The following is a 143,033-nucleotide window of genomic DNA, read 5'->3' on the forward strand; positions in this document are numbered from 1 at the left end:
CGTTCTGCAGTCCCTGCCGGGCACTACAGGGGACTCCGCGGACCGCCCTTCCAGCCCCCAGGCCCTGCCTGAGCCCTTGACAACACAGGGGCGTGCTAGGGAGGGAGGTCTACATCACTGCGCACACCCACACACACGTGGGGCTGCCCACACACATACAGATACAAAATCCCGAACTCGTAGTACACAAACATGGGCCCAGAATGCACATTAGACACTCAGGCGAATGAACATGGAGTCGAACAGCCTGGGGCTCAGCTTCTGCACTGACCCCCAGTGTGTTCCCCCGGGGCTTGTCCAGGCCCCGGTTCAGACAATGGGGATGAAGCCCGGCCCAGAGTCCAGGTCAGCTTTGGGTCTTCGGCCCTGAGGACCCCCCTGTTCCAGGGCTCAGAAGCAGGGCTGCCCAGTTGCTCAGGGGTTCTGGAAAACTAGCTGGCTGGTGCCTGGAATGAAGGGCAGAATGGACATGGGGCTAAAGGTCTTGGGGCTGAGCCCAAGGCTTAGAGTAGCTCCCGAGTGTCTGCAGAGTCTGGGTAGCAGCAGGTGCCCCAACAGCTATAGCTTCCATGTGAGGCTCATCTCTGAGATGGTGGGAGGGGCTGAAAGGGGCTCTCCTGTTGGAGTGAAGAAAGGGAGTGAGGCCAGTGTCTTCTCCATGTTCTGGTCCCTAGTCCTGGCAAAAGGCAGCCCATCCCATTTAAAGGGACAGGAATCCCATAACTATCCTGGAGAAGCAAAACAAAGGGCCTGGGTTCTCCATTCCCAGCCCTTGATACCTGGGGGGTAGGACATGGCTGGACTTGCCCACCTTGTCATGTCCACTTCAGGCCAGGAGGCTCTTGGCCCTGTGCCGACACCTGTACCACCACCACCCCCACCCCCCACCCCATGAGCATCCAGAACCCAGGAGGAGAATTTGACCTTATCTTGTTCCACTTTCAGTGCAAGTCTGGGACCAAGGCCAATGTCATCCCACCCAGGCCCTGGGAAAAGATCGGGCTCCCAGCGTGGTGGGGCTGGGACAGAGCAGCCCAGAGAGATCTGTATCTTGGGCACAAAATGTCAGAGGGAAACGGAAATTAAGGAAGGCCCACACTGAGCAGGTGGCAGCCAATTGGAGAGGGCTGGGGCCCAGGGCTTTGCCTGCCATCTGACCCTCCCCACCTCCAGGCAAGTGAGGCTCCCACCCTTCCCACACCCCAGCTGCGCTTGCAGGGGCCTCCTGTGCCTCACGGCAGGTCCTTCCACTCACTAGAAAGGGAGAGGCCAGGACACGCCCAGTCTACTGACTCTCTATGTTGTTGCAGTAACAAATCACCACACACTCAGTGACTTTGAACAACACGGTTATCACCACACAGCACTCCTGTTAAGGAGTCTGAGGCAGGTCTCACCAGAATAAAGTTGAGGTGTTTCCAGGTCTGTGTTCCATTATGGAGGCTCTAGAGTAGAGTAGACTCTGTCTTCTCACCTCTTCCAGTGTCAAGAGGCTGCCCACATCCTTTGATGAGTGCCCCTCTATCTTCAAAGTCGGAAACATCACATCTCTCTGACCTTCCTTCTGTTGTTACATCTCTCTGTGTAGGTTTTCTGCTAAGGACTCATAATTAGATTGGGCCCACAGGATCATCTCTTCTCAAAATCTTTAACTTTAATCATATCTGCAATGTCTTTTGCCAAGTAAGATAACATACTCGCAGGTTCTAAGTTTTAGGATGTAGACATCTTTGGGGGACCGTTATTCTGCCTACTGTACATGTGATCTGGCCAGGGACAACTCTGGCTCTGAGACAGAGTGACGATAGCTGGGATAGGGGTGAGAAGCAGGCTTGTGGGCCCTTCTCCTCCTCCTTGGGACCAGATGGTGATTGGGTGGTAGTTTTGGGGTACTCAGTTGCTAGACAGGATGCCAGTTCCCACCAGGGCTCCAAAATTCAGTCTCCCTTTCCGGCAGAATGGGGCACTGGGCTGCAGGCCTACCCAGAAACCAAGTTCAGGCTCTGAAGTACCAGGGGATCCTTCTAATACACTTTTTGCTTAGCTTGGACTCGGAAAACCAGCCCCTCCTCCAAACTGAGCAGCTTTCTCCAGATAGAAACACATCCCTCAGCTTTTCTCCCAGGCTCCTGTGTCAGACTGAGTGGCCAAGAGGATACCACCTCCAGAATGGGTCTCTCTGGAGGGTGTGGGTGCTCTTTCTTCCCCAATTTCCTGTTGTCCTTGCCAGGAGGTGGGACAAGGAGTTGACTTGGTTTGAAGGTAATCTTTGGAATTCTGAATCTCTTGGGAGGAGGTTGAGGGGCCAGGTCCCTGTTTTCAGACACAGAAGGCAGCACTATCCTTCTCTGTAGTTCTGGGGACTTTCTGTATATGGGAAGTGGTTAATTGGCCAAGTCACCCGGTGACCCACTGGTTCCCTCTTGCAGCCCTGGAGGCCCTATTACTGTGGGCCCGGACAGGATGCCAGGGCATTTATGTGGGAAGCAAAAGGAGAGAAGCAACTTCCACATTTGGACCTGGACACTCCAGGCTTTGGGTTTCTGCCAGCTCTGACCCTTGCTGGGAATGATGGCAGACATTGGGGGCCTAGTTCAGAGTAGACCTGGCAGAGCTTGCAAGTAGGGTCCAGAAGCAGCCTAAGGGGCCAGGAATTTGCCTGGCTTATTCATTCCGGGCCCCAGTCAGCCACACCTCCCTGGGAATAGAAGCTCCAAGGGACTCACCCCTCACAGAGGCTTCTAGGCCTTTGACGTGGCTGTCTCTGGTTGGTACTAAGCTGTGAAAAGGGTTCCCAGACTCCATGAGCTTTAGATTCCTTCCCCAGCATGCCCCGTGCAGGTGGGGCCCCAGGGCTTGGACTTGAGTTCTGAACTGGAGTCGGGATCCCTATGCCGGGATGCTGGCATCCCCTGACCGAAATCAGGCCAACAAAGGCCAGCTCTGAGACTCTGCAAGTTACTGACAGAGACACAGGACTTAGTACCTGCCCCCCAGCCCTGCCTCCCAGCCAGCACACTCAGGCTTGCGCCCATCTCTTCAGCTTCCAAACCCCCCATGCCAGGAGGCCTCTCCAGGCCCCTTGCTGCTCCTCCCAACACAGCCACCTCCTCCAGCCCTGTGCACATTATTCTTCATAGTTGGTATGTCCAAACCTTCTTCCCCACCCCACCACTCCCCTCACTAAACTCTCCATCCTGCGAGGTCCAACCTCCAAGTGCCATCCTGGTCCCACCAGCTGGACTTGCTCCTATCCCCTCTATCAAACTGAGCCCCTTAGCCCGACTCCCAGTCCTCCACCAGCCTTGGCATACAGCATCGTCTCTAGAGTAGGCTCTTTAGTTTTCCCCAAACAGGCAGGCTATTTCCCTGCCAGCCTTCCCCTCCCCTCCACGCAATCTCGTCTGACTGCCTCAGCACTGCTGGTAGCACAAGTCACCAGTTCCTAGTAAGTCTTGTCACCTTTATGTCCTGATAGCCTGTTCTAGGGCAGGGCCCACAAGAGATGCTACTGCGGAGACAGGCACTCCTAATGCCTGACTCCATGAATTCTCCCTTTTACCTGTCCATCTCTGCCTCTCTTCTGAGCTCAGGAGTGGACTTAAGCCAGCCCTTCTGGAGAGTAGTTAACTTGCCTTTCTGGGCTCCCATTTGGCTCCCATCTCCATCCCTGCCCGGGTTGAAGGCAGGCAGGGACTGCAGCAGTTCACAGACACCAAGCAGGCTGAATGTCAAGTGCACTTTACTGGACCCCTGGGCCTTCAAATGCTATCCTCCCCAAGCCTGGTCACCCCGTCCCCACACCTCCAGCTGCACAGGAAGCGGGCTAGGGGGAGGGAGGACATGTGAAACGGCTTGTTCTCTTGCTCCAAAGGGTCTTAGGTGATGCTCAGCTACAGCTGCTTGCCCCTCCCCTGCAGCCCCCATCTTGCCCCTAGCAGAGAGACCCTCCTTGGGCGGGGAAGTGGGGGTGTCTGGGCCTTCAGCACAGGAAACTGGCTTCACATCAGCAGCTGTTCTTGCTTAAAATGAGGCGGGGGGGGGGGGAGGGGAGGGGGGGCGTGTCCAGAACTCCACCAGAGACAGTGGTGAGGCAGAAGGCCAGCAGTCTGCTCTTGTTGAGGAGAGGGCTGGACAGAACGTGGGAGCCAGGCTGGCCCTTTCCCTCAGGCCCAGGCTGTTGAAGTAGTGAGGTTCAGCCCACTAAGGCTAGAGACAAGCACTGGATGGCCAGGTGGGGCAGTCCCCCTTCCCCCCAGCCACGGGTCACCAGTCCCGCTCGGCTGGCTCTCGGTAGGGTAGGCCTAAGAGCCTGAAGACATCCTTCTCAGTGGGAGTGGGCAGCACTCGGCCAGGCCCCACCTTGCGGCCTCGGCTGTCCCGGACCACAGCGGTGCTGAGGGCATGCTCCGACAAGCTCATGCTCTTGGTCTTGGCCAGAGCCCGCATGGAGCGGTTGAAGTGGGCAGAGCCAGTGAAGTAGAGCAGGGCGCAGGCAAACTCGCTGTAGGGCACAACGATGATGTCCAGTCGTCGGTGCCGCCGCCCCGGCCCTGGGAGCTGGCACACACCCAAGTACTTCTGCTGCTGGCCGTTCTCCTCCTGGCTCACCAGGTCATCTGTCAGGAACCCTGGCGCAACACGGGAAGGCTGCTGGGAGGGCAGGGAGCCAGGCTTGGGCTGCCCCGTCCTCCCAGGTCTCTCCTGTTCATCCCTGGTTCCTCCATTCCCTGCGCGTGAATTTCTTTGCTGGGCAACCTTGCCCTCTCTGCACCTGCCTCCTTAAAACACGCATGGCCATTCCTCCCCATGTCCCCTGCAGTGTCACAGAAAGGTGAGATCAAGCAATTAACCTGCGGGCAGTATTGAGGACCTATTACTAAGTGGAGGGGTGGTGGACTGTTTCATCTCTGCCCTGAACTGGCTCTGGCCACAAGGGAGAGGTGGCACTCTCACGAAGCCACCTTCCCCTGCTTCCTGCCGAGAGCTTGCAACTCTGAGGCCCTCCCTCCTGGGGGTCGGCTGGCCTCGCCCTGCCTGGAGCCAACCTGCTCACCCAGAGATGGAGCTTATACCTTGCTGCCGAAGGCTGTCAAGGAGGCGATTGAAGACGCCCTGGTGAGACCGGCCATCCGGGTGAGTGAGCAGCACATCCACATCACCACAAGTTGCCTTCCCACGTCGGTAAGAACCACATGCCACACACAGCAGCCCAGGGGTGAAGGCCTGAGCTGATTCCCGGACCTGAGAAAGAGCAGAGGGGCAGGGGGGAGGGCCTGTGGGCCTCAAGCCCTGCAAGGAGTTCGTCCCCCTTGACAGCACAAGAGCCTTCCCTGACCCAGGAGCCCACACTTCCGGCTTACGCCCCGAACCAATCCCTGGTCGCATCACACGAGCCTGAGGGAAAGACTAAAGGAGGAGATGTCAGAGATCTACCCTGGGGAATGGCAGTTCTCCAGCTTCCCTAGGACAGAAGAGAAAACCTCGTGCTCATACCACCAGAGGCGGCCTGAAGAGGGATCTAAGAGGTGTATGCTCTGATTCTGAGGAAAGACACTGATCTTTCCTCCTGGAGCTCTTTAAAAGCGGAGAGACACCCCTTCTCTTGGCCTCGGCCCCAAACCCTATGCCTGGGTATGTCTGCTTAGGACAAAGGGCCAGGTGCCTGGAAGCCCTCCAAGGCCTGGTATGGATTTGGAGCTTAGAGCAGAGTGTGAGTTGGAGCTTGAGGCTTCATCAGGTGGCTAGCGGGGTGCCCCAGGCTGAGGCCTGGGGGGAAATGGAGCCTAGAAATGCAACCGCACCTATAGTAAAGAAAAAGAAAGAAAGCAAAGAGGGAGGCAATTCTGAGCCAATACTCACACCCTTACTTGGAGGAATGGGCTCGGTGCAGAGGGAATCAAGACAGGGGGCTGTCAGCTGAAGGATCAACTCTCACTGAGAGGAATAAGCCCATTAGCCTCCACCCCAGAGACACTGAAGCCTTTCATATGCAGATGACCTCCACGCCTCTACCCCAGGACACTGAGATTTCTGGGGCCCTGGATACTCCAGCCAGGACACCTCAATTCTCCTGACAGGCATGGCTCTGCTAATCCTCTCAGTCCCTTCTTGAGCCTCCCAAGAGGATGGGAGGAGACCTAGGATGAGTAATCCCATCAAAAACTCCTAAAGCTGGAGCCCTTAAGTGGGGGGAGCAGGCCAGGTGGGAAGCCACTGCTGTTCGAATGGGTTGGGGGCTGGAAGCTCACTGGGACATTCTCTGTGCCTGGACACCGTGGCTGAGTGACGGCGTCATTACTAGCACCAAGGTCTGGTGATGGGTGGACAAAAGGGCCTGTCCATCTATCTTGCGCCAGTCTCATAGTCCCGTGGCCTAGTGGCCTGGAGTGGAGCTGGAGGCTAATTTTAACTAAAGTGGGCCAGGGTCTCCACAGAGTCCTACCTGATCAGAATCTGACTCCAAAGTAGCAAACCTTGCCCACAGCAACCACCCCATAATCCTGAAGCTGACTGAACAAATGATATATCTAATCCTAAATACACCCTAGTCTCTCTCTAATCTAGGTTTTATACGAATTTACTCTCTAATCCAATGCTAAACCAAACCCTAATGTTGGCCAAATCTTATTTCTAGGACAATGACAAATCTTAACTAAAAGCATCCAATGTTAAGAAAACCCTACTCTTAATTCGGGCCTAACCTTAACTCAACCTAGCTTTTCTCTAACCCCAAACCTAACTGTACTGGCACTGTGCTTCTACACCAACTTTAACCCACACCCTGAACCAGTCTCAGGTTGGTGGGGGGGGTGGGTGGGTGGGGGAGCCTTCAGAAGGCCCTTACCTCTGGAAAGAGATAAAAAAAAAAAACAACTTTGTACATTTGTACAAATTTTGGAGAGAAAAGAGTATAGTTTTCATCGGGTTCTCAGAAAAGTTTGTAAATCAAAAAACATTAAGTACCTCTGCCCTGACCCAGACCTGGCCCAGTTCAAACCCCAATATCCTCAAGTAGTTCTGACCATATCCCACCTCTAATCCAGCCCAAACGTTAACCCAGTCCTAACATCATTCTAGCATCTCTGCCCATGTTCACTCTACCCTAATCCAGAGAGCTGGTGTTGCAGCCCTTCCCTACCAAAGCCACCCTCCCCTCCAGCTTCAGTCTCAACTTGCTCTTTCCTCACTGGTCCCAACCTCTGCTGTTCCACAGCTTCTTCTGACTTCCCGGCTGAGGGATCAGGTGTTCCTGACTTTCAGCCAGGCCATGAGCTTATAGCAAGGCTCCTCACTGCTCTGGGGCACCTGCTTACTGTCTGTTCAATCTCTGCAGCCTCCTCCCTGGGTATGCGTTCCAGAAAGTCATCATAATGCTTCAGGCCAATGGTCTGCTGGGTAGTCAGGGAGGCCTGGCTGCGGATGTCTTCTAGGGTCCGGAAACCCTGGAAAAAAGAAGCCAGATGAGCAGGCTGTGAGCAGCCAGGACCAATGGAGAGGCAGTGAGTGAGCACATACACAAGGCTACCATCACCCCCAAACTCCAAGGAAGGTTTGAGGTAGGACCAACCCCAGGAGTGGTCGGGTCTCTAATCAGTGGGACTCAAGAAAGGTAGGGAGCACAGGAGACACACCCCAATCCAGCCCTGCCACAACCCTAAAATAATGGTTCATGAATCCATCGGTCTGGGGGATTCCAGGCATGGCCAGATTGGGGAACCATTGATCTGGATACTCAGCCCTGAGTCCTGGTCTTCTCAGGAAGGCCCTTGCTGGTCTGGGAGACAGAGAAACATACTTCTTATCTCTGCCTACACAACAGATTAATGCCTCAAGGCTACCAAGCAACAGGGCAGTTCTGGAAGCCAGGAGACCTAATCCCCTTGAAAAGTGGTCTCACTATAGTCTGGGTTCGTTCCCATCAGAGTACAGGGTATGAGAACTGTGGGGCAGGACCTCTGAGAAAGAGCAAAACTGAAGTAGGTGCAGGGACAGGTACCTGCTGGTACCACATCTGGGCAGTCTTAGCTCCAGCTCCCCAGATGTTGGAGAAGAGCTCCAAGACAGGCACGCTCTCACTGATATGGTCCAGCTTCCGCAGATGCCCGCTTTCCAGGATCTCTATGATTTTCTCGGCCATCCGCTTTCCAATCCCGGGGATACTGAAGGCTTCCTGGGGAGGAGGAGGCAGAGGTAGAAAAGAAAAATGAGAAGACGGCAGGTGCGGAGCCAGTGGTAGGCTAGCAGACTCCTTCAGCAGGTATCTGAGTGAAGGCCAACCTGGCTAGTTGGCGACTGATGGCTGTGTAAAGCCTGGGCACAACTGAAGATGAGAAGTTAGGATAGAATGGGCTGGGAAACTTGGCTTTTGGTTCTCAGAGGGATGGAGGCGAGCACAGGAAGTAGAGAAAAGGCAGTAGTGACGATCCTAGTCACCATTGCCCTCGCAACAGTGAGGGCAGACATTTACTGAGGTCTGACTGCGTATCGGGCCTTACTGCACGACAGCGAGCATCTCATTTGGTCCTCATGGGAACACCTGAGTTTCTCACTCTTCTTACTTAGTTCCTTTTCCTTGCTCTAAGGGTTTAAGTAACTTGCCTGGAATCACACAGCAAATGATGGGAACCAGAATTCAAACTGGTCTGTTGGCCTCCGGAGTCTAAACTTTTTAAAAACTATTTACTATGGGGGCGCCTGGGTGGCTCAGTCGGTTGAGCGTCCGACTTCGGCTCAGGTCATGATCTCGCGGTCCGTGAGTTTGAGCCCCGCGTCAGGCTCTGTGCTGACCGCTCAGAGCCTGGAGCCTGTTTCAGATTCTGTGTCTCCCTCTCTCTCTGACCCTCCCCCGTTCATGCTCTGTCTCTCTCTGTCTCAAAAATAAATAAACGTTAAAAAAAAAATTTTTTTTAACTATTTACTATGGAAAAAATTCCAAAATAGAACAGTATAATGAGCCCCCAAGTACCTGTCAGCAGCTTCTGTAATTATCAAGATTTTGTCAATCTGCTTTCATCCATATCCCCATTTTCTTTTGTGGAAGTCTCAGACGTCATAAAATCTTAAGCATTCCACCCAATCCCCCTTGTGACTGGTGCCACCACCAACCTCTGGCCAGTAAACAGAAGGCCCCCCATCTCCCCGCATACCCTGCACTGGCCCCCGGGTACCTGGTAGGAGGTGACAGGCTTGTGGAAGCTCTTGAGGGCATTGATGGCCTTGGCATAGCCCAGGGCCCTCCACTTGTCTCCCTGAACATTGTAGGCTTTGGCCAGCACTTCCAGCTTCTCTGTGATATGGGGGTTGTGGTTAGTTGTCTTCTGGCTCGAAGGCTGTGCACAGACCCACTTATCCAGGCCCTCAGGGGCTGGGCTTGGTTCATCATCTCCCTCAAGGGGTGTGGGGTAGTGGCCACTGATAAGGGCTTCCAGATCAGCTGCGCTAACCTGGTTCTCTTCCCCATCACTGGTTTCATCATCAGAGCCAGGCTTGAGGGGGAAAGAGATGAGACAATAAGTTCACGCCCCCCAAAGAGCTCCTCAAAGGTGGGGGCTGAGCCTCCTAGTCAGACCCAGGGATGAGTCAGACCTGCACCTCCTTAAGTGTGGGGCCATGTTCCACCTGGCTTCCCCCAGTGCCCAGTCCTAGAATTCCCAGTGGTATGTGGTAGATGTGGCCTGGCCAAATGCAGACATGGTGGATGTTGGGAAGAGCCAAATGGCCTCATAAGAAAGAGGTCTTTCCTCTTTCAGGGGTCTAGGACTTTCTGAACCACCACCAGGCCCTGCCTGTTTCTGTGACCTAGTTCCCAGGGGAAGGGAGCTGCGAGGGCTGGGAGGCTCCTGACCTGGGCTTGGGTGCTCAGGGCCTCTTCTGCCCTCTTGGGAGGAGACACAGGCCTCGTGGGAGGAGAGGGAGGAGAGAGGGCTGTCCTGAGCAGAGCCTCATGGGCTCCAGGAGGAGCAGAAAAGTCTTGGTCTGCCTTGCTGACGTGTGGTTGGTCCGGGTACCTGCAGGGATGGTGATGGCAAGTTAAGATCCCAAAGGTCTGGCCCTACCTCTGCTCCTAATACTCTACTTTGAGATCTTGGCTTTCTAATGTGTCCGATTAAGACAATGAAAGTTATTTTGAATAGCCCAAGAGGAGAGCTCAGGATGCTGCCAGAAAACACTGAGGAAAGACTGGAGCCAACCCACCTGTTAGGGATATAGATGCTGAATCCTGCCGTGTCCACCAGCCTCCTCTCCTGCAGGCACAGGCTTAGCCAGGTGGACTTCACCAGCTGAGCGCCCTGGGGCAGCCGGGGCAGTCGAAGGAGGCGGAGGGCTCGCTCACAGTCCATGCCTTCATCCACCACAATGTGAGTGACGCCTGGGGCCTGGGCAGTGCATATCTGGCCACCGTGCTGGATAATCTGCTTCTCAAAGAGCTCTGCCCGGGCTCGCCCAATGCCACTGGGCACAACATGGGCCCGCAGGGAGCTCAGCCATTCTGTGTAAGGGACATCCAGATGCCTATTGTCAGATATGATAACTGTCATATATGTCATAACTGTCAGATATGATCCGAATGAACCTTTTACAGTCCTGTGCCCCCAAACAATCATTTTTCTTCCATCTAGACAGCCAGCCTTCTGGGGAATTCTGCCACAAACATACAGTTAATTTTCCCACGGACCATCACTTGATGTAAGGGGCAAGGATTTTGATATGTCCTGTTCCCTCATGTAATCTAGAACAGTGTCTAGCACAATGTAGGTATCCTATATATCACTTCATTTATTTATTCTTTCAACAAGTATTAATAGACACCTACTATTAATAGACAGAGCAAGTGGCCTGTCAAAGACTGGGGCCCAAGCCTTGTGCAAGGGAGATACAAACCAACCTGTAGTCCGTGGGTGGGCAGAATCAGCTCTAATATCCGAGTCTAGACATGAGCAACATAGGAATCCTAAGGGTTCAAGTACATGAGGGTTCTGAGGGTGAGTCTGCTCACCTCCTGCTTCTCCATCTTCTTGCTTGGGAATCTTTGCAAGTACTTTTGATGATGGATCGGCGTGAATTTTCTTCCGCTTGGGAAATGCCTTCAAGATGCCCCTTGGGTCCATTGAGGGATGGCCGGATCCTGGCCTTTAGGTTTTAGATTTGATCAGGGCAACTATCACGTGGAAACCCAGAATTGAGGTTACCCAACCCTTTGCCTATGGAGATGGTGTCTCTAATGACCAGGGTTTGGGGGCAGTAGCCCAGTTCCTTGGGGTATCTCAAACCCAACTGAACTTTAGCAGTTTAGCCTAGCACTCACCAGCCTTTCAATGTCAGAGTACTGGGGAAAATAAAGGGAAGGATGGGACTATTAAGGAACTTCTGAGTGGTACAAAATGATATTCCTCGGAGGGGTTGCTCTAAAGATTCAGCGCAGTATCTGCCCTGCTGCATCCCACTTTGAAAGGGCTCTACCAACAGGAGATGCTAGGCTAGGAAATGGAGCTACAGCTTTACTTGGGCTCCCAAGAGGATTGACGGACTGGGGGGAATCTGCATATAAACCCCACATGATCTTTCTCTACCCCATCACAGACCCGCATAGGAAACCCTGGGAGAGCAGGGTGTTAGGGAGGCGGGGGAACGCCCTACACCTGCCCTGGTCGCGGACCTCCCGTCACGGGGGTGCTCAGCCCCGCAGGTGCGGGGAGACAGGGCAAGGCAGCAGCAGGTGTGGGGCGCCTTCCGAGACTAGAGGAGTCGCGGCCTCACAGCTGGGGGTGGAGACGACAGGCAGCTGTGGGGCACCCGCCGCGAGCGCAGCTGGCGCGCGCCAGGCACTCCCAGCTGGAGGCCAGAGGAGGGCTGGAGTGTCCGCACCCTGACCTAAGGACCCCTGCCCATTGCAGTGATTCGGTCCCAGGTGGGGTCAACTTCAGGCCCCGCGGGTGGGCTGGAGTAAACCACTTACCAGGGCAGCCAATGAGAGCAGACGAAGGGCGTGGTGGGTGGGAAATCGGGGGCCGGAGGGGGTGGGGGGGGGGGAAAAGGGTAAATGCTCAGAACATCTTCCGGGTCAGCCGGAAGTGACCGTAGGCGGAATGGTTGCCATGGCAGCGGCCGGGGCGCTTGGCTGGGCGCAGGGAAGATGGCGGTAACCGGTTGGTTGGAGAGTCTCCGGACCGCCGAGAAGACGGCGCTGCTGCAGGACGGTAACTCGAGACCCCTCACGAGCTCCCTAGTCCTTTTCCCCCAGGGTCCAGCCCTCCGCGCTGGCACCTCCGCGAAGGGCCTCAGAGCCTGGGACGGTCGAGCTGGAAGGGCCGCGGCCGCCAGACAGGCCCAGTCCCTCATTAGCAGATGAGGAAACTGAGGCCCAAAGAGATGACGTGACTGGAACACGCGTCTCTGGACACCTCCTAGTTTCCTCTACACCACTTCGCCCAGCTCTGAACTCTGTTACTAATAAATAAGTTCCTTCACATTCGTTATGGCATTTGCTCCCTGCAGCTGCCCGAGAGGCTGTTAATTTTCCACCCCATTTTGTAGAAGAGGAAGCTGAAATCCAAGAGTGTTTTAGACCAGCCCTAGCCCTCCCCACTCCGTCCAGTCAGCGCGGGTTCTGTTACTGAACGCAGCCTGGCGTCAGGAAGAGGCGGGAGACCTAGGATCTAGTTACCACTCTGCCGTTAAATCACAGCCTCTTTACTTGCTTGGACCTTGTTTTCCTTATCTGTAAAATGAGCTGGATGGGCTACCTCTGAGGTCCTTTTCAGCTGTAATATGTTTGTAAGTGAACTTCTAAATGTTTTTTCTGTAGGGAAAACAGAGCGAGGGCCCCAGGACTGTGCCTGGAAAAGGTGGGCATAGGGGTATGGAGTCTTGACTTTCTCTCACCCTAGGATTGGCGGATATAGGACCCCCAGTGCTTCAGAGCCCTTTCCTGGACCCACTTGGCAGCCAGAATGAATTAGATCTGAATTTTTGTAGCTTTTAGGATACCAGTAGAGGCGCACATCTGTAGGCAGAGGCCAATCAGGGAAGCATGTAAATTAACATCACCTGCTCATTTGCTCGTTCATTCACGTAGCATTTAGGGAGGCTTTTACTATGTGCTGAGGTATGTACTAGAGCAGAGAGGGGAAAAAATGTAAATAAATGAGAGTGTGTGTTAAATAGAAGTTGGAATCTTTTATAAAGTGCTATGAGAGCACAAAGGGGGGAATGATCGTTTCTTTGAAAGAAGACCTGACAGAAGAGGTGATGTTAATACGTCCTAAAGAATTAATATGTGTTTGCTAAGTGGAGAAGAGGGGATGGCTGTACCAGGAGGAATGACTCACATGTAAAGAAAGGTGTGGCAGTGTGAGAGTATATGCCTCATTAATAGGGGAATGACAAAACATTCAGGGAGGCCGAAGCACTCACCCAGTCAGAACAACCCCCCCCCCCCACACCTTGTCAGGTGCTAGGATGCAAGGGTGAATAAAAGTGCTCTTTTCTCAAGGAGCAGTGAGGAGAAATGGTGGGGCATGAAGAGGGAATTTAGATAAATTGGAGTATGTTGTGATAGATCTCCTATGCCGAGCTAAAGATTTTGGACATTATTTCATACAGCAGTGGTTTTGGTTTTATTTTAAAAACTAGATATGGGGCTCCTGGGTGGCTCAGTTGGTGAAGCGTCCAACTTCGGCTTAAGTCATGATCTCACAGTTTGTGGGTTCGAGCCCCTGGTTGGGCTCTGTGCTGATGGCTCAGAGCCTGGAGGCTGCTTCAGATTCTGTGTCTCCCTCTCTCTCTCTGCCCCTACCCCCCTCATGCTGTGTGTGTGTCTCTCTCTGTCTCAAAAAAAATAAACAGATAACATAGATTTTGCCATTTTAACCATGTTTAAGGATACAGTTCTGTGGCATGAAGTATATTCATATTATGGTACAGTCATCCATCCATCTTTAGAACTTTTTCATCTTCTTCAACTGAAACTCTGTTCCTGTCAAAAACTAATTCCCCCATTCCACTTCCACTTGTTGCTTCTGCTTGTTTAGCTATTGTGAATATTACTACTGTGAACATGGGTATACAAATACTTGTTTGAGTATCTGCTTTCACTTCCTTTGGTCACAGGACAGTATCTAAACAAATATTTCATCATCTAGGATTTTGTTTTTTTGTTAGTAGCATCACAGAAAAGTACAGATAATTATATAATCTTTGGGTAAGGGAGGATAGTCTAAGCACAACTCCTGGGTAGTAACCACAAAGGAAAAAAATAGTTGACTATAATAAAAATTAAACAATCGTTTGGGAACACCCACTTTTTTTTTTAATTTTTTTAACGTTTATTTATTTTTGAGACAGAGCATGAACAGGGGAGGAGCAGAGAGAGAGGGAGACACAGAACCTGAAACCGGCTCCAGGCTCTGAGCTGTCAGCCCAGAGCCCAACGCGGGACTCGAACCCACGGACCATGAGATCATGACCTGAGCCGAAGTTGGACGCTTAACCGACAGAGCCACCCAGGCGCCCCTGGGAACACCCACTTTAAACAAAGTTAAGGGGCGCCTGGGTGGCTCAGTCGGTTGAACGTCCGACTTTAGCTCAGGTCACGATCTTGCGGTCCGTGAGTTCGAGCCCCGCGTCAGGCTCTGGGCTGATGGCTCAGAGCCTGGAGCCTGCTTCCGATTCTGTGTCTCCCTCTCTCTCTGCCCCTCCCCCATTCATGCTCTGTCTCTCTCTGTCTCAAAAATAAATAAATGTTAAAAAAAATTTTTTTAAACAAAGTTAAAAGGCAATTGAAACAGAATATTTGCAACATATATGATTCAGGGTTAATATAAAGTTCAATCAGATCAGTAAAAAAAGATGAATACCCAAATAAAATAAGCTAAGACCTAAACAGGTAATTCACTAGAAATGACCAATAAACCCTTGGAACAGTGTTCAACCTTACAAATATTTAAAGCTATGCACATTTTCCTAGTATGTTATTAGAGCATGGATTTTGGCCTCAAATGAGCTTAAGTCCAGGTCTGTCATTTCACAGCTTTATGAGATTGGACAAGGTGTATGACCCTTATGCCTCAATTTTCCTCATTTATGAAACACATAGTGGGGGCACATAGGGTCACTGTGAGAATCAAATGCGATGAAACATGTAAAGTGCTGGCCACTAGTAAGCACTGCACCCTGCCTGGACTCAAGATGGACTCCAGGGGGAGAAGAGGGTCAGGCCACACCCTCAGCTACTCACAGGCAGCACCTTGTACCCCACTCCTGACAGGAAAACCCTTTCCAGCTCTATGAGCCATCCAGATGATTGAGGGCACTATAACCTAGGGGCATGCTAAGAGGCTCTGCAAATTTGGGGGTGAGTTTCCCCAGAATACAAGCTAGGAGTGACTTAAGGGAACTGTGTCCAGAGGAGTGAATTACATGGGAAAAGGCTTGGTAGATCAGATAGTGACTCCTTTAGCTGCTCAAGGTCCCTGGGGCTCCTATTCATCAAGTGTAGGTTGGGTACCTGTCCCCTGTTATTAGGCTCACTAAGGAACCTACTTCTATCAGTTTATGACTATTATATAGGTGGAAAAGTTGGGCTAGGAGACTCTCCTGGATTCTTGAATTCTTTTTTTTTTTTTTAATGTTTATTTTGAGAGAGAGAATGAGAATGTGAGTGGGAGAGGGGCAGAGAGAGAAGGAGACAGAGGATCTGAAGTGGGCTCCCTGCTGACAGCAGAGAGCCCTCACGTGGGGCTCGAATTCATGAACCTCGAGATCATGACCTGAGCTGAAGTTGGATGCTTAACCGACTTAGCCACCCAGGCACCCATGGATTCTTGCATTCTTTCAATGAAAGTTGAATCAGTGTTCATTTATTCTTTCAATTAATATTTAGTTGAGCTCCTGGTATATCCCAGGTACTATGCTTGATGTTAGGGAAACCATAGGCAAGAGGGATGAAACCTATCTGATAGAGACAGGCAGTAATCAAAGAATCACACAAATGTAAATCATAACCAAGGTAAATACCATGAAGAAAACATAAGGACTAACATTATGTGGCTGTGTGCTAGGAATGGCCTAGAGATGTGTAGAAGGCAGAGCAATGGCATGGCTAGAAGGAGTGCTTGGTCAGGAAACCCACTTAAATATTCTGAGCACATAGGCTTGGTTTTTGTTTGTTTTTATTTTTTTTAATGTTTATTTATTTTGAGGGAGAGAGAGAGACAGAGTGTGAACAGGGGAGGGTCAGAGAGAGGGAGATACAGAATCTGAAGAAGGCTCCAGGCTCCAAGCCGACAGCACAGAGCCCGATGCGGGGCTCGAACTCGTGAACCACGAGATCATGACCTGAGCCAAAGTTAGATGCTTAACCAACTGAGCCACCCAGGCGCCCCCACATAGGCTTGGTTTTAAGAACTGAGGAGAAAAAGATAAATGTGGCACTGTTCCTGGGGAGACAGGATGCTTTTTTAAAAAAGTATACTATGTGATAAATGCTCCACTATGGATATGAATAGAATACTAGGGAGGCACAAACAAATAAGGAAGTGATGCATTTTGCCAAGGTGGCTGAAGACTTCCCAGTGGAGTGACATTTGAGTTGGATTTTGAAGGCTGAGGAGTTCAACAGATGAAAGGAAGGATGGAACTTTGCTGGTAGAGGGAACAGCAGAGCAAAGACACATTCAGAGAAAGCCGCGGAAAGGAAATACATCCCCATACATGTCTTAAAGTAATGGTGGGCAATGGTTGGCAAGGAGTTCATGGAGCTCTGGAAGGGTTTCTCATGTCCAAGCCCAAGGCTGTTGGTGTTTCCCAGGTAGATCCCTTGATGTGCAAGGTGCAAGGCAAGAAGCGGCTTGGGGGTAAGCGACTCTCTCTACTTTGTGCATAGGGAGAAGGAAGGTGCACTATTTGTTCCCAGATGGAAAGGAAATGGCCGAAGAATACGATGAGAAGTCAGGCGAACTACTTGGTAAGTGACAAGGGCTCCCAGTGGGCCCTCAGGAACACTTGGGGTGACCTAGCACAGGTAAACACTTCCAACCTGAGGCAAGATTGTTCCTGAGAATGATGTGATGTCAGGGCTGGACACCAGAGGTGGAGTGGGTGTCTGCTGGACTAGTAAACTCCACCTGACCCCCAGACAAATGAGAGCATAAGTCTCCTGTAGGGAAACTGTCGGTGAGAACTATATAGGGAAGACAGAACCGGAAGTGAGCCTTTTATAGGCTGAGTGAGTAGAGGTAAGGGCAGGCTTTAACTGTAGTTGTTTTGTTTGTTTGTTTTCTGAAGCCACATCAGGAGCAAGCCAGCATCAGAGGCAGCAGCTACTCATGTGGCCACAGAGGTGGCACTGTGAAATCTGACCCTTACCTTGGAGAATGCCTGAATCAAAAGGGGTTGGGAGTAGAAATGGGGATTTTGCAGCATTGTTGTTTTCATTCCTGCAACTCTTTTCCTCTAAGACTAGGCTCACGAATAGGGGCTCCAGCTCAGATTTCTGGGAAGTATTTGATTTGTTCATCCTCTGTGCCCAGGTATGCACATCAGCATTAACTGACTTCCCAGAGCTAGGTAGCTGCTTCTTTGACCCAGGGCCTGAGGCTGTCAGCAGAGGGAGTTGGTCTCTTTATTAAGTTCCACCTGAAATGCTAAGACCAGTGATGGAATCATGGGTTGGGTTATTTTCTTGACTTTAATTTCTTCCTGGGCCTGATCGACAGGTAGTATCGACAAGGGAATTTCGTTTTCCCTTTTTCTGACAGCTCATAAATGTTGAGAACCGACAACATGGATTACACTGGTTTGCATTTTCTTAGTCTCCAGTCTTAAAATGTGTGTCCTGCGCATGTTCAGTCACAGAGTGAAGTGTTGATCCCTCCTTATTATGAGCTGCTTGGGCTCCAGTCCCAATTGGTTTAGTCTGGTGCTATTAAAAATCTTGATGTGTTTAGCATATGACACTGATTTGGTGGAAACCAATACAGTAGTAATATCCTTACAATGCATTGTAATTTATAGCACTCCCAGGGGGTGACAGCCTTGGAATGCCTAACAGGGGCGAGCTTATGAAAGCAGAGGTCACGTGGGCTAACCACCACCATTGCCAGGCCAGAGACTAGCTGGAGTTACTCTCCCCCAGCCCCCGGCACCACCTCTCTCTGCTACTCAGAGCAAATAAAACAGCTGTAGCTGCTGTGGCCATAAAAACAGGCAAACAAATAACCCCAGGCCTCTTAGTTGTGCTTGGACGTGAAGTTAAAATGAAAAACAAGTTTAGGTGCCTTCATCTGTAGCATCCCACGTTAACCTGTCACTTCTCCTCTTGGCGGGTAGGGAATAGACAGTGGCCTACAAACTCCTTTTTTCTTAGAAGCAGAAATGGAGATTGAGAGGAGAACATTGTTTGGCTGAAGTTGACCTAATAATGGTATTAATACCATAACTTTTATTGGGCACCATGCTAAGTGCTTTACGTGAGTTATCTCACTGAATCATCCTCATGACCACCTGATGAGGTGTGCGCTGTTGTCCTCTTTTACAGTCAGAAAAAAAACGGAGCCTCTAAGAGGTTAAGCACCTTGCTCAGAATTCCATAGCTGGTTAGTTTCTGGGTTAGGATTTAAGCCTGAGTCTGCCTGGTTAAGAGCCCATGCTTTAATCCACAATAACATAGTATTGGGAGTTGAGGATGTTTAATCCTGCTTTCTTTTCTTCTTACTAAATTTTGTTTTCCCCGGAATGACCGGAGTAGGGGCTGGTAGGAGCAGAAAAGAGATGGACAGACAGGAACACCCCATTCAAACCACTGGCCCCTTTTTGAACAGCCGATCCTTTTCTTATCCATCTCCAACCACTCCACCTTACCCCTGCCAGCTGCAAAATACCATTTATTATTCATTTTTAAGTATAAACAATCTCAGGGCCTGAACTAACATCAGCTTGAGCACTCTATGAAGTAAAATATGGACAGGGTTATTATAGCCATAAATGGGAATTGTTTCCATTTTTCCAGCTAACTATACAAATTTGATAATTGGATAAACTGGTTTTCTGTTACAAGAATGCAGAAAGTAATTTGCCAATAGCGCATCTGTGTAGGATAGAGTTCTTCCAGTCGGTGTTAATAAGCATAGTAGTGTCATATTTTTTTCAACCCTCTCAATGCTATTCATTCCCACCCCGCACAATGCGTGCTGTATGTAGTCATAGAGGAAAAACCTGAAGGGCCCCATAACAATGATCGGAACATCAAACCAGCCCCAGAAGAACACAGCATGTCCAGGGGGGCAGAGGCTGAAGGGCAGGCCATCCCCCAGCGATTACATTTGGATTACCGGCTTAATCTGCTTTGGTATTTGACCGCCAGCCTAACCACCCCAGGCTGCATTTGGAGGATATTGAGCACTTTCATCCCCAAGCACTTCACCGGCTTTATAAATGACCCACTCGATTCCCTTCAGCCTCCTCAGGGATGGGACGTGGCAGCTGTTTAATAGCCACAGAGCAATGTTGCAGTGTTTTAGGGCAGAAAAGAAGAATCCTGCATCCAGTTTAAGCTGCAGGGAGTATTTAGGAAAGGGGAATGTAATTATCCATATTGGAAGCGGGCCAAAGCTTGGAGCTTTGGGGAAAGAGGCCTTTAGGACCTCTACTTTCCAGCCCACCTGAAAGATGGGGCTCCCTTTCAGCAGTCTAGGACATCAGCCTGCTTCCTGCTGATTTAGGAAAAAGCCCCCAGGCACTGCCTCCTTCATCCATTCCCTATCAGACCCTGTAGGGTCATTGACAGTCTCCTTTCCAAGGACTGGCCCTGGCTCAGCTGGGAAGATAGGACAGCGTCCCAGGGAGCTGCTACCTTGCACACACTAGTTTGAGTTTAACATATAATCAAATCAGAGTGACAGCAGGTGGAAACAGTCCTCTGTTGCCGCAGGAACTGTCCTTGAGTTCAGGAACAAAGACAGGACAAGAAAGATGAGACAAAGTGTGTATTTGCACGCATGCATTCATGCCCATGTACATGGGGAAAATAAGGACTCCACCAAAACTGTTTATTGGCTCTTGTCTCATAAAGGAATGAGTAGGAAGACCTTCTTCTACATTCTAGCAAAGAATTTAATCCCAAGGTGTCTTTAAAAAAAAAAAGAAAGAAAGAAAACGGTGAGACAGCCAGAAGGCTGGCTTCCAGTTAAGCGATGTATTACATGAATAGATTTGGATACACTCCCGGTCACAGCCCATTCACTTAAGAGAGTAGAAGTATTTGTGAAAAAAAAAAAAAAAAAAAAAAGTTGCCTATAAAGCATATTTCCAAGTTTTACTCTTCCTTATTAATTTTCATTATAAACTTGGAAATGTGTTTCTAGGGAGAATTTTTGGCCCTAAGACGTAATAAAATCACACTGCAGAATGCAGCAGACCTTATAAAAGCACATATTCAAGGGAAAATTCTAATTTTACAGCACACTTTTGTGTTCAGCTTGCGTGCCTTACTTGGAGCAGGGAGGGTGTTTGGGTTTGGCACGGCCGCTCAAAAGGTCTCAAACCCATCCTGAGAATCAAGACGGCAGGTCTCACCACCCCCCAGTCCAGAAACAGGAGCGGACAGGAGTAACTTCGGCAGAAAACCAGGGACTTTTTGAGTTGTTTAGCTCCATACGACGTTTCAGGAAGCCTGCTGGCCTTTAGCGCCACTTAAGCTGGCCAAGGACCCCGGTGCAGCAGGAAGGGGAAGGAGCCCCTGCGTTAGAGCTCGGGAAGGCACCCCTGCAGGGATGGGCTCAGGGGCTACACCATGACGACATGGATGAGTGGGCTTCCTGAAAGTCCTGGCAGGGGGCTTCAGGTAATGTCCACCAAGCTAGTCTTTTCACTTATGATTTCCATACCGTATGCGCCTTACTTGAAAAAAAAAAAAAAAACTTATGTAAATATGTAGGTTGTGAAACAAGGTAAAATAGAAATGATTGATTGCATTATAAAAGGGTGATCCTGCTCTCCAAAAGATTTCACATTAGATCTTCTGTAAATAAGGCATTTAAAATATGGCACGTGCCTAAAATTTTGTTTAAATACAAATTGGGCTGTTGTTGTAAGCCAGGTATACCTGAAATGAGTGAATTTCTATATTGGACTTTCTGAATCAGGAGACAAATCTGTCAGCTTTCACCCTCTTAATTTTTCCTTTGCACATTTGTAAAGGGAAAAAGTACGTCTCAACTCACACTTCTTGGGATCCAAATGTTCCCCGTTACCAGTAGCTACTCTTTTCTTAACCTGCACATCCCTCCCTTACTTGAAATCACACCTGGAGGATTCTTAACTCCACTTAGCTCCTTTCAGAGCTTTGTTTCAATCCCTTTAGTTTGGGTATCCATGATGGGGGCTTTCCAAGTTATCCAAAGCTGACATGCTCTACTGAGTAGTTGGGAGGTCCTGCCTGGGTGTGCAAAGCTGGTGTAAAGGCCTGTCATGCCCACTTTTATCCTCTACCAGTTACCTAATATGATGTCAGTGATTCAGCGGGTAAGAGCGGTCCCTTCCTTCCCTGTAATCCCATTGCTTCCTTCTCTCCTCAGTGAGAAAGTGGCGTGTGAAAAGTGCCCTGGGAGCCCTGGGCCAGTGGCAGATTGAGGTGGGAGAGCCAGCACTCCCAGGAGCAGGGAGCCTGGGGCCTGAATTCATCAAGGAAAACAATGCCAATGTATGTCTATCTGTCAGGTGTCTTGGGGAGGCTGGGGTGGGAGTGGGCTGCTGGCTCTTGAAGGCAAACACCATGTCTTCACCTTCTTGTCTCCAGTGTACCCATCTGGACACAGCCCTCTAGAAGTGTTTGCTTGAATGAAGTCCCAAAGGGTTTTGGTTTGGTCATCCCAGGAAGAGGGCTCCAGGCCTGGAATGTCACACAGTGGCAGCATCAGAAGGGAGCTATGGAGAGGAGAGGAGGGTCTCCTGTTGTGTGCCCTGGGTAGAGCAGGGAGCCATCCCTTCCCACCCTCTCCAAGAGCCGTCTTTAAGTTGGATTTGTCTTGTGCAGCCCATCTTCATGCGCAAGGACACCAAGATGAATTTCCAGTGGCGGATTCGAAACCTCCCCTACCCTAAGGATGTCTACAGTGTCTGTGTGGACCACAAAGAGCGCTGCATCGTTGTCAGAACCACCAACAAAAAGTAAGTGGCCTCAGGAGCCTGCCTTGTGTATGAGCATGAGGTGGGGAGGGGTTTGACCTTGGGTTAGGGCTCCGACTGCTCCCTACCCCAGAGGGAGAGCAGCCTCCTCTTCCAGCTCTGAGGGAGGGAGGAGGGCTGCACTGAAGCCCTGAAGGTGCTGAAAGCTGAAGGGCTTCCTTTCTGCAGGAGCAGCTCAAATAAAGTAATCAGCTCCATCAGGGCAGGGAAATTTGAGCAAAAAATGTCTGGTCTGGTACCTGGCACGTACTGGGGTTGAGGAGGGGGTGAGGGAATCACCTGGCTGTTAACTTGTGATCTTAGGTGGTTCTGCTATAAGATTATCAACCTTGACCTCCTGGCTGGATCCAATCCTTGGTGCATTTGGCCTGGTGACAGACATCACTGTCGGGGCTATCAGGGAGCCATGGCTTGGAAGGCACACCCATCTGAGGTGGCAGTTACAGGACTTCAAAGGACTAGTCTGGGGCAGCACACCTTATCCCTCACGGGATTGAGAGGCAGTAGGCAGGTACTTTGGCCTCCTGGAAGTCTCTTATATTCTGTTTTAGAAGGGGTACTCAACTTCCCTTTGTTTTTCTCAGTGTGTTCTGGTGGGAGGGTGGGGGGCGGGTAGGCAAAATGTGGGGTTGAGGGGACAGAAGGTGGCCAAGAAGGAGATTTGATTCAGGCAGGGCTGCTTCCTGGTTGACCATCTTGGAAATGCATTGATGCTGTTTAGATTTCCAGAGCTCTGAGTGGTCACAGGAGCAGAGCCCTGTAATGGGTTGGTCTTGCCCTGGTCCAGAGGGATTGCAGTATAGGAACAACTCCTACGAAATACATTTGGGGCATTAAATTGGAGGGTTTTAGGAGTTACTGGTCCACAGACTGTGAAGCCACCCAGCACGCCTCATGGGTGGCTAAGCTTAGGCCCCTGGTGCCACCATCCATCCATCCACTGCTTCACATGCATAAGGAGGACCCAGCTCTTTGTCCTTCTCCTCAGGTGGTGTGGTGCCAACCTCCCCTCCCATCTCCCTCAGGTCTGTAAGGCCCATGGGGAACTAGCAAAGCTCCCAGGCTCCCCCAGTGCAGCCGTGGGTCTGCCCTCCGCTTCTGACCCCCCATACCCTCTCACTGTGGCAGGGTTAAGGGGATGGGGAAGGGGTGGAGATGAATGAATTAATTTCAAGATTATTGCTCTACATGCAGCCAGCAGCCCCTGCAGTGGGCCTTGTCTATAAATATAAAGTCATAATAATAAGGGTTTGCGTTTATAAAGCACTTTGAAGCCCTCAGATAAAAGGCAGTTTGTTCCCGTTATTGTTCTCATCATTAACGGGAGTCGGTGCCTAAAGTGGAATTTAGCAATTTCAGACAACAGAGAAATTGCCTTTAGGAAAACAAACTCCGTGCTTCAGCAAGCATTCCCTGGCGTAAGGGGCCCTGGGTCCAAACTGGGAACAAAAGTGCTTCTGATAGCACTTGAATCTGCAGCCTAGCAGTTTGTGGAGCTGGCTGCTGCCTCCCTTTTGTCCCCCAGAGGTCACTGTCGAATACAGATATCAGGCAGAAATGTGATTACCCGGGAGTGAGAGAGCAGAGGCTAGCTAGCTCACCAAAAAATTCATCTGCGGGCAGTTCCGCTGGGTCCCATCTGCTACACAGATCCAGCCATAGGTGGCGCTGTTGGCCAGGAGCAACGTGGCTAGAAGCCCGCTCCTGCGCTCAAGGCAGTGGGGAGACATTTTTGAACTGATGGGTGAGGCCAGGTGGGATGGGAGTGGTGCCCCAAGAGGGGCAGGGGTTGGGGAGAGAAGTATGTTGAGTGCCCACTTGGGAGCCCACACTGAGCCTCTGGTCCAGTTGCCCTGCCTGGTTCAGACTAGTCTTCCTCAGGTCCTTCTGCCCGAGGTAGGAGAGAAAGGCTGCTAAATCTTTAACTGGCTCTTTCTTGAGTCTAGTGGCATTTTCATCTACCAGGAGCAGTAATGTGTCTTATATCTTTACTACCACTGATTGGACTCAGTGGCTGTTCTTTTGAGCAGGATACTCTCAGCTTTCTCAGGATACTTTAAAAATATGTTTTCTGGGGCTCCTGGGTGGCTCAGTTGGTTAAGCTTGATTTCGGCTCAGGTCTGATCTCATGGTTCTTGGGTTTGAGTCCCTCATCGAGCTCTGCAGTGACTGTGCGGAAACTTGATCGATCTCTCTCTCTCTCTCTCTCTCTCTCTCAAAAATAAATAAATTTTTAAAAAGATAATTTTAAAAAGTCTTTTTTTTGATCATCACACCATCTGGTGTTGGGCAGGATACATATTTTTATTCTTGTGTTATACGTTAATAATTATATCACTGCGTCTATAAAGTCAGCATGATGAACTGACTTGCAAAGGGAAAGTTGGTGACTGTCTGGATGCCTACCCAGGCATCTGCAGTTTCCACCACACTGTGGCATTTCTCTCTGATTTGCTGCCTTCTTTCTCCTGCTGGTTCTGTGCCTGCCCCAGTTCTAATACTCAGGAATGTAGTTCCTACTAAAAATCAGAGTTCCTTTGTCCATACCTGCCTTGTCCCTGAAGTACTGGGTTGGCCACTTTTCTGGAAAGAATTGATTCCAGTATATCATGTCCTTGGCCTCAGGTATTAGTGAGGGGTGAATCAAGGAAGAAAGAAAGTGCTTTTCCAGAATCCCGGTGTGGCACCGCTTATTCCTGATAAGAGTGTTTATGCAGAAAGAAGATTGTTAGCCTCAGCCTAGAAGCTGGCAGCTATAAGTGTAATGAACTAGGGCACTGGAGTGGGAAAACATTGGCTTAAATCTGGTCTCTGCCACGTACTAACTATAGTATTTTGGGCAAGGTTTTCTCATGTATCACAGGAGAATACTCCTACCTGCCTCACAGATTGCTTGGGCAATTTGATGAAATCATACGTAGACAAACTTCCAGCACAGTGGCCAGCCCGAAGCATGTCTTCAGCAATTCTTTGGGAATTGGGACTTGGCTGATTGGACATTGGTGATGCTAACACGGTGGGAGGTGTTAATAGGCATCACTAGAAAAAAAGGGATTCCATGGTCAAATAAATTCAGGAAACTGAATCAAACAAGTTTCTCTTTGGTAGGACTTCCGACAGCCTTAGTAAGGTGAATGTGCATCGTGAGTCTAGGAAGGGCTGCTTCAGGCAGGGATGACTGGTTTGCCTGGAGCTGTGATGCTTAAGAAAGAAGGAAGGTTTGCCTGCTGATTTTCTAAGGGCTGGACTGGCTTGAGGCTCCTGTGGGCCACCCTGGCGAAGCCTGTGTGCCTGTGGGCACAGCCCGTATGACTGTTCACAGCAAAGCCTGCTTCTACTTTCCGCCTCTCTTCAGAGTCTCTTCCTAAAGGCCTGGCATCTTGTGCCCTCTCTCAGTTCCCTGCAAGGGAGAATAGGTTGGGAAAGGACTGAAATTGGGAAAGGGATACAGTAGGAGAGTGGTGGGGTACCATAGGTGATTTCTGAAACAGCCAAAATGAAGGAGCCATCCTTTCAGCTCAGGGTTGAGAGAGGTAGAGTTGTCCTGTTCTTGTCCTTTGACAGTGACTTAAAGTTCATCTGGTTCAGTGACTAAAGTTCATTCAGCTCCTTTATTTGAGGAAGGAATTTTCAGGAAGAAAGTAGGGCCCAGAAGTTAAGGGGCCTGCCTAGGGTCACGGGCTGGGACCAGGCGCTATCGTGAGAGCCTTTGCTTCCCCGTGTCTTTGGAACACTTTTGACATTCAGAAAGGAGAGCTACTGTGTTACAGTGCCCAGAGGACCTGCAGGGTGGTTGGGGCCCAGAGGAGTCCATCCTTGGACAGAGCGAGGAACCTAGCCCAGGGGGTCTGTTTCTTTGAGGAGAGGATGTGGAGAGAGGGAGGGTCAGGAGGTTTGGGGAATCATCGCTTGTAATAAGGGCTTCTTCGTGTACCAGTTTTGTGACTCTGGCAAGATACCTAACTGTCCGTATCTCAGTTTTCTCTTCTGTAAAAGGCATAATAAAAGCGATCAGCCTGAGAGAGTTGTTTTGAGGATTCAGTGTGTGTAGAGCAGTGTGTATCTGGGCTTATTCTGGCCCAGAATAAGCATTTACAAATGTCACTTTTCATCGTGTGACTGAGACTGAAAACAGTAATGGGAGATGGGAACAGGGAGTGTCGTGTGTCCTCCGAAACCCCAGGAACCACTGTGCTGTAAGGGTTTAGCTTTCAGGCAGGGATAGGGCCTTCTTTCTTCTTCCTCCTCAAATCCCCAGCTCACAGCTTAAGGCCTGGGGCACAGTTGATGCCTGAGACATGTTTGCTCCCTCCCTAGGGCTGCCTGAGGCTGAGCATTCTGACTTTTCCAGAAGCACAGTGGGTCCCTCTCTAGTCCAGGTACTGATGAGAAAGTCAAGTGTGGTTCCTTTCAAGGCAAACCCCCAAGGCCAGGAATGGGGGCGAGAGGGGGGCGGGCTGCCCCGAGGAAAGAAAGCGGAAGCCCTGAACCTCCTTGAACACTGCCCGGCAGGGGCCTCTGTGGAAAGCTGTGTAACCTCAGCCAGTAAACTAAATGCACTAGAATAGACTCAAGACCAAGCTGAGCCTCCAAACCTCTCTGCCTCCATGCCTTGGCCTCATGGTGAAAGGTGGGGGGCTAGACAGGAGGCAAGCCACGCACCTCAAGTTTCCTTTGATCTTGTCATTGTCACCATTGAGGCCAAGCTGTCTGGGTTTCTTTTTTCAGTCTCGATGTCCCAGCCTGGGGAATGTGCCCCTCTGTCCCCGGTCCCCCCTGGCACAGGACAGGTGGGCAGAAAGGATGTCCCTGTGCCCTGCACAGTAAGGCCTTATACAGGCCCTGCGTGTGCTTGGGCTGCTGCTCCCCCAGTTCTGTTTCTTGTGTATATTTGCAGGGAAGATGTTAACACTTCCTAACAAGCCTTTGTGTTCATCTAATCTCTGCTGTTTAACCTTTGACTCCTCCCTATTATCAGTGTCTGCCACCTTTGCTGGCCAGCCCAAGGGCCCCAGGAAGAGCCCTCAGCCCGGGCTGGCTAGGCAGAGGATGAGGCAGCATTCCACCCCAGTTTGCAGGCAGATGGATCGCCTTTCCCTGGGGCAGAGCTTTGGAAAATAAAGCAAACCTGTGGTGCCATTAGGATCCCCCAGCCCCCACTCCTTTTGAACTGTCAGCCGTTAAGTAAACATTCTTTTCCTGCCGTGGGTCCCAGCACCTTGGCGGGAGCAGAGGACCTGGGAGGAGGGCCCCCCACCCTGGCCCCCAGAGCCTCGGCTAAACTCTGAGGGATTTGGGCAGGAGAGCAGGACAGAAGTGCCGCATTGATGTCAACTCTCTGAGTCCCTGGGGCATCGGGGCTTTTGAAGTGGACTCGGGGTAGCTGTCACCACAAGGGCCAGGCCCCTCGGAAGTATTAAAAGCCCCATCCTCTCCAGGCCCCTCACTTGTTTGTCTGTACCTGCAGGCAGCACTGCCCTTCCCGGCCACTGCAGCAGCGGTGATGCCTGGGCGACGGGTATGACAGCCACTGCCGGGGTCTCGGTTACACTTCCATTGAGGAAAAGGCCACACAGGCCTGTTACTAGTGATGAGGTGTGATGAGGTGCTCTGGTGTAATAAGCACCCATGCAGGAGGGAGGAACTTTAATCCTGACTCCACTGACCACTGGCTGTGAAGCCAGGCCAGACAGTTCACCCTTCTGAGCCCGAGTTTCCTCTTCAGTAAAGAAGGTCAAATTTCCTGTAAAACAAAGTCCAGTTGTACACATTATGGGCTAGATGTTGTTCTCTGGGTTTTTTGGTTTTGTTTGTTTTTACTGAAAGGGATCATTAATCTCTGGGCTGACACCTGCAGATGATAGGGACCGTGTGTGAAAACGGAGGAGGGGGGGTCTCAGGGCCAGCAAAATAGTCCAAGTGCCAGAGATCCAGCTTCTGAGATGAGTCACATGGTTTGTCCTCTTCGATGTCTCCTTGTCAATATACTTCTCTCTTAGAGGCAGGCCAGCAGGGCCTTCAAGACCCCAAAAGAAGAAAAAGTAGCTGAGGCTCTCAGTGGAAGTCCCATGTGAATGGCAACTGTTGGTCCCCAGCTTTGGGCCACATCTCTAGATGTACTTATTCTGTCCCTTGTTACCATACATGTTCCCATGTTCTTGGGGTGCAGAGGAGGCCTGGCCTGCCCTGCCCGAGCTGTGTATTATAGGAGGCTTCTTCTGCGAATGTTTGGGAGTCCTGAGCCGGAAGCATGGGTGACTCTCATCCCTGGTCCGATCAAGGAACCATGACGGGTCCTGCTTTTAAGCTGCTGGCCTGGCCAGAGGCCTTTCATTCTTTTCTGTCTAGGGCCACTAAGCTCTAACATACCGGTGTCCTGACTGGCTTCCCTCCTTCCTCTGTGGCTCTGTGGAAGAACTATGTAGAAACTGCGCCAGAGGTGCCTGCTGCCCAGTTGTTGGGGGTCACCTTGCCAGATGTGCCCGTGACCTCTTGGTGTTTCCACAGGTACTACAAGAAGTTCTCCATTCCTGACCTAGACAGACACCAGCTACCTCTGGATGTGTCCTCGCTGAGCTTTGCTCATGCCAACTGCACGCTGATCATCTCTGTAAGATTCACTCAGACTTCTTGGCCCCTGCATCCTTTTTTTCCCTGCCCACTTCCCTTCCCATAGGGGCCCCCCGTTCCATCCCAACCCCTGGAGTGTGCTTGTTAGAGTACAGGCACTTCTACTTCAGTGTGGGGAGAGTGGGGTGGGGGTGCTCAGGGAGGGTCTGAGCTTGTAAATCATAGCTGGAAGAGGACAGAGGGTGATGTGGAGGGGTGGAAATCACAGGACTGGGTGGGGTTTTGGTGGTAGGCTCCTCTCCAGCCACGTGACCTTGAACAAAGCCTTCAACCCTATAGGCATCAGTTTCCTCATTTTCAAATAAAGGCATCAGAGCAGGTCCCCCCAACCCCGAGGGGGAATGTGACTGAATTATGTTCCGTCCACAGTACCAGAAGCCAAAGGAGATCCTGGTGGCTGAGGCAGAGCTTCAGAAGGAGCTAAAGAAAGTGAAGACAGCCCACAGCAGTGATGGGGACTGTAAGACCCAGTAGCAGCTCCCCCCAAGCCTACACCTCGGGGGCATGGAGGGGGTGAGACTTTTCCTGTTGGCCCATGAGACTTTGAGGCTTGGGCCTTTCTGGTGCAAGAAAGCTCCTTGCAGGAGCTATCCAGCCTCTGTGAGAACTGGGCCTTGGGGCGCTCTTAGACCCCACATCATGGTCTTATCTCCTAAGTAAAGTCATTCTGAGTCATTGCGGGTAGACTGCCCTCTTGTCCACCTCTCCATGCTCCTGTCACCAAGAAGGGTGCTGGCGATGACATTCCCTTCTCTTCTATCCTTAGGGACCTCCAACATTAAAAGCCTTTCGCGTAAAGGGAGGCATGAGTCTTAGATGGAGCAGAGGTGGGGGAAGCTCAGAGTTGACGCAAACAGGTTGGGGAAGATGCCCGCTCGGTGCTGCTGGGCTCAGAGGAAGACTGGGCTGGAAGAGACCCTGTGCCACCTTAGCTTGCAGAAGTGGCCCAGATGAATTCCCTAAGGTAAGGGTGAGTGAGGGAGAAGTTTTAAAATACAGTAACCTTGGAAACAGGCCAGAATGAGGGTTGTAGCAGTGCAAAGAGTGGGTGTGTGTTGGAATAGGGTGCTGATGGGTGGTAGTCTAGCTCCCCCACAGCCCTTCTGCTGTCCCCTAGCCATACCCGACAGGTGACATCCTCCCCACCACTGGGGCCAAAGGGGTGAGTAGTACTGAGAGGTTTTCCTGAAGGAAAGAAACGAGCCACGAGACAGGTCTTCCCTTTCCCCAGCATGCCCATCCCTAAGTTTGAATGTGTTCTTCCCTCTTTTGGGGCTTCCCAGGACCCCCCAGCCAGAGAGGAACCAGATCTGTGACCAATCAAGCTTTATTTTTACAAAAATGAACATTGTAGCATGTCTCAGCAGCCAGCCTGCAATTGGGCTGGCTCAGCACTCACTCAACCCTCTTCAGTTTCAAAGTGGGACCAGGCCACAGTGTCCCAGGACTGAGCCCCAAGAGCTCAGTCAAGGGACCAGCTGGAGCACCTCACCTCCCTCAGAGCTGTCACGGCTCTAAGAAAGGGCGAGGGGCACGGGGGGCCCATCCAGGCCAGATCCTTGCTCTGGCCACCAGAGAAGCAAGGGCCGGCCGGGTTCAGCCATTCTCTCAAAGCAGCAGATCCCTGCTCTCCAGCTAGGTCCTGGGAGGTAATGCCAAATTTCTGAGAGTCGGCAGCCTTTACCTTACGTCGCCCAAGATAGGTCTAGGAGCACAGGCACGGCGGGGGAGGAGGTATCACTGCACCCTCCAGGCAGGAGAGGTCCCTGAGTAGCTGGCTTCCCTGCCCCACAGGCTGGGGTGGCCCTGTCACGGGTTTTGAAAGTCCAGGACGTGGAGGTTGTAAGACAGCGCAGCATAGAGATGCTTGGTGGTGAAGCGCAGGCAGTACACGGGACTGCTGAGCGGGGTCGAGGTCAAGGGGAAGGCCTGCAGGGAGGGAAGGTACAGGAATGGCAAGCGCGTCCCGAGGCGGAGAGAGGGAGAGGCCTACCCCAAGGTTCCCAGGCACAGCCCCTAACAGGGAGTCCTGGCATCCTGGAACAAATGCTGGGCAGTGCTCTTACGTGTAGGCAGGCCCGCTGGCGCCGGTCCCACAGCCGCACGACACCGTAGTAGGAGGAACCGGTAGCCAGCAGGTGGTTCCCATCTGTCTGCAGGCAGTACAGGGTGCTGTCGTGGGGTTCCTCCCACTCCATGACGCACTTTCTGTCCAGGAAGAGGCAGTCAGAGGGAAGCGCAGGGGTGCCCTCTACCCCCAGTTCCCCAAGGGTCTTAGAAATCCATTCTGGCTGGGAGACAGAAGCTGAATCAGCAAACTCTTTTGAAAAATAGACTTAATGGGGGAAAGCCTCCTCTGTATAGGTCCCCAGGCCAGATCATGCCCTCATCATCCCAGGACTTGGGCAGCAGGTAACTAAGGCAAGGAGAACGCTGATGACTCCCGGGCTCTTAATCATGACCTGTAGGTTAGGGTCTCCCAGGCCAGGGCTGCCAAGCTAGGAGTCTCAGCTTGATCTGACCTTGCTGGCTGCTCCTACTGGCCTCCACCTGTCCCTTCTCCTGGGGGCTCACCCAGAGGGAGGGCCGGGACTGTGTCCCACCTCCTGCCTAGACACTCACCGGACGCTGGCTCGGAGGTCCCAGTAGCGAACGTAGGTGTCATAGCCACAGGACAGAAGTGTGGAAGGGGACTCATACATGACATCCAACACCCCAGCTCCTGGGGGGAAGTCACTGCCCAGGTGCATCATGAGCTGCCCACTGGGGAGAGAGCGGAGGGTAGAGGATGAGCGGCCCTCCCCTTAGCCCCCACATCTGCTTTTAACCCAGTGGCATCAGTCCCTGAGGAAATGCAGCTCTCCCTCCTGAGCTAAAATCAGGCTCCCTTAGGGAAGGGCCAAGGGAGGAAATGCCTGGGGTGCCCACTGTCACCCCAGTCCCAGTGCCTGCCCCTCCCCCAGCTAAAGGCCTCAGCCCAGCAGCCCCTGATCACACCTGCTCGCTGCCTGGCTGCCGCTCCTCAGGAGGAAGAATGGGCCTGGCTGAGGGGCCGGCCCCCCTTCCGTGCACACACACACTCGGTTACTTTATACTTCTTGATCCTGCAGGTCAGGCGGTTCTGAGCTGCCTGAGTCCAATGCCTTAATTCCCGCCTGTAATCTGGGGCTCAAACCTCATTGGGGATAAAGACCACACAAAGGGAGAAGGGGAGTCCCAGGAGATGTTAAAACAAGTAAACACCTTTGTGTCTGGGGAGAGAAATCGCTGAGAAAGCAGCTTAGCGGGCTGGTCCCTGGTGTTCCTGGCCCGGCTGGCCCCCAGCCCGCGGCTAGCACGCCTGTGTGATCACAGCCCCCAGCCTGCTGGGCTCCAGCATGCTCCCCCACCCTCGCCCCTCCCGGTGGCCGAGAGCAGATTACCGAGAAGAACAATTTCTTTGTGACTGTGTAATTCCCTCCGTGACCGCGGCAGTGGGCAGACCCCTCGCCCTGATGCCAGACCCCTAGCAACCATGTAGGGGGGCCTTCTGGCCCTAGCAACCACCCCTCAACATCAAGTGCACCCGCTAATCCCTGTGGCTAGGGAACGGGTAGAAGCAGTGAGTTTCTGCCGAACGACAGAGGGGAATGAAGAAGAGGGGCACCCTCCAGGCCCTATCCCTCAGTTTCACCCAAGAGATGCTAGGCTCCCTTGCATGCATGACAAGAGAAACAAGGCCCCGAGCACTTCCCAGGGATACCCAGGTAAGAGGCCCTGGGGGGGGGGGTGGGGTGGGAGGACGTCGTGGTCTCACAAGCAGTGTTCACCAAAGGGCTGAGGCAGACGCTGTCAGCCATGTGTGTGAAAGCGGACTTCAGCTCCAGGCCTCTCGGCTCACATGGACTCTGACCCTCAACCTCCCTTCTCCTCAGTGGAGCCACCATCTTCCCTAGAGGCTGAACAAATAAAGGAGGAGGCTGGGGGTTCCTTTCTGCCCGGTTTGCCTTGCCCCTTGAGCCCTGGGCAGCGAGGGGCCCTCCAGCAAAGGGCACTGTGGCAGTCAGAACCCTTGCCCCCAGCCTCCTCAGGGAGGTCTTCCTCTTAGGGTCTGGACTACATCAGCCTCTGTGTTGGGGAACCCTGAGAGGGATCAGGCAGAAAGCCACTGCCCAAAGATCCCAGTCTCGTATGGATCACTGACCTTGACTCCCAGGAAGGGCCTGCCTTCCCAGATGGGCCACCAGCTAGGATTTACCCACCCTGGGCAGGCCAGAGCCCTCCCACCCCTGCACCTCTCTTTTGAAGGTACTTCTGGACATTTGTACACACCGGGTGGGGGCTGTTTTGCTCCACAGTTCTCCCTCCTTCCAGATTTGGAGGCCCTGCCCCTTCCATTAGTGAGGCCTTCAGGAATGACTGAGGAGCTCTCCCCTTTAATCTGTAGAAGTAATTTCATGTTTGTTTGAAACAGAAGATGAAAGGCAGTGGGGGCTGGGGGCCTGAAGCCCAGCGTGGCTCTGCCTGCCTACCCCTGGTCCCAGGGTTTAGAAGGAAAGAAAGGTGGGCATCCATGGGCCGGGCAGGGTCAGCAGGATCAGGACCAGAAACATCAGGGCAATCAATACCCAGTTCAGATTGCCACCCTGGGCCCCCTGCCTCAGCATTCAAGCCACCACTGGAAAGCATCATGCCGGTGTCTGCAGTAAACACAGAACCCTGCTTTCTCGAGGAGACGCCAGGGCCAGAGTGAGCACCAACCCCTGGAGGCCAGGACAAGTCCCGAAAGCCCCTAGTCGGCCAGCCCAGCCTGGCCAGGGACGGAGGAGTTTCTTTCTGCTGCTGCGCTGTTCTCCGATTCTCTGAAATGGCCACACACACTTTAAATGGCCCGATAAAAAGATACAATTTCTTTTGCCTCTGGGCCTGGGACCCTCAAGACTCTGTTGTGCAGTGCCCGTGAGGTTAAGTTCAGAGCATAAACTGACACACCAGGCTCTGGGAAATGGCCCGTCTCTTCAAATAGCAGCCCAGCAGTGCCATAGGAGCCCTGCTGGGGCTTTGATTCGGGAAAACAAACAGAAATGGCACCGTGGGCCCTTCGTGGCCCCCACCCTAAGACCAATTTAACTAGAAAACTCTAGCTCAACAGCGCCTGTGAAGGGAGCAAGATCAGCCTGACAATAGCCCCAAACTTTGGGGGAAAGGGGGACAAAACAAGCTGTCTCCTCAGCCCCTCCTCTTGGGCTCCTTTTCTTACTGCAAGTGTGTTCTTGTAAAAAACGATTAGATTGCAATTTGTATAACATGGTGACCCCCAAATTCAGACGTTTCACCCCTTTTCTCTGGAAAGAATGTCAAGAATGCTTCTCGGCCTCTCACGGTGGGGGGCGGGAGGGGGGGGTGCAGAGCCTTGGCTATCACACAACTTGTGTGGGAACAGGACTGCCCCTCAGAGCCCTGGGCCAAGACAGGAGCAAGGGCCGGCTCTGTCACTCCAGAGGGCCAGACAAAAAGTCCATTCCCTTCCAACTCCTGCGCACAAAGCCTGGGCCTCCAGGAGCCGCTGGGGTGGGGGGCTCCACACCCCAGCCTCCCCCGAGCCCGACTCCAGCAATTCTCTCTCCACCCAGGGAAAGATAAAGACAGATGGGGCCACCCCTGTGAGCCTAAGAAGGAGGGCAGGCCTGGGGCGGACAGCCGGAAGGAGACATGGCCCTGAGGCCAGGCTGTGTGCAGCATTCCCTGGGAGCCCCCCGAGTGCCTGGGCAGAAGGAGCAAGCAGAGGGTGGCCTCATCCCAGAGACCCTTGGAGGGGGTGATCAGGTGAGGAAACCAGGGCTCCCTGGCCCAACCCACCATGCTCCACTGCGATTCTGTCTAGAGGGAAGAAGGGGCCTAGGGAGGAGCTTCCTGACAGAAGGAAATTTAGTAAGACCCTGACCCCTCCACCACCATCTTTGTAGGGACAGCTCACTGGAGGTAGATGCTGACCCCGAAGGCCCCGATGTCCCAGCAGGGAGAGCCCCCACCCCCACCCCCCTTAGTCTGGGCCCTGCTGAGCCGGAGTCCTCTCGTCCCATCCTCCACCTGCCTCCCTCCCTGCCTGTGCTCCCAACACAAGCCACAGCCCACAGAGAGCCCTGTGCTAAAGGGCCTTGAGATATGAGAAGCTGTATCCATCCACCTCCCAGCCTGCACCTAAGAATGCCTGTGACCCCCACACCATTTTACAGCCACCGTTAACACACTGGGTACCTGGGGATGTTCCCTGGAGATCCTGGGGGTTCTCATTCCTACATCTGTCCCGGGTGTGCGGCCCCAAAAATGCAACAGTGGCTTTCAGGGGAGGGAAAGGATGGGAGAGTGACAGTCCACCTTCCCACATCTCGGCTCCCAGGGGGACAGAGGGCCTGAAGGTATAAGCTGGGCTGAACACGGTCACTCAGAGAACGGGAGGCTTTTCCTCCTTCCCACCCTCCCCTCTCTCTTCCTTTCTTTGAGCAACAGCCATTTAATGAGCTCCTTCTGTATACAAGGCATTGTGCCAAGCAGGAACTACGGGGACATGTCAGATCCAACTTTGAAGGAACGATCCCTGTTCTCAAGGAGTTTTCCACCCAGTGAAGGAGGGAGTCTGTCATGTATCCAGCTATCAGTATGAGGGGTGACTGAGTCAGTTTCAGAGGAGAAATGAAAGTTTTATAAAAGGACAGATAAGAGAACATTTCAGCCTGTGGTATGGAGTGATTCCTCAGTGAGTGACAGGAGCAACAGGAGGGCCGAGGCGAAGGGCCAGGGTAGAGCCGGGGCACCTGGCCTGTGTTTTCACCTGGCAGGCACTCCGATATGCCCAGGATCTGGCTTCCAGACCACGGTGGCCTTCGGGTGCGTACTGCTCAGCTGGTCTGAGCTCCGGGAGGGGCAGGGAGGCGCTGTCCTCGTCCAGCGCTCAGGTGGGGAGGGCGGGAATGGAGGAGGCACATAGGTCCCAAATGTAACCACAGGGTGGCAGAGACCAGGAGAAGCCCACGGATGCTTCGCCTGCCTCAGCCCCATCAGGTGAGAGGGAAGGGCCCTGCCGGAGCACACAGCCGCTCGCGTGCATGTGTGTGCGCGTGCACAGCCCCCGGCGCCCGCCCGCGCACACGTGTTCAGACACAATGGCTCAAAGGCCAGGCAGCCGGGCAGCCCACTTTGTACTGCTAACAAGGGGACCGTAATTACAGGAAGGGGCAGCCGGGCAGATAAAAGGATACAAAATTTCAACATCTGTTGCCATAAAGGGATAAGGAGAAGTGAAACGCAAAGTATCAGTTTGGTGTCAGCAGGCAGAGAGCCAATTTCAAAGAGTTCAGGGGGACAGAGGGGACAAGAAAGAAAAAGGAAAGGGGGGAGAAAGAAAAGAAAGAGAAAGAAATTACAGGGTTCCTTAAAGAGGTAAAGAAAAAAGAAAATGAAAAAAATCTGTCAGTAATACTTTCAAAGGAGAAGGCAGGTACTTTAAAGAGGGCAGTTCCCGTAATCACCCTGACTGAGGGCCACCTACCCCCCCCCCGGGGGTGGAGGTGGAGGCAGGGGCAGAGACAAAGCCACACCTGGGCCAGATGGGCACTACTGGTGCCCTCAGAGTGGCCCAGTCTGTGCTCAGGACACCGGTGCCTTCTGCAGACCGCTAGAAAGGGCTGCAGCCAGGCCCCCCTCCCCATTCTAAATGCCACTAGATGCTCTGATGCGCATCTCCTGTGCTCAGCCTGGGGTCCTAAGAGGAGCTCCTGGCACATGGTGACCAACAGGGCGGCCCTAGGAGCGCTTGAAGGGTTACCAACTCCAGCCACAGGAGCTAGGATCAGGGAGGGCTTTGTGGCAGAGGTGCTGTTTACACGGAAGAGTAGGCAGGACAGAGAGGGGGTAGGTAATCCGGGCACCATGGCAGCCAGAGCAAAGGCTCCAGGGGAAGATAGAGGGCCCCTGTCAGAATGTGTGAGAAGCCTACCTGCCCTACCTTTGGTGAGAGAGAGAATGTTCGGGGGTTTAGGATAGAAACGGAGGAGGAACAGGGAACCAGGGAGGACCCTGGCCAGAAGGAGAGATAAGGGATGTGCGCAGGGGCACATGCATGATCACACGCATACAGGGCAGCACAGAGCCTAGCTGAGGACTCGAACCCTCAGCACCCTAGGCGTAGCCAGGTCCAGAGCCCACCCCTAGCCCCTTCCCTGCCCGGTGGTCCTGAGGCTGGCTCAGGACTATGGCTGGACCCACTAGGATATGTCCAGGTCTGGGATCACGGGCCTCTCCATCCTGGTGCTAGACCCAGCTCAGATGCCCTTGGCAGAAACATACAGCCCATAGCAAGAACAAGCCTAGGGAGGAGGGGTGTATAAGATGTCAGGTCAGGCAGACCTCCCAGGCCTCTCGGCAGCTGTGAGGTACGCCCCGCACAGACAACACCTTCCCCGGGACCTAGCCGAGGTTTCTGCTCAAATGCACGCAAAGAGTACCAGGCTCAGAAACAGGACGGCTTTGGCCTAGTACCTCAGGCCTTGATGGGATCACCAGGGCCTAGCGAAGGTTACTTCAGGGATTGGCTGTTGACACTATCTGTCAAGATGGAGCCCCTGGAGCCGGCACCTGGGCCCAAAGACCACCTACCCTTGGAAGCAGGAACACTCTGGCACCTCCAAGTTGGGTCAAGAACTCCATCTTTCTCTCTGCCTGGTTTAGACAGGTTAGAAATTCCCTGTCCTTGGGCCCGGCCCACGGTTCCCAACTCCAGGAGAAAGAAAGGCAGAGAAGAAAGGAGAGGGACGGTCCAGCTCCTTGCCGTCTAGACGATGGCTGTATGCCATGGCTGCCCTCGAGCCCGTGTGCTCCAGCCCGCACCTCCCCCTCCCTAACTCGTAGGGAGAACAGAGTCCAGAGGGGTCTTGATGAAAGGAAGGGCTGAGGGAGCCCGGGTAACTCTGAAGGGGTCCCCAGGCACTGTGGGAAGCAGCCTAAGCTCCCGGATAGCGGGGACCTGAGAGGCAGCAGGAAGCAGACGTGCGGAGCAGGGCACCTCCACCTCCCAGCTGTGTCCCAGCCCCCCGCCATCATCCTGAGGGCGGCCCCAGAGGGGGGATGCTCGGAGCACTCCTTCCCCCGCCCAAGTCACAGCACACACATAAAAGAGAAAATCCCGGTGCTCCTCAGGTTTCAGTGGTGACAGGTTAAAAGCAAAGAATCCCCCCAGCCCCGCACAGCACCCCGCCACCTAGTCCTGCGGGCGGTGCTGCCCCACCTTCCAGATTGGCCTGTCAGTCAGGCTTTGGCGTTATTGAAAGATCAAACTCTGTCCTGCCTGTTCATTACCTTAATCCTATTTTCTACATGGCTTTATTATCTGCTTGGGCTTCTCTGGGAAAGACAGCTACAGACAGTCACCCTGTCCATCCACTTCCTCCCACCAAAAGCAGATGCCTCCACCGGGGCATCTCTCCTCCGAGCCCCGCACCACTCAGTCCTCCGGGCTCCCCTGGGAACCAGAAGGCTATGGAAACGCGGCCGGCTCCTCTCAGTGGCGAGGAGGGGCGTCTGCGCGCCAGTGAGAAGGCAAAGCCACATGGTGCCCAGGGCGGCCCTGCCACAGGCTGTCCAGGGGATGCAGTGGCAGCTTCTCATCTGGCTCCGGTCAGAATCCCGGCCGCAGCCGTCCTGTGCCTGTGATCACTCGGGTTCTTCCCGGGTTCTGTAAAGACCCAGTGTTTGGGGTTAGTGACGACTAGGGATTTCATAAGAGAGGGCCGTTCAAGGAGTTGGTGGCTTAGAACTACATCCTGGGGGCGCCTGGGTGGCGCAGTCGGTTAAGCGTCCGACTTCAGCCAGGTCACGATCTCGCGGTCCGTGAGTTCGAGCCCCGCGTCGGGCTCTGGGCTGATGGCTCAGAGCCTGGAGCCTGTTTCCGATTTTGTGTCTCCCTCTCTCTCTGCCCCTCCCCTGTTCATGCTCTGTCTCTCTCCCAAAAATAAATAAACGTTGAAAAAAAAAATTAAAAAAAAAAAAGAACTACATCCCGGCCATAAATCTGTGCCCAGGAGTAGCCCCACCAAGGAAACCCCAGGCAGAAGAGGCCCTCAAAGGTTACTCATCTTTTGACACAAAGCCGGGCCACGGTGGTGCGCCCACCCCACCCCCGGCCCGTTCGCCACCCCGAGCGCAGGCCAGTGAGGTCGCCAGGCACGAGGTCCGGCTACAGGACGAAAACGGACTTTTCGGCAGAAACACCTATCTTGTGACCTGCAGCCTTACTTCCTGTCATGGGCCTTCTCTAGGCCATGAGGTCAGCAGGACCACTCCGCCCCCAGTGGTCACAAGGCCACAGTTATTTGGAGAATTAAAAAGCTGAGCGTCTATACACTCTAAGGTACTACTATGGAAGGCAGCCGCAGGGGAGGAAAAAGAAAGGGAGGGGGACAGGCACCGTATGGGCTCTTGTATAAAACAATTGGTTTCATACTAGTTAAGAACAGATCATTAAATCTCATTTACAGATGTGGAAACCGAGGCCCAGAGTGCCCCCCACCCATATCACAGAGCTAAGAAGCGGCAGAGTTAGTTCGAGAACCCAAGTCTGTCTGACCACACAGCCTGTGTGCCCTCCGTAGCTCCTCACAGCCTCCCATCACACACCAGAGGAGGGGTTCCTTGGCCTCAGCCCCACACAGAAGCAAGAAGTTTGCCGGTGGCAGGAGTTTGGCAGGGGAGTCACGGAACGACATTCACAGACTGCAGGCGCTCCAATGTCCCAGAGGCTACAGGACAAAGGATCCCTTGGAAGTTTTAGCTGAGCTGTGCTGACAACAGTATGATGTGACCATCAGCTACACTAACAAAAGCAAAAGATCTAGAATAAGGAGGGGATAGCACCTGCCACTCATCATCTCACACCCGGCACGTTCAGTACTCAGTTACGAACATCCCATTTCAAGAGGGATCCAACCAGATAAATGCAAGAAACTTTCAGGTGAGAATGGTCCTAAAACGAGTGTGAGACCCACACAGTAGGGTCACCCTCCCAGCTATTCCTCACTTACTTTCTTGCTGACCCAAATCTGATTCTGTGCCCACCGCTCCCATCCTCCTTGCCACTATGCACGTGGGGGAGGCTGGGCTCTTCCCCAGACCCAGGTCAATCTTGACTGGTCATTCCATTTCCCTTGCCACGGTTTGGTTCAGGGTGAGCAACGGAATACACTTTTGGCTCACTCAATATGAGGAGTCTGCTTGGGGGCTCCTATAAAAGGACTCCCCATCTTAAAAAGAGACCCGGGCAGGGACAAGTCCTCTTCCTTCCTTCCTTTTTCCCTCTGGGTATTTTGCCTCATGAGCAGGTAGAGCTTTTGTGAACAAGCCTGAGGATAAGGGCAAAACCCACGTTGACAGAGGGGGCAAAGTGGAAAGCTGAGAAGATGGGCCCTCAGCCTCTCGCTGAGCGACTGCACCCATCAATCCTGGAACCAGCGAAGCTTCCAGCTCCTGGGGACTCCTTGTCACTTACGATAATAATAATCTCTTTATTGTTGGAGCCACTTTGAAGTAGGCCCTCAATACTTCCAGCCAAAAGCACCCTAACTGATGTACTATGTGTATAAGCAAGAGCAGAAGGGCCTCAGTCTTTCGGCCTGATAAAGAGAAGACACTGGAGAAACAGGACCAAAGTTTTCAGATATTTAAAGCCCTGTCTTCGGAGGCAAGGTTCAACTTGCTTCTTGCCTAGAATCATAGCCCCTGGAAGCAGGTTAACTCTCGATGAAGGACAGGTGTGATAACTCTCAGGGCTCTCCAAAGATGTAATGTGGTGTCTGGGAGAGTTGCGAGTTTCCTATCCCTGTGGTTGGATGACCGTTAAGAGAATGTTGTAGAAAAAACCATATTTAACTAAAACAGCTCACGTGTTAAAGAAAAAATCTTTTGGAAAGACTGACAATACAACGGATTTTTCAGGGGGCAAAAAGATGGGTACCACTTTCCTGGGGATACAGAGAGGAAAGGAGACATGCTAGAGTCACTGAGGCAGGAGACAGACAAGAACAGAACATCCTCGCTGCTGCTGTAGATCACGGTGCTGAACCAGAGCACGGGACCTGGGGCCAGGTGCAGACGGTCTTAGACTTGACCCCACAAGCACAATTGACAAAAAAAAAAAATAATTTGGACACCATCAAAATGTAAAACTTTGGTCTTTTATCCTGCTAAGAGGATAAAAAGACAAGCTCCAGACTTAAAGATAGAGGCAAACCACATATCTGACAAAGGATTCATTTCTAGAATATATAAAGAACTCCCCAAACTCACCAGTGAGAAAGCAAACTGTTCAATTAGAAAATCGCCAAAAGACATGAGCAGAGATTCCACCAAAGAGAACATACAGAAGGCAAATACACACACGAAAAGATGTCATTGGCTCTTACGGAAATTCAAATTAAAGCCACGAGATACCACACCTCTTAGAATAGCTAAGACAAGAAAGAGCGGCAATTCCAAATGCTGTCAAGGATGGGAAGAAACTACATCTCTCATACCCTGGAGTTGGATTATAAAATGGTAAAGATATTCACAATAGTTTGACAGGTAAAAAATTAAACACACACTTACCAAATGACCTGGCACTTGGACTCTGGGGCATTTATCCCAGAGAAATGAAAACATGTGTCCACACAAAAGATTATATGCAAATGTTCACGAGAGCTTAATTTGCAATAGTCAAAAAATTGAACATAACCCAAATGTCCTTCAGTGGGTGAATGCTGTTCAGTGGGAGAGAACTTTGGGGCGTCCACACCAGGGAATACTACTGAGCAATAAAAAGGAAGGCGCCATTGATACATAGGACGAGTGCTAGGGCTCTCATGAGAACTATGCTGGGTTAACGGGGGTGGGGACCAAATCACAAAAGGTATTCCACTTATATAACACCTCCAAGCTGCCAGAAGTAAAGAGGTGGAAAACACGTAAGTGGCTGCGAGAGGTTAGAGACGAGGGAGTTTAAGAGGGCAGGGGAGGAAGATGGTGTGGCTGTACGTGGGCAAGTGGGGAATCCGCCAGTTCTGTATCCTAACTGTTGTAGTAGTTACGTGAATCTACACATGGGATAAAATTGCAAAGAACCACACACACACACACACACACACACACATACACACAGAAATGAGTGCAATCTGAATAAAGGTCTGTGGATTATACCAATGTCAATTTCCTGGTTCTGATTATAATATAATATAATATAATATAATATAATATAATATAGAAATTACTTATAAATAATTGATATCAAATTTATATTTATTATATTATCTAACGTAACACAGGTACCTTGCTGTCCTATTTTTGGAACTTCCTATGAATCTCTAATTATTTCAAAATAAAAAGCTTAAAAAAATCCAACAGAATGGTAGACAATCTGATGGGAACGTGTCGAGCTTACCAAGGCAGAGAGTTGTGAATAAAACCTGGACCTATTTTAACTGTTCTGTGTAATTCTTTTTATGGCTCTGTAGGCCGCTTCCCAAAGTTCTTTATTTTAGAAAAATCATCTCCAAGGATAGATGGGATTTTATGTAGCCACATAATCGGGCACTCCTCAGAGAAAAAGTATCGTAAATCCAAATTGTTGTTACCCTGATTTCTAAGTGGAATTACTGACCTATTATAAATTACTTCCAACAGTCTCCTCAGGCTAACTCTCACGACGCCAGGAGAGAGCACGCACCTTGCAGGCTGCCAGTGAGTCGGGCCGCTGGGTTCTTCCCAGCCTCCCCCTGGACCACTCGGTGGCCCACTGGAGCCCGGGCTGGCCCAGCCAGCTCTCTGCTTTGCCTCCCTGGCTGCTCTAGCCGCACCCCATAGGAAGCCGTGGTGGCTCAGGAATCTCTTACCTGTTGAGGTCCCAGATTCTTAGGGGTGAGAAGTGCCCACAACAGGCCGTCCCTGTCACAAAAGAGCTGCCAAACAAAAGGAGAGTGGAGTCAGGGCTGGCTTGTCAGAGCCTGTGGCAGAAGGGGGATCACGGAGGTGAGACAGGATGAGAGAAATGGCTGCGGGGCCATCGGAGAGGCCGAGGCCGCAGGGAGACGACCGGAAGAGCGCTGAGGGCTACGACCTCCCAGGGGCCCCCAGGTTTCAGGACGGCTGAGCTCGCCACTCAGAAGGGTCTCGTGGTCTCTGCCCACCAGGAAAGCACTTCTCCAGACGTGCAGCCCTCAGGTCAAGACAGAGCACGCCTGCCGGGCTGCAGAAATGGTCTCCTGGGAACAGGCTGCTGGGTGCCGGAAGGGGATGCCCTGGTCAGAGGTAAAGGCGGTGGGGGGCACGACTGACAGTTTTAAGAGCTGGGGGCACCTGTAATGTGCAAGCGCAGGGCGGGTACGATGGCACCACACTGACCAGAGGGAACCATCAAAAGCGAGTTACACATGAGAAGACGAGATGGGTAACGTGCTGGGATGTGAGGGTGCAGAGAGAGTGGAGGCCCAGGCTGCTGGGGCTGCCGTGGAGTGGGACGGCGGGCAGGCAGGCAGTTTAGAGGACAAGGACACCCCCCATTTCCCAGAGGATCTCTTAAACCCCTAGAAAGTTCAACACGTGCCATCTGAAGAGTTTCATTTTAGGTGGAGGCCCCAGGCTGGCGGGCAGGTTCCGCACGGTGAGCCAGGCCGGCCGGAGCACCGGGACTGGAACTGGGACCTACATGCCAGACCCCACCTTTGTGGGGGACTTGCTGGTGGGGGTGAGGGAGGGAAGCCTGCAGGAAGCCTGGCTAAAAAAACCTAACCATGAGCAAGAGAGTCAAAAATGATTGTGTCACTCGGGAGCCCTGGGGCAGGGAAGGGCAGGTCCCTACATGTCTGGAGCTGGGGGGTGGGGGGAGCAGACAGATTAATGACACCTTAGCAGTGTGGGGCAGCAGCCCATCCTCCCTGGCCCTGCCCAGCACCTGTGGCTCTCTCGTCCCAAGCGGGTCAGTGGGGGGACAGATTTCTGTAGAGAGGGCTCTGAAGAAGCCAGGGGCTTTGGCTGCAGGAGGCAGCCTGCCGGTCGCCGATGGGGGAGAGGTCGGGGCAGGCGTTGGCCGACCCACCGATTTACAATAAAAATGGCAGAGCAGGTGTCTGCTTTTTGACTCCAGGCTGATTAAAAAGGCCACACGAGCCACCCTGGGGCTTCCATGCCTCAAGCCAAGAGTTTCTTAGGGACATGCTCCATCATCCCAGCCTCCTCTTGACCCACTAGAGTGCCAGCAACCGCTCACCCGGAATGGTGTGCCAAAACAGCCACTCCAACATGCCCCGAGTGACTCCCAGCCTGGAAAGCGGCCACTGGACACTGAAGCCCCGAGCTACAAAGCCAGGAGGTGCTGTCCTCACCTCCCTCCCCTCAACATTTTTCTCTCGAGGGTAATCCATTAATAACTGGTAAAGCCAATTACCTTGGGTTGGAAACATAATAGCCACTTGGAAAGCATTCAAGCAGGCAATTGGGCTCTTCAGACTTTCGAGGAGCGCGGGCCAGGTGAGGCGCGCCAGCACGGACGCAGACATCTCTCAAGGAGGCCTCGGATGGGCCACAGGTGTGACTCAGTGAGCAAGTAAGTCGAGAGGGAGGGAGATGGGAGGAAGCATCTGGAGCACCTCCCAGAAGGCTGGGGCGGGGCTGCCAACACCTGCTCCTGGGACTCCCGTCCTCCATTCCTGCCCCCCTGTCACCAGCCGGGTCTATCTCCCCCCAGGAGGACTGCCTCTCACCTTCGTACCCCACGAAGGCCTTTCATGATTGTCTGGACACGACGCCCAGAAATGTTTCTTTCCAAAAGCTGCCCCCTTCCCTTGCCCAACTATGCAGTGCAGGGAGGAGGAGGGGGAAGGAGAGAGACACCCCCCCAGCACATACGAGGACCTAAGAGAATAATCAAATTGAACACTCAGTACGGACCCTGTAAGCAACGGTCAAGCAGCTTTGGAGCCAGGTCCTGCTGGGCACACACACCAGGACGCACACCCCGACCGTGGGGACTGCCAGGACTCGGGGTGAAGCTGGCTGCGGGCACAGCACCGCACACCTCGCACTGTTCCTCCCTATACGCGGCCACACTTGCTCCCCACCTCACCCCTCAGCTCCCGTGGACTTCAGAAAGCAGAAGGCAAGAGCCACAGACCAGCCACGTTCAAGGTCAGAAGATTAAAAGGCCTGCCCGAATGCAGGACACACCTGGTGCAGGGGTGGGAGGAGATGGAACTCACTGTCCCGGGACACCCAAAGGATGCCTCACATGACACAGCAAGTTCCCAATAGAAGCGATTATTCCCACTGCACAGAAAGGGAAATGAAGTGACGGCCAAACTTCTACGAGTTTTCAGGAACTCCTTCCGCATACTCGCCCGCTTCCTGGGAGCCCCACCAGAAAAGGTGCTCCAAATGGAGGCCGGTGGGGTGGGGGATGTGCACCCCAGGAGGCCTCCCGCCCCCACGAGCTCGGCCTCCACCACGCCGTCTCGCCCACACGTAGTGCCATCCCGCGCCATGCGTGCCAGCCCGCCGTCGTCCTGCACCAGATCTCCCCATGCCCTCCCTGTGCCGGGCCCTGTGCCACGCGGGCCAAAGGTTCTCCTGGAATGCTCGGAGATGCCCTCAGCGAACACGGGTACCACCCCGCCAGGGGCGCCTCCGAAGCGATGACTCAGAGTCTGACCCATTAAAAGGTCTTTGCTACAATCTCCGCTTAGAGTCTGCGGTCACTGAAAAAGCCAGCTCTCCCCAGAAAGAAAAGAAAATGCAAATGGCTTTCGCCCTCACTCCCTCTCTTTCTTGGGGGTATCCTAGGGACGGGGACGGCAAACCTGTGAACAGACAGAGGCAGAAGCTGCTGGCTCCTCAGGTGACATGACCACCCTTCCTCCAGGTCCCTACCACACTTGATCTTGCCCTCGGGACAAAGGGCATTTGGGGGGTTATTTCCCCATCTTTCCTTTGAGATCATGGACCATCTGGGGACTCCTGTGTCCTCTGGTGCCCAGCACAGCACCTGGCCCAAAAGAGGTACTCAGCACAAGTCTGTGGCACCAGACTGCAAGGGCCTTCCAAGCTCACAGCCAACCAGGCTGGGGAAGCTAGTCATGTGGGCTATGAAGGGGGTCCCTCTGCTTCTTAAAGAAATAATTCCCAAATCACTGGACTGAATGATACACGACACAGTCATACATCGTTGGTTGGCAGTGGAATCCCTCATAAGCACCACAACCAGATAATAGATGAGAAGTACCAGCAGTACCTACAAATTAATATCAACATACACACACACACACACACACACACACACACACACACCCTCTTGCACAAGTACACACCCACGCTCTCAGCTTGAGGGTCTAAGAGGCATTCTGACTCTATAAACTCTGCTCTTTTTGGATGAGAAAGCCCTGATCAGAAGCTAGCCCTCTCCAATTTCTCATCTTGCCCCAGACCTTGTCCAGGTTCCCAACCTACCTTCCTGGCCCCCTGGTCTGAGCTCAAGCAAACCTGGCACCACAGAGATCATCATCAGGCCCAAGAAGCAGACGTGGGAGTCCCACATCAGAGAGAGACGCCAGGAGAATTAGGGGTTCAGGTGCTCAAGTTGAGGAACAGAAAATAACAAGAAAAAGATGAGAGGAGAAAGGGAGGAAGGAAAATTATTCAGGCATGAGCAGGGTGAAAAATAGAGTCCTGCTGCCTCTACCTTCATTCAGGCCCTCTTAATTACATCAGTCATTTATTGAACACTTACTATGTGCCAGGTTCTGAGGAAGGGTTTCACAAACATCATCCCATCTAATCATTGTAACTCTGCACAGGTACCACTTTCCCTATTTTACAGATGGGAAAACTGAGGCACCCTGCCCTGGCTCCCACAGGGAGAACTAGTAGGGCTGGAATTTGAACCTACCCTTGCCCAGTACGTTCTCTCCCCAGCACCTCGTACAGTGCCTGACACACACTGAAAACTCCAACCCTTGTTGAGTGAACAAATGGACAACCGAACAAATGGCCCCACCCGGGAGAAGAAAGGAGAGTCTGAGTGGCTCTGAGGAGGCAGCACAAGTGGCGTGCTTAGCAGCTGTGCCCCGCGGCTGGCCTGGAGCCACCCAGCTGGCCCAGGCCCCAGCCGCCTCCGAGCCGGGGCTGACACACTTTGGCAAGGGAGGCCACCAGAGCTGTCACATCATTCACCAACATGCCCATCAAGTGTATTCAGTTCTCTTCAACCCGCATTGGCATTTTAATTACTGTTGGGTAAACTAATTTGTACAAATGAAGGCCGGGCTGCCTAATAGAATATGCAAGCTCTCTGACCTCTGACAGGCACTGACACGAGATACAAAGGCCGCCGAGGAAGGCTTTTTATCTGAGCCTTATTACTCTCTATTACTCCAATTAGTCAGGCTCCACTGCTCCTAATTGGAGGAAAAATTGCAATTAAATCAATTTTTGATGGGCTGCAAGTGGGCTCCCGAACCGCCCTGCTTGTGAAACACTGATATTATAGCAGCAAAGGTCACAGGCCTCATCGGCACCTGGGGGCCCCCGATTTCCCTTGGCCCCCTCCTAAAATGCCTCAAGGAAACCCCTGCCCCTCCACCGGCTTGGCCGGCAAGGGTGGAAAGGAGGGAGTCATTAGAACATGTCAGGTCTCATTGCTGCGGCCGCCATCTGCTAACCTGTGCCACTGACATCATTACGGCGGCTAAGTCCCGAAGCTTGAATGCAGTGCGAAGGTCACACAAACTCACTCGCTGAGGGGAGGCCAGGAGCAGTAGTGCAGGGACAGCATGGTGAGGGAGGGACCAGTGGGGTGGGAACAGGAGGTCAACAGAAGTCGGGAAGGGGACAGACACAGGCTGGGGTAGGTGAAAGTATAAGGCAGCCAGTTCCCAAGGTCCAGCCCACAGGGCACCCCAGGCCACCCAAGGGGAAGGGAAATATATGTGTCTGGGAAGGAAAAAAAAAAGAGGCCAAGAAATCTTGTTTTCTCTCCAGCAAACATCCCACACTGCAGTTGGGGACACGTCCTCCTGAATGCAGACCAGAAAGCTGAGGGTCACATCAGTGATGGAGCAGGAGCCCTCTGTGGGGCCTACCATCCACGGCAGCGCCTGCCCATGAAGGCTGGGGGGCGCCCGAAACTAAAGCCGTACGGTCGGGGAGGGGGAGGGAAATACAACGTTGTTCATCAAACCAAAGGATAAGGAGACCGAGGTGCCTAGCAGAAGCTTGAAGGAGTGAAGTTTAAAGCAAAGAAAAAGAAGATCCATTTCACAGAGCAACTGGCATACCGTCACCTCAAAGAAATGGTGCAGACAGAAAATATAAATTCAAAAGAACTTTAGCCAGCTTCGTGGATGATTGAACCAAAATGGGTTAACAAAGAAAGGAGGCCTTCAAGGGGTCAAGACCAAAAATATGTTAAATAAATGATGGCTCATCGACTTAATGGAATATTACACAGTCATCTAAAATAATGCTCCCAAAGTACAAGCAACAGTCTTAGGATATTATTAGAAGAAAAAAAGTCGAGAACAAACAGCCTCGTACAACTATTTTTTGAAAGCCTGGAGATAGAAAAGGAAAGCGTGGAAAGAAACATACTAAGACACTGAAAGTGATTATGTCTGGGCAGTAATTAGCAATTCTTTCTTTTAAATTTGATTTTTCAGGGGTGCCTGGATGGCTCAGTTCGTTGAGCATCAGACTCTTGGTTTTGGCTCAGGTCACGATCCCAGGGTCGTGGGATCGAGCCCCCACCACGCTGGGCTCTCTGCAAAAAATTTTATTTTCCAATCTTCTTTAATAAGCAGGTGCCACTTTTTACAGGAAAAAACATTATTTATGCCTTGTAAGGGAAAACACAACATAACCAGACACTCCTGTCTACAGACCCATGGCCAAGAACAGGTGGACCCAACAGTGAGCCTCCTGCTAGAGCAGGTGTCAGCCACGGTGGCCCTGACACACCTCGGACTGAAGCTTTGGGACTGACCAGTAGCCCAAGGTTAGTCAGGAAGCCCAGATCAGAAGTGAGGGCCTCCCCTGGCCTCTTCATCCCAACTAGGTACTGGTGAACAGGGAGCAAGACCAACTCCTGACTCCCACAGCTGGCAGAGGCCTGGAACACCCCCCACAGTCTCACACACACACACACACACACACACACACACACACACACACACCCCAAACCTCTCTGAGCTCACGTGCATCGGGCCAGGATGGTGCCAGTGGCCACCTAGAAGGTCAGGCTCTAGACAGAGCACCCAGAGGCTGGGCTCCAGTGTTCACACTCCCACTGCCACTCTAACAAACTCCAACAAAGCAAGTTTGCCGCTGCGCCATGGATGAGTGCAGTCCAACAGCTGGGAAATGCCTCCCATCTTTCATATTCAATTTTATTCAAAAACTTGCCGCCAATGGTAAAAGCTCAGTCTGACCAAGGATGTATGATCCTGGCCCAGGTGACAGAAAAGGAACTCACTCCACTCAATAAGTAGACTTAGAAACGCGAACAATGGAAGGACAGAATTAACGACAGAGGAAAAATTAAGGATACCAAAAACAAGAACTCACTGTACAATCTGAGTTCAACAAGATGTGCTGGGGGCTGCAGGGAGAAGAGCTTCTGTGCTCTACTTTCCATCTGCACGGCCTCTAAACACAAGAGCTGCCCCATCTGATCGTGAGAGGAAGAAACGGCAATGTGCTCCAGCGCAAAAGGAAAAGTCGGCTGGGTCAGACTTACTGAGAAACAAGACATAATACACCGCTGTGTGTCTGACAAGAGGCATTGGAAAAGAAGAGATCAAGATGGCCATTATTTGGAGACAATATAACTGTCTGAGAAAATCCAAAAGACTGAACTAAAAGTTATCACAACGGGGGTGCCTGGGCGGCTCAGTTGGTTAAGTGTCTGACTTCAGCTCAGGTCATGATCTCACAGGTCATGAGTTCGAGCCCCGCGCCAGGCTCTGTGCTGACAGCTCAAAGCCTGGATCCTGCTTCAGATTTTGTGTCTCCCTCTCTCTCTGCACCTCCCCCACTTGCACTCCAACTCTCTCAAAAATAGACAAACATTTTTTTTTTTCAACGTTTATTTATTTTTGGGACAGAGAGAGACAGAGCATGAACGGGGGAGGGGCAGAGAGAGAGGGAGACACAGAATCGGAAACAGGCTCCAGGCTCTGAGCCATCAGCCCAGAGCCTGACGCGGGGCTCGAACTCCCAGACCGCGAGATCGTGACCTGGCTGAAGTCGGACGCTTAACCGACTGCGCCACCCAGGTGCCCCGACAAACATTTTTTTAAAAAATTCTTTAAGTTATCACAACGAATAGTGGGGGTTAGCACGCCCTGTGCAATAGGGAAATGGAGTGCGGCCTTAGGGGTCCTAGTTCTACCACCTCATTAGTATGTGATCTTGGATATTATTTTACCTCTCTAAAACCCAGTTTCTTTCTCTGTAAAATAGAAACAATTAGGGGCGCCTGGGTGGCTCAGTTGGTTAAGCGTCCAACTTCGACTCAGGTCACGATCTCACGGTTTGTGGGTTCGAGCCCCATGTCAGGCTCTGTGCTGACAGCTCAGAGCCTGGAGCCTGCTTTGGATTCTGTGTCTCCCTCTCTCTCTGCCCCTTTCCCACTCACACTCTGTTTCTATCTCTCAAAAATAAACAAAAATGTTAAAAAAATGTTGTTAAATAGAAATGATTAAGATACGTAGGCATAGACTTGTTGTAAACATTACAATGTTTACAGATGTTTGCTATTATTACATACCAGCCATCACCAACCAAAATGTAACCAGAGATCCATTCACACAAAAATTAGAAAACCGTAAAATAGCCAAGGATAAACCTAACAAAAAACACCACCAACGAAAGGCAAGACAGGCCCATATGAAAAAACAAAAACAAAACAAAACTATCAAGGTTTACTAAAGGACATAGAATTGCTGAATAAAGTAGAAAGATCTACGGTGTTCCTGGATAGGAAGTGTCAAGATCATAAAACTGTTACTTCTCCCTTAATTAATCCATAAATTCACTATAGTCCCATCCAAACAAGATTTTTTAATCAATTGATTCTAAAATTCATCTGGAAGTGGAAATGTACAAGAATAACCAAGAAATATTTTTACAAGAACAATAGAAGTTTGGGGGTTTTTAAAAAGATTTTATTCTTAAGTAACCTCTACACTCAATGCGGGGCTCAGACCCACAACCCTGAGATCAAGAGTTGCATGAGCCACTGACTGAGCCAGCCAGGCGCCCCAAGAAGAAAGTTGTTCTACCAGGTATCAAACGTACTCTAAAGCTGCGGTATGATGTTTGTGCTAGAACAAATAGATCAATGGATTAGAATAAAGAATCCAAAGCCATACCTATATATTCGTAAGGAATTAGAAAATCCTAAACGTGACTTTTAAAGGCAGCAGATTAAGTGTGAACCAGTCATTAAAGGGTAGAGACACCACAGGGTACACGTTTGGAAACAATACTAAACTCGGGGCACCCGGCTGGTTCAGTTGGAGATGCGTCCAACTCTTGATTTCTGTTCAGGTCATAATCTCACAGTTCAGGAAATCGAGTCCCACATTGGGCTTCGTGCTGACAGCACAGAGCCTGCTTGGGATTCTCTCTCTCCCTCTCTCTCTCTCTACCTGTCCCCTGCTCTTATGCATGCTTTCTGTCTCTCAAAAATAAATAAACATTAAAAATAACAACAACAACAAAAAAACTAGAGCACTACCTCAGAGCAGACCTCAATTCCACTCGGATGAAGGAGATAAACATTTTTCAAAACTACATGAAAGACCATAGAAGTATCACAAGGAAAGGCAGGAAGATACTTTTACCATCTTGGAGTGGGAAAGACATTCTTCAGATGAAACCGTAAAGGTAAAGATGACAGAACTCCTCCCCAAACAGCCAAACGTCCACACAAAAGATGCTGTAAACATCAGCTGAAAGGAATTACCAAGTATTCCTAACAGTCAAAATGTTCATACCCAGAACATATAAAGAAATCTTATAAATCACCAGAACAGGTAGATTAATGAGCAAAAATCTTTAAGAAATTATTTATGGAAAAAATACACATGGACAAGAAAACATGACATAATGTTAAACCTCCGAGTAACCAAAGAATTACAAGTTAGACCAACGACGAACGTTGCTACATACACTGAGAGCACTTCCTGCCGTTCACTGAGGACCGGGTACTGTTCCAAGCACATTATATGATATATTTGTTCATTTAACCCTTAAAACATTCCTGTGTATTTGATGATAGTTTTCCGGATAAAATAATAGTAATTAAATTTTTAAAGCATCACCATCTTTCAGAATACACATCGAAATATGTATTTCTATGCTTGATGTTTGCTTCAGAAAACTAAGGAAGGGAGAGTGTGGGGAGTACTGAAGAAGCAGGAGTGGCCAAGAGTTGGAAATTATTGTACCCCTGTATATTTTGAAATTTTCCATAAGAAAAAGTGTCTTTTTGAAAAAGTTTTTTTCACAGTTACTATGAGGTAAGAACTACCAGTACCATTCCCCTTTCACAGGTGAGAAAATTAAAGAACAGAGGGGATCCATGATGCACCAAGGTCACACTACTAGCATGTGGGGGGCTCATAACATGACCCCAGCCAGGTGGGCCCGAGTCCAGCTCATACTACAGTCACTCTTCTATAACCACTCCCCAAATGAGGTAATTTTTTACCCAACAGAGAAGCAAAAATTTTCTTTAAAAACAACAACAACAAAAACCTCTTCTTACCTACTACAGACAAGTCTAAGAGGAAATAGGTACTTGTACCCATCGTTCGTGGGTATCTATATACCAACAGTGTCCTAACTGGAGGGCAATTTGACGGCATCTAAGAACTTTTACATGCACTTACCCCTCAATCCAGCAAGTCTTTCTGAAGATCTTTCCTAGAAAAACCCCTAACCATATGCACAAACAGGCAAATACACAGGTGTTGTCTCAGGCATTGTTTATAATAACAAACCACGAGGAACCACCCAAGCGTCCATCAATAGCAGGATGTGCTATGGGGCACGCATATTAGTGTGAACTAGAATGCGGCCGTGGGAATGTGCTAAAGTTGTGTGTTCTCCCAGCAAAGGCCTGGTGAACCACATGGACAGAGGAAGAATTCAAGTTGTAGAACAAATGCATGATGAGCCCAAAACAAAGTAAAACTCTATGTGTGTGCGTGTGCATGTGTCCATACACACATACATACATATACCATTAAATTATATGATCTATTTGCTCCAAATAAAAGATGTGGAGTGACACATACCAGACTTCCTATAAAAAGGAGTGGGGGGGGGGATGGGCTGCTGGAAACCGAAGAGGACTTTTTATTTTATGTTTTATGTATTTTAGTGTTTGAACTTTTTACAACCGGAACATATTTCTCTACTACTTATGTAAAAACAAAACAAGAGAAAATGAGGAATTAAAAGGAAGATGGTAGTAAGAATATTCATTTTCAAGTTGCCTGGAAGATGGGAGGTCTATCGGTGGCACACTGAATTCTGAGCAACTCCGCATTTGCCACAAACTGCAGTCAGTGTCTCTTGGCCCCATCCCGGACCTGGCTGGCACCCTCTGACCCAGACCTTTCACCTGGAGGCCTTCTGAGCAGTTAAGTCCTGGGAACAGTTTGCCTATGAGAATTTCATAATTTCACCCCTGCTCTTATAGAACCTTTCCTCTAAACTCCTGCATCCTGACCACTCTCTCTATAAAGAAGTCAATGACAAGCTTCTGCACTCCACTGGGGGCCCATCAGAGGCCAAGGCCATGGCTGACCCCCCAGCAGTGCCCTGCATGGAGTGGGTACTCAAATAACTGTTGCTGCTATGACCAGCTAAGCCTAAAGCACACAACAGATGTCCAATTTCAAAACATATCACTTTTTCCTTTTAGGCGGCCCATTTTGGCATCAAGGTAGTGGTTAGGCCCAAGGCCTGGGCTACCAGGCTGCTAATGCCTTCTTCTGGACATGGGTGGCCCACATGGTCTGGTGATCATGGGGGAGACTGAGGCCAGACCAGATCTGGTGTTTGTTCGGGTTTGCTGAGGAACGTGAGTGGCTGGCATTTGAAGAGGGGCATGAGGTGGGAGGACGATGAGAACCATTAGGATGAACAGGGGCTCCACAGACAGGAAAGCAGAGCTTGCCCAGAGACTGCACAGATACGCCGGACATAAACTCAACATGTTTATTTTAAAATCTGATTCTTTCTAAACATACCCACATTAACAAGCCATAGAAGGCCCTTGAAACTCAGAGCTGATCCAGATATTGGCAGGCGCATTAAGTGTTTATAACACCAACAGAGAAGAAGAGAAGGTCAGGTCAAAGAGAAACCTATGTGACCTATGATCCTAAGACCTTCTATCCCCAACCCACTGTCATATTTAGGCCCAGCAATGGAGTCCCTAAGAAATTGACGTGGATCTTATTTTTATTCTCAATGTTCCACAAGCACGAATGAGAGGCAGTCTTTTTCATGTGACAAACATCAAAGCACAATTAAGACCTTCTCAGGTTCTTTCTGATAAAACAAAGGTCAGGGAAGTCCATACACACAACCCACCACAGGACCGTGTGGCCTTTCCTCATCCAGTGGCCTCATAACTCTAGCAAGGCTTAAAGAGAGGCCCTAATGACCCACCAATGAAAGAGTCCCAGAGTGACATCCAGCAAACTAAAACCAGAGAGGCAGAGGGTGTTAATGTCGACCTGTGGATTCACTGCCACCAACCACATCCCTGGACCTCTTGCCTTTCATCAAAACAAGACAGGAGTGGGGCACTTGGGTGGCTCAGTCAGCTGAGTGTCTGACTTCGGCTCAGGTCATGATCTTGCAGTTCATGGGTTCAAGCCCTGCATCGGGCTCTGTGCTGAGCTCAGAGCCTGCTTTGGATCCTCCGTTCCCGCTCTCTCTGCCCCTCCCCCACTCAAATAAATAAATAAATAAATACAAGATAGGAGAAGGAGAGATGAAACTCTAAACTCCTCAACCTTGTCTGATTGCTGTGGCACATTCCGCCATTACCCTGAAGGCTACCGGGCAGGGGTGGGTGGAGTTGAGGAGAAGGAAGGGGGTGTCATGCAGAACGACAGGTCAGTAGGGCCTGCTATGCATCATAAATTATGCACAGCAAGGCTTCAGAAGTAGGACTCATGACAAGAGGAAAGGAGAGGACGAGGTGTCTGTGTGCACAGCAGGCAGAGACTCTCCCTCAAGAAAGAAGGGCTCCCTTACAGAGGAGGGCCAGGAGCAGACCTTGGTGTGCAAAGCCAACCAGTGACTCGTGTCCATTCCTTCCCCGTGACAGGAGACAAGGGCCCCAGAGTCCTCTCTTTTCCCATACAGACTGAGGCTTACATTATGGGGGGAAGTGAATAATCAGAGTGAGAGACAGTAGAAAAGTAAGGGTACCAAGGTCCCTTCCTGCAAGACTTCCACTACAGGGCTTTCCAGGAAAGTGAAGTTCCAAGGAACCTCCCTGTTGCCAGATTAGCTAGCAGCACCAGGCATGTTGACCTGAACTTTGCTCCTCCCCAAGATTCCCTGCCCTCTTGACAATGGCACTAAGGAGGGAAGAGGCAGGAGTCTGTCTTCCATTCTATTCCGTGAGGTAAACTGTACTCCTTGAGGGTCATTCGGGCCTCCTGCTAGTTGTTTCTGTCTGGAGGAGGCTTGGCCAGGTCAGGCCTGTGCCATCCCAGGACCTGGCTCTAGACTCTCTCTGCCCCACTGGCTGAGACGCTCACTGTTCATGTGTCCAACCTCATGTGTCTGTAGCCGGGTCCTTCCTCCTGTGCAGGTCACTTTAGGAAAGTGGTTTTTGTAAGGACACCATTAACAGCTAGAAAGGAGGAATCGCTCATCAGAAGACCAGTAATAATGTGAGGAAGAGGAGGTAAGAGGCTCCAGTTTGACAGTTCTCTCCATATTCTGACTTTAAGAGCCAGTAGCCAAGGCTGTGAGCTCAGTCACGACCCACATACTGATGCCATTCACACAGACACTTCGGGGCTGGATGTCACAGCATAGTTTGGCCTTTATGAAAATAGTAGACACCTATTGTTTGTCAGCCCTACAACCTCCTTCCACACATATGACTCCTGAGCAACTTCCCATGTTCTTACACACTCTCCCTCCTCAGCCACCCTTAACAGATCAAGGGGCGGGCAACTAACCCAAGCTGGGCCAAGGAGTCTCTGAGCTGGGATTTTTGGAAGCCAGTCACTCACCATGAACTTAAACTAGGAGTCGTTAAATTCAGGGGCTCTTGGCAGCCTCCAGAATAAGCTGGTAAGCTAGGGAGAAGAAAGGAGTGGAAGTCCGGGAAGAAACAAAGCCAAGCACCCCAAAAGGATAAAGTTCTGGCAGCACTGTGGCCCCTGGGTCTAGCTACTCCTGAGCCCCCTGTATCTGTGCTCCCCTGGGGCTTGGCTGTTCAGCCTTACCCTTGGATTTCATGAACCAAACATTCCCAGTTTTATTTAAGTTAGTGTGGATTTGATTTCTGTTGCTTACAACCAATCGGTCCTGACCCCGCCATAGCCTCTGTTCCGTAGCTGCCAGCTTCTCCCCCATTTGAATGCTCTTCACTGACAGATGCGCAACAGGCTTTGCCAGGCACCTACTGGACACCTTGAGGCCTGGCTGAGGACACCTCAGCCGCGAAATCAAGAGCTGGTGTGTCTACGAGGAGAGCAGATGGAACAGGGCAGCACAGGCTGGCCAGCAACTTCAACAGGGGCTGAAGCGCTCTCTTCCCCCAAGGTCCGAGGAGAGGGCCAGGGAAAAAAATCTACTCTCCCCCTCCCAGCAACGGGGAGGGAGGCAGGCCGGACAAGAGCACATAATAAGGGTGCCTGGCTGGCTCAGTCAAATAGAGCCTGCTGCTCTTGACCTCCGGGTCATGAGTTCAAACCCCATGTTGTACGTAGAACTTACTAAAAACCAAACAAAAAAACAAAACAGATAATAAAGGTGTGCTTGAGGGACTGGATTATCCAAGGAGAGCACAAGTTCGGCCAGAAGACACCTGTGACGGGACAGCGCCTGGGACCCCTGGAGTGCCAGCTCCCTCGGGGTGGCCATTTAGAGATGTGATCCCAGCACCCATCTGACCTGAATTAAAGAAGCACCCAGAACAATTGGTAAGGTGGAGATAAGGACGTGGAAGTTAATTCTACTATTTTCTCTTTGTGTTTGAGAGTTTTCAGAATTAAACATTTGAAAATACACACACACACGTAAAACTTTATAACCCCAAGCAACCCCTTTGCTGCAGCTCCTTTTATCATTCCCCCCCCCCAACCCCGACTCAAAACTAACGGCCCCCAAACCCAGTGGAAAAAACTCCAGCCGGATGAGCAAACTCAAATATCCCACTGCTGGACCCCTTTGAGTGACACACAAAACAGTGGAGGAACCAAGTGGGAAATGCACACATAGCAGGCAAAAGTTTCTTTTTCTTCAAAAGCTAAGACCAGAAATAAAACGGCATGCATACCTCAAGCAGTCCCCCCAAAACCTCACACTCTCTTTAATGAACCTGGACCTAGGTCAGAAAGCCATATAAAGTCATAAATCGGAAACTAGGTATGAAGAAACCAAGGCCCAATCACGGAAAACCACATTCTGGAGCATAAAATAATAAACGAGATCATCGGTTATGTAAAAACTCTACAAACACATCACTATATATTATGTAAATAGACACCTGTGTGTGGGCTTGTACATACCTATACATACATACAAAAAATCTGAAGCGAAACAGGACGTGTATTTGAGCTTCATGTTCCTCTGAAGATGCATCTCCTTACAGGCAGCCACCATGTGGAGCCCATCATTCCTTCTGCTCTCCGAGCTCTTCCACACCCTCCCCAAGACCCCCAAAATCTAACCAGCCCTTGTTCTCCATAAAACCTCACCTCCATGCTCCTGCTCAGGACTTTGTCAACAGCCCTCACCTCCCCACTGCCAGCCTGTAGGCACCAAATTCTACCTCCTAAGGCCCCTTGGTAGGCAAATAACTTGGCATACTTGTTTTCTGGGAAAAGTCAACCCCACGATGTTTAATTTCACCTCTTTGGAACATTGGAATCATGTTCCAATAATAATAATCATGAGCCACAGGGAAGCACCGAAGCCAGGGCAGTACCTGACTCCATGCCATGCCCACCATCAGCGCCACCAGGCCCTCCTTGAAGTACCAAGATGTGGGGCAGGGCAGCGTGTGGTACCTATGCTACCTGTGATCTGTGGCTACACACGTGTATCCGCACCTGTAAATCACCAAATTATCAACTTCAAAAGTCTACCGCCCTCCCCACCATCTTCCCCAGATGAGATCACCTGGTCTTTCTACCTTGTGTTTCTCATCAGAAATCGGGGGTGGGGGAGGTTGCCAACTGGAGACTTCCGCCATAAGCTACATCAGCCAAGTTAGATACCAAGAAAGCACGTGCCAAGCCACTGATTTCTTTCCTGCTGAGTCTCCACACCTCTCCCGGCCCCCACCCAAGCAACATGGGGAAGAACACGGTGATTAGCATGTGTATCCATCACTCCCCCCAGCCCATCCCTAGCCCAGGGCCAGCAGATGGCTGCTAGCCATTCAGCCCTCAGTTGCCTACTGTCCAGGGCGGAAAGCTATGCTATGGCTCAACTCCCAGGTGCTGGTATTTGGCTCCTGGGAGGAGAGAGAACATGGGCCCAGTCACAGCCTTGGGAAGAGGTGCATGCCCAGCTGGGTTGTCTTAGCCTTGCCACCCTTTGCTGAGAAGGAACACGTAAGCACACACATGCACACACACAGCCTGTGTTTGCTCCCTTTGGTAAGGGGGCACCCACGGTGCCACACACATACACAGATCCCCCCACTGCCACTACTTGATGTTTCCACTCCTGACGAGGACAGGAGAGCAGGTCCATGGACACATTCCTGTCCCACACGCTATACCCCGCCACACAACCTGGGTAAGCACTGTGCCTGCAGGAGTCTCTACCCAGTCTTGTGGGGCAGTTGTGATTTTTAGCCAGCCCAGGTGTTAAGCCCCTGCCATTTTTCTCCCCCCTTTGGCCTGTGTTCCTCCCTCTGCCCTCCCACGGTAAGCGCTTTCAGGCCACACAATGAGTAGGAGGAGGAGAGACACTTCTATTGAGGAAGGCGTTTTGTTGTTTCATCCCAAGGTGGGGGCAGGGATAGGGAAGGGGGGGTCCCACAAAATTTCTAATAAGCAGTTTCTCTCCTCAAAGCTAAAATGATTTTAATTGCTTGGTGGGAACAGTTTATCATGGGGGTCTCTGCCCTCCCCCCACCCCAAAGCCTAATTGACTTACTGAAGTTTAACAGGGGCTTTCACCTGGAGAGACTGCAATTACTCCCCCCATCCCACATTCGTACCTGGGCTCTCCCCACAGGGGGCCTTTGTTCCCCCTAAATACAGCAGTGACACAAATGTCCTCAGCAGCAGGGGAACACAGGGAAGTGGTAATTTTCAGCCCAACGCAATTAGCTGAGGGCTTTTCAGCCTTCCCAGTGAATGGTAGGGAAACTTCGGCATGTGGGAATGGTGAGCCAGGCTGCTCTGTGCAAGTCAAACAAAAGAGGCCTCTGAATCGGGCCCCATGGTGAGCTAGACCAGAGCTGGTGGGGGCAGCTGGGACTGGGGCCTGGATGAGGGACCTACACCATCACCTACCCAATCTGAGTCTTCCAGTCAGAGCCAGTGGCCCCAGATAGCTTTCTAGGAGGTGGAGGCAAGCAAGACGATACTGTTGGCCTTTACCTAGCACCAAGGACCTGTGTTTATGATGCAAAGAACAGGGAAAGGGTGGTAGACTGAGCTGGGCAGGAATGAGGGAGGCTGGAGGGCTACAGTGCTGTGTCTGTCTGTCTGTCTCCAAAGGGCCCGGGGCTGGAGCTCACGTTTCAGTTTGGGCCTTCATGGACACCTCTGAGTAGGGGAGCTTTAGGGAAAGAGACTCTCCTGGGGCCAAGACAGGGGGACTCATGGCTCCTCAGACACTTAGGTCTATTGGTGCTGCCACAGCAGCCCCTACCACCCAGCTAAGCAGAGGAAGCACAGCCCCTCTGCTCGGGGCTGGCTTTGAGGCTAGAGAGGCACAAAATGAAGGCAGCCCAGGGCTTATCTGGGGTCAGCGCTGAGGTGTCCCAAGGCCAGAAATGTGGGCTCCAGCAGTGGAAATGACCACCCGGCCAGCAGCAGCAAGGCCTGCAGGCCTCTCATGACCAGCCCTTCAGAGAGCCTTGATCCGGAGCCAGGAGAGAAAGAAGTAGTTCTTGAAAGAGTGAAAAAATGAGAACCAGAAACAGAAAGGCTGGTTGACAGATGAGCTGTGCCCGGGTGAGAGAGACAATGAGGAGGTGAGGCTGTTGCCAGGTGAGAATGCCCAGAACACAGGCCAGGGCAGGCACCAAGGCAGGCATCGCTGTGGCACGTGGGAAGGTCCAGGAGCTGGGACGCGGGAGGCCAGCGTTCAGTGCCAGCTTGGCTGCTCACAGGCCGGCTCACCTCCAGCAAGCCTGCAACCTCCCGGGACCTCACATTTCTTGTCTGTAAAAGGAGGGAACAGAACAAGGTTTGCTACCTTTTTTAAAAAGGCAACAGAAAACGTGTGAAGTAGCATCTCTGATAGATTTATAAAACAGGAAATGGGGCAGCAGGTGGGAGGGCTATTCATTTAAGAAGAAGTAGGGGATAGGGGGAGCCCTGTCCCTGTGGCCTCTAAACGTTCTGCCTTGGACTCAGACCTTCAGAGCCCTGCCTGCACACCCCAGAAGCAGATCCTCTCCAGGACTCTACTCCACTACTAATACTGCAACCCAGTGGGACCCAGGACCGGTGAAGACGAACGAGGCTGAACCACCCACGGCACACACCTTTCTGTGCAGCCCTGCCTCCCGGCTGCACTCCCAATGCAGAGCATGCCGGCATTGACCACCGTCGCCATACATAATGGAGTCTGAGAGCCCAGGTGAACTCTATTCAGGGGCAGCCACAGCTGGGGGCAGTTGGGACAGTTTAGCAGATGGCTTATAGGGTATGGTCGGGTCAGATGTTGTGCGTGTTTATCCAACATCAAGATCTAGCCCCCAGTGCTATTACAGTGTCATGCTATGGTCACCCTGCTCCTCCACTGGCCTGGGCTGGTAGGAACTAGTATTCCCACCCTCAGGCCCTGCAGCAAAGGTTCAAAGTGATTCTCTACAGAAGAGTCTACAAAGTAAAGGGTGGTTAGTCCAAACACCCAGAGTTCAGAGACATGAACACAGACCTTCCCATTATACCCCACCACTCCTCAAAGAGCCTCTTCCCTCTGGGAGCAGTCCAGACCAACAGCAGGGGACAAGCGACCTTGTTGCTCAGAACAGCTGGCTTGGCCCCAGCCACATCTGGCCTCGATTCTGTCTTGCCATCTTCTCCTGCACGTTCCCCCGTCCTGTGCCCCACCTACATGGGCCCCCCTCTCCCCACAGAGGGGAGCTCTTGCTCTGGGACTCACCGGCCCTTTCATCAAACAATGCCTCGCTTGGGCAATTCCTGAACTGGAGGCAGCAACAGGAAGCCTCGTTCCTTCAACAAGCACCTGAAGGCACCTAAGCCAGCCCTGTGCTACAGGTGCCAAGGTGTTCAGGAAAAACAACTCACACGGGCCTGCCTGCCTTTAGGCAGCTTAAGGTCTGGCCAGAGAGTGAGGTCTTCAATTAACATTACAAAAAAAATTAGAAGCAATTCAAGACCATCAACAAGTTCTAATTCCAAATGTGAGTGAGATCCCCACGGGCTGCGAAGGCAGACAGTGTAGCACAGTAGTTAAAAGTCATGAGCTCTGGGAGCGCTTGGGTGGCTCTGTTGGTTGAGTGTCAGTCTCCTGATATTACCTCAGGTCATGATCTCATGGTTCGTGAGATCGAGCCCCTTGTCAGGCTCTATGGACTGTGCGGAGCCTACTTAGGATTCTCTCTCTCTCCCTGTCTTCTCTCTGCCCCTCGCCCGCTCACATTCCCTCTCTCTCTCAAAAACAAATAAATAAACTTTCTTAAACAAAAGTATGAACTCTGGAATCTGATGCCAGGGCTCAAACCCTGATTGCCTCGATTACCAGATTTGACTTGGGCATGTTAATTAAGCTCTCTTGGGCCTCGTTTCCTTCTTTGTAAACTGACGCTGGTGATAGTAACAGTCTGGGGGGTTCAATGAGCTATAAAGTGTCCAGCACATTTAGCTGGCATCATTATCATCACTGGCTGGGCAAGAGAGTGCACTAAGGACTCCTGAACAAGAAATGGCCTGTAAGGGGAAACTCCGTCACTCCCCTCCCAAAGCACCAAGAACTAGGTAAGACAAGAGACCGTGGATTCCCTATCCCTATTCTGCAGACTACTTCAGAAAGTTGCTGTCAGTGCTGATGACAGACAGGACAAATTTAACCTGGCCAGGGCCACAGGAGATCTTGAGCCAACCAGGAGCCCTAAAGGGACAGACTGGAATTTGTGCCCCCTCAAACTGACCACAGTCCCCTTCATCCTCTCCCGCCCCTCATTCTACCATCAGCCTGCTGGCTGGAATGCGGGGGCTCCTGTGCCAGAAGGCCCAGGCCAGGCAGGAGGCTGGGAGGCACAGGTGGTTCTCAGAGGAGATCCCTGGGCTCCAGAAAGCAGTTCCCCCACAGGCGCAACAAAGCTGGGGCTTGTTGTTGGTCAAGGCGCCTTTGCTTGCCTGGGCTGCGGCCCAGACGGTGAGGCGGCTGGGGCAGGCCAGGGGACGCAGAGCTGGGGAGGCAGCGGCCAGCCCTTTTGGCACCAGCTTCCTCCTTCCCCGGGTTTCTCACTTTGTTCAGCATAGCAACCCAAAGGAGGCTGGGGAAAGCACTTTTCACTACCCAGCAATAAAGCCACAGGGAAAGGGAAAAGGATGAAAGGTTCGGGGGTTTTAAATTTTGGTTTTGGGGTATTTAGTTGGTTTGAAAAAATAATAAAAGGAAGTTGCTTCTGCAATCCAATTAATTTCAAACCCAGGATTCAGATCATTAACAGCCAACAGCAATCCCACCACACCTAGCATTATCATCCCTCTTCTGAGACTTCGAGTCCCAGTGGATCTAGCGTTGGGTCCCAAGAGGTCTCGAGGAGCGTTTTTTACCTCTTGGTTGGGGGTGCTTAGGGAGGAGGTACAGTATGGCCTCAGTCCCACCACAAAACCCCCTGGGTCCACACAGAGCCATGCTGTCCTGCCAGTCACAAACATGCATGGCTTTCAAACAGAGGCCTGACACCAGGGGCTGCCAGAACCCACTCGTTCCCAAGAATCACACCCTCCTGGCCACAGGCTTAGGCAAGGCCCCTACAATGTGTGCAGGAGATGCCAGTGACCGTAGCCCGTTTCCTTGTTATCTCTAGGATTGGAGTCTCACCGACAGGTCATTCGGCCTCTGTTAGCTCCCTTCCACTGGGCCTCCGAACACGGACTCTAGACCTTCCCTGGCCCAGCCACCTTAGAGCGTGAGGGGAAGGACTATTCTCATGGCTGTCTGGCCTAGGAGAGGTTTTCACCTCGCCTCTCAGGAGACACCGGCCCCGGGAGCCCTTCCAGAAGCAGCTGCCTTCACAGCCCACCTACTTCCTCAGGTTTAGCCCAACCCACTCACGCCACACCCTTACTGCTTGCTTTGAGACAGGGATTTTCTGGTGGTGTGTTTTTGTCATGCATTTTTGGAATCACAAACTATAAAAAGCATGGATTTTTCTTTTGGGAAAAACATTAGGATACCAAGAAGCTGCTTTGATTAGAAGTTTCCTATCTTTCTCACTAAGCCACTTGGGATGGGATACCAATCTTCTAGAAGAATGAAAGGCAGCATCACAAGTTTGCAGACACAGTTGACAGTAGTGTGGGCTCCTAAATGACTGGCTGGGTGGCCCCCTCACTTGAGGCTTTCATTGCTACACTGTGCCTGTGCCAAGTACCGAACCCTGTTAGCTGCTGACTGGAAATACCCTCAAGTCAAAGGTCTCTAGAGAAAACCAGCCTCCCCCCACCCACCGCCACCCAGCATTCTGCTCCCTCCATTGAAAAGCCAAGGAGTTTCCACCCTGATGATAAACTGCTCAGAAGCCTCCGGTCGGCTGCAACCTGCCCAGGCCTCGGCCCTCTGCCAACCGGACAGCTCCCGCCGCCTTCTCTGTGCAGGTTCTGCGTTCTCCCATGCGCCCACAACCACCTGCTGTGACATGCTTGAGAAGCACACGGCTCCTTCCAGAAAGCATTTCCTTGCTCGCTGCCACCAATAGGAGGAGAATTCACAGAAGAACTTCAAGAAGCCTGGGCAAAAGATAAGCTAGAGGGAGGATGGAGCTTCAGGATACAAGGTGACTGCCAGAAACTCACTGACCCTCCCAGCCCCTCCTCCAGGCTCCAGGGGAAAGAAAACAGAGGAAGCCAGTGGCTTTAAGAATCCACATAAGAATCACTTATGCTGAGGTGCCTTTTTGAGGCGATGGGGTCCCAGGAGAAGCAGTGACATCAACAAAAAGCAATGAGAGCAAAAGGCAGAGGATCCCACAGGTATCACTTCAGGAGAGGTTGTTCTCGCATGGCCAGGAAACACACCCAGAGACCAAGGAATCCGCCTGCCATCCTGACACACCCTTTCAGACACACAGACTCAGAGACAGGTGACAGACACACAGCTGGGAACGCAAGGGCACAGAGTTGTGCCTGCCAATAAAAAAATCAGCGCTGGCTACCTCTCACTCAGCTAATGGCGATAAGGTGCCAACCGCTTCCTCCAATCATCCCTTCTCCTCCTTTTTGGGAAGTGGAAAGTGCACAGAGGGATACCTTTCCCTCTGTGGGAGGGGCAGAAAGGGGGGGGGGGGCAGGAGAGGGAAATAGCACCTCCTACAGGTGCTCAGCGAGCTCCAAAGTCTCAGGTTCACCCAAAAGGCAGAGAGGTCCCAAGCCTCTGAATGAAGGGATCGGGCGTCCATTAGGAATTAGGTCTATCAGTTCCAGGAAAACAGGTTATGTACTCAAGTCCCAGGAACCTCAGGGAAGCCGAGCTAAGCAGAGACTCATGGCAAAAGCAAAGGATGGTTTGGGAGAGAGCGAAACCTCCAGGACTTTCATGCAGTCACGATAAATGAGATTTTTGTACTTCTGTTCTTGGTACGCCAGCCAAGGAGAAAACTCCCGTGACAAAATGGGATCTTCTCTCAGCTTCCCTGAGAACACTGAACACAAGATAATCTAAGTGACGAGGCAAAACCTAGACTAGTCACTTCTTTGAGCCAGTAGTCCAGACCGGGGTTCTTTTGGGATGGATCATCCTCTGGACAGGAGCCCTGGGGCAGCAGGGGCAGCAGCAGGGAAAAGGTGTCAGAACTGCAAAGCCAAGCTCACCTGACGGAGTCAGGTAATCCCCCATGGACAGAACCAGCTGCCTTCTGCCTGGACAGAAGCACATGCACTCCACTAGGCCCAGTGAAAGGCCAGCCTGCCCCAGCCCTTCCCTGGCAGCAAAGGGGACCTTCTCGTGCATCCTGGAAACAGCAGTGTAAGACCACCGCATCAGAATGCCACTGTTCTGGACTTCTAATTCAAAAGTTAAAATAGCCAAGTATCAGGTCTCCCAGGAAGGCAGGATTTCTAATCAACATTTTTCTGATCATTCCAAATTTCTCAGTCAGTTCTACCAGGGCCTTTTCACTTCTTTACGGTCACAGAATGAGGGAGGCCTCTAAGCACCTTCCTGCCATCTACCTCTCCCTTCTACCTTGCTCCAAACTTGGCTTTGAATCCCTGGGTACTCCACGAAGTCACCAAGAGCAATTCCTGCCTCTTCCCCCAACCTCAACCCAATTATACTTTTAAAGGGAGAAAAGCCGCCTGGGGATCCCCAGAGAGGCCTACTGCACTCGTCCCCCTCTTGTAATGAAGCTTCATAATGAAATGCCCTGCACTCCAGTTAGTAAGAAATGCTCATTTTCTCCAGCTGAACACCCCCTATAGATAGATCTAATTTGTTTCCATGTTTCTACCTCTTTCCTCCATCGAGTTTGCATTTAAAGGTTATGATCTGTTGTGCCCTCCTGGCCAGGCACTGGCAGGAAAGCCTGGGGAGGCAGGGAGAGGGGATGGTATTTCCTACAACCTCGGAGTCCCAGCCTGACCATCCCTGACACCCCTTCCCTCCGTTATCACACCCATTCACATCAGCTCTGTCTCTTTTAGGCTCTTTAGGAGATGTCCACAAAATGGAAGAGAAGGGAGTGGAGAAATGGCGTTTGGAAAAGTTAAAGGGAAAGAACAGTAAAAGGAAAAAGGAAGGGGTGGGTATTGCCGGGAGTGCCTATTTCTCCATGAAAGAAATGTTCTCTGCCACATGGTGGCCCAAAGTAGGAGCTGCCCCTTACTGGTGGCCCCTCTGGGACTCAGGCCCCTCGAAGGCCTTGGAGTTCCAGCTTCTTTCCCCTCGTCAGGTCTGGCAGTGGCACTGGCACCAGTCCCCGGGACAGTCTGAAGGGCGCCAACAGCAGCACAGAGGAGACGCTGTGCTCAGGGAACCTGGGCGGGAGGCCTCCCCAGGGCCACCTCATCTCAGGGGCCAGCCCACATCTCTGCCTTCTGATCTGCATGGAAAGTGAGGACACAGTCCCTTTCTAAAAACCCCAATTCCTCAGTGGAAGGCCTCTAGCGCCACATCAGATGCCAGGGCCATGGGCTGGCCATGGTGGGGGTTGGGGCATGTCCTCTGTCACTGGCTCCCCGACTCAGAGGTACCCCTGCGCTTCCCCTTCCCCAGAAGGAGAGCAGGCCACATCAAGGCTGATGCTCCCAGAGCCTCCTCTCCCAGAGGCATGCGTACACATCTTGCCTCTCAGCAAGACCAGGAGCTCAGAACGGGTAAAGACCCTTTCCCCCAACCCCTGATGCAGTGAGGTGAATGGTAAAGACAGAAGACATCCTGTCAGACAGTCCCCAGTGGTTGTACCTATGAGGGGCCCCAGTTCTCCTCACTGGGGAAAATGCCTCCCATCCTGTCCCAAGGTTCTCGGGACTCCTCCCTCCAGTGCTAGAGAGGAACATTTGAGATTTGCAGATGTTCCCCCAGACACTTTGCCTCTTTTCTGGCTGGTCCTGTTCGCTCCTGACCCTTATCAATCGCTAGGTAGTCGTCCACGGCAGACTTGTGCTCTCCCAGCGTGCCCCCTGCCTGCCCCCACCTCCCCAAACCCCTGCAGACAGGGCCCCGCCCTGACTCCCCAAGGCTCACAATCTGTGCTTCTGCCAGACTCAGTCACAAGGGGGGTGTAACTCGTTTCAAGCTGGCAGCCCTACATGGTAGAACTAACTGCCCCCCTCAAGGGGCGGGGGGGGCAGGCAAGCGTGTGCCCAAACATCCCAAGGTGCTCTTGTTTTCTAGGCACCCCACGGTGGTCTGTGACAGACGCATGGATGGGGGGACCCTCTGCCAGCTAGAGTTGGCATCTCACCCTACCTCTCAAATCTGCCACTTGCCTCCAGGGCCGAAGACCCTCCAAGAAGAAGAGCCCCTGCAAGACAAAGACCTGCGCCCCCCCCCCAGCTTGGCCTCTCGGCCCGACACAGGCCCGCATTAAAATCAACACTCCGTGAACACACAAAACTGACAGGGCAGAGGGGGAGCACACATCAGATACAAAGATCGGGCTCTCGGGAGACGCGGCCTGTTGGTCTCCCATGTTAGCTCCAAGCCACTAAGCGCAGGGTGGGAAATAACGCCATCACGGTGGCCAAAGCTCCCGCCTGGGCTCCGAAGCCCGGCAACCTTTTCACAGGGAAGATGCCTCTGCCTAGAAAAAAAAAAAAAAAAAAGCGAGCATTGTGTGGGGACCATTAATGCATGCGCCTCTGCACATTCCTTCGAGAAGCAGGAGCACACTAGTCCCTGAGCCCCCGGCCCTGTGCCCCAGCGATTGTACAGGCCTGGAACACACTGCACATGCCACCTGGTCCTTCCCCCCAGGCCCCCGGCTCTGTGAGCGGTGGGAAGGGGCCCGCCAAACACCCTGGCTTCATTGTGCCCCAGAAAGAGGGGACTAATTACTCGCCTACACTCCGGAGCGCCCAGGGAGAAAACAGAGGCCAGTGGGGTGGAGAGGGTGGGAAATGGGGGTGGGGGGCTTGAAGAAGGGAGAGAGAAAGCCACAGGATACATTTCAAAGTTTCTCTAGCAATTTGGGGGTGGGGGAAAGAAAGCCTGGTCCTGATGTGAAATCATACAGAGGTCAGGGCTGGGTCTCCCACCCTTGTGAGAAAGTGGTGAATCAGGGACGGTTTATCAAACGATCATTTTTTTCTTTTGAAACCGGGAGGCAGCAGCCTGGACAATTCTGCAGATGTGCTTGATGAGTTAGGGACAAAAATGGCCCTTCTCTGCCCCCCTCCTCCCCTCCTTCTATAAGGGCTCCCCTCGGGGGTTGCTTCTCCCTCCACTGCCTCCCAGGCCCTCCCCTCCCTTCTTCAGTGGTCAGCTGAGACCCCCACCCACTGCTTGCTTTTGTACTCTTGGCCTTTGGACATACTGACAGGGGCCTTTATGAGACCCCAATCAAGACCCCCGTGTCACAGGTACCTAGTAGAGACACCAGACCTTTTCAAACAAGGGACAACAAGGAAAATCGGCGGGCCCATTGTCTCTCCTCTGTGCTAAGTGAGATGAAAGGGACCCGCGGCCCCCTCCCCACACCCCGCCTGCCAATCACCTCTAGTTATTAAGGTCACAATGTGTAAATTCTTTTGACCTGCACCTAATCAAAGATTCACCGGCCCTTTCAAATCCGAATGGGGAGGAGGGGAGAGATTCCCTCCCATAAACCCAGCAAACTCTCCCTCAATAAAATTTCTCTCTCTGATTCCTTCTCTGCTTCCCATCTCCACCCCCTCGCTTCTCCTCACTCCGCCCTCCTCACCACTAGCTTCAAACACAAATGACAAGCCCCATGGAATTACTACCCCTAAAGAACCTGAGGAGGATTTGAAAGTTTCTATTTAATTCCCTTGAAAGAAAAAGATTTCAGACAGGCAGAGTTGCCCAAGCAAGCCCAGAACCTGGGCAGCCCTGGCGGCCCTGATGCCAGATTGCTCCAAATGGCAAAGTAGTCGGCTGGCTTCTTACTTTCTCCTCAATCGGCCTCTCTCTCTGCCCTGAACACCATTATACATGGAGCAAACAACATGGGAGAAAACCAGAAAGGACACCCCCTCACTTTGTCACTTAGGTCCTCTAGCTCAGCTGCTGACACTCCAAAACCCAACTGGGGCTGGGTGGTTCTGTGAGCTAAGGGGAAAATTACCAAGCCCACAGTAGGCCACCCTCAAGGAAAACATCCATGGGGTAGAACAACAGAGAACAGAACAAGAGCCAGAGGATAGAACTTGAGAGAAAACAAAACTTGGTATTTACCGTGCTTTGAAAAGTACGAAGTGCTTCAATCCAGCAAGGAAAAGAAAATGCTTGCAAATCTCTGTGCATCAATATCAACGCTGTGCACTTTTACCCTACGTATCTTGTCTACCACATCAAATGGGGAGAATCAATTAATGTATGGAAGTTGTCCACCACCCACTTTTACCGAATGCGCGACTCTCTCTCAGCTCCTACTTTTCCTGCCTCTCTGATGGTACCTTTGGCCTCTTGGTTTCTCCTGGCCCAGCTGTCTTGATTTCTGAGCTTTCCTTTGGTGCTAATCCCTCATGGTATTTCAGCTGTTGTCTCCATGCTGATGCCTTCCACGTCTCCAGCCCATGTCTGAGCTCCAAGGCCACCATCCCTGGCTGTCGCTGGTCACAGCTACATGACTTGTCCCATTACTGCCTCAGACCCACATGTCTAAGACAGAACTCAGTTTGGTCAAAACCAGGCCTTCTTGGGGCGCCTGGGTGGCTCAGTCGGTTAGGTGTCTGACTTCAGCTCAGGTCATGATCTGACAGTTTGTGAGTTCAAGCCCCATCGGGCTCTGTGCTGACAGCTCAGAGCCTGGAGCCTGCTTCAGATTCTGTGTCTCCCTCTCTCTCTGCCCCTCCCCTGCTCATGCTCTGTCTCTCTCGGTCTCTCAAAAATAAACATTAAAAATTAAAAAAACAAAACAGGCCTTCATTTATCAGGCAGGCTCAGAGAGGAACTCATGTGGGTCCCTTCCCTCCCCACCACGTGTAGTTGTGACCACTGAGCTCTTCCTAAATCCAAGGCTGTCTTCCTACTCTCCCTCCGAGCCCAGACTCATCACTTACAAACCATACTCCTGGAAAAGTATCCAAAGAGTGTCAGTCTCTCCCCATCCAAAGAATCCTATGTACCGTTCAACCACATTAATCCTGTAACTGCTTTAATCTGGTCACAAGTCTTCCAAGGGTGACCTTCCATCTTCAGGTTAAAGTCAGACTGTTCCTCAAAGCCCCCCAAACCGCACCCCAAATGTCCCCTCCAGACTCACTGCCCACCACTCCTTTACAAACCCCAAGCCAGCCAGCCAGCCAGATTGGTCTGCTCTGAACCCCCAAGCTTACACTGAGCTTCCCCATTCCTTACCCTCCCTTTGCTCCACTAGTCCGGTGCCTCAAGTTCCCCTCTGCAGTGTAAACAGAGCCACCCTTAAGTCCCACTTCAAATTCCATGCCACCCAGAAAGCTCCCCTAGTTCAACTAGAAGACTACTACTGCTTTCCCCAATTTCCTGTTAATAATCCTGGCAGATGATGGCACTCACACTGCATGTACCCAGGAATAAATTGTTGTCTGAGTACACGCGCTGTTGTCCCTACTGGACTATAAGCTCCTGGGTAGTAAAAAAGGTCTCTTGGGCTTCATGCTTCCCATGTGACCTTGCACACAGCAGCATTCTCGAAACATCCATAAGGCAGGCACTCAGAGATGTGCATTACACAGAAAAACAGTTCTGATATACTACTTTTTTTAAAATTCCAATATTTTAGCTTCTTTCTCCACAAAAGGTCCCAAGCATGAAACCATGTTTAATGCTGCAAATGTAAAGAAGGATCTTTGCAGGGTGATGGAAATATTCTAACCTGAACTGTGGTGATGGGTGTACAACTCTGTATATTGACCAAAATCATGGAATTGTATACTTCGATTGGATGTTAAAATGGACAAATTTTATGGCATGTAAATTATACTTAAAACTTTCAAAAAAAAAAGCTGTATTAATTTGAGAGAGAGCGTGCACCTGTGCACACAAGTGGGGAAGGGGCAGACAGAGAGGGAGACATAGAATCCGAAGCAGGCTCCAGGCTCAGAGCCCGATGCAGGGCTCGAACCCATGAACCACGACATCATGACCCGAGTTGAAGTCGGATGCTTAACCGACTGAGCCACCCAGGTGCCCCAATATGGCTGTTTAAAATAAAAAACTAAATGTAGGTCTATGCACCCTTAATTTAAATAACTATATAAAGAAAAAAAAAAAAGATTCTGTCTATAGATGCCGGATACTGAAATTGACATTTAAATGCACTTTACGTTTTTGCTCATTATAAAAAACTTAAATGCCAGAAAAAAAATGTCAGCACAAATCCATTACATAAGAAATTAGTCTGAAGACCTAGTCAAATAACTATTATATTATTTTGTGACCTTGTTTTCATTTAATAATAGGTCATGACATCTTTTGGGGTCAATAAACATATCTATATCATCCTTTCAATGGCTACGTGGTCTTCTATTGAGTGAATGTACTGTAAGATACTTAACCAGACCCCTATTAATGGACATTTATGTGTCCTTAATGTTAGTCTTTACACATGCATCTTGCACACTTGTCTGGCTGTTGCCTTAGGATAAATTCCTAGATGTGGAATTTGTGTGTCAAAAGGTTTTCATGGTTTTATTTGGGCAGTCACTGCCAAACTAATGAAGTTTTAAAACTCTAACTTTCCCTCTTATTCCTGGATCCACCCTTACCCGCCTGCAAAGGATTTTCCTGGCCACAGACCTCTAACAAGTGGAAGAATCCTTTGAATAATCTGTATTTTTTTTCCTGTTAATTTTTTGTTTTTATTCTCAACCACAGCTCACCCTGGATATTAAGGAGATTCAAGCTGGCTGGGAAAGTAGGGTGTTTCAAACACATTAACTCATGTGTCCCTCTCTCTTGGCCATATGTAACAGATCTCACCCATGTTCAGCTGACCCTTCTCTTGGGTCATTCACCATAGGACCCTAGCCCAATCCCTCACTTGATCTCCTATTTAAGCCTAAGTAAGAAGGGGCCCAGCCTTGGCCAGGACAGCTAAAGATATGACCGCAACAGGCAGAAAGTTAACAGGAGGAAAAGAAGCACCTGCATGAGAGTCCTCAGGAAATAGGAGGTCACATGCTCTGAGCTGGATCCTCTCCATAGCCTCTGAAGGCTACGGTGCAGCAAGTTCAGGGTGAGGAGCACGTGCTAAGCGGTGGCTGATTAAATCTAGAAGCATCCTATAGGGGGACTGTGCTCCTGAGACTCCAGAGTTTTGCCCAGGTACCACAGGACTGACCCAGGGCAAGACAAGCTAATCTCTCTTTCAAAATCCCCTAATCAATGAAGAAGGGACAGAGGAACACTCATGGTGGCCACAGCAGAAAGGGTACATTTCACTTTACCCAACAGAGCTCAACTTTTCCTTCCCTATCTGTTCAGCCAGTGTTTGTAACATGTGCAAGAGAGCCACACAGAAAGGAGGGGAAGCAACCTCAAAGTTGCACAGTGTCTCTACTACTGGGGCATATTTGTACTTGAAAAGCTCTTGCCTCTGGCCTCTCTTTGTGACTTCCTGTCTAGCTCAGCTCCTAGAAAAAAGCCAGTCTGAAGCTTCCCACCTGACCAATTAATTGCTCTGCCAGCATAATGAAAGTCATGCTCATTCCCTGCCTATCCCCACCTCCACCATCGCCAAAGTATCCAGAGGCAACTAGACATTAAGTGTCTCCAGCCTAGAAGCAGAAAGCCACACCTCTCTAGATGGGACAGATGAAGCATAGGAAATCAAGAGAGAAAAAAGGCCCAGTGACCGCACATTATACTTCATCAAGCTTACTAACCCCAGGGACCCCACATTATACTTCGTCAAGTGTACTCACAGTGTGAAGAGGGCCAGAGAAAGCAGAAGCTGAAGAGCCTTGGCTTTAACGCCTTCTCAAAGTAAGCTCCTGCCTTCAAGATGCGTGTTCTTCAGCCCGCACATTTCCATGGCTCCAGTCCCCAGGAACAGTGTGCACGTTGTCTGAAGTGCACCAGCTTTAGATGGGGCTGCTGTTTCCAACCTGCTGTGAAAACCAAATACTATACCATGACCACCATGACCATTGCTCTAAAAGCTGGATTAGGACTTGGCTGTAGGAAGGAGCAGAGTTGGAGACAGCAGCATAAGCTGAGCAAGAACAGACGAGTCTGAACACAAGAACATGGAAAGGATATATGTATGTGTACCTGTTTGGGGAGGGGAGCGGGTCATAGCAAAATAGGCTTTATAATTATTTTAATCTCCTACAAGTTTCTCTCTCCTGACTTGAGATTCTCTTTTGCAATTAAGACTCTGCTCAAGATTTTGGATGTTATCACATCCAACTGGCACTCCATCTGCCCCCCCTGTACTTTTTTGTGCACCATTCATGTTTTAAATTTGCATTGGAAACTATGAAAAAGGAAAGCTTCTGCAGAAAGCAATTTCCTGGGCCAGCAGCTTTTGGACTAATATTCCCTTTGCAATTACCACGGCTTCTTCATGCACATACTCCCCTCCCACCTCCCTCCTCCTTCCTCCACTTTTCCCTCTCTTGCCAGCACCTTCGGTCTGAGCCAAGCCAATCCGACAAGGTACCACAGACCAGGTCACAAACTACCCCTTACGGAAGTGCCCTGGTCAGAAAAAGGAGCATTAACAAGTGGGAAAGAGGGCAAGGATCTTGAGGAGTCAGCTTAACAGGGCACCCCAGGGGTGTGGGGGTTTCATCGGTAGCACACAGGCATAGCACTCTTACACAAGACAGGAAAGAAAACCTCAAAAGTTCACATTCTGAAACTTTGAGAGAATCCTGTTCAAGAAACCGCTAGAGAGACGCAAGGATTAGATGTCGAGTCCACACTGCCAAAGTTCCCTCAGTGTCCATCTGAAGGAAGAGCCGAATATATCGGTTGGCTTGCTGAGGCATAAAGCATCCGTTAGTGTTGTCATATGTAAAAGCTCTAGTCAGCACAGCAAATATAGAGTCAGAGTCAACACAGGCCTTCTAAGCATCTTTACAGGCCGTTCCTCAGATCACTGGTAGCAACATATTCCACTGCTGCCATATATGTTGGGGTCTCTTCTTTTTCTGATGGTGTGAGGAAAATGTCCCAGTTCGTAGGTCCCCAGCTCCCAACCCCCCAATGGAAGTACTAGAATAAAGGAACTGACACACAAAAACGGTCATGAGCAGCAGAAATCCTGTTCTCGGGTGGGTCTTAATCCCACGACCAAGTAGGGCCATGTGGGACTGTCCTGAACTCGGAGAAGGAAGGAAATACAGCGGATACTGTGGACTGCCAGCTGGAGAGCCCAGGAACCAGGACTCTGGTAGATGGAAAGGTGGTGAGGGAGAGAGGGACACCTTTTCAAAAAATGTGGTTTAAAATGAAAAGGAAAACAAGGAACTTAAGACTTGACTCCAAACTGAATACCAAAATCTGCCCCAAATGGCCTGAGAGCCACCTACTTACAGGAGGATGGGGTGATCGTTCCCCCTGACATGACCCTCCTCCCCCAGTACACAAACATACATTATGCTACTGATCCGGCCACATCCCATCAATGCCTTTTTCACCTGGGCCCAGTACAAACCCTACCCCACCCCCTAATCTGCTTACAAGTGTAAGTACCATTGGCCTAAGAAACTAAAAGCACAGAGATTTCATGAAGGTGCCTCTTTTGACTGATCTGAGTGTTACAGCTAACAGGTGGGGAAATCTTCTTAAATATACGAGTATTATCATGACAGGGCCATTGGAACGGATCAGTGCCATAAGTCAGACAGGGCTGGAAGTTTCCGCCCCACCATCAGGTTCCTCTTTAGCCTTGACAGATCAAACTCAAGCCGAAGCAGGCTACAGAGATCAGTTCAGTGTCCGAGCCAAAGGTCTTCACAGTGAGGGACCAAAGCTGCCCTGGCTGGGCCTCTGCCGGCCCGTGTCCCAGATTAATCACCACCAGGCGGGGCCCGGACACCAGCCTGCAATCTGAGCCCAGCAGCACCTGCACAGGGGTCACCCCTGCTCCTCCCGCACTCCTCTTGGGCAGGACTCCAGGCATGAGGGTGTCCACCTGTTGACGAGGTTACCTGGAACAGGAGGACAAGACACTCAACTATCTTGAATCCTGCAAATAAGTCACGGATGGTTTGAGTGGATTCGTGAAGGAAGGAACAAAGATACGGCGACTCAAGCAATAAGGTCAGGGCTCCAAGGGAAAGAGGATTCTCAGCCTCTGAACAGAAGGAAAGACACCCAATGCCCCTCTTGACACTGTCTAGAGAGGGACTCCAGCTGGCGAGCAGCAGCTATGAACTAAGGAGATGCTTTGGGGTGTTTGGGACACATTCTCATCATCTACACATCAACAGGATGCTGACAGGGAGGACAGAGACCAGAGCAGGGATGTCTTTTCAAAACACCCCCAAATGCTGCCAGATATACCAGTATGAAAGAAGCTTAGAAACCACTCACTCTGGCCGCACCTGGGTGGCTCAGTCGGTTAAGCATTGACTTCGGCTTGGGTCATGATCTCACAGTTTGTGGGTTCGAGCCCCACAACGGGCTCTGTGCGGACAGCTCAGAGCCTGGAGCCTGCTTCGGATTCTGTGTCTCCCTCTCTGTCTCTGCCCCTCCCCCACTCACACTCTGTCTCCTTCTCTCTCAAAAATAACATTAAAAAAAAATTAAGAAAAAAACTCACTCCGTTGAGGGTGTAGAAGAGCTTCCTTCCTCTGAATGCCAAAACCTTGGAGAACAGGTCTCAGACGGTCTCCTAAATCAGTAAGCTATTTCAAATGTGTACACTCAGAGCTAACAACTATATACGGTATCCATCTGTGCTAGAATGCACTTTTTAGGAGCAAAGGGCCCTATTATAAATTCTTCTCAGATGGCAATCTCTTTTATATTGTTGCTTCTCTGAGGAGGAAGTATTGCGCCCACACACACATACACACACACAGACACACACACACACACACACACACACACACATCAAAAGGAGGAAGATAAGCATGAAGATCTGTATCTTAGAACCATCTGTCCCAGGCCCTAACTTGTGATAGGAGGAGAAAGCACTTATGGGTGCACCCTTTCCCACACACCCTGTGGCCCCAGGGAAGGAAGGGGAAGGAGGGGTCAGGGTCAGATTGAAGTGTGTCCCTTGAAAGAGCAGAAGAAAGCACAGGTCACACCAGAGGAGAAAGAGCTCCTCCACAGCACCTTCAGCTCAGAAGGAACACCCACATCCTGACTGTTACACCTTGTTCCTCCAGAGCTCCATCTCCAGGAATTCCCTTTGAACTCCGGCTGCAGCCCAGTTAGGATAGAGCAGTGGCTACAATTACACACTTGCGGGGGGGGGGGGGGGGGGCAGGGGGGGGACGGAGGAGGAGGGGGTGCATGTGACAGGCCATGAAAGGTCCCAGCCTATAAAACAGACTGGAAAACAAACCCTTAATTTAAATGTTAATGAAAGTGCTGTGGAGACATCAGAGGCTTCCCGGCTGCTCAGAGAACAGCTACACCAGCTACAGAATTTATGGCTCCCCTTCACCCTCCCGCCTCCCTCTCTGCCTCATCACCCACTAAAGTTTAAAGAGTATTAAAAAAAAAAACAACTAATTTTAACATTAACTCCATGCTTCCACCTTGGGATGTGATTGCTAAATTATCTGTTGGCAGAACAGTGATCAAAGGCGGAAAAAACACAGGCATGCTGCGCGCACAGCCCGGAGAAGTCAGCTGTGGCTGAGGCAGGGAGAGGACATGGTCTCTTCCTGATGAGGGAGGACTAGAAGAAACAGCGGTGCAGGCGGGGACCCGAGCCAGGAGGGGCAGGCAGCGGGAGAAAGGGAGGAAGACCTGCCCCTCCGATGTGCTGTGCCCCCAGCTGAGGTCACACAGTGCTGTCTAGTTCACTGTCGCTTCCCCAGGGTCCAGCACATAACAGTGCTTAGGTATGTAGACAGAGAGAGAGAGAGAGAGAGATAGGGAGGGAGAGGGACAGAGACAGACAGAGAGATGGAGAAACAAAGAAGTTAACAGAGACTGAGGGACGGAAATGTATCCCTGTCAGGACAGGTAGGGTCTCAATGCACAACTCTGCACCTGCAGTATCCCATCTTCTGCAGTAGCCTCTGTTTCTATTTGTGGTGTTTTATTTAAGTCAGCTCTTGACAACTGAGCCAACCTTGCTGGCCAGGGAAGCAGTGGCTCCCACACACGGGTCCCGGGCCAGCCAGGGCTGGTTGGGTTGCTGGTCTCAGGCCAGCAGCTCAGCACATGAGCCTCCCTGTGCCCGTCCTGCCCTGGGTAGTGGCAGAAATCCAGGGTCTTGAGGAAGTGAAACCCACCCCTGTGGCATCTCGTCTTTGCTACTGATGGATACACTCGCACCCGCCAGAGAGGCTTGGCTCGGCACGGGCAGTGAACTCTGTGCGGCACCCGCCACCCTAGAGATTCAGCAGGACTAGACTCCGATTCAACTGGATCCCTACACTGATCCTTTTCCAACTTACAGTCATTTCAGGCTGGACCAGGGGACCCATCTAGGATTACCCAGAGCTTCCTCCTTTCTCCAGGTGTCACACCTCCTCTTCCAGCCAGCCCCTGGCTCCTCCCTGGTGTCTTTGTGCCTCTGACTCTCTCATCCAGGACCACCACATGCAGGAGGCTCCCTCTTGTGTGCTCCGGGCCTGGCAAAGGAGGACACTGAGCTGTTCCTTGCTTAGGGAAGGTCTCTTTTTCCTAGACAGGCCCCAGAGGAAGCTTACCCCTGCCCCGGTCCTGGGAAGGCAGGATGGAAAGATCAAGTCGGCCACAGGCCAAGCCACAACGTAAAAGCAAGACAGTCAGCCAGCCATCAGAGTCTTTCTTCAGGTTATCAAGATTAGGAATCCTCTTCACAACCCAGCTCTCCATCGCCAACCAGAAAAGGCAAAATTCAGAGAGACAACCTTTACTTTTGACTCATCTTCCCCTAAAAGCTCTGTTATGAAGTCTAGGGCCAAAGGATTGCTGAGCCACTGGCAACCAAAAGAATCCAAACTGAAAGTTGGCTGTCTCTTTTTCCAATCTTTCAAACCTCTCGGTCAGAGAAAACGCCAGATGCAATTACTTTTCACTAAAGAAAGGTGTATTTCAACAGGCTGGTGAATATGCGTTTACCACACACACAACACACAGTAAACCCTGTAGCCACTGGAACAAACACCCTGCTCTCCCCAGAAACCCACCTTCTCCCTGAACAGTACACAGTGATTGCTTTCCTTCCAGACTCTGCCTCACCTCTGGGAGAAATGAAGCAAGAGGGGGCCGCTCCTCCATCAAAACCCCCCAGAGGCCTCAACTCACTTTACAAATTTGAATCGGTACATTTCATGCAGACTTGGACTATTCCCCCAAAAAACAAACAGGCCACCACAGTGAGCAAAGTTACACAAAATTATATTGTATATTTAATAACACAGCAAAGTCAATTTTCTACACCTATACCACTCATATATTTCCCCAATGACAGAAACACGAGAGAAGGGATTAAAACCCAAGTGTCCTGGGAAGCCTTCCTGACCACACTCACTCACACGATAGCAAGTGTTGTTGGGAGATGGGGAAAGGATTCTGTGCAACACCTCCTTTCTTCTGGAGGGCAATAAAGATGGTGTCTGCAGAGGAAGGGGGAGCTGTGGGCTCCTTACTCTTCCCCTAGCAGGCAAACAGGACAAGTGGGTCTCCGGATTCATTTCACCACTAGGGTCCCACCCCGTTGTGCAAACCGAAATTCGATGAGCGCTCACACTCCTGGGATGGTACAAGCACTCACGGCTGCCTGATTGAGCCCAGGCCTCGAGGACGTAGGGCCTTCCCCCACCCTTCCACCTCAACTTGGGCCTCGAGGAAGAGCGAATGTTCTTCAGGCCCCAAGAGCCTTTCAAGGGCCACAACTTCCGTCCACCGTGCCGGTGGATGAAGGCACAGCAGCGACCTGGGGCCTGCCTTGTGGCCATCCTTCCGCACCACAGTACGGGCCACAGGCTGGGGGCCTGAGCACCAACTGCCACCTCTTCTGCCCCATGCCACGTGTGCCCTGAGTCCGCCTTCCCTGGGCCTCAATTTCTCCCTCTGCGGGGGAGGGGCGTGGTGGTGGTGGTACCCCCTTCCCCCTCAACCGGAGATGGCTGAGTTTTGAGCACTTAGTATCAGCTGGGAGCCATTACAGTAACATGCCCATCTCACCCCCTCCACGGAGTAGGATCCTCACAGGAGCTTCCACATACCAGTGACATGTATGTATGTCACATACCAGTCATTACACAGGGAGTGAGGAAGGAAGGAAGGAAAGAAGGAAGGAAGGGATAGAAAGTCAGAGGGAAGGAAATGGAGTCTTCAACAGTTCTGTATTTCCTCACTCTTGAGTGTTTGCCAACTTTATTCAGCTGGAAATAGTTTCCTTTTGGAAATAATTTTTAAGTGGCAACAAAACTTACTACACATTTTTAAAACTCTGCGTTTCTGTGTTACTCATGGAAAAGTGCTCAGCATCCAACGTGACCTGGGGAGGTTGTTTGTGAGATCCGCAGTCATACCCAGACATATACCCTCCCACCGCAGGTGAGCCTCCCACAGCCCTTCTCTCACTCATCAAAAGCTCCAGGCTGGGCCTCCGCTACAGGAGGGCTTCACCTGTAAGTCATGAATCTTAAAAACAGGATTATTGGCATCAGGGCAAGAAGACGGGTAGGAGGGCACACAAGAGGTAGAGAAAAAGGTCCTTGTCTGCCACCCTCCTGTGGAGACTACTGGTTTTCCTTCTGTGGTTTTGAGTACCTAAACACAGCTCTAAGCACATATCTGGTATTAAATATCACCCTCCACGGCTGTTTATGGATCAAGAACTCAAGGTCATGGAAGGAAGGAAAGGGGACATGTGGACATGGGACGGAATACCTGCTTTCTCCCAGCAGGAGCACCTCAAATAAAGCCGGAGGCTTGAGGTTTCCTGCTTCCTGCTACAAGTGTCTAAGCACACACATAAGGAAAGAAGGCAGCCAGCCCCAGCATCTAGATAAATACGACACAAAGCTCTCACAAATGGTTTTCAACAGAAGAAAGAGATTGAGAAAAGGGATGCGGCGGGTCTCCTTAACCATTCAGGTGTCTTCTAGAGAGAGGTACAAGGGAGCAGTGAGAGACTGGGAAGTTGTCGGGTAACCCAGGGACACCTGACCTAGAGGACAGCTGCTGCCCACCTCCACTCATGTTCTTCCTGAGAAGTTCATGGTCACATCCTATTAGTGGCCACACTTGTGACCATACTCATACATACCAACGACCATACTCAACAGAGAAGGTGGCAGGGAGGGGAAGAGAAGACAGCGAGGACAGAAACACTATGGGGGGGGGGGAAGGAAAGAGATTCCTGCAGAGTTCCTACCTCAAGAAGACTGCTGAGGAGGAGGGGAACTCCAGGAGGGCCAGGAGAAGCCCCCGGCAAAGCTGGAGACGTGAGAAACAGCAACTAAAGCCTTGAAACAAAGGCTATCCCCAAGAGGAGAGATTCTGGTTGCCATAAGGAGATAGCCCTTCTGGCTTTGCAGAGCATTTTCTTACTCATTATTTCAGGTCATCTTCACAATAATCTAGTAAAGCCTATAAAGGAAACTGTATTCTCATTTAATAGTTGGGGAAACAGGCTCAGAGAAGGGCATGGCTTCCCGAGGCTACCCTGCTGGTGGTGGGAAAGCAGAACCCCAGTGTTCCAGCACAGACCCTGAGGCTAGGAGGCAGTGTCTCCCCAGACTGGGAAAATGGATGAGCTCATTGAAAGGTTCAAACTCATGGACGCAGGGAGAAGAAATGGATCTAATCATAGGATGAAACATCCCTATCCCAGTACTTTTCAGGGTAAAGGAAAATGGGGTAGAGAGAACAGCAGCATATACCATGGCCCTCTAGTAAAGACAGAGCCCCAAGTGCAAACTATTTTCAAAGAGTCAAGCTGGGGAAGAGGTCATCTCAAGCAACTATGGTCCAGTCGGTAGTGAGTGAGCGTCACCCTAGGGCCAAGGCAGGACACCGAGAGGACAAGAAGCCTCTGAAGGAGAATGAGAAAACAAAAGACCCAGGTTTTCACTGAAGATGAAGCATATCAAGGACTCGGCAAAGGTCCTGGCACAGGGCGAATGGCGAATGCTCAGCAGCAGCTAGTAGTGCGGGCTGTGGTAGATTAATGCTAGTACCGTCAGAAAGCTAAGTCCTTCCTCAAAGCCAGTCTGCAGGTTGTGGCCAAAACAAAACTCCGTTTACTGTGTTCGAAAATGCTTCTTAATGACGGGCTAGACTCTGTCCTCAACCTCTTTCACAGACACGATCTTCAACTGTTAAAGTGAACACGTGCTTCAACACGTGCTCTACTGTGAAAGGGTAGCCTACCACATTCCAGAGAGGTGGCCGGAGTAGAGGACTAAGGGATGGGGTGCTGAGAGGGCCTGGCCGTGTTCTTTGGCCTAAATCTCCAGCCCTGAAGGGTTTCCCCTCTACCACCGGCCCCACCCCAGCTCTCCCTAGTCCAAAGCCCGCAGAAGTCCACAGGACAGTCACCAGCCCATCTGCCACCTCCCACAAGTCCCTTCAGTCCTCACACATACCCAGCCCACAGACCCCCAGCCTGACCAACTGGCTTTCAAACGGGCAGCAGTGGAAAGAAACTGCAGAGAGGACAGTGCTCAACGGCTCTGTTCTCCGCCCTCCGCTCCCACACACTTAGGCCTCTCTACTCCCTGCTGGTCTTGCCTTCCCGCTTTCCTAGGATTGCTAGAATGATTTGTTCTGAACAGCGACAGGTTTATAGGTTAGCCGACACCTCCGCTCTGTGGAATTTTAATTAACTTCTCTCATCGTCAATATGCTAAGGAACGGGGTCTCCATTCTCTGGGGTCAGCAGTGTGTTTCAGGTCCTGCTATATCAGCCGTCAAATTGAAGAATTAATGACGTGGCTAATCGGCTCTAATTCTTTAGAAAGAAAAAAAATTTGAAAGGGAGTTGCAGAAGGGGGCAGGAGGAGGGGTGCAGGCTCCGTGGAGTAAGGAGAAGGAGGCTGAAGGGGGCTGAGCAAGGTGGGGAACCCACTCTCTCGTAAAACGAGCGACAGACTTAAACCCAGGGCAGAAGAGTGGCAGCCCCCCAGCTTTCCCACTGCTCATTAGGTGGGGAGTGAGGGACGAAGGCAGTGAGGGGGAAGACCCTAGAAAAACAAACCGTCTGACGGAGCAGGTGCAGGAGAGAGTCTATGTACCCTGCTGGGGAGGAGAGCCTTGGTTCAAGAAAGCCTGGAAAGCAGAAGTCAGGATGCAAAGCTCACTCACTTAGAGGTGAAGCCACAGAAATACAGACAGGCCAAGGGGGAAGGTAAGGCTACCACCAAAAATTTGGCATGTCTGCTATGATGCTCAATCTACCCCGCATACATGTCTCTGGATGAGGGCCCAATTGGACATGGGCCCCACGCCTCTCCGGATGACTCAGCTCTGTAAGCGATACTCTAGAAGACATTTTCCAAGGGGAACAAACCACAGATGTGGGTTGTGAGAGCAGGTTGGCCGGTGTGGTCACTTCCCAGGAGTGCTAACAGGCCTCTGCTTTGGAAGCAACTCCAGAGAGCATATGCTCCAGAAGGGGCACTCTTGTAACAACTGGAGTCAGTTACATTTTAACAGTATCTTTTCCTTCACCGTTTCTGGGGTAGACACCCAGGAAGTTAGCCCCTGGGATGTTGTCTCCACCTCACACATATATGATGTGAGCCACACACCTTAGGTCTCTGGAGGATTTTCAAAATCTCCAGGAGAGAGGCTTAAAGCAACCTGGAATATACAGGTGGACGAGCTTTCTAGCCCACCCAACCTCATAAAATAAAAGCATTATTATACAGGACAAAACCATATCCAAAAACGTCTCCCTTACCTGAGTAATGGGCTGATAGCAATGGACCAGACTCGGTCTTCGGTCTGGATGGTGTGTAAGCACTGCCCCAGCCGGCCTGATGCCAAAGGCCATACCTGGAAACAGCAGAAGAGATGCTCTCGTCAGCATCGCCTGGGATTGGGACGTGGGGTGAGCATCCCCAGGGCGGTGGGGAAGTGGAGAATCCTCTCTGTCCTGCAGACACAGAGCTCAACGTATGAGCCGAGGGGCTTCCCCAGCCTCCGGCTCGCCTACCTGACTCCCAGGCAGAACCGCCCTCCTCAACATCCACTTGAGAGCTCTCTTCACCACCCAATTTTATAGCAGGGAATCAGGAGCTCCACACTCCAGCTGAGACGTGACGAAGCCGGGTGAGCAGGTGCAGCTTGCCTCTCTCAACAACCTCCTCGTGCTGGTGGGTTTTCCTCTTTCCTATCTCTCACCCAGATTTTCCTTTGGGAGGTAGGGAGAAGGAGGATGATCAAGGCACAGTATGGGGGAACAAAGACAGAATTACAGCAGAATTAAGAGAGAGGAGCAGAAAGGAAGACACAAGAGAAGGGGAGAACGGAGGAAGAAGAGAGGCTTCAAGGCACGAAGGTGGTATGTTCTTGTTTGTTTGTTGATAATGCCCAGGATCCAGTGCTATTCATGTCGGCAGGGAATTTAGCACCTAGTGTCACCAAAAGTAGCAGAAAAGCTTAACTCTTTTAAGCTTCCATATCTCCTACAGGTTAAAAATATTGCTTGGAGCACATTATCTGGTCCCTATCAGTCAGGAATGTACATTAGCAGCCACTCCGGGCTTAACTCTAATCAACACTCAGGGAGCCCTCTCAGCAGCCAGTGCATTTAGAAATCTCCCATTAAGCACAAGGCCCCCCTCACCTCACCCAACCCTAGATGACACAGTCAGGGAAATAAGCCTCTAGCCAAACAGAAAGGAAGCCTCAAATGTACAGGGCTGTCCCAGACAGCAGCCAAGGAGGGATCCTGGGGCAGCCAGATGGATCAATGACCTCTCAAGGTCCCTGCCGTGCTATAAGGGGAACACACAAAAGCCAGTCAGGACCTTAGATGGAAGAACTTTCAGGAAACATTCCTTGAATTTAAGGGGCAGGTGATGGAGTGGGGGTGGTCTTGCCTTCTTGGGGTCACATGACATGTCTTCCCCATAAAAGGAGAAAGTGTTTTCGATCTTGTGTATGTATAAAAGGTATATATGAGTTACTTCCAACACAGGGAAAAGAAAATAAACTTAAGAAGATTCTGAACAAGGAGGGGCAGAAAACAAAAGTGAATACCACGACTTTCCTGGAGTGCCATGATTCTGGCTTACTCTTCTGGATCTACAATCAGGCCCCTTTGCTAGTAGCTAGAGGCGTTTCTACTGTCTTCTTTCAGATAGTCCAGGCCTGGAAGAGTGGTTTGCCCTTCCTCAGATGCGAACTCCCCAGGAGGCGGGTTGGAAGGTGAGGAGACACTAAGGACTCTGATTACAACATCTATGGGGACAACTCCAGTCCTGGACTCACCAGTGCCACCCCCTCCCCCCGGGACGGGCTGGTGGATTCCAACACCGTACAAACCACAGAACAAGGTTCCTGGCCTCCAGGAGGCATGTTGCCAATTCTGAGCGGATGTTGGGAAAGCCACAAACCCGAGTGTCATGATGCCTGAGGGACAGGAGTTGACAACAATATGCTGATCACACTTTCACCCTCAGTGGTCAAATCCAAAACAAACCCTTCCCTGGAAAAGACATATCTCAGTGGAGGTGGGCATTTACATAGTCCTTTTAAGAAGCAGTTGACAATATGTATCAGGACCCTTAAAATGACCGAAGCCTTACACTCAGTAATTCTCTTGCTGAGATTCTATCCTAAGAAAATAATTCTAAAACAAAGAGAAGCCTGTGTGGTAAAAATATTCCCTGCAGCCTATGGTTGCAGAAAGAGCACGCATGGGCTTTGGAATCAGACCCATTTGGGTTTGAACCCAGTTGTTACTTATCCTCTCTGATCTTAGGGATATTTCAGGACTTCGTAGCCTCAGTTTCCTCGTGTGTAGAATGGGAAATAATACCTATCTTTTGAGGGCTACAGAAATGTCAAGATATGTATAAAGCACCTGGCACAGTAATAGCACAGTGTTTGGAAGGTATTAGGCACCCAACAATGGTGGTTCTTATTACTTATTAAGCCATTAAAGATGACACGAATAATTTGTAATAATAATAGGAAACTTTATAAAATAGATACAGTAGGGTATATTGGCTATCCACAATATATTACAAGCATAATTATGTAGGGATAAAATTAACCTAAAGGATAAACGGAGAAAATGAACAAATGTAAAGGGCTTAGCATTGTGCCTGGTTACAGTGCATACAGTTACAAAACAAACAAGCAAACCTATGCGTTGAAAAATAACTAAAAGAAGAAAAAGAAAAAACAAACCCAAGTTCAAATGTTCCCTCCTTCATAAATTCTCCCCTTTCAAGGCAGATGTGATCTCTCCACCCCTGAACTCTCTGGCCCTAGAGGCTTACACTTGACAGTCCTGGCCACTTGCGCTCAGCTTCACAGCCACTGCACGCATGTTTCAGCTCCCCTTAAAAAGAGGGGCAGTCTCTTCCTTACCTTTGAAAAACGCTACTGCCTTGTACACTAAGCCTTGCATACAGTTGGCACTTAAAAGAATGAATGAAAGAACAGAGAAATAAGGAGGCAATGAAAGAATGGTCAGAACCAGCCCAGGCCCACGAAGAATATTCCTACATTCCTATCACATCTCAGGATGGGGCTGGCCTCACTAAAGCCCAGAGGGGCAATCCAAACAGAGTCTCAATAAGCTTGAAAGTAGGGTTGGCAGGGGCGGGGAGGGGCAGGGAGAGGAAGAATCTGAGCAATCGCTAACTCAGAACTCAGAAGTCTTACGAAGAAAATGTTTTAGTTCCTTTCACCCCAATAAAACAATCTCTTTCCTAAAACACAGTAGCTATTTGGGGGAACTCCCAACAAACAGGCTATAGATCTTTACAGGCAAACATGAGTTTGCCTAAGTTCTTGCATAGGTTTGGGCATATTAGAAGCAGCTACAGAACTGCAGAAGCCACCGAAAAGCCATGGAAACCTGGCTAGAAAAGACTGGCTGTGGGTAGTGTGGAAATGGGTCAGGAAGACGAAGGCGGCTAGAGGCAAAGACAACCACATAGTGGGAACAGAAGCAGCATCCAGAAGTCTGAAAAGATGAGCGGGCCCAGAAGTCACCAGGGAGCCCGTAGATAGCCGACCAGTTTTCTGGAGGTGAAGAACCCGGGGGGAGAATTTTGTCACTGTCTTAAAAGAAATCCTCAAAAGGAATACTATGTGCTGCAGTGACAATTTTAGAATTTAGAAAGTACTTGTTTTAACGCGTAAAAAAAATCGAATCCACTAAATGGGGTTGCGTTAGTACTTCAAACATGAAACAAATCCAATATCCCAAATAAAGATGCTGTCCCCTGACTAGAATAGCAGCCCATCCCCCTGAATTGCTACCTGTGGTCATAAAGCTTAGTTTATGCTGCTCTGGGTATCAGACCACAGAGAAGAGACTAGAAGAGACGTCACTGAGAAGGAGGAGCCAGGGGAAGCTCGAAGCCATGACAGGAAGATGCCAGGAGATGGGAATATTTAGGCCACATGTGCCAAAAAGATTTTTATGCAAATTTATTTCTGAGGAGTACAGCAAGTTAAGGCCAGTGTCTTTTCAAGGAATGGTAAAACGACAGCGACCAATCAGAACCCTGCAGTAAGGATAGGGTGGACGGAATGGGAAACAGGCAATAGGAACTTCAGTTTCCGAGTTGGTTCAAAGGTTTTCTGGATTTTTCTCAGGCTTCCTGTGCTGGTGTGCATGTCTCTCTGACAGAATGCAAAGTGTTAGGAAGAAAATAGCCAAGGGAGGAGAAGCTTCCGTAAATAGAAAGGAACATATGTAGCCCTTCTTTTTATATCAATTGGTGGCATGTTTATAGGAAGGAGTAATCACCAGAGGGTACATGGAGTCAGAAAAGCTAGTGAATAAAAAGTGCCACTGCCCTCTCCTGAGACCCTCCCTAGGTGTCTCAGAGGCCCGTTTGCTGACACGAACAGGCATTTTGCTCCTGTTGGCGCTATGATCTCCAGATGCTGAGAGGAAACAGGCGAGTAAGATACTACCAGGCCTCCTGCACCTCAGCTTAATTGTCAGCAGAGTTCCCACAGCAGCCCCACAGGACCAGGCGTGTGCGGGCCCTGCCTGGGGCTGCGGGACACAGGGATGGAGACAGAAGTTCTTCTCTGTGTCATGGGTGGAGTCCTGTTTGACCCAAACGTGGGTGAGTGGAGTCCATAAAGCAGAGGTCACACTACTTCTCAACCTCATTCTGTTTTGCCTTGGCAGATGTCTGACCGTAGACCAGGCAGTTTGGCAATGACGCACCAAAAACGCCTTTCTCTCCTCGTCTTTCTACTGCTTACTGACCACATCACTCTCCAGAGAAGCAGTAAAAACACATTTTAATTATCAGCCTGATTGCTTATAAACAAGGTGGTGAAAAATTAACCTCCCTAAACAGAAAGCAAGCAAAAGGAGGGAGATTTTAAAATAAAATATTGGGGTCAGAACTCAACCCACAAACTTGAGGAAATTCAGCTCAGGGAGGAAAAGCTGGCCAGGCCCTCTGTTTTTGAGTTCACGCCACATTTCAAGTGAGTGGCAAGCTTCCCAGCCACTGTCCACTCCTTTCTCAGGCCAGCTGGCAGGGATGTCGCCTGGCATGGCCAGCCGCATGCCAGAGGCACATAAGTGAGTCCTTTATCATGTTGTCCCCCTGCTGCCCCCACCCAATGCCCTCAGCCAATCCCAAGACTCAAGGCCCTATCCACCCTCTCCCACCCCACTCCCTATAGACAGGAGGGAATAACAGTACCTAAGGGGGACACCACTCACCTTGGCCGTCCTGTCCCTGGAGCCGCTCACGATGATGCCCCCTCTGCAATCCACACAGTTCACCTCCTGTTCATGAGCCGAGTACTTGACAGTGAAGGTGCTATGAATCTTATGAACACCAATCTTCCCATCTCTAGGAGAGAAATAAGGAGCCCATCCCCAATAGCCAATTATTCTCTCTGTCGGAAGAGAACAAAGCTATGGAAGCAGCCCGAGTCTCTAGTGATGTCCAAATCTGCTAAGTTTTAGGCAACTCAGCTCAAAATAAGGTGCTGAGCTTCGAGATAACTTTACTTCCTCAGTACACTTGGGGCTGAACAGAGCTGAGAGACAAAACAAATTTCCCCCTCGAGAGTATCAAAACCAGCTTCACTTTTCATTAAAGGCTCTTCCTGTTTTCCTTCTCTGGCTAACCCTATTAAGTGCCTTTGGTAAATCTCTCTGCTTCAAATGGAAAAAAAAAAAAAAACCCAACACTCCCTCTTCTTATGGTCTCCCTCCTCATCCCTTTGGAGTTGAGACAGAAAAGTGAGAGGCAGGCAGGCAGAAGTTCCCTGAAGAATGCTAAGGAAGAAGGAGGAGAACTCTGCGGCACTTACCCTCCTGCACTGATAATATGCGAGTTGGCCAGCACAAAGTGGCAAACGTCCTCATCATGCCCAGCAAAGACTCCCAGGGGCCGACGGTTCAAGCTGGCACCATCTGGGCGGAACTGATAGGCCAGGATGAAATTAGCCTGGGATATGTACAGAGAATCACCTTCTAGCTGCATCCAGGGCATCTGACTGCAGAGATATAAAACACAATTTAAAGATCATCAAGATACAGCATGAAAAGTTGACTCCAATCTTTAGAGAGGCTGACCGATTCTCAACATAGAGAGAATAACCTGCACTTTACCCCCCTCTTCTCTTTTAAAATTACTTCCCCGTAGGCTACCCTCAGACAACTAGAGAGACTGAGCTTTGTAGTAACCTAATCTTCTCTGGACTTTCTAAAACAGAGTCAGAATTAAACGACCAGTTAAATATCACTTTTAATGGGAAAATGCTTAAGACCTGAATTACTGGCAACTTAGATTTCTTTTGGGTAGGCAGAGCTCAGCGACTATCATGACTGGGGCATGGACAGGGTCAAAAACAAATCTTCTACCCAGAGAAAGTGATTTTCTTTCATTACACATCCTCACTGATTTGAAGTGTTAAGTGATAAGTTTCGAGGTTCCAAGACTCCCATACATACCTCTTTCCCAACAGAGCAGATGGAGAAAAGAGAAGAGTAAGCCCTGAGAAGCCCCATTCCCTTATCCCACTAGAGCAAAGGGGCCATTTATAAGTGAAAGGAATAAAGCCATTTAGGAAAGGATGCTAATGTACTGGTTACATATCCAGCTCCACACAGGGGATATCTACGTTTCGGTATTAGAGGGTAAGTGGGGCAATGGAAAAACGGCTTCGCAGCAGTCTGCTACAGTTCGGGGGTTATGGAGAAAAGTCAGCTCTCCCAGGCAGCAGATAAGAGAAATCCACAAGTAGTTAAAGATTCCCTCCACAATCCAGCAAAAGGAAGAAAGCTTAGAAGCCACAGGCCAGTCCCATGGCACAGAGTGAGCCTCAAGAAGAAAGAAGACTCTGCCAGACCCCAGGCTCTCTGGTGGGGACTAAGCCCCTTCCCCAAGGCAGACATCCCAGCAGCCTGTCCTACTCTTTGGAGGAGTTCTGGAGCTACCAGGTCCCAAGCAAGGCGTAGGGACGGCTGATTCATCCCCATTTACAGAGACACCATATCCCATTGCCAAGCCTGTCTGAGCAAACTGGGCTGTGTTTCTTCCCCAGACTCCTTAATACAAGCGTCATGGGAATGTGGAAAAGTTCTGCAAATTGACTTGACGGGCCATTAAATGCAGCTTGGACTTTGTAGTAGCTGAGTTTCTGCTCAGGAGGTTTTTACAAGTGTGTGCATATATTATATAGAACATGTGTTGAGTAGGTAGCGATGCCTACATTCTCACTCATTATGCACTTCCCTCTTCAACATCCCCTTGCACGAGTTTGTGGCACACTCAAGTGGGGAGCAAACAGAAGGGGTTGGAATGCATGTGTTTAGAGCCATCTGGTAAACAGCCATTTGCCGAGGACAAGAAACCAGGTTCATGCCAGGTGAACGGTGGAGAATCCCGGGGCAGCCTGGTAACGGCTTTGTGTGTTTATTTGCCAAACTGCTTTGAAACCAGCCCCAAAAAAGACATCAGGGACAAAACCTTGATAGAGAAATAAACTCTACTTTCTGATATTAAAAGGCAAAAGCGGGAAGCAGAGAGTACAGTTTTTCATCATAAAAATCTATCTTTCTCCCTAGTAGTTTCTCTACAGTCACCACCATGACCAGTACCCCCGCATAATTCACAGCCACCACCAGCCATGAAAACAGCAGGAACTGGAAACAAGCAAGAGAGAAGGGGTCATCAGATGAAGAAGCCCGTCAGTATCTCTCAGCACAAGCACAGGTCAACCTGGAATGAGGAACCACGATGCTCCTTAACCATTCCGACCAATCATCGAGGAGCACTTGCTTGGCAGGGAGTCAGATGATAACTATGAAATAATGTAGCATCAATGAAGCATAAGATTTGTGGCATTAGCAGTCCAAAGCCACTGTCTAAATTTCCTAGCAGTTCTGAGTTCTATCTCCCGTAACATCTACAGCCAAGCCTTTAGATCCTATTTTGCCTTCTTAATAAAGTAGGGGAGAAGGCTAACAGACACCAGGAGTGAAGCATAACTCTGTAGAGTAGATTTAAAGAAAAATAATTATAAAACAAGATGGGTTGAAATACTGGCTTCATTTAACTCTTTTGATGAGGTAAGTTAATAGGGGTTACCTCTGAGTGGTTGCATTATATGTAAGTTTTATTTTCTTCTTTAAACTTTTCTATTTTTTCAAATCTCTACAATAAACATTTGTTATTTTTATAATCATAAACGTGTGGAATTTGTTTAAATAAAGCACATTTGATGGCAATTTTTACCAATGTGAAAAAAATTGTCCCTCTGATGCCTGCTTTGTGATGTTTAAAGGATCACCAGTGCCACACCACCCAAGACAGGCACATTTACACTCTAGCTAAGACCAGACATTTTACTTCCCAGCATGCTTTTCTGTCCCAGGTAGCTTTGAAAGAGTCAAGGAGTACCTGGGTGGCTCATTCGGTTGAGCATCCGACTTTGGCTCAGGTCATGATCTCACAGGTCATGAGTTCGAGCCCTGCATCAGGCTCTCTGCTGTCAGCGCAGAGCCCACTTTGGATCCTCTGTCCCCGCCCCCCCCGCCCTTCCCCCACTCACGCTCTCTCTTTTAAACATGAATAAACATTAAATTAAAAAAAAAAAAGAATCAAGAGGCTACTTACCTGCATCTCCACTTCAGCAGAATCCCCTCTCGGCAGCGCCCCAACCGCCAGTTCTGAGACACCTTCACCCGTTCCTTCACTGGGACATTGGCCATCCTGTGTGCAGACAGAACAGATAATCCAGTCACTACAACTCATTGCCAACCAGAGAAAATTCCATAGGCTTATGAGGTAGAACTTGGGAGTATCTGGAATACATCTAGATATAAGTGACAGGGTTAGGACATGAGAAAGGATTAACTTTTCTCTCTCCACACTGGGATAACCAAGAAAGCCAAGGTGAAAAGCCTGTCCTTTACAGTGTCTATAGTGATGCCAAAGCGATCTAATGGAGAAAGGATAACAGTGCTGGAACTACTGGCTATCCATAAGGAAAAAAGTAAACTCTGACTCCTACCTCACACCATACAGAAAAATTAATTCAAAATAGATTTAAACATGAAATCTAAAACTATAAAGCTGATAGAGGAAAATATATCAAGATATTTCTGCAACTTGGGGCCTGGGAAAAAGTCTCTTAAGACACAGAAAGCAATAGCATACAAGAAAACTCTAATGAATGAGACTTTATCAAAATTTAAAATTTTTGCTTATCACAATGAATATACACACCACATTTTGGGGGAAAGTGTTCACAAAATATATATCTGACAAAGGGTTTATATCCAGAAAATACTAAGAAATTATAAATACATATGTATAACTGTATACATATGTATATGTATATATTGTATATGCATTTATATATGTATATATAATTATACACACACACACATAAATATATATATATGCATATATATTTTTTGAAGGCCAGTAAGGAACTCTCCTACAATCTTGGTGGCAAAGCAAAATGGTAGAGCCATCATGGAAAAATGTCTGACAGTTTATTATAAATCCAAACATATACCTACTCTATGACCTAGCAAATACCCAGGAGAAAGCATACACCCACAAAAAGACTTGCACAAGAATGTTCACAGGAACTTTAGTAGTAAGAGCCCAAAGTTGAAAACAGCCCAGGCAGCCATCAGAAGAATGGCCAAACACCCCATGATGTATATTCATACAATGGAATGCTACTCAGCAATAAAAAGGAAAGTACTATTGATATACACAGTAATGTGGGTGAATCTCAAAAGCTGAATGAAAGCAACCTTACACAAAAGAGTTCATGTTGTATGATTCCATTTATGTGAAGGATATTGAGAAGGATTATTATTATGTGAAGGATATTGTGAAGCATTATTGAGAAGGATAACTAATCTATGGTGGAAGAATCAGAATAGTGATTGCCACTGGGAACCCGACCACTGGGAAGGCGACTGACTGGGAAGAAACATGTAGAAACTTTCTGGAGCAACATTCTGTATCTAAATCTTAAAGGGATTTGGGTTACACACGTGTATATGCATTTGTCGAAAAATGCATCAAATGGAAAAAAAAATGCCCCAAGTGATACACTTAAGATTAAAGTTTGAGCATTTTGCTGTATATAATATTAAGTTTATTTATTTTGAGAGAGAGAGAAAGAGAGCACGTGAACAGGGGAGTGGCAGAGAGAGAGGAAAAGAGAGAATCCAAGCAGGCTCCGCACCGTCACGCTCTGCTCTGTCAGCATGGAGCCCGATGTGGAACTTGAACTTACGAAACATGAGACCATGACCTGACCCGAAGTCAAACGCTTAACTGACTGAGCCACCAGGAGCCCCTGTATATAAACCCATAAACTAATATATATACCAGTCAATTGTATGCATGCATACTGTAGTGTTTACAGGTGGAATGTACTGATATCTGCAACTCACTTTGAAATGCATAACACAAATAAGCTAAAATGTTCATTGTAGAATCTAGGTCGTGGGCATATAAGTGTCTGTGGAATAATTCATTCAACTTTGCTATTTTAAATTTTTCATTTAAGAAAATGTTGGGGGTGTCAGTAGTACTTTCTGGGTGAGGAAAATAGAGCAGTAAGGAATACGAGAGCACACTAGCGTAGGAATGGTGTCATCTGTGACTGGGTTGGAGTGGTAGGGGGTAGGGAGAAGAGCTCAAAGCCACTCTGAAAGTACACTTTGGGACAGAATTCTGAAATTGTGGGCAAGAATTTGAAAATTTCATTTTAGGGGGCGCCTGGGTAGCTCAGTCGCTTAAGTGTCTGACTCTTGATTTCAGTTCAGGTCATGATCTCATGGTTCGTGGGATCAAGCCCTATGTGGGGCTTTGCACTGGCAGCATGCAGCCTGTTTGGGACTCTCTCTCTCTCTCTTTCTGCCCCTCCCTCACTCTCTAAACAAACAAGCATTTTTTTAAAAGAAAATTTCATTTTAGGCCCCCACAGCTCCCCTGTGTTTCCTTGGCCTGCTCCACTGGACAGTACAAGGTACACTGCTTGGGACACGGAGTGGTAACTACCAGGTCTATGGAGAAAAGAAGAGAGAAACATGCATTTCCTTCCGTCTCTGCTATGCCTTCACACTGACTACCCTTTACCAAAAGGCAGCCGTGAAGTCCTGCTTACAAGATTATGACAAATACAGATTAAAAAGGATAATTTTGGTAGGCAGAAAGAGAAGATACCTAATCCGTTTCTGGATAAATGATACTCTATCTACCTCCTGATCTCATCTCATTTGTTCATTTGTATAAACTAATTGTTTTTGATTAACAAAATGATACATCCACAGGGTAAAAAAAAATGCCAATAGACTGATAGTTACTGTAGATGCATTTATATCGGTATGTATTTATACATATACCCAGTTTTTAATTTAAAAAAATAGTACACTATTTTACTCATTGCTTTCTTAACAATATATCTCAGGAAGCATTCCATATCAATACATTAAGATCCATCTTGGGGCGCCTGGGTGGCGCAGTCGGTTGGGCGTCCGACTTCAGCCAGGTCACGATCTCGCGGTCCGTGAGTTCGAGCCCCGCGTCGGGCTCTGGGCTGATGGCTCAGAGCCTGGAGCCTGTTTCCGATTCTGTGTCTCCCTCTCTCTCTGCCCCTCCCCCGTTCATGCTCTGTCTCTCTCTGTCCCAAAAATAAATAAACGTTGAAAAAAAAAAAAAAGATCCATCTCATTCTCTTTAACAGCTGCATAGAATTCTATTGTGTAACTCAATCATCATTTGACCAGTCCTTTACTGATTCACACTTAAAGGGCTTCCAGACTTTAGCTATTATAAATACTGCTGTTATAAATGTCCTTATATCTCTATTTAGGTGTGAGAACCCCAAGCAGGCTCCATGCTGCCAGCGTAGAGCCCAACATGGGGATCGAACAGAGGAACTGTGAGACCATGACCTGAGCCCAAACCAAGAGTCAGACGCCCAAACTACTGAGCCACCCAGGTGCCCCGATATTTTTATTTCAGACCTTGCTATGGAAAATCTTTCAACATAGTAAATACAGTTTAGTTAATCCTATTGAACACTACTTAAAAAATGATTTAGAATGTTTCAGTCTCTCTGGATCCTAATTCCAAAGATAATTTATTTAACAAACATTTAATGTGGTGTTTATGATGTGCCAGGAACTGTTTTCATTTACCTAATGCTTTATGCATAGTAAGTATCAATAAGCATTTGTTGATAAAGCAATTGTACTTCCTGTATTCTATCCAATTAGAAGACGTCGGGGAGAAAAAAAAAGACGACATTGGAAATAAGCAATAAGCAAACTGGCTGATACTGCAATTTAAATACAGAAAGCCAGAAATGACCCAAACTGATATAAATCAATATATAACAACCAAAGTAAAGTTTTAAAGTAAGGAAAGAAATCTCTACTTCATCAGTGCTATTGGGTTTGTATACCATGTTCCCAACCTTATGAGAAAGAAGGAGGAGGAATATACATGCCTAGAAAGAACATGGAAAGTATATACTCTAAAATAGTTAACTGTGGGTAGCCAACTTTGGGTGTTTTATTTTCTTTGCGTTTTTACATATTTTCCAATTTTTCTACAATGTAATATTTTGGTGAATAAGAAAATATCCATTAAAATAATAATGCTGGTGATAAAACTGGAAATCAATAGATTAAAAAAACTGATTTAGATTCTTACATCTCATAAATAATATAATAAATCCTTGAAAAATGAAAGTGAATTTAAAATAGCTTTTCAGGGCTCCTGGGTGTTTCAGTTGGTTAAACTTCCAACTTTGGCTCAGGTCATGATCTCACCATTCATGGGTTCCAGCCCCACATCAGGCTCTGTGCTGACAGCTCAGAGTCTGAAGCCTGCTTCGGATTCTGTGTGTGTCTCTCTCTCTCTCTGCCCCTCCCTTGCTCACGCACTCTCTCTCTCTCTCTCTCTCTCAAGAATAAACATTAAAAAAAATTTAATAAAAAATAATAAAAGTTTTTTAACTGGAAGATTTTAAAGTGTTTAAATTTTATTTGTATTTGCTTATTTTATTATTTACTTATTATTTTTTGAGAGAGAGACAGAGAGTGAACAGAGGAGGGGCAGAGAGAGAGAGAGAGAGAGAGAGAGAGAGAGAGAGGGAATCCAAAGCAGGCTCCAGGCTCTCAGATGTCAGCTCAGAGCCTCACGATGAGGGGCTTGAACCCACGAACTGTGACATCATGACCTGAGCGAACTTGGAAGCTTAACTAACTGGGCCACCCAGGCCTGCTTGGGATTCTCTCTCTCCCTCTCTCTGCCCCTCCCTCGCGCACATTCTCTTTCTCTCTCTCTTTTCTCTCTCTCTCTCTCTCTCTCTCTCTCTCTCCCTCCCTCCCTCCTTCTCTCAAAATAAATAAATAAACTTAAAAAAATAAACACTGGGGTGCCTGGGTGGCTCAGTTAGTTAAGCATCCGACTTCAGCTCAGGTCATGATCTGGCAGTTCGTGAGTTCAAGCCCGGCGTCAGGCTCTGTGCCAACAGTTCAGAACCCGGAGCCTGCTTCGGATTCTGTCTCCCCCCCGTTCTCTCTCTGCCCCTCCCCCACTCATGCTCTGTCTGTCTCTCAAAAATGAATAAATGTTAAAAAATAAATACATACATACATACATACATGCTGAGCAGAAGGTTAAAGAGTTTAAAATGAAAACAACAGAGAATGGGAATATTAACAATTAATACTATAGGTACAAGTTGTACCTCTAAAACTTTTAAGGGGCAGATAGAGATTTACTGGAATTACATCCTGTCTCTAATACCCTGTCATCCATACCCAACAGCAGGTAAGAACAATCACATGGTGTCCATGTGACGAAACACTGGGGAAACATCCCACAACATTAACACATATATGCATATTAAACTAATTATTAAAGTGCCACTGCACATTTATTATTACGTGGAAAAAACAGAAACTGGCTTTGGTTTGACAGAAAGGTTTGGGTTTGGTTATATATTACTAGTAGCACACTGGTACAGTCTTTCAGAAAGGAATTCTGTCGAGAAAAATTGTTAAATGACAGCTTCTGACCCAGCATTCCCACTTTGAGCACTAAATCACAAAGAAATAACTCAAAAGAAAAATATATTTTTACAAAGATATTTATAGTTGTGGCTATATATTTGAGCTAAAACCTGGAAATAGCCCAAATGTTTGTCTGTGGGGGAGACCAGTATACTAATGCAATGGAATATATTGCCACTAGAAATGACAAATGTGGGGACTGCAAAACATTTTGGAAATGACTATAGCAAGCAATGGTAATTTTAAAGCTAAGTCAAATTTATAAAGGTAGAGGTGAAGAGACACTACAGAAAATTATGTCTCTATAAACAACATGTCAGAAGAGGTAAATAGATGGTACTTTGGAGATATATATATATATATATATATATATATATATATATCACATAATATATTTCTGTATCTGTCTCTCACATAATTGTTGATAGTTAGGTCTCTCAATTTACCTTTAACTAAAGAGTAGTTACCTCTAACTAAATGAAGTTGTGGGAAAAGCTCAAAAGGCACACTTAGGAAACTAAGATCCAAATCCCAGTTCTGCCTGTTACTAATTATAAAATTCTGGTTACCTAACTTCTCTAATGGTCAATATCTTCCCCCAAGAAATGAGGATAGTATTTCTTACAATTGTTGTTTTATTTATTTTTTTTACAATTGTGGTTTTAAAATGACAACTAAAACAAAGTACAGTTGGTCAATTCTTTAAATATAAGTATATGTAGTAGTTAATATCGATTAATGGTGTCTTCCCTGAAGCTAATTCAATAATCATTTATTTTTCTTCTAAATAATTTAATTACAACTATTAGAAATTGTTCTAATATCAAACATTAGTCCTCTTTCAGGCTGAATGATTAGGGTTTGGGTATACACACGTTAAAGCTAAAATGTATTACTGAATTTGTCCATTGGGTGAATTCAGTCCCTGGTTTCACATTGCTAGAGAGAAACCCACACCACCAGGTGGATGAAGAACTAAGGAAAGTAAAAGACAGTTAATAGGATGGACCAAAAGAACTTAACTCTTAACGAGAAAGATTAGATTCCCTGTCAAATCTTATCTGCAAATCCCTCCCAGATATAAAAGAAGACATCCTTTGTAGTTAACCTCTCCTCTTGAGTTAGGTCTAATTTAATACGTGGAAGTGAAACCAAAAATTGAATATTCTGGATCATAGCAGGAAGGAGGCAAGGAGGAAAGAATCAATATATTTCCTGAACTGGGTTAAGGACAACACTTCTCTCTCTAGTCACTTAACTACCATTTAGTGACACTTTACTAAGGGTCAAAGCACTGCCCTGGGGGCCTGATCACAGCAGCAAGAAACTTTCAAAGTTGAACTTTAGAAGCTGCTGCCAAACGGCAGGTGCAGATGTCCTCTCCCACAACGAAAGCCATAATCACAGTACTTGGCTCTGGCCCTTCAAATCAAATTTTGACTTTTTTAAGCCACTCCTTTTGGCTTTGACTTGAGAAATAGTACCACTTTGTTGAAAGCCGCTTAACAACTCAGCTTTTTCAACCCTTTTGTCCATTCAATCATCTTTGATGGTTAGTTTCCCTAGCTGGTGGCAGGATCATATGTATATTCTTATTAGCACCTGAGAAATCAGAAGGAATAAAAAAAATCTTCCTCTGAAAACAGGTACCCCTCCCTCCCTGTGGGACCTGTCACAGTCCAGTCAAAGGGGTCGGTGGAACTAGGCAGCAGATGTGCCTGAGAAGACAAGAGCAGGTGCCCCTTGCAATTCTAGAAGGACCCTTGTTCCCCTCTTTGAAATGCTCTCTGGTTGGCAGTTTCTCCAACACACTTGCTAGTGTAAAGTGGGGGTGCTCCCCCCAAAACGATTAGTGCCCTGTAAATAAACCTCTCACGGGGCTGTTAACACTCAGGGGAATCTCTAACCGGGCTGTGGGCCTGGTGGAACTTCCATTTTCCCAGCCCTCCTTCTCTTGCCTCAGGCTCATTTCCCACTTGTGCCCCCTCCCTCTCAGCTTTCCGGCAGGCACCATTATAGTTTGACTGCATTCCTGGGCGCATGACCTATTTTAAACAAAAACAACACAACACGCACCCATGGTAAGCTATCAGGACCCTTAAAATCTTGGCAACAAGTTGAGTCCAGAGGGACAGAAATTAATCTAGGCAGTTATCTGGAGTCCACTTTCATCTCACCTCTCCTCCTTCACACCCCAAACTCAAAGCAAATAAATAAACCTAGTCTGAATAAAAATGCCTTGGGGTGAGGGAGGGGGAAGTGTGGGGATATCAGATAAACTCCTGGATCACAACTCAGTTTCCCTCCCTGCCCCATCCTGCAGTTTGGTTCCCTTTGAGACGCCACGGATGCTGCGGCCCTCATGACTGGCACGGCTTCCGTAAGCACAACTACCTGCTGATTTGGGAATTGGGGAGAGAAGGGGACCTGTCCACAAATGTAGAGCAAGGCCATCTCGGGGTGCACTGGGCTCAGGAGGGGAGACAGGGCTGTGCAAAATGATGCTCGGGGCTTGCACTTTTAACACTGTCTCTTGATTTATTTGATTTTGCTTTCCAGGAAGATTTTTTGCCTGCTGTATTGCCTATACCTACAAGTTCTTCTACCAATACTAAGAATTTGGCTTTAATATACAAGTCTGTCTGTCTTTCTTTCTCTTTCTTTCTTTCCTTCTTTCTTTCTCTTTTCTTTCTTTCTAAAAACATAGTCCACTTTATTCTTCTTAAGCCACAGTATATCATCTTTGGTTGTACAAACATCACTTGTTACAGTCTTGCCAACAGATCACAGCTGGGGAGGGGGCAGTTAATCCACTGCCAAGACTCCTGAGGGGTCCCTTTAAAATGGTAACACCCAGGATAGCACGCTAACACTGGGGGCAAGGGTGGTAGTACATCTGGCAGTGTACAAGAATTTAAACAGCCCAAGACAAGAAACTTCTAGCTCTTCATTTATACTTGCATTAGACTAAATCCTCCAATGGCCTCAAAAACAGAGGTCTATCATTAAGATTTTTAAAAAATCAAAGAAAAATCATTATACCATATTAAATCGGTTACCCTTCTGGCCAGGAAACAGGGGAACAGCCCCGACACCCAGGGTGGAGTGAAATTGTTCCCTACAATGAGGACGGGACCATGCACGAGGAAAGCAAAGAGCAGACCCCACCAGTCCCTTGAAAGGCCTCCAAATGTCAACTCACCTTACTCATTCAACCTCACCTCCCACTGTCCCACACCATGCAAGTGAACTCCAGCCAAGTCCATCTCTTCTACCTTCGTTCCTACACCCACACCTTCTCCTATACTGCCGGCACCAGCCTACCTTGTCCCTGCCAAACGCTTGCCTCCTTCTTCTGGGCACCAGCTTACACCTCTACTTCCCTGAGTCCTGGAAACTGTCCTCTCCCCCTCGTGTGAACCCCCAGACTGAACCCCCAATACCCTAAACTGAGGCACTGTTAACTTTTTTCAGCTGTATGTCTTGTTTGGCCAATACGGTCATAAATTCTACAAGACCAAGTCTTAACCTCTTAGCACTTCTAAAGGTACATCCCAACCAGCACACTGCAGAGCAGTGGTATACCAGCAACCCTGAATAACTGTGCTATCAAACTTTAATTTATACAATTCACTTTCATTCAACGAAAGATCCACACTTTCATGAAGATTGCTGTCAGACCAACCACTGAGCCACAATGTGGCCCATGACCCCATCTGCTGCAAATAAGATGAAGACTGTGTGTTTGGAGGAACGTATATGAACTTCACCTCAAAGGATATAAGAGAACAAGGTCAGGGCAGTAAACAGTTCACTCAAACAGTAACACACCAGATGGTAAATAAGTAAATGCACAGGTTTTTCAACTTTCTAAAACTTGTTTTATGAAAAAAATTACGTTTTAATCCTTTAACGTACTACCAAAAATTCTCACAGCATACAAATGTCTTGGACACAAAAGGGGAGAACCCTGGGCCTAGCGTGATTGGTATTCTGATAGATACTGCTTAGGCATTGCTTACGTTAGTTCTCAAAAGTACAATTCTCCCTTTGGTAAGTCACACTCTCAACAATACCCGTAGCTTTTCAGGAGCCTGGACATGCTACCTTCTAGCTCCAAAGGCCCTTCGTAAAATGTATAATATACCACACCTTCAGGAATGCAACCAGAGCCCCCAAATTCTTATGCTAGAGAGGCTTGAAGGAAGGAACTTGAGCAGATAAATTACCTTAATGTGGTACCACATGTCAAAGCTGTCCAAAGAAGTTTCAGAAGCACTAGGCATAACACTAATTCATAACCCTGAGCAGAGGATTTAGGAATGTGTTCACACTCACATTCATTTCCTCCTACTATTGGTCAAGTTCTGTATTTGACCACATATGCTCTCCAAGATGTTAAGAGATATTAAGCAGGTAGGAAAATTTTATGATCAAGACGCTTTAGACAACACTGACCGAAACAAAATTAAACAGGTCTCTCTATCACAGGACTTCTCAGTGCCTTTAATCTACCAGTGGGCACTGTGAACCCCTAAGAGAAGGGATGTGGAGCACAGCATTTCCTGCACTCATTTCATCACAGAATCAGTTCTTCAAGAATCCCGCAGCACAACTTTCAGAAAGGCTGACCTAGCAGTTTCTGAGAAAAAACAACAGCAAGAAAGATGCCACTATTTTTTGTGAACAGGCCGTCCTCTCAGTGAGTCATGAATTAGGCACTAGCAGCTTCACAAGTGGACTTTGTTCTCATACCTTGAGAATGACTTTTCCCTGGGCTCTCCATCTGAAATGTAAGGAATAATTACACTGCTCTGCTTCTCGGGGTTGTTTTTTATTGTTTTTAATCTTGCAACTGTGTTCCATATTAATCACTAAAACAGGTTCCCAGCCCAAGTAGCCAGGCTTGAAAATCCCTGGTGCCCTTCCAGCCTGGATGAAGGGATGGAAAGAACATGAACCAGACGCCACCCAGCAAGTTTTTACATCTCTAGTTTCTAGGCCATTATGATAAAGTCAAACTACAGCCAAGATAATGGATAAATGAGAGGTTCTTCTTTAGTAACTCACTTCTAGACAGAGGCCCCTCTTAATGCACACACAGCACCCGTATCTGACTCTCGACCCACCTTTTCAATTATGGACTTCCTGAAAAAAAATAATTCAAAGCAACATGGGAGGTCAAAGCTGGAGCTACAGGAAAGAAAGAAAAAGATGTACTGGAAGAGGACTATTTCCCTTTCTCTGCAGGGAAAGAACCCGTTACGAGCTAGCGAACAGGGGGAAATACCATTCTTTTTCGTGAAAAAGCTTTCCAGGAAAAGTATCTCAACATATTTACTATAAAACAATTTAATTTCCCTGTCCCATCACCTGCCACCCCATCCCCATTCCCCCCAAAAAGCCCACAGATTGTGGATTTCCTCTCATTCTTGGCAGAGTTACCAGAAGAAATATAATACCCCCTTCGGACTGCTCCCAACAGCTGCTAGAACAAGATGGGGAGCTGGGGGTAACCTTCCTAAGCTGCCTCTAAAAATGACCATTCCCCCTGCCAAACCATGCAGCCAGTGAACATAAGACCTCTCTTTCTCTACTTTCTTAAAGCCGAGACCCCAAACGCCACAGTGTCCCCTAGTCAAAAATACTTGCCTCCACCCATCTGATCCCCTCAACTTGACTATAAGCTGAAACTTCTACAGTCAGCCACCACTCTGTTTCTTCCCTAACAGGCATTTTCTTGAAATAATTCTCTACTTCACAGGACTAGTATCCTTTATTTGTTTGCTTAACCTACCAATTTCCAAGTTTGGATTTTTACCAAATTCCAATTCGGTGTAATTTCCTTGTCTCTGTTCACCTCCCCAGTACCACATGCCTTGTACACACACACACACACGCCCCTCCTTTCAGGTCAAGAGCCTTGCAAAACAAAAGTCTAGGAACAAATTCAGCAATGACTACACTGTATCCCAGCCCTTTTGCCCTACCCCAACATCATCACACACTAAATGTGCTTCGGTTCTGTTAGAAAAGCCCCAACACCAGGCAGCAGAGAGACTTCCAGTTAGTCTTCGGCCTCTCAGCTGAGACCACCAACAAAGAAGTTCATGAATGTCAACTGGGGGCAGAGGCAATATCTCTCTCTGCCGAGGAGAAACTGGATGGAGCCTCCAGCATCATTCCCCAAAGGTGACAGCCGGGGTTGAGTGAAGACCGTGAAAACTGTACAAGAGCTGGAGGAGAAAATATAATGTAAGGAATGATTTGGAATCAGGGGCAGAAGAAGGCGGAGGGATGAACTGGCTGACCCCAAATGTCTTTTCCATCTCTAACTCCTATGATTCTTTGACCTCCAATTTTGTGCTGCAGACAAGGAATGGAAAGTCAACAGACGTGGTGATGTTTTGAAAGAGCCTGGCAGTCTGCTCTTGTCATTTAGTGGCCTTTGCATGTATTTTTTAAGGTGTCTCTAAGCCCTGTCTTCATTTCACAGTTGTCACCTTTCTCAGCAATTTGAGCTCATGTCAAATACCAAAAAAGAAGGAGAAGAAGAAAGAATGTACTGGCAATTAATTGTGGGCTAAAGAGGGGCAGGCCCATTGGGTGGCCCAGACTTCCAGGGAGGGCAATGTGGATGGTTTGGATATAATGAAGAACTGACTCAAAGTTGAGACAAGGCAGCTAAACGCTAACAAGAGGTAAATTCTTTCTCCAGATAGTCTCATCCTCCGCTTTAGATACAGCTCAGACGTTCACATGATTCAGGATTCATGAACATATTCTTAATTAGTACAACCACCTTGTTTCAGAGTTCCATCTGAATCCTGTTCAAATCTAAACAAGACTGCTGAACAGAAAGGACAACCAAATCTTTGGATTCTCAACCTCACCTGATGGTTGATGCACCTGAGATAAATTCTGGAACTTAGCAAAAATGTGTTCCTGTGGATCAAAGTGAAGGATATGCCAATTTTCACTGAAAATTCAATACTTGGCTTTGTCCTCATTTTTTTCAAACAGTTGACCTCATCTTAAATTTTCAAAATGTACTGGTCTTAAGAAGAGTCTGCCTAAATACTCCCTGTTCTATCGTTATGACTCGTAAACAGAACTAATCCAATGCCAGGGTCAACCCAGAGTTAAGGTTGTCACACAAAGGTAATTTTACACCAAACACTCCAAAATATTTTTTTTCAAAGACCTGTACGCTTCCTCAGTAACCTCATTGTCAGTTTGATTTCAGCAGCTCACAACCTTTACCTAAGGTGAAGGTACCAGACACAGAAAATTCAAAGTATGGTGTATTGAAATATTTTCTGAGATCGCATTCCAATAGGAATTGCTCATCTTAGAAACAGTGAAGACTTTGGGTTTCTCCGTGTTTCTGCCTTGAATGCTAGAAAATTCATCCCCTACTATTCCAGTTTTACAAGACTGTAAAGGATACAAGCAGCTCTATATTCTCAAGGTCTTGGAGGAAAAGACCTTCCATTCTTCCAGTTTGCATTTGGAGATGCTAACTGTACTAGGCCTGCTTCCACAGGTGTATTGTTTTATTTATTTTAAAAAGCACGTAAACTGAACTCGACTTTTATTGACTCAACAAAACCATCAAAAATAAGGCCTTTTCAAAACGACTACAGTTAAATACATCCACCTATGAAACTTTTCAGTCAACTAGAGAACAAGTAAGGGACGCCCCTTCCTAGGCAAGGCAGAAAGGTGAAGGAGAAAGCCTAAGCTACTTTAAGTTGCTAATTGTTTTCTGAAAATCACTGTTTAGACCTTAAATGTAACCAGGCAGCAATGCCTTCTCCAGGTCAGAGTTAGGAAAGGAAACTTTATGCTTTCTGGGCCAAAAAAATGCTCTTAGGTGCAATCATTTTAAAACAAACAAACACACTCTGCTTATCTGTGTCCATCTCCCCACTCTGGACGTTAATCATCACTGAAATAGATACCCCGTTCCCCAGCCTCAAAGAGCTCCAAGCCTGCAAGACCCTGGCTGAGGAATGAATATACATGCCAGGGCAAACGCCTCAGAGCCTCACTTCCTAAACACCTATTGTTCATTCTAGGCAATTCTACCACAAGCAAATGCAAGAGAGCACCCAGGCATTGCTCAAAGGATATTTAAAATGAAATTCAAGTTTGAAAACATACTGGACTTAATTTGGGAGGAATTAAGATTGGCAAAAGTATTTTTAAAACCCCCACAGATGTACATACACAGGTATATTTTATTCTTTCTGTTCTCGGCTCGTTAACATTTTCACTATTCGAACTTGCAGACAGTACCTCTGCTCGTCCACCTGTCATATAGTCTGTCTACTTCTTGCTTTCAACCTTCATTATAAACTGACAGGGTTAAATTTCACTGTTTTGTTCGTGAAGACTAAACTAAGTTAGTTTTCCTCCTACTCTTCAGGGAAAATTTAAAAGATTCCTATATGAAACATTTCCTTTATTTTTATATTGAAGATCTTTCTATTCCCCCAGGCTTCATAAAACCTTCAAACGAAACTGATTTTAAACCAGATGACTGACTCAAACTGTCTTTGTGCTCACTTTTTTTTAAAAAGCTCAGGATCCCTACCCATGTTCACTGTTTGGGCAAGAGGCCTAAAGGGAAGCAAATTATTTGTTTGTGGTTTTAAAGTGACCAGAATGCCTTCAAGCACAAGTATAAGACCATTAACAAATCACAAGGAACCAAAGCAGTTCATCTTACTCAACAAAGCTATGATCAGGTTAGGAACAGGCAAACTGAATGGGACTTGCCCTGGGCCGGAAGGTCAGTAAACCTTAGCAGTTTGTGTTTCTGACCATCAAGAGGCTCTCCAGCAGGGAGTGCAGACCCTAGGCCCACAGGTTGTGCTGTCATGCTTCCAAAAACATTCCGGACAGGTGACAGAAACTAAGCTGTGTGTGTGTGTGTGTGTGTGTGTGTGTGTGTGTTTCCCCCCACCTCCTGTCTGTAAGCAGCACCGCCAATTCAAACCATCTCCACTTTTGCTATATACAGACTGATGAGAGGAGAAACCAGGCAAGTAAAAAGTTCCATTTTACGACAATTTCTCGAGTGCCTACTGTGTGCCGAACACTGCTCGTGCTTACACATGAGTACGTTTAAGCCTCATTTTACTGGGTAGGCCATTCCTGTTCTTAGAGATGATAAAACTCAGCCCGGTGAGTTTGTGTAACGTTTGAGAAAATGAAGCTTCATGTTGTGCTCATAAAAATATCCCACTGTCCAGTCTGCAGTTAATTAGCCCAAACCATCAACTATCGTCCTGCCACTATCCAAGCAGCCATAGTCTCTTTATACTTTGGGCCCAGGCTCCCTGATGCCCTACGAGGACTGGGCTGTGTGCTGTCTCCCTCCAGGGATGACAACCACCTCTCTTGGTGGCTTATCACGCCTCTGCAGCTGTCCAGAAACAGACCACACTGGTAAACATTCTCTCCACCTGCTGTAACCCGCATAACTTCTTCCCTCAACTCAGAAAACACGAGCGGTGACCCTGCTCTTTATCAAGTCTGTGGTAAAACAACTTCCCTAGAATGTCAGAGATACCTCATCCCAGGACACAGGCAAGAAATCAAAACACACATGGCTAATAAATAATAAAGCCATATTACTTGACAGTCTCAAAGCAATTTATACTACAAACTCATTTCATTTTGTTGTTAGTGCTTACAAATGAACACTCATTCTCATAATCTCTCTTTAGACCATTTGAAAAAGAAGGAAAACTGAACATCAATTCTTTCATTCATTCATTTAATCTCTCTAAGGAAAGAAAGCTAAGCTTTGCCTTAGCTGGCTTGGGTTCCCTTAAAGGTCAACTGATAATTTTTTTGAAAGAATTCTTCTTTTTTTTTAAATATTTTTAAATGTTTATTTATTTTTGAGAGAGAGAGAGAGAGAGAGAGCGAGAAGGGGAGGGGCAGAGAGGGAGACACAGAATCTGAAGCAGGCTCCAGGCTGTCAGCACAGAGCCTGACACAGGGCCCAAACCTACGAACAGTGAGATCATGATCTGAGCCAAAGGCGGACGCTTAACTGACTGAGCCACCCAGGTGCGCCGAAAGAATTTTTCTTATAAGAAACAAAGCTACAAGACCGCATGCCAAAAAATCCCAAAGAATCATTATCATCATACTAGATAACCAATTTGACAACTGGATAACCAGACAAAATCATACTAGAATAAAAGTTAAGCAAAATGATCAGGTTCAAAATTTACAAGAGATTATAGTAATCTTATACATCATTAATAACACACAGTTGGAAAACATACTGGAAAAGAGACTGCATTCACAAAAAAAAAAAAAAAGCATAACACATTTAAGAATACTTAGGAATAAATTTAACAATAGATATATAGGAACTTTACATTGAAAACCACAGAAACTTTTGAAGAGGCACAGAATTTTTTTGCTGGGGAGTTGGCTGGGAGTGGAGACATGACACATATTAAAAAAAAAAAAATCCAACAAGGAGGGGTGCCTGGGTGGCTATTTCAGTTAAGTGTCTGACTCTTGATTTCAGCTCAGGTCATGATCTCACAGTTGGTGAGTTTGAGCCCCACATCAGGCTCTGTGCTGACAGCATGGAGCCTGCTAGGGATTCTCTCTCCCTCTCTGCCCCTGCCCTGAGTGCTCTTTCTCTCTCTCTCTCTCTTAAAATAAATAAACAAACAAACAAGTTTTTAAAAATCCAACAAGGATAATATAACCTTAACAGATATGAGACTCTACCAAAAAGCAACAATATTACAACAGTATGAGATGGAAAAATATATCTGTGGAATAAAATGGAGTTCAGATGTACATACATACATACACACACACACACACACACACACACACACACTTAATAATTGGCAACATAAGCTTTCTAAAACAAAGGGAAGGAGAATTATTTAACAAAAAGTATAGTAACAACTAGGCAGTTGTTTCGGGAGGAAAAAAAAAGTTGAATTCACCCTTGCCCCTAAACAAAACTGATATTGATGGAAGTGTTAACTATTTTTAAAAATCAAATTATAAGAAAGCCAGCAGAATATCAAAATGATTTATCTGGTCTTTGGAAAAATTGTAAATTTCTCAGCTTTGGGGTAAAAGAAGAAAAAAAAATCACAAAAGACTGAAAGATTCTGATATACTGAAGTGTAAAACTTCTATACACGAAGATAGTAAAGTAAAAAGGACTGGGGAAAATATTTGCATCAAAGATGACAGATGAGAGCCTAGGATCTATGACCCACAGGATTCCAAATTTATGAGAAAAACATCAAGACCCCAATAATAAATGGGCAAAGACTAGGTACAATCTCACAGGTGAAACAAACACATGGGAAAATATTTATTGGGGTCAGTCGTTAAAAAAAAAAAAGCAAAATCATAAAACAACAAAACTTTGAGACACCATCGTATGCCCACTAAAATAGCAGAGTTTTTAAATTTTCACATGAAATTGGTTAATCCTTCTTTGCTGGTGCCGCTGTAACTTGGTACAATTTTACAAACCATAACCTTTGATCCATGAAGCCAATCTTGAGCGACATATGTATGGTATGTAACATATGTCAGTAAAGCTATCACCCAAAAATGCTTTATTCATTATCTATAATAGCAAAAAGCTGGACACATCATGAAAGTTTAATATTAGAGGAATGTTTTTAATCTCCGTTTTGGTAGAGTCCACAAACATTTATTATGCACCTATTTTGTCATGATCAGTAAGACAGCAACTGAGGGATGGGTGGGGGGTTATGCAACTGAAAAGTCATTTTAAATCATGAGTAGTTGTCTAAGGTGGTGGTATTATAGCTCTTTATGTTTTAAAAACTTTCTTTAATGTTGTTATACTGTTTCATGATTACCGTTTTGGAAACCCATACTGGATGCAGTTAGGTGCAGTCTGAAAGCTTTTACTCACCCAGTGCTATATATTTTCTTCCCTTCCTACTTAATAGCTCAGGTGGTTCAAAGTTTTCCACGCACAGGTCTCAGATCCCACCCAAAACAGGTCAAAATGCAATACCAAACAAACCTTCGTATACCACCTACACCTAATCCAGTCCCCTGCCATAAGCAGGCACCCCTTTTTGTGTGTTCTGCCTGTATCAAGCCATAAACTATGGGTGACACTTGGACCAGGGGCCTTTTCAGGTCTGAGCCCTTTTCTCCACATTCGATTCCATCCGAGCCCTGCAGCCCAACAACCTTCAGAAGAGGGTGAGCGGATGAACTTCCGTCCACAAAAACGTTCTGACAGACCACATGGCGGACATGGGTCCTACACCTGGACCAGAGGAGGCGTGCGAAGCCTCAGGCCAGCCCGGCTCGTGGGGAGCTGAGGAACCAGGACAGTCACCCTCTGCGAGGGAAGACACGATTACTAGCTGAAGGCAGTGCTTAAGACGGGCTAATTGTGAGAAGCCGCCCAGGGAGGGTGCCGACTGAGGGATGCTCACGGGAGGCTTCTCGGATGGGGGCCTCCGACAGGAGAGGGGCTCTTGGGGAGGGGTCCGGGCACAGGCCGGGTCCGGGCCTCGGGCGGCGTTCGGGGTGCGACACAGCCCCGGCCGACCAGGCCGCGGCGCCCCGCCCTTTCCCGGGACGCCGGCCGGCCCGGGGCGGGGAGCGGGCGGGCGAGCGGGCGCTTACAGGTCGGTGCCGAGCCGCGTGAAGCCGGAGTTGAGCGAGGCCCGGGCTATCCGGCGCCAGAGCAGGTCGCAGCTGGTGAAGCGCCGCAGCCAGCGGCACACCTGCGCCAGGCGGCCGAGGGCCCGCATGTCCAGGTAGGAGCAGATGAGCAGCAGCAGCTCCTCCGGCAGGCGCAAGAGCGCGGGCCCCGCAGCGGGGCGGCCGGCCGGCTCCCGGGCCGCCGCCTCCTCCTCGGTCGCCGCCGCCATGGCCTCCCCCGCCGCCCCAGCCCCCGCGATGCAGCCCCAAGCCTGACCCCCTCGTCCCTGTGCTCTCCCCGGCCTGGCGTCCTCCCGCCGCCCAGGCCTGACCCTCCATTCCTCCTTCTTGCCATCACCTCTTCCTCTGGCCTCCTTCCCCGCCCCTGCGCTCCCCGCATCTCCGCGTACGATCCTTCTCTCCCTTTCCTCCACGCTTCCGCAGCCCTCTCCTTCCTCCCCCGGGCCTGCGCTAGCTCCCGCCTCGGCCCCCAGCCCCGCTGCCTCCGTCGCCTTCTGCGGCCCCGGATTCCCTTCCGCCCCGCTTCCTCTTCCGCCTTGCCCCGCTCCCGCTTTTCCCTTCCCCTTCCCCTTCCTTCGCTTCCCCCTCGCGACCCTCCCTTCCTGCAGTTTCCTCGCCTCCCCGCCCTCGCCCTCGCCGGGCCCGCAGTTCCCGGGCAGCCCCGGGTGGCCCTGGCTGCCCATGAGCGGCCGCGGGCCCGGCCCGACGCAGAGCCGAGCCGGAGCCGCCGCCGCAGCCGCCCCGGGAGGAGGCGACACCATGTCGGACCGGGTCACATGGGGGCGGCGCGGGCCGAGGCCTGGACCCGCCCCTCACACCCGCGGCCCGTGGAGCCGCTGCGGGGTGCGGGCCGGCCCAGGGAGCAGACCCCCTCCCCCATCGGCCTGGCCGCCGGGAGCGCTGGGTGGAAGCACACGCATCCACTCGTCTAGCCTGTGAGGCCCTCCAAGGGCCAGCGAAGGCCCCAAGAAGAGCTTCCGCCTTCCACGAATCTGCCTGTTTGGAGCCTCTGCCCTCAAGAAGCATCCATTTGGGTGGCCTCCCCTCCCTGGGAGCCATCCTCTTCCTTGAGTGACGCCTCCTTTCCACAGGCCACCTGCCACTGCCCCTGCCCCGTGAAACCGTAGCCCTGGAACTTGGCACTTTCCTTAGCCCTGGTCCTCCTGCAGGGTAGGAACCGGGTCCTGATAGTGAGTTGGGATTTTAGATCCTGAGTCCATAACTCCCCAGCCATGTTATCAGGAAATGGCAAAGCTAGGGCTTCTTACTAGTCACCACAAAAGTGCAAGTGGATTCTGCCAAGGTCACCCAGGAGTCCTTCCCCCACACCACCCACTCTTGTGGGTGAATTCCACTCACAAGGGCACCAATCTGAAGGGAGAGCTAAGAAAAACCAACTAAAGTCTAGAAATTCTCTCTGACATGACCCACGCTAGTCACGTGTGGCTATTGGGCATTTAAAATGTGGCTAGTCCAAATTGAGGTGTGGTGTATGAAATAGACACCAGATTTTGAAGACTTCTAGGAGAACAAGAATGAATTATCTCGATACTTTTATATTACATGTTGAACTGATGACATTTTGGACACATTGGGTAAATAAAATGTATTTTAATGTAACTACTAGGTAACTTAAAATTATTCATGTGACTAGCATTTGTGGCCCCAATTGTTTTTCTTTCCTCTTTTAAAAAAAATTTTTTTTAATGTTTATTTATTTTTGAAGGAGAGAGAGGCAGAGCAGGAGCAGGGGGAGAGCAGAGGGAGACACAGAATCCGAAACAGGCTCCAGGCTCTGAGTTGTCCACACAGAGGGGGCTGGAACCCACAAACTATGAAATCATGACCTGAGCCGAAGATGGAAGCTTAACCAACTGAGCCACCCAAGTGCACCCCCCCCCAATTGTTTTTCTATAGCACAGCACTGGGCTAGGCAGCCAAGATTTGGGAGGGAGGAAGATGACTATCCCTGTATATCCTGTACCCCAAATCCTGTTTCATTTTGTATTTACGTCTTAAGACCCATTTTCAGGGAGCAAGAATGAATGAGAAATCATTCAATTATTCAATACCTAGGATAGCCAAGGGAGACCTAGGAAAGCTACTACATTGCATTATGGTGCTGCAGAAGCATCATGTAACAAGGTCAGACCGGAATCTGGCTCTGCCCTAGAATTACTTTTTGATCTTAGCAAAACAACAACAAAAAACCCCACCTATCTTGGCCTTTTAGTGTTCTCAGTTTATAGTGGAGATAATGCCTCTGCCTTACTTTCGAGGGATAAATGAGATGATCCCTGTAAAATGCTTTGAACTCCTCTAAGAAAATTCTCAATAATAGTTACAGGTCAAATCCTGTTACAAAAAAAATACCCTTACCAAAAAAAAAAAAAATACAACAAAGGCTTTGTGTTGAAAAGATTCCCAAACTCCAACCAGTGGTTTACTTCATAAAAGAAATATTTGATATGACGTTTCAGTACAACTAAGGAATTTAGACCATCTCTTAAAGATCATTATAGAGAAATTTATTTATTCACAGGTTAGAAGGCTATTGAGGTAGGAATGCTGCAAATTGAGGTAATGACATCAACTCAACATTTATTGATTTTGCTACATTTGTGTACTGTGAGCCACTGTGGAAGGAAGACCCAGATGAATACAGCATATGGTTCCTACATTTTGTGTTCAGAATTGTGTTAGACGTGTTTGTAACTTCTTACTCTTTAACTATTTTTTAACCATTCCTCTGTAGAGTAAAGCTGAGAATTTTTCCACATGACCTAGTTTTTATGGGAGTATTAAAGGCACAAAAAATTATTTCATTAACCCAACATAAATCAAGTCAGTGTTAAAATCCACCCTCACACAAACGTAACTTACTCTTCACCCTATGTTACCTTTATTGATGGAAAAATTAAACTATCACTTAAAAACATTAAGTCACCCTCTTTCACATCCAAGCTAGAGATCAAGTGAGCTGTTTGAACTGGAATTTATGGTGTAATGATTTACCATACACACATACATACATACATACATAAAAGCCAAAGTTACTCAGTATGGAGAAAGGCAAAGCCACAATGGGAAATGGGCATATAATCTGTTACGTGGTGGTAATGTGTACCCCTAAAATCCTGAGCATAAAAAAACAAGAAACAAAAAAACAAAAAACTATAGACTTAGCTCAGAGAGGTAGCTAGATGTTTTACTCTCAAAATTTTGGGGCGGTGCGGGGGATATTGAATACTTTTTAAAAAATCAACTATGGCTGAAAGATGGGTTTATAATGAAAGTAAATGAGTGTGGAGCCTATTTGGGATTCTCTCTCTCTGTCTGTCTGTCTCTCTCTCTCTCTCTCTCTCTCTGTGCCCCTATGTGTGCATGCTCTCTCTCTCTCGCTCTTGCTCTCTCCCTCTCTCTCTCTTAAAAAATAAAAAAATAAAATAAAGAGGATTTTTAAGATATAAATCTCTTTGTGTATGTCCATGTAAGTGACGTGCAGAGTAGCAATTATTGCTGTGATAGGTAGAACATAACGTATGCTTAGGTTTGTAAAAACACTAGAATTGTGTGTTCTGTCCATTCTCATACACATAGGTAGCAGTTTCAGACAGGAGCCCATGTACCCACTGGTGAAGCACTCAGAGCCCCAATCTTTAACTTTAGGAGTGGGCAAATTTAACAGGGAAATTAATCTGAGATGAATTAGAGAGAAAGAGATTATTTTGTGAATGACAGTTTTCAATGTCAAACACTGGCTCAGATGCTCACCATTATTCCTGTATAATAAGAGCTTATATTTATTAAACACTATTTATCAAGCACTATTATAAGAGCTTTCCGTGTATTGTCTTATTCCTATCAACAGTCACATGAGGAAGATGCTATGAACCCAGTTTTTTGCAGGAGATGAGACTGAAGCCTGTGGTCACATGGTTCCTAAGTGCCAGTCTACCCCCAAAGCTATACTCTGAACCATGCCTATGCCATACACAGCAGAAAATGAAATAAGGCATTGAATTCAGGGTCCTCTAAGATCCCTTGCAACTGATAAAGACACACTTAATAATATTATACTTTACCTCTGACCATCAAGCAGTTCTGGTTTCTAAGTAAAAACTGCTTCTAAGCATTAAAGTAGCTCCTTTCATATCTTCATTATTTTTTTTATTTAAATAATTTTTTTAAGTTTATTTATTTTGAAAGAGAGAGCACAAGAAGTGGAGGGGCAGAGAGAGAGAGAATCTCAAGCAGGCTCTGCAGGGTCAGCATAGAGCCTGATGTGGGGCATGAACCCACAAAACTGTGAGATCATCACCTGAGCCAAAATCAAGAGTAGGATGCTTAACCAACCGAGCCACCCAGGCACCCCTCGGTTATTTTTTAAGAGTTAACTATGTGGACCAACAACCTCTTAGTGATATTCATAGTCTTTTTGCAAAACTTCAAAGGGATTTGTAGGAACTAATCTATCCTGCACATTTAACCAAAGTTTAATAATTTGCTTCATTTTCTTCTGTTAAATATAAGTAATGATGTATGTATGGCATATATTACAGGAGCCTTTTTTGTAAATTTATCCTTATTTGTAAATTTGCAAACAGATTTTGTGAAGTGATGTTAATAATGGTTATTTCTATGCCATATGATCTAGTAATTCCACTACTGGGTATTTACCCAAAGGAAACAAAACACTAATTTGAAAAGATATATGTATCCCTATGTTTATTTCACCATTATTTACAGTAGCCAAGATATGGAAATAACCTGAGTGTCCATCAATAGATGAAGGAATAAGGAAGATGTGGTGTATGTACACACACACACACACACACACACACACACACACACACAGAGGAATATTATGTAGTCATAAAAAGGATGAGATGATACCATCTGCAACACCATGGGTGGACCTAGAGGGTATTATGCTAAGTGAAATAAGACTGAGGGAGACAAATACCATATGATTTCACTCTGAAATCTGAAAAACAAATGAATAAACAAAAAGTAGAATCAGACCTATAAATACAGAGAACAAACTGGTAGTTGCCGGGGGGGGGGGAGTTGGGCAAAATGGGTGAAGGAGAGTGGGAGACACAGGAATGTGGTGAGTAAGTCACAGGAATAAAAGGCACAGCATAGAGAATATAGCCAATGACATTGGAATAGCGCTGTATGATGACAGATGGTAGCAACAATTGTGTGAGCATAGCACAACGTACAAAGAAGTCAAATCGGTATGTTGTACACCCAAAATTAATGTAACATTATGTGTCAAAAAGTTTTTTGGAAAAATAATGGTTATTTCTAGGTAATAGAATCTTTGGATTTTACTTTGTACTTCTTTGTAGTTCTTGATTTTTTAATAAGAAGCACATATCACCTTTACAAAATCAACAAAGTCTCTCAAAAAGAACAATCACATTGTCATGAGTCCAAACACATCGTGCAAAAAGAAAGTTGGGGATTTGAAGCCTAGATTATTGCCAGAGTTTTTAACTAGCCACCTAAGTTTCATTAAACTTTATTTATTCCACTTAAAAATGTGTATCATGTACAAGTAAAAGGACAAATTAGAGTATTAGAAATAAGAGGCCTAACAGTGAATACTATATCTAGAAACATGTGAACATCTCATAAATAGAAGAGTGGAGCCTAAAGTTTTGTTTTCAGGAATCATATATCATGTTGGTAGGTTTGTATTCTGCTATCATGTTAGAGATACCACCAAGATCTTCTGTTTTTTTTATGAATCCACTGTCTTTGTCATATTCAAAGATAAAATGTTTTTATTTCACATGAAACAATTTAAAGCACTGTTTAAAAATAGGGGCGCCAGTCGGTTAAGCATCCGACTCCGGCTCAGGTCATGATCTTGAGGTTCGTGAGTTCAAGCCTCACATTGGGCTCTGTGCTGACAGCTCAGAGCCTGGAGCCCATTTCGGAATCTGCGTCCCCCTCTCTCTCTGCCCCTCCCCCGCTCATGCTTTGTCTCTCTCTCCTTCAAAAATAAATAAACATTTAAAAACATTTTTTAAATAGTTACTTTATGGAAAAAAAAAACAGAAGGAAATATGACCAAATGTTAGAAATGGATGCCTATGAGAGGCAGAATCATGGATAGTTCTTTTTGCCGTTGCTTTACACTTTTCTGCATCTTCTAAGTTTTCTGCAGTGAACATGTATTATAGAAATAATCAGTTTTTTAAAAATCCTAGTTTATACCTAAATGTAAGAAATAATTAAATTAGTTCATTTAATATTTTTAGAAATTTTTTTAATGTTTACTTAGTTTTGAGAGAGAGTGAGTGAGTGAGTAAGTGAGTGAGAGAAGGGTAGAAAAGAGAGAGACACAGAATCCAAAGCGGGGTCCAGGCACTGAGCTGTCAGCACAGAGCCCGACACAAGGCTTGAACTCAGAAACTGCGAGATCATGACCTCAGCGGAAGTTAGATGCTTAACCTACTGAGCCACCCAGGCGCCCCCATTTTAATATTTTAACATTAGTTCATTTTAATACTAAAGTTCATTTTACACATCACTCATGCAGAAGAATTCCTAATAATTTGTTTATACTTCACCTTTACCAAGGCAAAGCATAACTCTAACCCACACCCACTCCTAAAGTGAGGGCTGCACATAGGGATTCCTTCTAAAGAGTACAATATGGAAAGGCAGGGGAGAGTAACTTTACAGTGGAGAAAGCTGACAAACACTATTTCAGCCAGGTGATCAAGGTCAACATCAACAGTGATCAGTCATGTTGATAGTAGTTACCCTTGATATATCTTGATGAAAATGGTACTTTACCTCTGTGGCCTTCCTCCCCAAAACCTATAATCCCAGTCTAATAATGAAAAAAAAAATCAGACAAATTCCAATTGACAGACATTCTACAAAATACCTGACCAGTGCTCCTCAAAAATGTCAAGACCATCAAAAATAAGGGATGTCCGAGAGATTGTCACAGCCAGGAGGAGCCAAAGGAGACATGACAACTAGATGTAATGTGCTATCCTGGAGGAAAAAAAAAAAAAAAAGAGGACATTAGGTAAAAACTAAGGAATTCTGATCAGCCCATTAATTGTTACAAATGCACAACACTACTGTAAGACGTTGATAATGGGAACATACGGGAACTCTCTCTACTGGCATCACAATTTTTCTGTAAATCTAAATCTGTTCTACAATATAAAACGGGTTTTTTTTTTAGTTCATTTTAGCCTTTTGTGACTCTTACAGAAAATCTTTGCAAAAATCATAATGCATGTGAAGGCAGTGTGTTTCCTGAGTTATAGAGACTCGTGATAGGAAATGCTATCCTGTCACCACAAATGCAAAGAAAGGTGGCTCACTTGGTTAAGCATCTGACTCTTCATTTTTGCTTAGGTCATGATCTCACAGTTTGGGAGTTCAAGCCCTGTGCAGGGCTCTGCACTGACATCAGAGCCTACTTGGGATCCCCCCCACCCCGCCTCTCGCTCTGCCCCTTCCCTGCTTGCATGCTCTCCCTCTCTCAAAATAAATAAACTTTGTTTAAAAAAAAAAAAAAGAGGGGCGCCTGGGTGGCGCAGTCGGTTAAGCGTCCGACTTCAGCCAGGTCACGATCTCGCGGTCCGGGAGTTCGAGCCCCGCGTCGGGCTCTGTGCTGACAGCTCAGAGCCTGGAGCCTGTTTCAGATTCTGTGTCTCCCTCTCTCTCTGCCCCTCCCCTGTTCATGCTCTGTCTCTCTGTGTCTCAAAAATAAATAAACGTTAAAAAAAATTTTTTTTTAAAAAAAAGAAAAACTAATGTCCCATAGGTTATCTCAAACAAAAACCTCTAGTCACCCAAATTAATAGCTGTAGCAGGATTCATTTTCCAGAAGAAAAGATGTCATTCCAAGATACTGTCCTGACTTTACATTGCGAGAAAATAGACATTGGCAAGCACCAATTTTTATAGAAATGATATATATGAATTGAAATATATAGAATGTAGGGGGCACCTGGGTGGCTCAATTGGTTGAGTGTCCAACCCTTGATTTCAGCTCAGGTCATGATCCCAGGGTCATGAGATGGAGCCCTGTGGGGCTCCACATTGAGGATACAGCCTGCTTAAGATTCTCTCTCTCTCTCTCTCTCTCTCTCTCTCTCCTTCCCTCTGCCCCTCTCTCCCACTCACACACCCTCCCTCTCTCTCTCAAATTTAATAAATAAGGGGCACCTGAGTGGTTCAGTGGGTTAAGCATCCAACTTCAGAACTTGTGATTTTTCTGATCTCTGTCAGCAGGAAGACTCATTTGGCAAAAGTGGAAGATGGGAGATATAAACCTTGAAGATGAAGGAAACCACAAAAACCTTGTGAAATTTTCATGATCAACTAGGGATTTTTTAAATAAATATACACTTACAAACACATATGCATACAAACATACACAGACAAATAAAAATAAGGTCATCATTAAGATAGAATACATACAAACATGATCTTAGGAGTTCTCTTCCAGTAAAAGAGTGATAGTTAAGCTCTAGAAAAAAATTAACTTAAGTATCTTCAGTACTTCTAGAAGAAAGTGCCAGGTCAAATATAAAATTCTTGGGGTGCCTGGGTGGCTCAGTCTGACTTTGATTCAGGTCATGATCTCACGGTCTGTGAGTTTGAGCCCCGCGTGGGGCTCTGTGCTGACAGCTCAGAGCCTGGAGCCTGCTTTGGATTCTGTGTCTCCCTCTCCTCTGCCCCTTGCCTGTTCACGCTCTGTCTCTCTGTCTCTCAAAAATAAATAAAGATTTTTTTTTTAATTTTAAAGAAAAGTTAAAATAAAATAAAATTCTTATATCTGATTCTATAATTATTTCTATTTAAGAACACCTAACATCAAGCAAATTTTTTCATCTGAGACATTCATTACACTGAATGAAACCACAGGATATAATTTATTTATCTTGTCCTAGGTTTGGGGTCTGTTGAAAATGAGAAAAACACAAAAAGTAACTTTTCTGGAGTACCATTCAATTGCATTATTTTGAACAGATGGTGGGTTGTGTTCAGTTGCTAAATATGAACAAAGTTTGGATGTGAATGGAATAAGGATAGGTCTTCTTTAATTTTTTTGGCTTTTACTTTAGTAAAAAAAAATGCGTATATACACACCCATACTCATATGCTACTAAACAGCAGTTATGACCTTTGTACCAATGTACTGTTCTTTGAAAACCTGTGTCACTGCTTCTTAAAAATTATGTATTCTATATAATGTGCCTTTTCTCCTTTCTATAGCAGCTGTTTCAAACACAAATGCAGAGATGAATGAGGAAAATCCCCTACATTTAAAATCCACCATGGCGAGAAAAGCAGGAAGAGGGCCAAGCTAGCCCCTGGGGATTTTCCCAGGTTCAGTAGATTGACCTGGAAACAAGGAGTACAGATTGAGCTCTTCTTCCTTGAGCGGCACAAGCACTGGTCAGAGAAGTTTCCAAACACATGGAGCTTAGTGAGACCACCTGCTCCTAACACAGGACAATGGCTACTAGACCACCAACTCTGTTGCTTCGAGTCAACACCAGCTCCCCTTTACAACAGATGACAGGCTTTCTGCCAGAGGAGTCTGCCGGTGAAACAGCGAGCAAAGAGAGGCTAAACTTTACATGTGCAATAGAAGCTCATAAATTAGGAACCAAATGGACAGATGAAAAAAACTGAAATTGAACGAGGTCGGACAGTAGAAGCAAACAATACTCACATGGATATCAGCTCCGGCAAGGCAGAGCTAAGAGTTCAAATCCTCACTTGACAAGGGCTTGAGACTCCAAATGCCATGGAGGCCCCAATATGCGGAGAGAAATTTTTGCCCAGGTTCTCATGCATGCCGTCAGCATGACCAGTCTCAGTGGAGGTGTGGCACAACCCAGGGGATCTAATCTATAACCTCCCAAGATCTTCATCTCTTAGACGACTCAACAATAGGAAAGGAGTCGCAACAGTCAGGCCCCATAGCTTGCTTTGCCCTCCCCAAAGAACTGAGGTCAACTAGAAGTTCCAATTTCCCTGAAGTCATGTATGAGATAGCATGTCAAATTGGTTTTCAATTAAAAGTATATAAGAAAATGTTTAATAATATTTCATAGGTTAAGGGAATTAAAGTTAATACCAGCTGCTGGAAGGAAATTCTCAATACAGAATCCTACGTTAACCCATATAGGAAAGTCAATGAAAAATGGAATTTTAAATTTTTAAGCAGGTAGGTCATGACACAGTCCAGGCGGGATCCATGATGAGACTGAGAGGAAATAATTCAAAAAATAATTCAAAGTCTTGGCACCACATAACTGCCATAATTCTGCTTGTTTGTTTGTTTGTCTGTTTTTTTGAAAACTATAAACCCACATCCCTTTGGGTAATTTTCTCAGTTTTTAAATGTTTAGAAAACAAAATTTTAAAACTTGTTCAAGAGCCCTCCGGGTTACAATTCAGTCACTTATTTATGGTACCTAGGATAGAGTCACAGACACAACCTGTGAGGAAAGAAGCCACGATTAGAGAATAGAAGCGTTTGGAACAGATGTATTCCAAACTGTTTAAATAAACCATGGAACACCTGTAGAATAGGATACTAAGCAACTGTGAGAAAGAATGAGGAAGACCATGCGCACTGCTATAGAACGATCTCTAATATACATTAAGGGGAAAAGCAAGCTACAGAAGAGTGTATATCATACGTTGCCATTTGCAGGAGAAACTACATGTGTGTGCTTTGACTTTTGTACGCCAAAGATCTCTGGAGAGATACACAAAAACCTAGCACCAAGGTCTGCTTCTAAGAAGGGGAACTGGGTGCCATGCTATGTTATACCTTTTGAATTTTTAACTATTAACTATTTGTATGTATCATCTATCAAATAACAAGCTTTACCTCTAAAAAGGGGGCACTCTTAAAAAAGTGAAAGAGCATTTTCAAGCATGTTTTGGGAAAATGGGAGAGGCCATAATGAAAGAAATTGCCATTATTTTGCAATAGAGAGCTATAGTTGACAAGCGGGAGGGGGAATTTGCAATCTGTTCACTGGGATGTCAGAAGATAGATCAAAATGAATACCCAGACTGTGAAAATATGGTTAATTACTGACAGAAGGAAAAACCATAAAGTCCATCCCATTGCATTTAAGTGAGCAGTGATACGTCAAGGAAAAAGGGACTAAATAGGAAAAAAATACTGGAGTTCAACCAAAAATATAAAGAGAAAGAAAATATAAAGAGCAAGAAAATCATTTGTGAAATACCGTTTCAGAATGTTGTAATATCACAGTAAAATGTATAAAGAAATTTTCAAATGAACTCTGTCAGATCCTGAAATCAGTAAAACAATTTCACTTTCTTAAAATACTTCCACAAACACACCCCTAAAGCACACACACATTCAGACACATGCTGAAAGCAGCCTGTGGGACCATTAGGACAATTCTGGACTTTATGGCTATTTCTTTTTTACGGGTCATTCTTTGCATTTTTACTGCCCTAAATTTACCTCTTAAGTCACAGCAATGCAGATTGAGCTTGCTTTCTTCTTTAGTTTTGTTTCCAACCAAATCTTTTGTACATTTCTGGAATTTAAGCCACCTCAGTTACCGCTACTTATCTATAACACCATTGCTTTGAGGGATTAAAGCAGGTTTCTTGTAATACACTTAGATCAAGAGTTATCTGAGTTGAGAAGAATATCCTGTTTGAGTTGGGGATGGGGACTCTTTTTTTATTTTTATTTTTTATTTATTTTTTTTGATCTTGAGTTGTTTTGATTTCCCCTGAGAGCCGTAATCTTCAGCAAGTGATATTTTTTAAAAAGCCCCCAACACACCACAAAACATTCCAAGTGATTTTAACTCCTGAATGAGGTTGGGCTACCTGAGTGATTCTCTCTCTTCTCTTCTTTGGCAGAAAGGATTAGAAACCTCCACAGAACTTGCTCTCTATTAAAGTGGAGTGCTGTGCATTCATTGGCAAGAGGTGAATTGTTTTCAGATTACATGTGAAAGAGTGTGTGTGTTTCTTTCCCACATCAAAGACTTGGATGGAGGCAGTTCTGAGTATTGCCAGGGATGCAAGAATTGGTGCTAAAGTGATTAACAAAATTGCTTTCCTGCAAAAGAAGCACAAAACATTACCTAGGGATTAGAGGAGGAGAGGGCAAGATTAAAGGTGATGTTGAATTTTGGGTGGAATATCTTATCCATCTTTTTCAAATCATGCTTCAAGGATTCTGCAGCCCCTCCTCGGGGAAACCTGAGCAAATCAAGGTCTTGCTTTCTCAAATTTTGTACACAGGGGCTCCGACAGGGTAAAATTAAAACTACTAACATAAGCAGTACTCACTCGTGACCTCCACATCTTCATCTCACACTACAAATATATTTGGATTTGGGATGGATTTTACTCAGCACACACCAACGACTCCGGTGATCAAAGATTCTTTCATTTGTAATTGGTACGTGTATCCACCTGTTGGATTTAAACGATAGTGTTTTGTAGAGTTTCTGGAGTTGTCTGGTTTTAGCAAATCTCGACCTGATTAGTAGAGCATCCCTTGTAAAACCTACTTTCCCAGTGAAATCTCCATCTAGCCAAAATGTGAAAAAAACAAACCAAACCAAAATAATAATAATAATAGGACCTATATTCCAAATAGTGAAGGAAAGATAATAATCATGCAGTAAACCTCACAATTACTAGTTTAGGAAATTATTTTAAAGGGTATCTCTAAAATGCCCTGTGACATTCTTTGTCATGTAGCATTTTTGATCTATTCTAAAAACTGAATTTAGGGGCGCCTGGGTGGCGCAGTCGGTTAAGCGTCCGACTTCAGCCGACTTCAGCCAGGTCACAATCTCGCGGTCCGTGAGTTTGAGCCCCGCGTCAGGCTCTGGGCTGATGGCTCAGAGCCTGGAGCCTGTTTCCGATTCTGTGTCTCCCTCTCTCTCTGCCCCTCCCCCGTTCATGCTCTGTCTCTCTCTGTCCCAAAAATAAATAAACGTTGAAAAAAAAAAAAATTTAAAAACTGAATTTAGGCCACCCTTCCTCCAAGAAGTCCTCCTGACTTTGGTCTCCTAATCAGAGACAGGCAGAAACATATAGGTACATGTAACTGTTCCAGTGTGAATAAACTTTTCTTCCTCTTTGCTTTCTTCCTTTAAAACATTAAGTCCCCAGAAGGAATGACACACATATCTGGATAGGTGGGGAAAACGTAAAGTTGAGTGCAATTGCAAAATAAATAAATTCGAAGCAATACATACAGTATGATGCCATTCATGAGAAAAGTTAACACAAAAAACAGTATCTTAACTCTTGAGGGAACATATGTATGTATAGAAAAGTACAAAAAAGAGAACAGAATTATCAATCTTAAACTCATGCTGGTGGCTGCCTCTGGGAAGGAAGGTGGGAAATGAGATTGGGGGTCGTGGTTAAAGAAAATTTTAGCAACATCTATAACATTTATTTCTTTTAAAGGGAAAAAATCCCATTAAGCTAAGATGATTCACTTAGGCATAGTTAGGGGATGTGAACAGTCATTGAAATTGTTACCTAAACACACAGCAGAGGTTTGAGATCTCATCTTTGTCCTCTTCTGTTTTTTTCGTTTTCTTGGTCAGACACAACTTATGTCTCACTTCCTTTACAACAACAATAAAACTTGTTCCAGATTGATTAAATAATTCAGAAGAGTTGTTATCTTCTCTTTTCCCACAATAACATCATCCTCGCAAATTTACGTGCCATGGTGATGGAACTTGATCTCTGCAGGTGTTCTGTAAAAAGGGTGACACACTGTGAGTCCTCAGTAAAGAGAATAAATAAATGAATAGATAAATAAGCACAATTTGCTTGCCACCCCGCAAGCAAGAGTTTGTGGGTGTTTTCATTTTGAAAAGTTGTTTCTCAAGGTTGCCTGTGTGACTTCTTCGCTTTCAGGAACGTGTTGAGAACAATCATTTTTTATCTGTCTTTCCCTCGGGGTCCCGTAAGGTCACTGGACATAAGATAGCTGTGAAATTTGACATTGTTCCAATTTAAATGCTTTACTCCAGCAAGTGCAAGACTGTGGGCGCGTCGGTGCGGGGATTGCCACGGCCAGGCCGGTGCTGAGACTCGCCAGCCCTCCAGGCTTCAAAGCCTGCCATCCTTGATCTCACTAAAGAATGTTTTTGAATTCTGTGTCCATCTAGTGGTTGCCTGCAAAGATCTACTTGGCTTTTTCTTTCTTCCTTTTCTTTCACACTTGATCAGTGAGATTCTGTTTGTGATGGGGGTTTTGCCCCCCTTGGTCTTTAATTCTTTCACAGGTGGTTTCAAAGTGTCTATCCTCAGCCACTGCTTTCTATAAACAAGCAGGAATTCATGAACCCCAGTTACTGATGGCTCTCCTCACAGAGCAATTCTTCTCTCACTTTGAAAATGAACTGTTTTGTGGACAGTAAAGTACAGTTCTTTTTCACAGATGAGATTAGAGACTGGAGGGGAGACTAAAGGGAGGGGAGGTTTTTTCTTTTCCTTTTTTTTTTTTTTTAAACTGGAGAGTCTTTTCATTGTAACTTATTTTAGCAAATGCAAGAACTTTACTTATTTTGCACTCAGTTGCAACTTCAGTTAAAGATGACAAGGTGCTAAGTGAAGGGTGCTGGCAACTGCTGATTTCCTCATCGATCCCATCGTCTCCAGCATCCCAAGTATAAGGGTAGGAGTTGAAGATCTGGTGGTTACAGGAGCTAATACGGTTGCACATCCAAGGAATCAAATGATCTCAGTTCCATTGGAGAATTCTGATGTGCCACAGGGGTGGCCATATCTAGCATCACTTCCTCCCCTCTGTGGGCTGAAAAGTCTGTCCCCGAGCCTCAGTTCCTCTGCTTTGAGGTTTTAGATGTAGTTCAGTGCTTATCTGTAGCAGCCGTTGGTCATAATGGTTTTCACATGGATCCTGAAAGTTGGGGAGCTCATGGATTTATACTATTCTGAATTTTGTGAGAAAAAAATAATGGAGGCCAAGTTTCCCAACACATTAACAGTGAAAGAGCATATGTGTGTCTTGGGCCACCCTGGCCTCTAGGAAGATGGGGACACACACTGAATTAAAGTCACTGCCTTCGTTTCAGCTCAAATTAAAACAACAGATATTTTTAATATTTTAAAATACTCTTTCTCTTTATAAATGTAACACACTTTATTAGAATCAATTAAAAAGACATAAATTGTGTTTACCCGAAACGGCTTATAATAGCAAAAAACTGCAATTAAACAACCTAAATGTCCATCAATGGGCAACCAGCTAAGTAAACTATAACATGCCCACCTCTGGAATAATATCTAATCACTTAAAAGTGTGAAACTGGGGGCACCTGGGTGGCTCAGTCAGTTAAGCATCCAACTCTTGATTTTCGCTCAGGTCATGGTCTCAGGGTTGTGGGACTTAGCCCCACATCAGGCTCCACACTGAGCATGAAGCTTGCTTGGGATTCTCATTCATTTTCTCTCTCTCTCTCTCTCTCTCTCTCTCTCTCTCTCTCCCCACACACACACATTCTGTCCCTCTTCCCAGCTCATGTGTGTGCTCTCTCTAAAAGAAAAAAAAATAAATGGGGCACCTGGGTGGCTCAGTCGGTTAAGTCTCCAGCTCTTGGTTTCAATTCAAGTCATGATGTCACGGTTCATGAATTCGAGCCCCACGTCGGGCTCTGTGCTGACAGCACAGAGCCTGCTTGAGATTCTCTGTCTCCCTCTCTCTTTATTCCCTTCCCTAGCACTCTCTCTCTCTCTCTCAAAGTAAATAAACTTTAAAAAAATCCAAGTTATTTTAAAAAATGAAAAATTAAATTAAAAATAAGTAAATAATATAAAATTATTAAAAAGTCAAAATAAAAAATAAAAAAGTGAAACTGGAAAGGAATGACATGGAAACATATCTACAAATGATGGTAAGTGAAACAAAACAAAAGTTGACAAATTATATTACAAAAATGATATGTATGAAACAATCCTATATACACGTCAGGTACATGTACATATGGGATTGAAGGAGGTGATCTAAGGGGACTTTAACTATATCTGTATATTTTACTTTTTTACAAGAAGATGTATGTATGTAATCCTCATGTACTTAAAAATAATTTTTAAATGATTTTAAAAACCAAATAGAAAATAACTAAAAAGAAAATAAATAAAATCACCTTTAATCTGCTACCCAGCCTTCCATATAGTCTTTTGTATATATAATTTTCTAAAAATTGTTTTATTGTGGTACTATATACATACAGTAAAATTTACTGTCTTAACCATTTTTAAGTGTGCAGTTCAATGCCGTTGACTACATTCAAATTGTTGTGCAATCATCACCACCATCCATCTCCAGAACTTTTCCATCTCCCAAACTGGAACTCTGTCCCCATTTCCCCCTCCCCCAGCCTCTGGCAACCACTGTTCTACTTTCTGTCACTATGTATTGACTACTCAGGTCCCTCATATAAGTGGAACCATACAGTATCTGTCCTTTTGTATCTGGTTTATTTCACTTAGCATATAACGTCTTCAAGGTTCATCTGTGTTGTAGCATAGGTCAGAATTTCATTTCTTTTAAAGGCTGGAAATTTCCACTGTACGTATACAGCACATTTTGTTTATTCATTCAGCCATCAGTGGACACTTAGTTTATTCCCACCTTTTGGCTATTACAAACAATGCTGCCATAAACACTTGTGTACAAATAGCTGTGTGAGTCCCTGCTTTCAGTTCTTTCGTGTATATACCCAAAAGTGGGATTGCGGGATCAAATGGTAATTCTATATTTAATTTTTGGAGAGGCCTCCATACTGTTTCCCACATTTGGCTGCACCATTTTGTATTCCCGCCAGCAGTGCATTAGGGTTCCAATTCCTCCACATCTCACCAACGTTTGTTTTCTGCTTTATTTGTTTGTTAATCATAGCCATCCTAATAGGTGTGAAGTGATTATGTACTTTTAAAAATTAAAAGCTGGCCTCAACTGTAGCTTAATATAACCCTGACATTTTCCTATACCATTAAATATCCTTCAACAATATCATTTTAATGCCTGCATAGCCTTCCACTGAGTAAGATGTACCTTAATTTACTCAACCAATTCCCTATTCCTGGAAACTGAAGTGTTTCCAAGTTTTTGGTATTATAGAGAGTGCTCCATATTCACATTCTTGACTTTGTTTTAAAGTTGCTTATAAATTCCTAACAGTCACAGAGCATATATTTTTTTAAGCTTTGAAGATCAACATCCAATTTAAAATTCAATTAAAAAGAGGGATTGGAGGACAGAAAGAATTGCCACACTGCTACACACTTAAAGACCCCAAGCAAACTACTACTTAATCAGTTGAGAAATTCGCTCACACAATGTAAAGAGTGGGTATTGTCTGTTAGCCCTCCAGCAATTCGCCTTTCACCATTGACCTACATCGAAACCTTCTGCTTAGAAAAAGAATGTAGAAGCCTCTCACTTGGAAGGCTTGGCTCAGTGGTACTCGGGTGCTACAAGAGTCTGTGTGTGAGCACTTTCATCACTGGAGTCCACTACTGGATCCAGGACCGATCTGAATCTCTTTGACTCTGCTCCTTACTGAAATATGATGCTCTCTCTGGGGTGGCAGTTGCAGAAGTGTTTAAGAGTACCCAGGACTAACAACCGGAGAAAGTAAGTTCAAGAGGAGGAATCACCCAGGAATGCATGACAAGGTGGCAGCTTTCTCCCTCCTGAACCGCCCCGTTAGTAGTTGGCACAGCCTAGGCCCCCAGAGCCTTGGGCAAACTTAAGTTATGTCACTCTGCTACTCAGAGACCTCTGCCACCCATAGGCTTTGTAGTCAATCTAAAGCTCTTTGCCTGGCACTCAATACTCTGGTTTCCCAGGACCTCTCTCCATCCTTATTGCCCCAGCACGAATTCTTCCATTCCACCCAGACTGACTATTTGCTACCCCAAGTGGTTCATCATGTGGAAAGACCTTTGGACTTAGGAGTGAGACAATCTGGGGGCGCCTGGGTGGCTCAGTCAGTTAAGCATCCGAGTTCAGCTCAGGTCATGATCTGGCGGTTCATGGGTTCAAGCCCTGCGTCATGCTCTGTGCTGACAGCTCAGAGCCTGGAGTCTGCTTCAGATTCTGTGTCTCCCTCTCTCTCTGCTCCTCCCCTACTCACACTCTGTTTCTCTCTCTCTCTCTCTCTCTCTCTCTCAAAAAATGAGTAAACGTTAAAAAAAAAAAGAGTGAGACAATCTGGATTTGAATGCTGGCTCTGCCATTTCTTTAGTAGGTGACCTTGGGTGAAATACTTGACCTTGTTGAGCCTCAGTTTCTTATCTGCAAAATGGGGAGGACAAAGCCTCATTTGCTGTATGATCGTGTATATGTTAAAGTGGACAACAGCATGTAAAAGAAGTTCATACAATGCAGAGTGTGTAGTGAGTGTTTGATAGGTGACATGAATGTCTTGTTTTTCCTGGACTCTGAGCTTTTGCTCCTACCTGTTCTCTTTCTAGAAAAATTCCCGCTCATATGAATCCCACCCAGTCATCAAAACAAACTCATGTTTTGGCCCCCTCGAAAGCTCTCCCCTGAAAATCCTTAGCACTCTCCAGCTAGACTATTCAATTGGCAGTAGTCTAGACTGGCTGGTATTGGCCCCACTTCTCACCATGTCCTTCTTCTCCAGATAGCCTATCAGAGGACAAAAACCATGCCTACTACCCACCCCTTCCTCCCTACCCCACTTTTCTCCCTCTGCATCAAGAACGTTTTACACAGAGTAGATGGTAAATAAATATTTGTTGACTGACCCTTTTCACTTCCCCTGACCTTCATGACCTGCCTGTATCAGTATGTCCGTGTCAGTCCTTCTAAATGGATTCTCCCCTGACCCAATTTTCAGGGAGCACAGATTCCAATTTTGCCCCAATAATAATCATAATTAATGTAGAGCACTTCCTTGCGTACAACATTAGCCTACAAAGTCAACAGAATGGATATTCTTGTTAGTATTATCCCTATGTCTTAGAGATTCAGAGAGGTCAAGCGATTTGTCCCAAAGCCACAAAGCTAGTGTATGGCAAAACTAAAACTAAACACAGATCTACTGATTGCAAAGCTCATGCTCTTGGCCTCACATAATAAAACCTCTCTGTATACTTATTTTGCTTAAGTTTATTTATTTATTTTGAGAGAGAGCACACACACGCGCACACACACACGAGTGGGGAAGAGGCAGAGAGAGGGAGAGGGAGAGGGAGAGAGAGAGAGAGAGAGAGAGAGAGAATATCCCAGGCAGTCTCCATGCTGCCAGCGCAGAGCCTGACATGGGGCTCAATATCACAACTGTGAGATCATGACCTGAACCAAAACCAAGAGTCAGATGTTCAACCGAATGAGCCACCCAGGCAACCCCGTCTCCCCATATTTAACTGTTAATGAATATTGGTCCCTCTGTGAAATAGTATTATCATGGAATTTTAGGCCCTTGCCTAAGAAAAAAAATGGTGGTGTTCTTGGCTAACTTCTTTATTGTTTGCAGAGGCATGGAAGAAATGCACATGATATGCCAGTTCTCAGGGAAACGTTCCAGGTAAGAACCTGTGTAAATTATCTCCTTGGGACCCAGAAGGAAAGCTGGGCTTTGATGGGAAGGCATCTTTTCCACTATACCTTAATTAATGGCAACTCAGAGCATCTCTCTTTGAAATGGTTCCCTCACTATCCTTCTGATCTTCTTAAGTGACCTTCTGCCCACACCCCTCAAGGCTCAGGGCTTCTGCTCCAAGGCCTTGGCTCTGGCTCCCAGAAGTTCCTGCAGTCACCCTCCATGAATTAGGGCTCCTCCAGCAAAGGGCACAACTCGTTAACGACAGCTCCAGGACATCATAGGTGATCCTGATTACAAGTGATGCTAAGAGATCCTAGCACTACACGGTCCTCCAGCACACCAGCAGCGTCCCCAGTTATGCATCTCATTGGCTGACAGCTCAGCGGACATTCTTTAGATTTAGGGAAGATATGAATCATCTGTGGTTCACCTGCAACCCAAAGCAGATCCGTGTCTCTCAGCTACCTCTGTCACTGAGTAAGCAACAACTTAGCGTCTAGAGTGTTAATCTACCTGTTATCCCAGTAAAAACAAAACAAAAACCCTGGAAGCCACATAAATCTTGACTTAACTGTTACAGATTCTGTTGGTAATAGTTGCTTAAACTCTTTCAGCAAGTTCCTCTTTCTTTTTTGTCCCACCTTGGACACTTGGGCACTAAAGTCAATTGGCTGAGCTGCCTCCAGAATTGTTCAATATACATTGATTGAGAACCATTCTCCATGTACCTTGCTAGGCACTGGGGGATACAAAGAGGAGGGGTGACTAGAGAGTCTTCTCATGTTTTTCTCAACTCAGTTTCCACCACGAGCCCCACTTTCTCCCAACCAGTAAGACTCACATCCTCAACAAACCCCTAGTTTTACAGGGACTGTTCACATTCTCCATCTTGTTTTCTGAGATAAATACTGGCATGGACATGAGCACAGCAATGGCTTGATTATGCTCTAATTACTCTGGGCCAAAAGCAGGAGTTAGATCTCAATTCACATGCTCTCTGGTAGACTGTCACATGGGACCCCAGGCATAATATGCCTTCATCTTTACTCACATAGCTTAGTGAAGCCCTCTCTCCCTTTCTCACACTGCTGTAGCCACCGGTTTTCCCACACCCACCATTCTGTCTCAAACACTAAGAGTTCAAACACTGCTCCTCCAAAGATCTTAACCTTGAGACTTAGACATTGTCCCTTGTTCCTCAACAGCACCTCCTCCCTCCCTAGCTGCTATTCAAATGAATAAACAAATATTTATAGAGTGAGGAAGAGGGGGGAGGTGGGGAGGGGACAGCTGTGATTACTGACCCATCCTGCCCCAGCCTTCCCTCACTCAGAGTGTCTTTGGGAACAAGCTCAAAATGGAAGTTAAGAAGATAAATTCTAGTTTCTTGTGCTCTCCTGAAGACCAGCAATGAGCAATTCAGATTTGAAATGTTTAAAAAAACATTTACAATAGCATCCAAAAAAACCAAATACCAGCTATAAATCTAACCAATCATGAACAGGGTCTACATCTAGAAAACTATACAACACCAATGAAAGAAATAAAAGGCCTAGATAAATGGAAAGAGAGTCTGTGTGAGAAGGTCAGTATACAAAAGTCAATTGCTTGCATAGCCCAGCAATAAACAACTGGAATCTGAAATTTTGAAAAAGATACCATTTCAAAGTCTTCTTTCTCAGAGTCATGTGTTCAGGCGATAAGCAGTTTCAACTTGACTATGTCCTTTAGTCAGAAGTCCTGGGGTTCCTGAGACCTTCCATGTAGTGGCCCAGATGTCACCTTCAGCTTGAAGTCCAAGCTGTCCTGTGATTCTGACCATTGCCAGATTCCTCTGAGGCACTGTTGTTTGTTGGGTTCTTTTTTTTTTTTTCCCTCGAAGCCTCTTTCGTTTAGGCAGCCACACTTTCCCCAGAGGTTTCCATTCCTCATTTTCAAACCTCCCCACCGCTCTTGCTTCCAGCTGGTTACTGAGCTTTGGTCTGCCACTTCCAAAGGCATCTCCAACCCTGAGCAAGTCTCATTGCCTTGGGTCCAGTTTCCCAGCTGTCGTCTGGCTTCTCTGTTCTTCGTTCCTCTTTACCTCCAACTCCTTCCGTGCGCTTCCCCAGGGTACAGGACAGTCTTTCGGGAGTGTACTTACCACGTTAAATCATTTTCTCTGAAACAAATATTTGCATATGCAAGCCCCACATTTGCCATATGGTTTTCCCTACTTCCCACCCAGAGGAACTCTCAATCTCATATATATTTGGGGAAATGAAGTCTTCCCCAGATGGTCTCTCCAAAGCAAGGTCAGGGTTTTTGCATTCCTTCAAAGGTTCTGGGCAGAGGTTAGAATGACGCATGTTTTCTTGGTCCCGTCAGCAGCAATCGCCGCACCTGATAGTGAGACATAACCTGACTCTTGCGTAGCTAAAAACACACCAGAGTTTGAGGGAGATGTTGAACCATAAACTCTATCCCCACAAGGAAGGGCAAGAAACCTGCCCAGTTGCTCAAATAATTTCAAACCAAATCCCCCAAGAATTCTTCCACGGGGAGAGAAAAAGAGCATGAATATTAGAAAGATGGTGAACCAGGTGTGCCGAAAAGGTTTCTTAGTTGTTCTTAGCTCTGGAAGGGGGTGGGGCAGCCCCACATCTCTACTGGGAAACATATTTCCCCTTTTAAATCAGGAAAGAAAAAAAACAACAACATAACCCCAAATAGAGAATGTTTTCTTTTGTAACTGGAAGCAAACATCGCTGATGGCTTTAACAGCTGCCTGCCAACATGGCCTGAGAAGCAGGCAAGCTCAAACATTTTTTGAGATCAACACATGTACAGACATACAGTATATTAGGTCAAATTATAAATCCAGGAATAAAAGAACAAATAAACAAGTTTCAGCTTTCTCTAGGCTTCTGCGTCCAACACCAGCTAAACTAGACTCTGAAGCAGAGAAATCTAGATTCCAAGAAGGCAGGTCTCCCAGGAGTTCAAGTCAAACCTCCCTCTGGTAGGAAAAGAAGGTGCCGTTGTAGATTAACTGGCTGACGGCTGACCAGGTCCAGGCCGACCGCCCTGCCTAGCCCAGGCTTCCTCGTGTCGGCCAGCAGATTCTGAGGATGTGTGGCGGGTTAACTATAGACCTGCCATTGACTTGATCTTTGACCCCAGTAAATCATTTAATATGCCATGTGCCTTTGTCCATATGTTAATGTTTGGTGTAATTTGGATGAGAATTCCAGCAAGTATAGGGGTGCCACCCATTAGGGCTAAATCTTTCCCCTTACAGTTTCTAGGAAGAACCTCCTGGACAGCTGCATTGCAGAGAGCCAAGGTATCTGGACGAACTAAATTGAAATGCCTACAGATGGTGAGGCTGGCATTGCCTTAATTGTGGCTGACAAGTAGAAGAACAAATTTGTTCTTTGGTTATCAAAACAGACACAAGGGGCAAGAAATCCACCAGAGTAGAGTAGGTGCAAGAATACTGGATTATTTCGTGATCCTACCACTCTGCTAGCCAGGTGACCTTGAGCAAATCACTTAGGCCAAGGTTGTTCAGACATTAGTTGGTCATGAAATCAATGGGAATCACTTCTCAGCCTTTTGGCTAAGATCAAGTGCATTATCTATGAAATAAATGTAGGAACTACACATTTTCTAATGAAGTCAAGTTGAATAGAGGAGAAAAATATCAGTGCTTAGTCTACACTAAGTATAGGCACTATTGCATATTTGTGTGGATGTGTGTTTCCTGGGGTCATGATGAACACTAAATTTCCCACTGTGGGTAACAAACAAAAAAGTTTTCCGGCCCACAACCTAGGATTGTGAACACAGGGTTTTGATTGCCCCATCTATTGAGTGGAAATTTTAGACATATATATGTATATATATATATATATATATATACACATGCATATTCATATTCACACATGTATATAATGAGCACCACAGTGCGTCAGGCACAGAGGCATATGACATAGACAGGCACAGCAAGGCCCTGTCCTCATGGAGCCTCAGCTAGCAGGGGAGCCAGTCATAAAATAATTATATAATTATTTAACTATCATGCATGAGAAGACCCTGCAAAGGGAACAACAGTGTCAGTCCTACCTCAAAGACTTCCGTGAGGACCAAAGGAGAGAGCAGTGGAAACACTTCATAAACCATAGTATTATTCAAATGGGGTGTATTCTTATTTAAAACACTGAATATAAACATGACCTAAAGATGAGCTTAGTTTCCCTCATGCATCCATTCGATGACTAGCTGAACACTGCTCAGAGCCAGACACTGTTCTCGGTTCTGAGGATACAGCAGTAAGTAAGACAGGACCACTGCCCTGGGAAGGTTCCCTTTCAAAGAGACAGACAGACAATAAACACATAAACTGGTAAAGTCAAGAGCGGTAAAGTGGGGCAGAGGAGTAGAGAACAATGGAAGTGGGGAGGTATTTTAGACAGGAAAGCAGTGCTCTCTGCGGGGGTGACAACCAGATCCAAATAAAGTGACCTTGGATGCATCACCGAACACTTCAAGACTCGGTTTTATTCATCTGCTAAATAAGGCTACTTATGCCCATCTCCTAGGACTTCCTTGAGGATTAAATGAGATAAAGAATGCAAGGCCTCCGGGACAGTGCAAGCATGAATAGGCACTTAACATTTGCCCAATTGCTGAGTGTCTGCTGGTCTATTATTCAAGGTACTAGGAATATGTTTAGAACGATATAGAATGACAAGAAGGAACAAGCAGGCCTACTATTTTCAGACCAGGCTGCACAAATCCCTCAAAAGGAGTAATTATTATATTCAACTCTGTGTCAGTTGGGTCCTCCAGGAAGTGGGTGCTGAGACACAGTGAGGTGTGCAAGCCAGCTGAGGGGGTGGGGATGGTGGTAAAGCCTGGAAGGATAAAAGAGAAGCCAGATTGGGCAAGAAAAGATTCTGGAGGAAAGACTGCTGGTTAAGAGGAGTCCTACATGGGCAGAAATGGCCAGGCCCCGGCACCCCCACCACGTTCAGTCATTAGCAAGGGTTGCCTATGAAGAGCATGGGCGTGGCCCAGAAGGGCAGCCACATGGCAAGTTCTTCTTTGAAGGGAGATTGGAATGGTATGCCGCCACAGCTGCCACAAACTCCCAGCCTCAAACTGGGAATCCTGTAGACTTTTTGCGGTCAACACAACAGTGCTTTCTTGGGAGAGGAAAATACAATTTACTCTGACTTGGGGAAGCTTCACAGAGGAAAAGCACTCCAAGGGCCAGAGAGGCCTAGTCCTGATTTTATGATATTCTGTATCTGTTAGGATGTCTTTGGCCACATGCCAACTCAAAATGGCTTGAGCAATAAAGAACCTTTATAATCTCCTATAAGAAGTCTGGAGGAAGGAGGGCCCAGGGTTGTTTAATTTAAAATTCAGTGATGTCATCATTGTGCATCTACCCTCCTGTGCATCTCCTTTTTATCAATGAAGAAACTTCTCAAAAGCCCACCAGCAGACATGCCCTCATATCCCACTGGCCAGAATCAGACCACATATCCACAGATATACAAGTCACCAGTAAGACCAATGAGATCGGTCATGACTGGTGGGCCTGCAGGCCTGGGATGACGAGATTAATAAAGTCCTTTTTACTTTTATTTTTAATATGTGACTTTATATACATATATACATACATATGCTAGCTATATTAAAATATAATCGCATACTAACTTGTGACATTTTTGAACTGAAAAAAAAGTGTTGATCATCAAGTTTTTAAAAATTGTGGTAGAACACACATAACATAAAATTGACAACCTTCACCATTTTCAATTGTACAGAGAGTGGCATTAAATTCATTCTCATTGTTGTGATACCAATACCACCATCCATCCACTTAACTCTTCACCTTACAAAACTGAAACTCTATACCTATTAAGCAATAACTCCCCATTCTTCTTTCCCCCAGCCCCTGGCAATCAGCATCCTAATTTCTGTCTCTATGTATTTGACTACTCCAGATATCTCATATAAGTGGAATCATACAATGTTTGTCCTTCTGTGTTTGGCTTATTTCACTCAGCATAATGTCCTCAAGGTTCATCCATATTGTGGCATGTGTCAGAATTCCCTTCCTTTTTTTTTTTTTTAACGTTTATTTATTTTTGAGACAGAGAGAGACAGAGCATGAACGGGGGAGGGTCAGAGAGAGGGAGACACAGAATCTGAAACAGGCTCCAGGCTCTGAGCTGTCAGCACAGAGCCCGACGCAGGGCTCGAACTCACGGACCGCGAGATCATGACCTGAGCCGAAGTCGGCCGTTTAACCGACTGAGCCACCCAGGCGCCCCAGAATTCCCTTCGTTTTTAAGGCTAACAACATTCCATTAAAAGTATATACCACATTTGGTTCTTCCATCTTTTGGCTATTGCAAATAATGCTGCTATGAATGTGGGTGTCTAAATATCTTCTTGAGACCCTGGATCCAATTCTTATGGGTATATACCCAGAAGGAGAATTGTTGGATCAAATGGTAAGTCTTTTTTTTTTTTTTTTTTTTTTTGAGGAACTGCCATACTGTTTTCCATGTTAGCTGAATCATTTTGCATTCCCACCCACAACGCACAAGGGCTCCAATTTCTTCACGTCCACACCAACACTTGTTATTTCCTCGTTTGGGGGGTTTTAGGTGTTTTTATATAGTATCCATCCTAAGAGTTGTAAGGTAGTATCCTACTGTGGTTTTGATTTGCTTTTCCCTAACAATTAGTAACATTGAGCATCTTTCACGTGTTTATTGGCCATTTGCAGATCTTTGGAAAGCTGTCTATTCAAGTCCTTTCCCCAGTTTTTTACTGGGTCGTTTTTTATTGCTATTGAGTTGTAGAAGTTATAGAAGTTCTTTATACGTCAGATAGTAACGCCTTATCAGATATATGATTTGCAAATATTTACCAGTCTCTGACCTTTTTTAAGTTAAAAGCTCAGTCTATGGAGCCCACTGCTTAGATTCAAATCCTAGTTGTGCCACTTATTAGTCTGGGGGGAAGGGTAAACAATCACACAACATCCAGGGTCTGCCAACAAGAAAGAAAGGGGCAATGGCAGTTAAGTATCGACCAGCACAGCAGAGTCCATTACACAGCAGTAGATGTCAAAGGCTGGTAGGTGTGAGTGGGGCTTATTTCACTTTTCGAATCAAGAAGGATAAATGTCAAGTTATAACAGAAGATAGTATTTCATTGAGCGCTGACTGTGCCAAGGCCACACCAAGTCCTTTACATGCATTATCTCATTTCAGTTACTCATTCACAAGTATTTGATGAAAGCCTAATATGAACCAGTGACTGCTGAGTAAAAAACAAAATAAAACAAGAAACCAGACATTGTGCCTGCCCTCAAGGAATTTATAGACTTTGGTCAAAGAATCAAACAACTTACAATGATGCTAAGCGTTACAAAGGATGGGTCCACGGTCCCAGGGAAACTGAGCTGGTCAGGTAGGTCAGGGAAGACTTCTCTAGAAACGGAGCAAACGCAGCTTGAGTTGAGGTAAGAAAAGGTAGGAGTGAAGAGTTGGATGTTACAGACTCATCAGCTCCGTGAGGTAGGTACAACTCTCATCCCCACTGGAATGGAAGCTCTGAGAGTATAGGGCCACGTCTATCTTATTCACCAATATCTCTATTGCCTAGAACACAGCCTGACACAAAACGGTTCTCAGGAAACGTTTGTTGAATGAATGTATCCTCATGTTACAGATAAAGAACTCGAGTCTCAGAGAGGGCAAGTAACTTAGCCACAGTCGCAGCGCTTAGTAAATGGCAGAGCTCAGTGTGAGGCCAGGCAGCAGGCTCTGTAGCTTGAGCTTTTGACGTTTTAAAAAGTCACCTTGGGGCGCCTGGGTGGCGCAGTCGGTTAAGCGTCCGACTTCAGCCAGGTCACGATCTTGCGGTCCGTGAGTTCGAGCCCCGCGTCGGGCTCTGGGCTGATGGCTCAGAGCCTGGAGCCTGTTTCCGATTCTGTGTCTCCCTCTCTCTCTGCCCCTCCCCCATTCATGCTCTGTCTCTCTCTGTCCCAAAAATAAATAAACGTTGAAAAAAAAAAAGTCACCTTAACACTATATGTTAACTAACTTGGATTTAAAAAAAAAAAAAAAGTCACGTTAAAAAAAAAAAAGATGAAGTAAAAAGACTGAAGCCCATCATCCCAGGCCTGTAGCAGGTATAAGCATTCTCTTCCGTGGCCTCCAACTTGCTAGTATGGCCGTCACACATCGTGTTGTAGTTGCTCTCACACATGACTGTCTACCTCCCTCCTTCCCAGATCCAGTCTTCTTCCCTCCAAGTAACAGTAACCTGTGAGCTACCTCAGGGACTGAATCTACACACAGTGCACTACTTGAGGGTGCAGGCGCCGCGTTCAGCAGACCTGTGAACCAAGCCTGCTTCTGCCGCTTACCAGTTCCCTTTCTAAGCAACGGAAGTTGCTCACTCTGTAAAATGGAGACGATAATAGGACCCACACCTCTCAAAGCTGTTGGAAGAATTCATTGAGATAACGCCTATAAAGCACGTAGAATGGTGCTGAGCCCAAAGTAAGAACGCAATGAAAGTTTGCCAATACTCTATACTGGAAAAAAATAAAACCAACATTGACACCATCCCACACTCAACTGGAGGAAAAATTACGTGGTGTTTTTTTTTTTCTAGGGCAGGGATGGATAGGCAGGCTTCAGCTCCTTGGTTTTTCCTCGTTCCAAATGCACTACTGGCAGCATGAGCCACGGTCTCGTGTGGAAGGAAGGGATTGGCCAGCAAGGGGGTGACCCAAGAGGGTCCCAGAATCCCCAAGTTACTTTCCCCTCCCCAGCCCCGAGGGGCCGTGCTGCTTCTGCTCGGGGCCCCGCCAATCCTCCACCTCTTCCTTTCTGGTTTCCCATCCCTCCCTCCCCACTCCAAACCCTGGGAAAAAAAAATGAAGAAAAGCACACCAACCAAGAAGTCTTTTCACTTCATTGTGTTTTCCAGCTAGACCTGAACAGACAGCGATCAATTCAATGCTCTCTCGCCCTCCCTCCTCTCTCCTTCTCTCTTCTCTTGTCCTCTTTGTGTTCTTTTCCTCCGAGACTGTGTCTTCAGGCTTAGGAAAACGCAGTTACCTCCCCACCGCATGAGGATACCAGAAGCTTCAGTTGCCAGTAGCAAACACAACATGATTATAACGGGTCTCCATGGCCCTCAGCGCTTAGAAAGGCAGAGAAGCAGGGGATCCCGCACGGATTCTCGGAGAAATGCCTCAGTTTGATGGCTTCTCTCCCACCCCAGGCTCAGCTGCAACGAGTCACACAGAAAACCTCAATCTCCCTCTTCCTCTGGCCAAGAACCTTCTGAAGTCCACCCCATCCCAGACATGGAGTTTGCATTCCGAGTTTGAGTAAACCTGGCCAGTTGGACTTGGAATCAACGAGGATGAAGAAAGAATACACCTTTTCCATTTTCAAAGCTGCCTAGTGGGATTTTGTTTTTTTCCAACAGGGTAACTCCAAATTGGCAGGACTTTCAAAGCTACAAGTTTCCATGTCCCCAGCCCTCACTGAAGAAAAATTTCCTGGTTAGGTTGGCATGTGCAAAGGTTCGGGGTGTGCAAGTGAGAAACATTTAACAAATAGTTAAACCTGAGCTATGAATCAAATTAGTCTAAACAAGATTCTCCTCATCCCCATGCTGTACTACTTACCCTGTTTAATTCCTATCTCAAACTTATATTAAAAAATAACTACTATTTATCAAGCGCCCAGTAAGTACCAGGAACTGAACTAAGTATTTTATTTACTTATATCGACTCATTTTATCTTCCCAACTATGTAAGATAGGAGTTATTTACTGTTTCCTCTCTGAAGCAGAGACAAGGGGCGCCTGGGTGGCTTAGTCAGTTAAGTGTCCAACTTTGGCTCAGGTCATGATCTCACAGTTTGTGGGTTTGAGCCCCAGGTCAGGCTCTGTGCTGACAGCTCAGAGCCTGGAGCCTGCTTCGGATTCCATGTCTCCATCTCTCAATCTCTCTCTGTCTGTCTCTCTCTCTCAAAAATAAATAAACATTTAAAAAAAAAAACTTTTTTTTAGGGGCGCCTGGGTGGCGCAGTCGGTTAAGTGTCCGACTTCAGCCAGGTCACGATCTCGCGGTCCGTGAGTTCGAGCCCCGCGTCAGGCTCTGGGCTGATGGCTCAGAGCCTGGAGCCTGTTTCCGATTCTGTGTCTCCCTCTCTCTCTGCCCCTCCCCCGTTCATGGTCTCTCTCTGTCCCAAAAATAAATAAACGTTGAAAAAAAAAATTAAAAAAAAAAAAACACTTTTTTTAAATAAAAAAGAAGAGACAAGTAATGTCCCCAAAGTCACGCACTTAATAAGTGCCAGGACCAGAGTTCAGATCTCATCCCCAACACAATAACATGGATGAATCTCAAAATCACTCTGCAGAGTGAAAGAAAGAGCACCTACTGTATGAATCCCTGTACATAAAATTATAGAAAATGCAAACCCATCTATGGTGATAGAAAGCAGACCAGCGTTTGCCTGGGGATGGGGTAGAGGGAAAGATGAATTACAAAGAGGAGTAGGTTGTTTTGAATTGTAGCAAATCTTATTTCTGGCTTCATAGGTGACATGATTCTCATATTTGCTTCTTCATTCAATCTGTTGCAATAAATGCAACAACCTGAATGCAATGAATGAAGCTTTTCCAGAAGCTTCACATTCTGTAGCTTCTGGAAAATTCCACTATATTATGTGTGAGAGAATGAGAGTGAAAAAAACAGTATCTTAGTACAATATTATTATGAAAATAGTTTGACCCCTGAAAGGATCTTGGGGACTCACAGAGGTCCCCAGGCCATGCTTTGAAAATTGCTGATTTAAAGTGCTTAGAACTGGGATGCCTGAGTGGCTCATTCAGTTAAGCATCTGATGCTTGATCTCAGCTTGGGTCTTGATCTCAGGGTTGTGAGTTCAGGCCCCACACTGGGCTCCATGCTGGGCATGGAGCCTTCTTAAAAATAAATAAATAGATAGATAGATAGATAGCTCACTCGCTCAGAACCAAAAACTATTCATCCTGGTTTCAATGTTACCACCTCCATTATTTTACCTCTCCTACCCAACACCTTGTGAAATCCTGAGAAACAGAGGAAGAAACTGGGGCGTAGAGGAGCATCAGATGGAAGGTTGTACTGATAACTTTCCTTCAAAGTTCTTTCCAAACCTGTGCATCTCTGACATGGGATATTTTTCATTTAAACAAAATCAAGAGAGGGACACCTGGGTGGCTCAGTCATTTGAGCATCCAAATCTTGATCTCAGCTCAGGCCATGATGTCACAGTTCATGAGATCGAGCCCCACATCAGGCTCTGAGCTGGTGGTGCTGAGCCTGCTTGGAATCCTTTCTCTCTCTCTCTCTCTCTCTCTCTCTCTCTCTCTCTCTCTCTCTCTGTCCCTCTCCTGCTTTCACTCTCTCTCTCTCAAAATAAATAAATAAACTTAAGAATTTTTAAACAAAATCAAGAGAACCAAAGGTACAGCAGGACCTAAATGCACAGGACCAAGGGACTAAAGCACAACAGTGGAAACATCTCAGTTTCTTTGTGACCCCCTCCCAGAAAGAGGAATGGCTGTCTCCTCTCATGGCCTTGCTCTGGTTCATCCCATAGTGGATGTCACAGGAAGAACCTGGGGCCCTGAAGAAATTTCAGACAGATCTGAGCTCTCACCTGTTCCCTAAACAAGTACCTGCCCAGTCTGAGCCCAGCTCTTGCCTGAATCCTCAATTCAGATAAAAACTCTGCCCTGGAATGGTGCAGCAAGCAGGGGGGTGGGGGGGGGAGGCGGGCATAAGTTTAGGAATGAATCAATCAGGGTGTGAATATTGTTTCTCCTTCCAACAGGCTATATAATCTTGAGTAAGTTATGGAACTTTGCTAAACTTCAGCTTCCTCATCTGTAGACAGAAATCATCTTAACTTTCTGAAAGGATTACTATACAGACTCAGTGAGATACTAATGGACAAATCCCAGCTAGAGTACCTGGCACCTAACAGAGGCTCATTCTTAGTGACTGTTACATTTTTACAGAAATGCAAAGGGCACGATGGAAATATCACAGATTCTAACATAAGACACGCCTGGGTTTGAATCCTAACCACTCCGATTTGGGGCAATCATTTCATCCACCTTGCAGAGTTAGTGTGAGGGCTGCCTGAAATAATGTCTATAAATTGCTTGGCATCTATCCCATGCCCTTTAGGTAGTCACTGTTATTATTTTGAGGCATTTGCAGCTGTGGCTACAAGGTCACTATTTCCCAGGGAGAACTGCTCACCCTCAGGGATAGCCACTTGTGGTCCAGCCCTTGGTATTCCTGGGGACAGGTTAGGATATCTGGCTTTCCATCAGGCCTGATGGGCCTTTTCCAAGTGAGTTAACCCAGCCCTCACTTGGCATTTCCCTTCTCCTAAATATCCCAACAGGGGACTTTGCACAGAGGCCATAATAGGAGAGTTAACATCTAGAGCAACTGTTCCCAAGTCAGAGGGAGAATAGACACTGCATGTAAAGTTTATTTATTTATTTTGTAGTGGAGAGGGGCAGAGGGAGAGGGAGAGAGAGAGATTCCCAAGCAAGCTCCTTGCTGACAGCACAAAGCCCCATCCATGCAAGGCTCGAACTCATGAACCGAGAGATCATTACCTGAACCCATACCTGAACCCAAACCAAGAGTTGGACGCTTAACCGACTGAGCCAGCCAGGTGCCCAACACTGCGTGTAAAAACCACCCCACACAGGGGAGAGGCTGCCCAGAGCCCTGGAGTCAAACTTGGATTCAAATCCTGGCTCTACTACTTCTTTATTAACTGCAAGATCTAGGGCAAATTACTTAGCCTTGTTGTAAGGCCAGTTTCTCACCTGTAATTGAGAATAATGGTAGTAGATAAGTGTAAGCAGCACTTAGCATGGCACACATAGGAAACATCAACACATTTTATCTATCGTCATCACTTCTATTACCGTTACAGCAGGATTCCATCCTTTTGACAATCACGCATGCGTAGCTCACATTCCCACCCAGACACTGAGATCAGGGAGCAGCAGCATGGCAATGGAAGAAAATGCCTGTTTTCACTTTTATGTACTTTCAAGTTTCTTTAGCAAGTACCAGTGACTAGAATAACACGGAAACCTTAACGAAGAGGAGAGGGAGTAGGAGAAGTTTTAAAACAAACGGAGCTCACCGACATCGCAAAGTACCGGCTCCAGGCCTCAAAGGGCGGTGCCAGGGTACGGGCGCGCGCCTGCGCGAAAACAGGCGATGGCGCTAGGGAATCCCGAGAGGCCCGACCAATCAGAAGGCGTTCCGGTGAACCCGGTCTTTCTATTGCTAGGAGGCCCCTGGACCCTGAGGGGCACGCGGCAGGACTTGGCGCGGTGCCGGCAGAGCCTGCGCAGTGAGGCTCTTGCTTGAGGCGAGGCCGGAAAAGAGTTGGGAAGATCGGAAGGGAACAGAAGAGTAGAGCTGGGAAAAGGGTGGGAGGTGAGCAAAGACAGGGCGACAGCGTAGAGGCAGCCTCTGCAAGTAGAGAGAAAGGATGCGTCTTGGAGCGCGGGGAGGAGGGGAAGGTATGAAGGAAAGATCACAGAGGTGACTGGTGCTTCGGTGACCTGGG

At 47.7% G+C, this 143,033-nt stretch overlaps 3 protein-coding genes across 3 annotated transcripts; 1 reads left to right on the plus strand and 2 right to left on the minus strand.

Moving 5' to 3' along the window:
* Positions 1-3,199: 3,199 nt before the first annotated feature.
* POLL (DNA polymerase lambda) lies at positions 3,200-12,090 on the minus strand. Its single transcript, XM_047073331.1, has 9 exons — positions 11,960-12,090; positions 11,000-11,133; positions 10,198-10,492; positions 9,848-10,010; positions 9,171-9,488; positions 8,000-8,173; positions 7,317-7,445; positions 5,076-5,244; positions 3,200-4,631 (listed from the first exon to the last, which is right to left on the minus strand). The coding sequence occupies exons 2-9, from the start codon at positions 11,109-11,111 to the stop codon at positions 4,267-4,269; spliced, it is 1,725 nt and encodes a 574-aa protein (XP_046929287.1). The 5' UTR covers positions 11,112-11,133; positions 11,960-12,090; the 3' UTR covers positions 3,200-4,266.
* DPCD (deleted in primary ciliary dyskinesia homolog (mouse)) lies at positions 12,090-29,490 on the plus strand. The gene is made up of 6 exons (XM_047073332.1): positions 12,090-12,200; positions 16,886-16,966; positions 21,576-21,700; positions 22,034-22,167; positions 28,693-28,795; positions 29,185-29,490. The coding sequence occupies exons 1-6, from the start codon at positions 12,137-12,139 to the stop codon at positions 29,287-29,289; spliced, it is 612 nt and encodes a 203-aa protein (XP_046929288.1). The 5' UTR covers positions 12,090-12,136; the 3' UTR covers positions 29,290-29,490.
* Positions 29,491-30,126: 636 nt separating this feature from the next.
* FBXW4 (F-box and WD repeat domain containing 4) lies at positions 30,127-110,580 on the minus strand. The gene is made up of 9 exons (XM_047073333.1): positions 109,664-110,580; positions 91,542-91,637; positions 88,732-88,917; positions 88,133-88,265; positions 83,156-83,250; positions 42,711-42,776; positions 31,438-31,578; positions 30,882-31,023; positions 30,127-30,744 (listed from the first exon to the last, which is right to left on the minus strand). The coding sequence occupies exons 1-9, from the start codon at positions 110,461-110,463 to the stop codon at positions 30,625-30,627; spliced, it is 1,779 nt and encodes a 592-aa protein (XP_046929289.1). The 5' UTR covers positions 110,464-110,580; the 3' UTR covers positions 30,127-30,624.
* Positions 110,581-143,033: the final 32,453 nt, after the last annotated feature.

Source organism: Lynx rufus, unplaced genomic scaffold (assembly GCF_022079265.1).
Source record: "Lynx rufus isolate CCGP_SWC_20201006 ecotype Redwood Valley unplaced genomic scaffold, mLynRuf1.p SCAF_11, whole genome shotgun sequence".
Lineage (NCBI taxonomy): Eukaryota > Metazoa > Chordata > Mammalia > Carnivora > Felidae > Lynx > Lynx rufus.

What these genes read in the sequence shown, in the direction of transcription:
- POLL (XM_047073331.1), bottom strand. Translation starts at nt 11,111, where the DNA reads ATGGACCCAAGGGGCATCTTGAAGGCATTTCCCAAGCGGAAGAAAATT. An exon ending in CTGCAGAGATTGAACAGACA is followed by an intron (nt 5,245 to 7,316) that starts GTAAGCAGGTGC and finishes GCTCTTTCTCAG; the next exon opens with GTCCGGGAATCAGCTCAGGC. An exon ending in TGACAGCCTTCGGCAGCAAG is followed by an intron (nt 4,632 to 5,075) that starts GTATAAGCTCCA and finishes GTGTTGCGCCAG; the next exon opens with GGTTCCTGACAGATGACCTG.
- DPCD (XM_047073332.1), top strand. Translation starts at nt 12,137, where the DNA reads ATGGCGGTAACCGGTTGGTTGGAGAGTCTCCGGACCGCCGAGAAGACG. An exon ending in GACGGCGCTGCTGCAGGACG is followed by an intron (nt 12,201 to 16,885) that starts GTAACTCGAGAC and finishes CTTTGTGCATAG; the next exon opens with GGAGAAGGAAGGTGCACTAT. An exon ending in GTCAGAACCACCAACAAAAA is followed by an intron (nt 22,168 to 28,692) that starts GTAAGTGGCCTC and finishes GTGTTTCCACAG; the next exon opens with GTACTACAAGAAGTTCTCCA.
- FBXW4 (XM_047073333.1), bottom strand. Translation starts at nt 110,463, where the DNA reads ATGGTGTCGCCTCCTCCCGGGGCGGCTGCGGCGGCGGCTCCGGCTCGG. An exon ending in GCTATCAGCCCATTACTCAG is followed by an intron (nt 42,777 to 83,155) that starts GTAAGGGAGACG and finishes TTTGTTTGGCAG; the next exon opens with CTCTTTTGTGACAGGGACGG. An exon ending in GCCAGCGGGCCTGCCTACAC is followed by an intron (nt 30,745 to 30,881) that starts GTAAGAGCACTG and finishes CCCTCCCTGCAG; the next exon opens with GCCTTCCCCTTGACCTCGAC.